Raw genomic sequence first — 141977 nt, forward strand, 5'->3', positions numbered from 1 at the left:
GGTTAGTGTGTGGGTGAGGGTTAGTGTGAGAGTTAGGGTGAGGGTGAGGGTTAGGGTTAGTGTGAGGGTGAGGGTTAGTGTGTGGGTGAGGGTTAGGGTGAGGGTTAGTGTGAGGGTGAGGGTTAGTGTGAGGGTGAGGGTTAGGGTTAGTGTGAGGGTTAGTGTGTGGGTGAGGGTGAGTGTGAGGGTGAGAGTGAGGGTGAGGGTTAGGGTGAGGGTTAGTGTGAGGGTGAGGGTTAGAGTGTGGGTGAGGGTTAGGGTGAGGGTTAGTGTGAGGGTGAGGGTTAGAGTGTGGGTGAGGTTTAGGGTTAGGATGAGGGTTGTGTGAGGGTTAGGATGAGGGTGAGTGTTAGGGTTAACCCTACCAGCAGGATGGAGCCTCTTCATTTAAGAGCCTCCAGTTATTCTGCCCCTCATGTTGACCTGCGCCTCATCCCCATGGTTACGGGTGGTCTCAATGCCGACTCTATAGTATGGCCATTGCCGTGGTTACTGTGGAGGTCCCCCGTGCCTCTACCTCATTAACACGCTGTGCCCATTAACCTCTCCTCACCCTCCTTCTCTCTCTCTCTCCTCACCCTCCTCTCCTTCTCTCTCTCTCCTCACCCTCCTCTCCTTCTCTCTTTTTCCTCACCCACCTCTCCTTCTCTCTTTTTCTCTCCTTCTCTCTTCACCCTAATCCCCTTTTCCCTCTCTCTCTCCTCATTCTCCCTCTCTCTCTCCTCACCCTCCTTTTCCCTCTCTCTCTCCTCACCCTCCCCTCATTCTCCCTCTCTCTCTCTCTCCTCACCCTCCTTTTCTCTCTCTCTCTCCTCACCCTCTTTCCCTCCACACAAACTCCATGTCTCCTCTCTCACTTTGTCTCTCTCTCACCTTTTTTCTCCTTATCCTTTCTCACGTCTTTTTTTGCTGTTTTAACATCTCTATTGCCTCCCTGGTCTCTTTTACATCCATCATTCTTCTTATCTCTTTCCCTCCCCTCCGCTCTCTATCTCTCTCTCTCTATCTCTCTCTCACAGGTGAGTGAGGATTGGAAGTACGTTGCCATGGTGATTGACCGTCTCTTCCTGTGGATCTTTGTCTTCGTGTGCGTCTTCGGCACAGTAGGGATGTTTCTACAGCCTCTGTTTCAGAACTCCGCCAAGACTGTCATCAATACACCCGGCTGACCAATCAGCCGCCTCCACAGCCCTTCCAGACGCTGCCCGGAACCAATGGCGGCTGGAGGACAGAGGGAAGAGGGAGGACCCACTCAGGGGGAGGGGCACTGGGAAGGTTGCATTTTTGACTCTGGACTGCTAGGTTTATATAAAGACTCTTTTGGAATATCTAAATATGAAACAGGAACAAGAATCATTTTGAAGAACTGTCATATCCTGGAGCAACCCTCCTCCATTCCTGCATCTCCTCCCTTAGAGTGACAACCTGGAAAAGTGACAGAGGACACGTCACTCTGCCGCCAATCACAATTATACTCCCTGCAAGTAGACAGCTAGACTGAGTCACCACCGCCCACAAGCTCCACCCTCTGACACTATTGAGCTCACAACTCCCTCAGGAGACTCATGACTGCTAATTACCTTAGGTGAGACAGTTGGAAAGAGATATTTTAATGCCTGTATGAAGTAACTTTACACCCCTGCTTCCAGTCAAACTTCTCATAGAGGCCTAACACACTAACCGTTTCTGTCCATATAGTGTCAGCGTCTTTGTTTTGTGTAATGGCCATTCTGGACTCGTGCAGTATTGCATTATTCTATTAACAATAGCTAAACTGCTAATTATCGTACACACTTGTGAGAAAATACACTAAATGGTGATGTATGACATGGAAAGATTATGCAGGCAGGGAAATATTCTAGATATAAGTTAACACTGTAGAGAAATGCAGAAGCAAGCTGTTGTTGGAGAGAAAGGTGAAATGTGTTTGTGTTTGCTTTAGGGCATCTGAAGAAGGTTTATCTTGATCACAGTGTGCAAGGCGCTTCAACGTTCTTTTGAGAAATGGAGATAACAAACAGACTATTTAGCTGCACACATGCTCAGATGCATTATCAGCTATGGGACACTTATCAAAGCTTCCCTGGTTTTATCTGCTGTTATTTTAACTCAAGTTTAAACGTGTTATGGGGTGTTGTGGATGAATGGTGTGGGCCCACACCGTGTCTCATTGTTTCTGGTTTGTATCATTAGGAATGTCGGGTATCCACCCATCACTATATTTGCACCAACCTCGTCTGCACTGCTATTGTCTTCTCCTTTCAAGGTTAACGATCTCCTAACGATCTCCTTGCCTTGATATCCTCTTAAATCTACCCCTGCCCATGCTTCCCGTAGAAAAGTGTCTAAATATTACAGCATTATTATGAATATAATCACCGTACCTTCCTATGAACTATGGTCAAGGCTCCTCATGGAAAGTTTCTTCCTCTTCAGTCTGGACTATTTCGTTTACTTCCAATTTGTGTGGCAGCACTTCCTGTTTCTAAATGAAAACTTGCTTCAAGAAATTTTGTTTAACGCTACCAACTTTTCTAGATTTTCCCAAACCGTAATTTCTTATCAGAGTTAATTATACTGGTGCGGAAAGATGATCCGTATCTGTCGCACTTATATGGGGACGCCGAGAGATGACCCGTGTTCCTGTCCCGGTTCGGGACGCACTGGTGCGGTAATCCGCCATCTACCGGGGGATATGGGCCAGGCAGCACCAGACCGAAACACCACCCGCCTCCCAACAAGTACCGCAACGCTGCTTCTAAACCCAGACACGTGCAGAACACGAGCATGACGGAGGACTGACGGAGGACTGACGGAATCAGTGAACTGTTCTACTGTTACACTGTCTCGCGCACCCTAATACACGTTTACGCACGGCCACCTTTTACTTTTTAATGTGATAAATAAAGGTGCAGTATAAAGGTTTAAATAAAGGTACAGCACTCTCTTTGTTGTTTTTGTTTGTTTGTTTTGTTTGTTTGTTTTTTGGTGTGTGTTTAATTGCGATCTTCATTGTGCATGTCAGTGTAGTGGGTCAATTCTGAATAGTGTTTCTTCACTTGATTCCTTCCACTAGAAAAAGTGGAAGACGCACTAGTTAAAGTGGACCAGTCCAGTGGACCAAGCGTTTTATATTATGTTATGTTTGGTTCAAATGTTCTGTAACGTTCATTGTAATTAGTTAGATAAGGTACTTGGTTATAACGAAAATTACCTGTATCTGCAGAAAATCAACCCCATTGCGCCAGTATTATAGTTTAAATAGAGTTGAAACTCTTTCACTGGATTTTTAACACAGCTAACATAACTCAGGAATTATTAAAGATGTCCAACAGTGATGTTTTCAGAGTAGTTTATAGCCTACTCCGCATATCAAAACCAAGATATAACAACGATTTTAACGTTTTTAAATTCTGTTACTCAAGCATGGTTAGAGCCAACATTCGACTTCAATTTCTATGTATCCAATAAAGATATTTCGTGCAATTTATAATAACCAACTGGCCCGGTTCTACACTCAAGAAGCCTTTTCGTTTCTTTTGTGGTCTGCCGCTCACATGTACCACGCTCTCTTTGTTCATTGACTTTTGTGATGGTAGTTGCCTTCACAGGGAGAAAATATGTTCACATATATGAAAATTGTACACCTGCCGAATATTATCCACCCAAATGTGTCTGTACTCAACCACGATCTGAAAACTCGTCTAAATTATGCCAGAAAAGGGGATTTAATCTGACACCAGATTAGTCAAAGTGTGCCAAAAAATTGAAGCGCATGCACGATAACGTAACAAATGCTGGATGTCTCCAGTATATATCGACAGGGCAAATAACAGTGAGGATCTGCCTCTTTAAAACATCAACTTTATTATTATTTGGTGTGTTTTTCAGTGTTTAGAACAAAACAAAGATTTAAAAAAATGAAAGAAGGGGAATCGACATTATTCACATATTCAACAAAGACCGTCACTGAACTAGATCTCAGCCCCAGCACACATCTCCATAGAAGAATTATTTCGGAGGGATCAAAGCATCGCGTCACACCCGCTGGCGCGCTACCCCGCCGTGATGATCCTCGCGGGTAATTCACGTGCGCGTGCATGTCCCCCTCCTCCCCGTTTTCGTCACCCCTCGTTTCTAGTCCCCTCCCTCAGTCCCTCAGCGGTCATTTGTTGGCTGTCATTCGGAGCCTAGGGAGGCGGCTACTGTTTCGCGTCAGCCTTCTTGCCGTCGTCCTTGTGATACTCCAGGAAGAAGTCGTTGCAGGCCACGGTGAGCGCGCCCACGAGGATGACAAACTCCGTGAAGTCCACCTCGCCGTCATTATTGGAGTCCAAGTCGCCCATCACTTTATCAACAGCATCCTTGTCTTGCGCGTTCTGTTAAAGTGGGAATGTAAACAGGTGCATTTGAAGGCACACACACCACACATAGGCACACACACCACACAATACATGCACACAATAAATCTAATATAGATTATTTTCAACTGACCCCCAGGTAGTTTCCCAGCTCCTGGGTCAGCATCTCTTTGAGCTCAGCTTTGCTGAGTGTGTACTTGTCACCTTCGTTGCCTGAATATTTGTGGAAGGTCTGGATCATCAGCTGCATGGCATTCTCCAGCGTGGTGGTGTTCTCGGAGTTTAGGGCCGACATACTGCAAAGATCAAGTCAAAGATCAAGATGCAGGGGCGTTATGTGGTTTGCAAGCGAGGAAGAGAAATCTTGGAGGTCCAAAAAAGTCTAACCTGGCTTATTCCTGCTGCATATTTACAACGACACAGAGAGAGTTTTATCTTATACATTATGCATATATACACACTGTGCCCCCCCCCCAGGCTGCTTAAGGGAGGTGAGGGTGGGAAGGTTTAACCAGAGAAGGGAAACGTGAGCTGATAAGAGTGAAACTCTAAACTAAGAAAAACAAGCTGAACCTCGGAGAACAGAAGAGGAGACATTGGGGTTGAGTGTAAGGTGAGCACCGATTATCCCTCACTGTACACACACCAGTATACACACACACACGTGCACACACACCAATATACACACACACGTGCACACACACCAATATACACACTAATACACACACACACACACACACACGCATGTACATACACACCAATATACACACACACACGTGCCCACACACCAATATACACACTCATACACACACACACACACACGCATGTACATACACACCAATACACACACACACACGTGCCCACACACCAACACACACACGCACACATGGAGGGATGCACACACAGGGGATCAAACACACATACTCAAACATGCACTCATACACACATATGTACATACACTCATGCACATACGCAGACACAAATTGAGTTCTAGTCCCAGGTTGCTGCTAAGCAGATTACATTTTGGCAAACATTCACTAAAGCACACGCCAGCCTAAGTCTCTAGACACACGCCAGCGTCAGTCTCTCAATCCCAGTCATAACCGACAGGCAGCGTCTGAACAGCAGGAAACATTCAGGTGCATGACGGTTATAGAATTACTGCCATTGTAGGGCTGGAAATGAGTGGGACTCTGGCGACTCAGTTCTGAACCTCATTTTGCGAACTTTCTTTGCCTTACCATTGTCTGACTCACTGACCACACTTATCCAGTCTCTTCATCAGATCATGGGGACTCTACACTGAGCATGGAGCCAATTTGAATCTTGGCAATGTTAAATTATCATCACGCTGGACTCTAGCCCTTTGAGATTCAAGACTGACATGCCTGATCATCACAGATTTGTATGGTTTTCTGTATTCGTCTTCACTAAAACTACATCTCAGACTGTTTAGTGTTGCCAGTGCTGTTTGACTCGCTGTCTCTCTGCTATTCATGCTTCCATCCACTCATCCAAATCTTCCATCCATCCATCTATCCATCCATCCATTCATGCTCTCTGATACAAGCATCACCTCTTCCACTCTTACCTGAGAGTCAGGGGAGGACCAACGAAGAACAGAAGGATGGAGGCAGGTTGAGGGACGAAGGGGTGGACCATGTCTTATATGCTGCTCTTTTCCTCTCTTCCTCCGCCCCCTCTGCCTCCTCTTTCTATCCGTCTTTCCATTCCCTCTGCCCACCTCCCCCTCCCCCACCCCTCCTCTCCGTTTACACGCATCCGGCATCCGTTCCGCATCCCCAGAGATCAACGCCGTATTGTTGGAGACGCCCGCTACACACTCCTGCTTCATGTGTATTGCTTTTTTAGTGCTGTTAAAACGCAGCGTGTCTGTGTGTGGTAGTCCTGTAGCAGGTGGCCTGTGTGTGGTAGTCCTGTAGCAGGTGGCCTGTGTGCGGTAGTCCTGCAGCAGGTGGCCTGTGTGCGGTAGTCCTGTAGCAGGTGGCCTGTGTGCGGTAGTCCTGCAGCAGGTGGCCCATGCGCGGTAGTCCTGCAGCAGGTGGCCTGTGTGTGGTAGTCCTGCAGCAGGTGGCCTGTGTGTGGTAGTCCTGCAGCAGGTGGCCTGTGTGTGGTAGTCCTGTAGCAGGTGGCCTGTGTGCGGTAGTCCTGCAGCAGGTGGCCTGTGTGTGGTAGTCCTGCAGCAGGTGGCCTGTGTGCGGTAGTCCTGCAGCAGGTGGCCTGTGTGCGGTAGTCCTGTAGCAGGTGGCCCATGTGCGGTAGTCCTGCAGCAGGTGGCCTGTGTGTGGTAGTCTTGCAGCAGGTGGCCTGTGTGTGGTGGTCTTGCAGCAGGTGGCCTGTGTGCGGTAGTCCTGTAGCAGGTGGCCTGTGTGTGGTAGTCCTGCAGCAGGTGGCCCCGTGTGCGGTAGCCCTGTAGCAGGTGACCTGGGCCCACTGTGTCTGACCTGGCAAACCGATGACACTTCAGGTGTAGTTATATGTTCCGGCACTTGTCACATTAAAGTTTCAGCACTTTGGTCTAAATGACCAAGCTGCTGTAATTGACGGTTTAGTCACAGACATTACAGTGTGGCGTTTAGGGCGCAGTGTGTTTAGGGTAGAGTGTTGTGTTTAGGTCACATTGTTGTGTTTAGGGTGCAGTGTTGTGTTTAGAGTGCAGTGTTGCGTTTAGGGCGCAGTGTGTTTAGGATAGAGTGTTGTGTTTAGGGCACAGTGTTGTGTTTAGGGTGAAGTGTTGTGTTTAGTACACAGTGTTGTGTTTAGGGCACAGTGTTGTGTTTAGTACATAGTGTTGTGTTTAGTACACAGTGTTGTGTTTAGGGCACAGTGTTGTGTTTAGTACATAGTGTTGTGTTTAGGGCGAAGTGTAAGCTGTCTCATATTCCGATACTATCAAAGGTCATATGGTGCAAACCTGGCACTTACTAATAACCCACTGCCTTCCAGATACCTACTGACATGTGCAGCAATATCTTCAAGGGCTCAGATACCTACTGACATGTGCAGCAATATCTCTACGGGCTCAGATACCTACTGACATGTGCAGCAATATCTCTACGGGCTCAAGTGGGCTGCGGTTTGGTGTTGACACCAAGGTTTAAAAAATGCTGATGTCACACTGATCCAGTTGCACAGGTGACAACCCATCATTTATTGAATGGCTTCCAAACACCCCTGCCAGCTTTGGAGATGATTCCTACTGAAGGCTCAGATGTGCATGCACACACACACACACACACACATAAGGGGCCACAGATGAACACAACACAACCTGACACATCTGTGTGCTCTCAGACTTGTGTGCGATAGCTGTGGTGGCGTTTACGTGTGGAGTTAACCCCGTGTAGTTTGTCATGTTCTGTGTGACCTGCAGTATTATATTGCACTAAGTGAAGATGTTCATATATTGCACTAAGTGAAGATGTTCATATATTGCACTAAGTGAAGATGTTCATATATTGCACTAAGTGAAGATGTTCATATATTGCACTAAGTGAAGATGGATTGCTTACTGGAACACAGGAGGAAATTCAGCACACACGATTTCATGTAGGCCTTCTGTACATCACCCGTATTACATAAATTAATATACAAATGACACACTGTGTGTGTATGGACACAGTAAAAATATGGACATTAACTGCCAACAGCTGAAATGTGATTTGTTTGCCCAACTCTTCAGGAATGCTAAAAAACAAAACCAGTTATTGTGCTGTGTAACTGGAATATTGTGGTTAACACCTCCAGTGATGGCATTAGAGTTTCCCTGGGTCAGTGTGTCAGTCTAACACAATTCAGGATTGAGAGTGTAGTCTGCACAAACTAGGTAGGACATTTGCTTAAAATTCTCTAATCTCATGAAACTCATAATATATCCTGGATCTTCATTTATAATTGGACAACATTTGCTCATGTAGGAGATTCTATTAGTTTATAAGTCGCTCTAAATAAGAGCGTTTGCTAAATGCCCTAAAGCTCTGTGCAGGGCTGAGCCTTGTACTAATTTAGATTAACTGAGATTATTTGAGATTAATTATTCTGTATTCTGGTCATCTGGGGGCGATCTGACAGGTTCTAGCTCAGATCTGACAAAACACTTTTGAATTTATAAGTTCTGAAAGCACTTCATCGGACAGGAACTGTGGTTGTAGCTTGAAGCTCATTGACCCAAAATGCAACAATACATCTGAACTTTTTATTTCCACGTAACACATTCAAGGAGCAAAAAGACACAACAACGCTAACAAGAAAAACCAATCCATGTAAAATCAGTGCTCACTCCATCTGCATCATGAAATCATGGCTTACACTTTGTCACTTTGGCACGGAGGCTAATTTTACTCCCCAATAATTCTTGCAAAATGACACTGGATAACGTTTAATCTTCGGAGTACAGTGTGTTTCTAACTACTTTCTGATCAGAGTTAGCATCGACTAAGATAGCTAGACAAGGTGCTTTGGCACCAGAGCGGTTGTTTCCAGGCAGGTGGGAGGTTGGCGGTTTTAGAGTGATATTGGAGAGTGTAGTGGCAGGTCTCAGTTGTCTGTGCTGTTCTGGACACCACATTTCCTCTCGCTCATGGAGTTGGCCAGGTAGCCCACCAGCGTCATGTATTCCTGGAAGCTGACTTTCCCGTCCTGGTTCTCGTCCAAACCTTTCATCATGTCTTTCACCGCTGATGAGCTGTCTGTGTCCTGGAAGAGAGTGAGGCAGAGGTGGTGGACGGGGTGGTGGGTGGGGTAGAGGACGGGATGGTGGGTGAGGTAGAGGACGGGGTGGTGGGTGAGGTGTGGGTGGGGTAGAGGATGGGGTGGTGGGTGGGTGGGGTAGAGGATGGGTGGTGGGTGGGGTAGAGTACGGGATGGTGGGTGGGGTAGAGGACGGGGTGGTGGGTGAGGTAGAGGACGGGGTGGTGGGTGGGGTGTGGGTGGGGTAGAGGACGGGATGGTGGGTGGGGTAGAGGTTGGGGTGGTGGGTGAGGTAGAGGACGGGGTGGTGGGTGAGGTGTGGGTGGGGTAGAGGATGGGGTGGTGGGTGGGTGGGGTAGAGGATGGGTGGTGGGTGGGGTTGAGGACGGGATGGTGGGTGGGGTAGAGGACGGGGTGGTGGGTGAGGTAGAGGACGGGGTGGTGGGTGGGGTGTGGGTGGGGTAGAGGATGGGATGGTGGGTGGGGTAGAGGTTGGGGTGGTGGGTGAGGTAGAGGACAGGATGGTGGGTGAGGTAGAAGTTGGGGTGGTGGGTGAGGTGTGGGTGGGGTAGAGGATGGGGTGGTGGGTGGGGTAGAGGTTGGGGTGGTGGGTGAGGTGTGGGTGGGGTAGAGGATGGGGTGGTGGGTGGGGTAGAGGACGGGGTGGTGGGTGAGGTGTGGGTGGGGTAGAGGATGGGGTGGTGGGTGGGGTAGAGGTTGGGGTGGTGGGTGAGGTGTGGGTGGGGTAGAGGATGGGATGGTGGGTGAGGTAGAGGTTGGGGTGGTGGGTGAGGTGTGGGTGGGGTAGAGGATGGGGTGGTGGGTGGGGTGGTGGGCACATAAACTCCACCATCTCTGCAGCTCTGCACAACCCGTGGCCTGAATGCCCTCGCACGCACGCACACACGCACTCATGCTTGCAAGCACACACATGCACATATGAACTGCTCTTACATCCATGATGTTCTTCAGCTGACTCTGGACCAGCTTCTGGAAGTTCTTGGCAGTGAGGTTCTCCTTCCCCCGGCCTGAGGTCACAAACTGCCCAACCACGGTCTTAATGGCTGACTCCATCTGCAAACCAGCACAGAGAAGTGAAGGACGTTGAGTTGAATGAGCCCTGAAGAAGGGGTGGCGAAGAGGAGGGTGGAGGAGTGGAGAGGAAGAGGGTGGAGGAGTGGAGAGGGCAGTTATGGCCTGGTGATAGGGAACTGGTCTTGTGACCAGAGGGTCGTGGGTTCGATTCCCAGACCTGAGGCCATGACTGAGGTGCTCCTGAGCAAGGCCCTTAACCCTCAATTGCTCACCTGCATAAAAATGAGATAAAAATGTAAGACGCTCTGGATAAGGGCGTCTACCAAATGAGAGGAGGAGAGAGGGAGAGGAGGAGAGTGGAAAGGAAGAAGACAGAGCTCCAGAGAAGAAGAGGCAAAATACAGAAGTTCCCATGTAAGGCACACACATATATATTTTTTAATACTCATCATGTGCTCAGTGGAAAAAGAAAGTCATGGTCAGGCATGGCAGGACGGAGCACAGGTTCAGTACTGGAGCATCAGGTTCAGTACTGTATCATCAGGTTCAGTACTGGAGCATGAGCGTGGCTCTGGAAGTGTGTGGTGAGGTTAGAATAGAACATGGGAGGAGTGGAGAGACCCACGGACCCAGAAAGGTCCATACGGGCAGACAATAAAACCCGTGATCCCTGACGGACACTCGATCCTCCTGGGCCACCAGCCAGCCAGCAGCTCACGTTACCTGAGGGGTTGCCTGCTGCTTGCCTGCCTGTTACTCTCCATCTTCTGATAAAACGTGCATGTACACACACAGGTGCACACGTGTGCACGTGCACACACAGACCAGCATGTGCATGGAGAACCAGGAGCAATGGTCCGAAAGGCTCTCACAAACACACTCTCACACACACACACACACACACACACACACACACACACACACACACGCACCCACACACGCACACTCTCTCACACACATGCACGCACACACACACACACACACACACACACACACACACACACACACACACACACACACACCGTATTTCATATTGCAGGTCCCATCAAATATTTGAGACTACCAAATAAGTCATAATCTAATTTAGATCCATCCAGTGTTATTTACCTGGCTAATGCATAGAATGAAATTAGCTGATGTCTCCAGAACACGTGTGGGACGTGAGAAGGACCAAAGAGGTATCTGTGCTAGGTACTTCAGGAACATTGTGATTTAAAGTAGCAGGAAGTTTCATTACTGCAGTGTAACGTTTTGATGCAAGCAGCATAGCCTTGTTATAGTGATAGTGTCGTCATAGCGTCATCATAGCATTGTCATAGCGTCGTCATAGTGACACCTCATGCACTCACACACATGCGCGCACTCATGCACGCACACTGTCCCCTAGCAGCATGACATGCGTGTGTGATGCAGGACACACAGTAATCTTATAGGCAACCCCCAAATCTTCCATCAGAGAGTCGTCACACCTGAATAAACACACCACCCTGTTAACATTAGCACACTACACCTCCACCTCATGCACTGGCTACACACTGACTTCTATTAACCTAATTAGAAAGGTGGAGATTGATAGGGAGAGGTAAAATAACAGCATACAAACAACAACAACAGAGAAGATTAAACTGGGTACATGCTGGTGACCCTAATCACCAGCCCCGCTAACATTCTGGAGCACACCATACCTGGGTTAGCTGCACGTCATTCACACACATTACATATATTTACACATGGATGTAGTAAAAACTACAGTTACGCTAGGAGAGGTGTGGAAGAGCTACGAGAGGTGTGGAAGAGTTTGGAGAGGTGTGGAAGAGTTTGGAGAGGTGTGGAAGAGCACAGAGAGGTGTGGAAGAGTTTGGAGAGGTGTGGAAGAGCTACGAGAGGTGTGGAAGAGTTTGGAGAGGTGTGGAAGAGTTTGGAGAGGTGTGGAAGAGCTACGAGAGGTGTGGAAGAGTTTGGAGAGGTGTGGAAGAGCACAGAGAGGTGTGGAAGAGTTTGGAGAGGTGTGGAAGAGCACAGAGAGGTGTGGAAGAGTTTGGAGAGGTGTGGAAGAGCTCAGAGAGGTGTGGAAGAGTTTGGAGAGGTGTGGAAGAGTTTGGAGAGGTGTGGAAGAGTTTGGAGAGGTGTGGAAGAGTTTGGAGAGGTGCGGAAGAGCTACAAGAGGTGTGGAAGAGTTTGGAGAGGTGTGGAAGAGTTTGGAGAGGTGTGGAAGAGCTACGAGAGGTGTGGAAGAGTTTGGAGAGGTGTGGAAGAGCTCAGAGAGGTGTGGAAGAGCACAGAGAGGTGTGGAAGAGCTCAGAGAGGTGTGGAAGAGTTTGGAGAGGTGTGGAAGAGTTTGGAGAGGTGTGGAAGAGCACAGAGAGGTGTGGAAGAGTTTGGAGAGGTGTGGAAGAGCTACAAGAGGTGTGGAAGAGTTTGGAGAGGTGTGGAAGAGTTTGGAGAGGTGTGGAAGAGCTCAGAGAGGTGTGGAAGAGTTTGGAGAGGTGTGGAAGAGCTCAGAGAGGTGTGGAAGAGTTTGGAGAGGTGCGGAAGAGCTCAGAGAGGTGTGGAAGAGCTACGAGAGGTGTGGAAGAGTTTGGAGAGGTGTGGAAGAGCTCAGAGAGGTGTGGAAGAGTTTGGAGAGGTGTGGAAGAGCTCAGAGAGGTGTGGAAGAGTTTGGAGAGGTGCGGAAGAGCTCAGAGAGGTGTGGAAGAGCTACGAGAGGTGTGGAAGAGTTTGGAGAGGTGTGGAAGAGCTACGAGAGGTGTGGAAGAGCTCAGAGAGGTGTGGAAGAGCTAGTATATTATAGTATATTAATAATAGTATTAATATATAGAGGTGTGTATAAACCATTGAGGTTGTTATACTTTTTCCCAAATTCAAAAGATGCTCAAATATTTTTGTACATTTTGCTTGATAAGTTTCTTGAAAGAAAGAATTTAGTTTTAAAAGTAAAAGAAAGTTTAGTTTAAAAAAAACATCATCATTTAAACCTACTCTTCATACTAAGGGTTATAAGTCCACAAATATAAATATTGCAAAAAAAAGTACATATGTAATATTTAAATAAGAGAGATGAGACATATTTGCAGACAAACCAGCAAGTGCCTTCTAAGTGTTTGCAAGGCCGATAAGCTGATGATATATAGTGTGTGTGTAATATATATAGGCCTATATATATATACAGTATATATATAATATAAAGAGTGTGTGTAGTAGAGAGCGGGTGTGTTTCACTGATGCATATCTATGTACCATCATCTTCTGTTCCATTGTGCTCGTGTATCCTGAAAGTGACACCTCCAAATGAGATGTACATAATTAGGATACGGAATCGGACCACAGTGATGGGTCTGTCATCATGATCGATCACTGACATTGGTAATTAACGGGGGGGGGGGGGGGGGGGGGGGTGCACCACTTCATCATGTAACGAGGTGATCTAGAATTCACCTGCTCGCTGAAACCCTGAACCCCTCAGTGGTAGCAAACCACTGTAATGCTTCAGTGAACCCAAACCCTGTATAATTGTATAATCTAATATTGTTCACCTTATGGTTTAGTTGTCTCAAAAGTATAATATATATACATATGCAGTACGGCAATAAATATTAGGTGTGTGTATTTGTATATACTTAATATATAAAAATTACAGTTACGCTAGGAGAGGTGTGGAAGAGCACTTCGGCTTCGATGCTCATTTCGGCTTCGATGCTCAACACGTCCAGCAGCGGAGTGGTAGTTCTGGAGAGCGTTCGCAGGACCCCTAGTGGCAGTGATGTGCATAGCATGCCCGTGTCGCAACAACCTGCATTTCCTTCACTGTCCGCTAGGTGTCCTAACAACTAGAAGAGTCCGTTCGTCAGGTTTTACGCCGCCGCGTTGCACAGCCCAGCAAGCCGTTGTTATTGGTCAACGTGCCTGGAGGCGATTAAGAGGCTTTTTACTGAGTACACCTATCGGTCAACATCTAATTTCCAGTGTTGTTACAAAAAAATCACAGAGAGAGACAGAGAATTAAACTGGAGACCCCTTGCTAATCGTTTGTAGACATTAATACTTTTACATTTTTTATTATTCTCCCTAAAAATGTGTTTTTCAACAGAAATGTTTTGGTTTTGGTAGGCGAATTACATTAAGCGAACGTTGTTCTTTCTCTGCTGGACCAACAGTGCCGGTTCTTCCGGACAGGCTAACCCAGATCTAGTCTGGCTGTGGGTCCAGCCCGTACAGATGCCTGCGGGCCTGGCTGTCTTCGCTTGTCTGCTGGAGTGCCCACAAATAAGGAGTGGCCCTTTCCTTCATGAACACACTCGCTGGAATGTAGAAAGCTACTACATACACAGATCAAGCAGGCTTTTTTATATTCCTGTTAGATATATATTTTTTGGGGGGTGACATATTTTAGGGGGCGGTACTATTACTTTCAGCTATGTACGTGATGTGCTGTAGTCGAGCTGTTTTTTCCACATTCATTCCATTGCATCTACACACCCTTTGCACGCACGCACGCGCGCACACACAGCATAGGTACAGAGAGCGCGAGACGAATGTGTGAATCTTATTCTTTGCACTTGCATGTATTGAAAATGTCATCTCCCGGACGCAATGTCTGAGGTTGTCTTTAAACATTCCTGTGTGTCTCGCAACTTTGACAAAACTATCAGTTTGTTTTTATTCATAATAAACGGAAAATGTGACTCTCTGGAGGTCTTTCCGTCGTCTCAGCTCCCTCACGTTGAAAACCGGACACGCGAGCATTGAACGCCCTTTGCCAACTGGACAGTTGCTTTTCACTTCACTAAAAGTCAGAGTGCCCCATAATCGCTGCATGTCCGATGGTGCGACCCCAAACGAACTGAAAGACGCACACCAGCGCATTAAAAACAGAATAAATTAGTAAACAGCAGGTTTCTGATTTCTACTTGAAGTGTAAGGATTATATTACTGACATCGAGAATCTGATACACATAGACATCGGGCTAAGTACGGGCAAAGTAAAAAAATGACCCAGAATGAGAGTTAGGGCTAGGGGTTAGGGTGAACGTCTGGTTCTGTATTATTCTACAGGGATTTTACCAACCACGAGGGATCTTTGGGAAACCCCCCGTGTGCGCAGGCGAGTTTTAGCAGGAGTGAACAACTTTTACACACATTGGGAAACGAATATTTGTCTAATCACTTACCGTTAGTTCTGGAAGATACAAAATATAACGTGGTCTTTTCTGCTGTTTCTTGTGTCTGCTTGCAAGTCCGTACAACGCCCATAAAGTGTCTCTTGAGTGAAACCACGTCTTCCCAACCTTTTTTTTATTAAATCACTGGGCGTGTGCGAAGTGTTACGGCAGGGGTGGAGAAAGAGAGAGAGAGAGAGGGAGAGAGAGAGAGAGAGAGAGAGCGAAGTTGCAGGGCAGGAACGGGAACAGACCCTGCATTTCTCAATATTAGTTGTATAAGCCTAAAATTTTTACATTTAAAAACTTTAAATTTTCCCTTTTAAGATGTCTAGTAGAAACACTGATAATAGTTTTACATTGGTTACATGTGCAGTTGTAAATTGTAAAATATCGTGTCTGATTCGTCAGATTTCTACGTGTGTGGCAAGTGAAAACATGCAGTGGGGTGAAGGGTGTACATCATCCACCTTGATCCGCTAGCGTGGTGACAGGCAGGGCACCACACCCTGAGTGTTTCATCAAGACGTATCATGGTCTACAGCACACAGTCATGCGAGAGAGAGAGAGAGAGAGAGAGAGAGAGAGAGAGAGAGAGAGAGAGAGAGAGAGAGAGAGAACCACCACATTCCCACATTCCAAAGAATACTTAGCATTCCAGAAAATACTCAGATTGGACATTTAATGAGATCCGGTTAATGAGACAATATCATACAGACAGTGCGCTGTTTCAGTTAACCCAGATGAAACGATCTGAGAATTAACCAGTTCACTAATCTGGTTTCGTCATTTTTGGCTTAACAGACCAGACAGTTACAAATATGGTTTAGGACAGCACTGTTCGGTTCTCACACGGTTCAGGTTTGGATAAGTAGATTCACAATTAAACAAGTAACATCGGATGAAAAAGTATGGATTGGATGTCACCTATTGGTTAAAGCCACCATGCTGATTTGTCAGGTGGCCAATAAACATCCAGAACTCAAGGAAGCTCACAGCCCTCCACCCCTGTTTTTTCTCGTAGAGCCCATGAGTCACCGAAGTGGAAAACATTTTACATCGGCAGAGTTGAACCCATCATTTAAAAGCCACCATCCTATTATTCAGTTGTCTAACCATGTGAGGTCTGTACGAGTTAATCCTGCTGTATGAACCAACTCTGCTGTATGATCTGTGGATTAACTGATTCATTCATCCAAACAAAGAAGTTGCCTCTGACAGGGCTGGCTCCAGGGTCGTCCCACCTACCGCCACTGGGGGGAGCCCAAGGGCCAGCTCCCGGCAGAGAGATCGCAATCAGCGGTGATGAGCTGCAGCTCCTGTTCCCCTATTTAGGAAGAAGGACAGTTGCAGTTCATCACTGAGTTGTTTGTAGCACTTTGCTATGAGCGTACAGCCAGTCTCTCTTAGTTGGAAACGTGTTGCGTTTGGTGTCTCGGCACTAGTGATGGGCATAGCAGTTCTTTTAGATGAACTGAATCATTAGAATCAGTTCACTAAAGAGTTCAAAAGATTCGTTCACCGAATCGTTCAGTGCTTGGCAGGACCAAGGCTGTGTTTGAAATAGCCTACTACATACTACTGGCAGAGGCAGTCTTTGCATAAAGGCGTGGCTAGGCAACTGCCTTGGGCCCCTCCCACTGCAGCCCACTGTAGGGGCCCCCTGATTAGCTGACTTATTTCTCGCATATTAATGTTGATGGGCCCCCCTACCTAATTTCGCCTTGAGCCCCCAAATTGCTAAGTCCGCCACTGACTACTGGCGTACTGATCGAGCCCCAAATAAGTATGCCGTATGCAGTATGTGACCAAAATGAAAATTTCCAGTACGCGAAACATACCCGGATGACCTACTACTTCCGCAAAATATTCCAGTACGCAAACAGAGCTACCTTCGTGGTGTACTGCATCCCATCATGCAACGCTACGTTCACGTGACCCCGTAGTATGCTTTGCTTTTGTCGCATACTGGAAACTGTACTGCATTTACTACGAGGACCAGTATGCAGTATCCAGTATATACTGAGTCCAGTATGCAGTATCCAGTATGTAGTAGTCTATTTCGAACAGAGCCCAAGTATGTCTCGCTGCAGCCTGTAGGGGGGCGGGGTTGGACATCCAATCACGCCCACATCCAACACCGCCCTCTAATGTGCGCTCGCGCACCAACCCACTACTTAGTTCGAGAAGAACTGTGTGGCACTTGAAATACGCATAATACCTCCCAAGTGTTCAAGAGGCACGTCGTTGCGCTTAATTTACACATACCTCGTTTACTTTGTGTGTTAGTCACACACACAGCAGGTGGTCTCAGTACTTTACAGTCTTGAAACGATAACTCTTTTGTTTAATGTCATAATCTCTGTAAATAGCCCAATATAAATTTTAAATAGCTTTTTACGGTATTCACGCATAATCACTACCATAACACTATAAGTAAAACACAATTAAAATGGTAATGTTTACTGTTTACTGGTAATGTTGGTGATGGAGAAGGGGTATGTTGGTAATGTTGGTGATGGAGAAGGGGTATGTTGATAATGTTGGTGATGGAGAAGGGGTATGTTGGTAATGTTGGTGATGGAGAAGGGGTGTAATGGTAATGTTGGTGATGGAGAAGGGGTATGTTGGTAATGTTGGTGATGGAGAAGGGGTGTAATGGTAATGTTGGTGATGGAGAAGGGGTATGTTGGTAATGTTGGTGATGGAGAAGGGGTATGTTGGTAATGTTGGTGATGGAGAAGGGGTGTAATGGTAATGTTGGTGTTTAGTGTACTCAAGCAGCCGGCGACAGATGGCGACACACCTGGGCAACTCTAGTGATGTGGCAGTGTTGTAGAGACCAAGAGTGGCATGATGAACACTATTCTAATGGCTAAGCACATTATGATGTTGCCACCACGCACCCCAGGGACACTGATGATGGCTCAGTGTCTTATCATGTGCCTTTCCCTGTGCCTTGTTTTGGTAAAGTTGTAAAGGAACTTTACAACCACTGCTGCTACATTAATATTTATTTTATTGCTGTAACTTTGGGTAAGAGAGTAATGTAATTTCAATCCTTTGTATGTCCTATACATATTCAGAATTGACAATTAAACTATTCAAGAAACATCTAAAAATATTGTACTAAGACTTAAATTATTCATGTGGGATAATAAAGAAAAACATACATTTTGTTCAATAACGTGAGTGCTTTTCTTGGCATCTGTTAAACTAATTAAAATAACCTGAATGTCCTTCACCAGTAGAATCACCTTACAGACAGTCCACATTTTGTACAGCTGAGGGTAATCTGTGCTGCCAGCCACCTGCTCAGACAATGCAGCACCACAAGGGACTGAACTCCTACCTAGAACCCCATTCACAAATCCATACAAAATATGGTTGCTTAAAATAAAATAGAACATTTATTTTTTGCCATTTAGAACACTGAACTTTTTTTAATGTGGTCAAGCAAGGAAACGGGTACAGTAGTTTTTTAGTAGTTATTTATTTACAAGTCGTTATAACACATCCATGCACTCACACCTCATCCAACCATACACTAATTCACAGACTCAAATCCTCGTAAACATGGCTGTAGAATTGGCTACAGAATCCAGGATGCGTGTTTTCACTGTAAAAGACCACAAGTTCTCCGCGTCTCCCACGCCCAACGTAGCCTGTAAGCAGCAAATTCAATCTCAAACACATTTCTGCTGATATTTTGTTTGCCATTACTGATCTCAAGAACAATTCTCAAAATGTATATACAAGAAACATACCTGGTATGCAGTCTTTATGTTTCTTGGCAGTTCCGGCAATACTCCAATTGGTACATTCTGCGAAACTCTTCTTTGAATGCAGCACTGTGATTTGTCCAAGGCACTACACCTGTATGTTTCAAATGTAAGGAATATAATTACTACAACCAGTGAGAACACTCCCTTCTTTTAGGGTACAAAAACATCCTAACTGTACTGAAATATCATAATGTTTCAAGTTCAAGTAGTTTTTATTGTCAATTCTGCATATGTACAGGACATACAGATAATCGAAATTACATACTCTCCTTCCCAAGTTTCAGCACAAAAAACACGAAAGTACACTGAAGTAAAAATAAAGTTATAATAATAAGAGAGTGAGACCATAACTGTGCAATAATAACTGCACAGAGTAAACATATGTGTGACAGGAGACACGAAACGGGACAATAGTGCAAGGGTAGTGAAGTGGTAAAATGAGATGGGGGATTAAGAGGGAATAACAGTACCAGTGTAACAACATGTATGAACAATAGTGAAATATAATAGCTTATGGCTGGTAAGTGAACAATTTAGTGCAATTCTTTAGGACACAGTGGTAGGGGGTATTAGTAAGTAATAAGTATGCTTCTTATACTTACTGTCAAGCCACTGAAAATGTGCCCGGGCCTGGAATGATTTTTGTCTGACAATGTCAAATTTCCTTTGATCCTTTTATTGATGATACGGGGCTGCATGTCAGGGAAAGCCACTGAGGAGATGGCGGTCATTACATCTTCAATAAATGCACAGGTTTTTGTTGATATTTTGGACACTTTTTGGGAATGATGAAATCATTTTTCAAGATGATAATGCATCTCGCCACAGATCAAAAACTGTGAAAACATTCCTTGAAAAAAAGACACATAAGGTCAATGTCATGGCCTGCAAATAGGCTGGATCTCAATCTAATTGAAAATCTTTGGTGGAAGTTGAAAAAAATGGTCCATGACAAGGCTCCAACCTGCAAAGCTGATCTGGCAACAGAGTTGGAGCCAGATTGATGAAGAATACTGTTTGTCACTCATTAAGCCCATGCCTCAAAGTCTGCAAGCTGTTATAAAAGCCAGAGGTCGTGCAACAAAACACTAGTCATGTTTTGGGGTTTTTGTTTTTTCATGATTCCATATTTTTTCCTCAGAATTGAGTGATTCCCTATTTTTTTCCCTCTGCTTGGTCTAAAAAAGTAACTGTTACTGACTGCCACATTTTTTTTTCTTGACTTCGTATAGTGTTTGTTAAAGCCAGAAAGTTGCCATTTGAAATTACTTTAGCTTTGTGTCATGTCTGTGATCTGCTTTTTTCTACAAAATTAAACAACTGAATGGACATCCTCCGAGGCTGATTATTCCATAATTTGTGCCAGGGGTTGTAGAGTAGGTAAGCTATGGTTAGACAGTTAACCGGCTATCTAGGTACCTAGATAGTTAGTTAACTTCGTGGTTTGGCAGTTAACAGGCTACATAGCTTAGCTAGCTAGCTAGCTAGCTAATCGCTCGTTAACTTCAAGGATAGACAGTTAACTAGCTACTTGATATTGGGTAGGATTTTAACCCAATAAAACAGATTAATAATTTTTGATTCAAACATGACCTCGTCATTTTGAGTAGTGTCGCCAGACCGCAGGCCCATTTTTAAGACAGACTGTGCCGTATTTTTCTGTCTGGCTGACATTTTTATTTTTTTTAATTTTTTTATTTTTTCAGGCTCGATAACACCACTGTCTAATAGCAAGGAAATAAGCGTTTGACCACTGAAAATGAAAAAAGAGGTTAAACTAGCGCCGCTACGAGCAGTTAAACAACTAAGCTGCCATTTTCCCCAGCGCGTCACGTGACACTCTATTCGGTAGGATCTTAACCCAATAAAACAGATTAATAATTTTTGATTCAGACATGACTTGGTGCATTCCTGCTTCATAATCCATTTGTATATTTATACCTGCCGCTATTACAGGTGACGTAGTTGCTTTGGCGGTCTACAAGTTCAGTTTCCTGGGAGCAAAAACAGGCGTTTCAGACGTAACATGGACGTGGCTTCTAGCTTGAGAAGAGGGCAGGGTTGGATGTGGGCGGGGTTGGATGTCCAACTCCGCTTTCCTACAGGCTGCAGCGAGAGGCTTCTCAGTGCACTTAGTGGGGAATATGCCATTGATAGTGGGAGGGGATTTTAACGAGAGGCATCCAATTGCACAGCCGGAGAGCCAACCACAGTTCTAGACCTGCAGTTCTAGACCTGCAGTTCTAGACGTGCCGTAGTTTTAGACATGCGCAGCCTAGCGGTTCGGAATGTTACGTAATATTTAGATACTGTTTTGGTATGTCGCAGGAGCAGATGGAAGAAAGATGTTTATAAGCAACAATAATATATGATAGATATATGATCATCTCTGAAGCTAATTTTTGTGTCATCATAATGTCAGTCATGAAGGATGAATCTGGCTAGCGTTAGTGTGTCTTGGTTCGTTAGTTCTGGCTACCTTTATGCAGGCATGAAAATGGGTTAGGGGTTAAAAAGGTGAGAAGACCGGGGGGCGGGGCATGTGACGTCACGTGGATACGGCGACAGGGCGTTGACGTGGGGGGGGGGGGCGTTGACATGTGACGTCATGGGGATACGGCGATGGGGGGGGGGGGGGGGGTTGGGTGTCTGCTGGCGTACGGGGATACAGCGACAGGTGATGCCAAATATTACGGAGCCCGTAAGGTGACGTCATGTAAAAAATATAATAACGCGTGGCCACGACTTACTAATGCGTGCGAACGACTTACTAACGCGTGCGAACAAGATAATTAAGTATTACTTTATATAAAGCCAGGTTTACCTTCCTTGGGCAGTCAGTTCGCGAAAATCCCTGGGATCTGCTTGCTTTGCTGTAAAAAAATAAACTTTGTTGCCGCGTGTGAAAGGCGACATTAGTATCTCGTTCCCACGCGTTAATAAGTCGTGGCCACACGTTATTTTTTTTTACATGATGTCACCTTACAATTTTACCTTTTAATAGTAAAATCCATTAAAAAAAATTTTTTTTGACTGTCTTGTCAATGGATTCAATGTATGGAGCCAGATCGTAAATGCGAGAAGCCGCTTTCGCCATTCCAGATGGCTCAATCAAAACCTTTACGTCTTAATGAACCAATAAATACATCAGCGGCGAAAATGAGTGTAACAATACCAGGGTTCATGTGTTTTTATTTTCTAACATGGGCTAAAGCACAGGGTAGACTCAAACGACAAGAGTTTACAACTTCATCTTCAACCTTTTCAGCCCTGGCGTGAATGTGATCCTCACACGTCCCTGGATTCAGCAGTTACAACTACAGACACACTAGAAAAAAAATCTTGTTTATCATTTTATGTCACCGCTAACTACACGGGGTTGACGCGAACTTAATAAGCCCATCTATCTACCTATTTATCACAAGAGCTTGTGGCTCTGACCGTGTTCAACACTGCGAACGGCAGTAACTTTGATTTACCGCAAAATATGAAAACGATTTAAACCATTAATAACCCAATTAAATCCACTGGGAAATGTACGATCTGGTAAATGTAGTGGTAAATGTACGATCTGGTAAATGTAGTGGTAAATGTATGATCTGGTAAATGTAGTGGTAAATGTACGATCTGGTAAATGTAGTGGTAAATGTATGATCTGGTAAATGTACGCTATTCTGCCTTGTCCCCGGTGTAGATAGCACTAGGTCCAGCTTCTCGTCCCGCTTAGCAGTAAATGAATAACATGAATGAAGAACGTTCGTAAGATTGAAACGCTATTTGGCCTCTATGAAGGTTCTGGCCAGAAACTGCTGGCCACTGTGTCATTGAAATTGCCGATTTCGGAAGTGCTCTGTTTGCTTATTAAGTCAATATGATAATTAAAATATATACATATAATTCCCCGACCCCCCCCCCCCCCCCCCCCCCCCAACAAAAAACTCATCGGATCTACACGATTCACGTAGGTCACCCTTTTCAACTTCAAAACGGCGAATTTCGCCGAAAGGTGACAGATTTTCATGCCTGAGCCATTTCTGTTCATTTTTGAATTTCAGGATGTCATGGAAATGTGTAAAATGCAAAAATAAACACAAATATAATCACGTGCTTTTTGTACTACTTATTCATAGCCACTACTTTTTTCATTAAATTGAAGGTAATTATAGTGTACATACACTGTAAAAAACCTTTGTTTTCTGTGAATATAAAAATGTATGTGGGCAAAGCATGAAACATAAAAATAGTTACTCCAAAAACAAAAAACGAGTTGTGCCATCAGCTGCTGCATTTTTACCATTCAACTTAATATTTTGTGTTCAGTGAATGAGCATTATGGTTCTCAGTCAACATGTCAAGTCCAAAGTAAAAAACTGTGTTGGGCGAGCAATAGTGGTAGTGGTAAAACTAATGCGCATGCTCAAGAGAGACGATTTTCTTGGCGCCTTCTGCACCAAAACTAAAATGAAGACCCAGCGTTTCACCATTTATCTAGAGGACTTCAAACGTTCACTGAGTGAAGTTAATGTGGATCTTTACTAAGCTAACACAACTAACTTGGTGGTGTTTGTTGAGTTTGAATTTTGAACTAGGTCGTATTTCAACATATTTTCCAAACGTATAGTTATCAAAACTAGAGCTAAGCCAACAAGTTGTTTTTCAGTGTTTTAACTTTGCTATGAGTTTAGTAATGTTAGTGTTAATACTGTTGTGGTTGGCAAGGACAAGCTACCGATTAACGGTACGCGTTAACTGTCCGTTTGGAATTTAACTTTACCTCACGTCGGCAAACTGTTAGCATGCGGACTAACGTTAGCTACCTAGCTAGCTAGATCTGCGTAGTAATTAAGCATTTGCTGAAGCCCAATCGATTTCTAATTAAGTACTTTTTTAGATACTTTTTCCAACCACATACAGCTCCGCGGTCAGTTCTCCCGTTTCCCTGGATGTGTGTTGTATGTGTGTTAGTGTCCCCCCCTCCCTTAGAACCAGTGTGTTTTTGCCATTAGCGTATTGCTAATAAATTAGCATTGAGCTAACGTTTGTGTCATGGCTCATTCTTGTCCTCCTGACTCGACGACGTTTCAATTTTTATTACATTTATAAAGCAGCTCTTATATGCCTGTTTGGTAATATTTTATGTTTACTTTTTGACTTGCAAATAAAATGCACAATTACTTAATTATATTCTTTATATTTTGAATTTACTTCATAAAGCATAAAATGTATAGTTCAGACAACTTGGATACTAATGAATAATTACATGAACTAAACAATTGTAGCTGGAACAACATAAAACATTTTGTTGGACTCACTAGGTGTATTTGGTTAATATATAACATTTTGTTGGCTCAACTTATTTTCTTTAATTAGACTGAATTCTGTAGTTGTCAGCAGAACTTAAAATTTGCAATTTGCAGAGCTTAAATTAGACCAACTAAAAAAATTAGGTGCAACGGGTCACTAAGATTTTTTTAGTTGGTGAGACTTGAAATTTTTTACAGTGTAGGTATGTGAATGGTTTATTAATGTGCCATTCAAACAAGTTGAAATGTCTAACAACGTTTTGTTTGCTTATTATTCTTATATTGCATTGACAATTAACATTCTAAAATGCAAATATAAATCTAGTGAACATGATAAATTATTCTGCCAGTGCTTTTGGAAAAGTTGTGAGAAATTAAATGTATGTCAGCTTCAGGTTGAACACTGTATTGGATTTGTCATTGGTCTCATTGTATATTACTAGTATGTCAGTGTCATTTCAGTGGCAATGCCTGTTTAATGTAAACCTAATGATGCATGTAAACAAGGTAAACCTATACTATTGTTATACTAGATAAAATAGTCAACATGTACAGATTGGTTAGTCCTAATTAACTGTGTACTAATAGTACAAAAGTACAGATTCACTATGACTAAAGAAATAATGAAGGGTTTGGGGGATCAGTTAAAATGGATGAAGTTCTCTTCCAGTGCAAATTACTGTGGAGATAAACCCCAAGTATCATATCTGTAATTTGCTAGTTGCATGCTAATAAAGATATACGAGTAAAAGAAATCACTCCTAACATTCTGGAAACGTAAGCTTACTCACTGAAAGCATCCGGACATTAAGCCATTTTTGCTGATTTTTAATACAAAATGTGCCAGGAATCCAGTAGTTTAATTAAAAATAAAATATCTTCAGGAGACAAGCTGTGTGTAAATGACCAAATTAATCGAAACTACTACCTAAAAATAGGGGAAATAAGGTGTACTACTTCTATTTAAATACAAAATGTGGTGAACATTATTGTTTAAAACTTGTCAAAGGTTATGGATTTGGCTAAAACAATTGAGAATCAATGGGCATATTTAACAAATAAGCTCTTTATTGGAACTGCTGGTCTAGAACTGCGGTTGGCTACATTCAGTGTTGCCAACTTAGCGACTTTTCAGACCCTCTAGCGACTTTTTGTAGTAAAAAGCGACTAGCGACAAATCTAGCGACTTTTTGACTTTTTGTGGTGTTATTGGAGACTTTTGGCGACTCTGAACAAACATGCTCTTTAGTTGCTGTCCTCTGGGCCGTGAGCCCCGGCGGGTGCTGCCGTGAGCCCCACAACACTCAGTGCAGTCTCACACTCAGAGCAGACTCTCACCGCTCCACGTCCACACTGCACATGAACTGCGCATGCCCAAAGCTGCCGCCGGGGGGGGATGTAAATATGTGAGACACGAAAAGAAATCACTGAATTTAACTCACACAATCTCAGTCATTCTTCACCTCATTCACCACATAGCCGGTCACTCGACTCGTCCACAGTGCATCTCTGTGAAAGTTTAACATCTAGCCAACTTGCTCATCATGTCTCACTCTAAACTCTATTCTCAAAAATACAGGAAAGAGTGGGAATCAAATCCTGAATTTAAAGGCTGGCTGAAGCAATTGGAGATAATACAGGCATACTGCCTGTATTGTAAGGTTGATTTCTATGCCAACTAGTTCCTGCTAACTGCTACTCATATACTAACATTTAACAACACAGCAAAAAAGTAATTTACGTAAAAATTATTTATACAAATCATTAAAGTCATGTAGTTCTTTTGAGAAGTGACTGCCTATTTCAAAGGCAACAGATGTTGTTCATTTGTAGTTCTAACATATTTAGGGTGTTTTTACTCATTTTTTTATCTCTCCCAACGTTATTCTTTTACAGCTTCAAAAACATGTATTATGCAAATTAGGGGATGACGTCATTTAGCGACTTCTAGCGACTTTTAGGACAACCAATAGCTACTTTCCTTACTGAGGAGTTGGCAACAGTGGCTACATTCCACACTGTAAAAAATTTCAAGTCTCACCAACTAAAAAAATCTTAGTGACCCGTTGCACCTAATTTTTTTAGTTGGTCTAATTTAAACTCTGCAAATTGCAAATTTTAAGTTCTGCTGACAACTACAGAATTCAGTCTGATTAAAGAAAATAAGTTGAGCCAACAAAATGTTATATTATATAACATTAAATATTAGCCAAATACACCTAGTGAGTCCAACAAAATGTTTTATGTTGTTCCAGCTACAATTGTTTAGTTCAGGTAATCATTAGTATCCAAGTTGTCTGAACTATACATTTTATGCTTTATGAAGTAAATTCAAAATATAAAGAATATAATTAAGTAATTGTGCATTTTATTTGCATGTCAAAAAGTAAACATAAAATATTACCAAACAGGCATATGAGAGCTGCTTTATAAATGTAATAAAAATTGAAACGTCGTCGAGTCAGGAGGACAAGAATGAGCCATGACACAAACGTTAGCTCAATGCTAATTTATTAGCAATACGCTAACGGCAAAAACACACTGGTTCTAAGGGAGGGGGGACACTAACACGCATACAACACACATCCAGGGAAACGGGAGAACTGACCACGGAGCTGTATGTGGTTGGAAAAAGTATCTAAAAAAGTACTTAATTAGAAATCGATTGGGCTTCAGCAAATGCTTAATTACTACGCAGATCTAGCTAGCTAGGTAGCTAACGTTAGTCCGCATGCTAACAGTTTGCCGACGTGAGGTAAAGTTAAATTCCAAACGGACAGTTAACGCACCGTTAATCGGTAGCTTGTCTTTGCCAACCACAACAGTATTAACACTAACATTACTAAACTCATAGCAAAGTTAAAACACTGAAAAACAACTTGTTGGATTAGCTCTAGCTTTGATAACTATACGTTTGGAAAATATGTTGAAATATGACCTAGTTCAAAATTCAAACTCAACAAACACCACCAAGTTAGTTGTGTTAGCTTAGTAAAGATCCACATTAACTTCACTCAGTGAACGTTTGAAGTCCTCTAGATAAATGGTGAAACGCTGGGTCTTCATTTTAGTTTTGGTGCAGAAGGCGCCAAGAAAATCGTCTCTCTTGAGCATGCGCATTAGTTTCACCACTACCACTATTGCTCGCCCAACACAGTTTTTTACTTTGGACTTGACATGTTGACTGAGAACCATAATGCTCATTCACTGAACACAAAATATTAAGTTGAATGGTAAAAATGCAGCAGCTGATGGCACAACTCGTTTTTTGTTTTTGGAGTAACTATTTTTATGTTTCATGCTTTGCCCACATACATTTTTATATTCACAGAACATAAGCAAACAAAGATTTTTTACAGTGCAAGCCGCTAGGTGGAGCATGTCTAAAACTACTGCAAGTCTACAACTGAAGGTCGGCAGTGCAATTGGATGATGTAGCTCAGTCTGTCAGGCAGTGGAGGTAGTACAGGAGTTTGCCTCCTTATACCTCCCACCTCCTGACCCTCTCTTGCAGGTCTGGAAGCCCACTGCTCTCCCCATTTGTTCAGTCTTCTTTGCTTTCTTTTCTGCCTTGTGACGGGTAGGGCGAGCGAAAATAAATGGAAGCGATCACACCAAGTCTCAGGGAAATATGATGGTTTAATATGTAAAGTGCGCAAACCAAAACCCGTGAACTGATCCGAGTTAAGGATATAATAACCAGCGGTCAACTGGTACAAAGACAAGACATATATAGACGAACAAACGACCCTCAGGTGAGACGGATCGCGGGCTCCGCCCACCTGAGGGACGAACACAACACCACACCCACAGGACAAGCTGCTGCTGTAGACGGGGGCGACCAGTAGGGGGCCGCCGTACCGTGACATGCCTTCTTCTCTGACCCAGCGTTTCTCAACCAGGGTGCCGTCTGTCTTCATCAGGGGTGCCGTCAAAATATTCTGATGTGAAACAAAAAACTATAGTTTTAAAAATTGAAGTTATTATACACTTTAAAAATCATTAAAATTTATTTCATATGACCAGATCTCTCAAGTTTGATGGGCGTGAGCTTTTTTTCAGGCGGGGGGGATTGGAATCTGTCGCGATGGTTGGTGTAGCGGCTGTGTGTGTGTGTGTGTGTGTGTGTGTGGTTGGGGAGCAGGCTGGCTAAAGTCTACCAAGCAATAGCGCAATCTATATTCTGATTGGTTCAACCTGTTATAATATACAACCGATGGATTGGCTGAATATGCTGCGGTGTGCGGCGATTAGATTATTTTAAAAATAAATAATAATAATAATATTCAATCGTGAGAAATTCCATGTGAGGCGTGAGAGCGTGTGAAATCGCTAAAATGCGTGAGTCTCACGCTCAAAGCGTGCATATGACCTGCATATGACCCTTACCAAGGTCAGCACGTAATTACACAGGTTTCCCACTGACTGTAAGTCACATTTATGTGCTCTCTGTCATAATAATCACTTTTTTTGTAATATGTTGGCCGGGAGATGGTTGCAGAGAGTATGTTTTCAGGGTTGCCAACTCTCAGGCATTGAGCGTGAGACACACACATTTGACCATCTTCACACGCTCTCACGCCACACTTCCGATATCTCACACCGAAAAAAAAAATCTAGTTTATTTACCTCTGGTCCACATCTATGATTCAATGAGTTACCAGTTCGCTCTGGCGCCAACCACCCGCGATCGACAGATCCCCCCCCGTCAACAATTTACACTCGCCACCTCCTCCAGGTTCAAATCTCACTCCAAGCGATCTTCAAAAGTTGGCAAGCCTGTGTTTTAGGGCATTGTAAACTGGAGTGCCTTAAAATTTTGCATGCATATAAAGGGTGCCACAACTGAAAAAAGGTTGAGAAACACTGCTCTGACCTTTTCTCCTCCCACTTTCTCCAGCGAGCCTCCCACACCTGTCTCTTCTGCTCCTGTTTCATCAGCCGTCTTCTCTTCTGCTGAACCTGAGCCACGGTGAGCACTTCATCATGGTGCCAGATTGCAGAGCCTGTTTGAAGAGAAAACATGTTGAAAACTGGTTGGAATTCATCTGTTCTCTCTTTTCTCATTTACTCTTTTTCTTCATCCAACACACTGATTCTGGGTTTTATGTGGTGCACGTTAACTTACATTATGTATCCAATAAAGAGGCATAGCTGATATCTCCAGCAGTTTTTTACTGATCTCTCTTCTTAAATAAGGTCAGTCTCCAAGAGAACATCTTTTTCAGACGTTCTCTCACGCTCTGCCTCTCTCCCCCCATGGGTTGCTTTATTCCCTCTTTTATTTTCTCCTTCAATTCATCAATTATTGTTTCTTTTTCATTTTCATATTCTCGAAGTATCTCCAAATATATTTGTTGCAAATCATCTTCATGTTTCTTCAGAAAGTTCTCCCATCTTTTCTCCATTTTTTTTAGAGCTTTGTCTTTTTCCTCTGCCATCCTTCTCTGCATTTCTCTCATTTTCCTTTCAATTTCAACCCATCTCTCATCTTTGATGTTCTTAAGTTCATAATGCCACCTTTCTCTTTCATAGGCCAGTTGTTTTTTTTCATATCTTTTCTCTATTTTTCTTTGAGCTTCATCCGTTTCCCGTGCCATCCTTCTCTGCACTTCTCTCATTTTCAGCTCAATCTCAACCCATGTCTTGTCTTTAATGTTGAGTTTTGCCTGCATTCTGGCCTTCAGTTTTCTCAACTCTCTCAGTATCTCCATCTCTGTAACAAACAGGCACTAGCATTAGTGTTAATATCTGTGTGTGTGTGTGTGTGTGTGTGTGTGTGTGTGTGTGTAAATCCTCGATTCAATTGTATTTCCGATTTTAGGGTCACGATTCGATTCTCAATTTACAACTGAGAGGCCTATGCCAGTTTTAGATTAGTCTATGGCAGGGGTCGGCAACCTTTGGCACGCGTGCCACCCTTGGCACGCCGAGGCATAATCACTGGCACCCGCCACGCTGGACCAGCATCAGCAAAAAAATAATAATAATTAAAAATCTCAGACAGAGAGCACGATCCTCCAATCGAGGAACGTGGCGGCGAACGTAACACTCGTTTTTTTCAATAGCGCTGAAATAAATGCTCCGGTTTCAAATTAATTCTCCCGTCAAAATTAAGAAATATTTTTAACAATTTATTCTGGGTCCGGAAGGGATGGCATTTGGGTCCGTATCCAGTTAATCAGGAATGAGATTGGGTCCGGACAGGACTGCGTTCGGGTCCGGATCCGGACCGCGGTCCGCCTGTTGGTGACCTCTGTTCTAGGTGAAGGTTTAAGGATTTTACAGCAGGAGATTTTTCATCATTTTTCATGACTGCACACACTCTAACTGGCAGTTGTAATTTGAAGTTCTGAATATTCCGCCATTCATTTTAATGGGGGAGTTACATTTTATTTAACTTAAATTCATTAAAATCTATAAATCCTATCGACTCAAAAAAACATAGCACGTCATAGCGTCGAGAGGGGGAGGGGGTGTGTGGCGGCGTGTGTCGATTGCTGACTACATCCACTATTTTTTAATGTCATGCGATCTACCCACACTTCCTTCGTGATCGACCCACACTTCCTTCGTGATCGACCGGTAGATCGCGCTCGACGTATTGGGCACCCCTGATATAGCTACTTTAAAAACCGCATTTAAAAACATTTAAAGTCAAAGGAACGTCAGAAATCATTAGCACTAAAAGTCCAAAAGACATACATACCTCTGCAGCAATTTGCGTAGTGGAAGTGCTGTGGTAAATAAATATTGTAGCTCTATTCAAGACCGTTAACTGCTCTCCTCTATCTGTATCCCTCAAATGAAATGACGCTCTCAGCGAGTTTATATAGAGTTGCCGCTTTGTGTCGTCATGCTAATAAAACAAGAGGTGCTATGGTAACTGATATAAAACAAGAGGTGCTATGGTAACTGATATAAAACAAGAGGTGCTATGGCACATATGTCAAAGTCAAGGCCCGCGAATTGATTATCTATGGCCCCCTGGATGATATTTAATTACTATTAGAACTACAGCCGCCCGCTGGTGTTTTGCACGCACAAACACTACATTCCCCACAATGCAACGGTAGCTCGCGAAGTCACTGCCGCGCGCACAAGCGGCTTCATTAATAATTAATAGCCTGGTTCAGGTTTGAAAAGTGCTGGAGGCTAAAGTACTTTAAAATGCTTGAAATTGTAACTACTTCGTTTCACAACAAATAGCTGTCTGACTGAACAGTTCTCTTGTATTACGTTAACAAATACGAGCCATCATTTATCTCTGATCTACATCTAGTTCACTCTGGCGCCAACCACTGGCGATCGATCGATCGCGATAATTAATTTGCGTCCATTAAACTCCCCGCCGACAATTTACACTCGCCATAACAGAATATTGCTTTATTCATTTAATGTACAGGACATGTGATTTTTCTTTGAAGGGAGTTTGTTTTTATCTGTTTGCCTGTTGAAAAATGTTTTCACTTGAAATTACTGTCAAGAAAATAGTGCTTTATTCATTTAAGCATTAAATAATATACACAATCTTGTTAGATTGGTGTTGGACTGTGAGTAGGTGGATAATAATAATAATAATAATAATAATAGTAATTTTGACTTACAGTATACAGTGCCTTTCAGAATACCCAAGGACGCTTTACAAACAAGTAGTAGAAACAAAAAACAAGAACAAAACAAACAACAACAATAAAATGAAGAAACCCCATAGAACAGACCTGGATTGAAGAAGTTGGGTGGAAATGTTGAGTGAATAAGTGTGTTTTTAATTGAACCTTGAATGTATTTAGAGATGATGAGAGGGGAGGAGAGAGAGGGGAGGAGAGAGGGGAGGAAAGAGGGGAAGAGTGTGTGCTGGACTGTGAGTAGGTGGGTTGGGTGAGTGTGTGCTGGACTGTGAGTAGGTGGGTTGGGTGAGTGTGTGCTGGACTGTGAGTAGGTGGGTGAGTGAGTGTGTGCTGGACTGTGAGTAGGTGGGTTGGGTGAGTGTGTGCTGGACTGTGAGTAGGTGGGTTGGGTGAGTGTGTGCTGGACTGTGAGTAGGTGGGTGGGTGAGTGTGTGCTGGACTGTGAGTAGGTGGGTGGGTGAGTGTGTGCTGGACTGTGAGAGGTTACATACCAGGATAGTTGTTATAATTGTAAAATTATAAAACTTATAATTTTCATAAATGTAATTTTTCAGTACTTCTACTCTTAGGACATAATAAACTAAATTGTGTGATTATAAATACATCAGTCTCTGCCTCATGTGTAGTATATGTTGTCAGATATGTGTTGTTGTTGACCTCTTCTGCTCCAGTAAAGGGGAACTGAGAATAAAACATTTCACTGTGCTCCTTTTAACGTACCAGAGTTGTGGCTTTATGATCATAGATATTTGATGCTCCTTAGCCATAAAAAGGAGAACAAACTCAATTTTTTCAACATAATTGAAAATGACTTAGAGTAAAACTGCTATATGAACCAATTTTCCACACACATACTTCTTCTCTGCACATCAGTTTATTAGAGGTAAATGTATTCAATAGATATTCTACTTTGAAGCATGTCTATAAAACTAGACTATGACTGACTAAGGTTATTGGAATAAAGTACCTGCTATTCACGATCGAGTGGGAGAAAGCGTGTCCCTTCCACACTGTAGTCTGATGATGATCATAAATGAATCAATATGTACGCTGGTTCAGCAGACTAACAAGACAATAACATGCAGTGGACCAAAAATTAATAGAATGTTAAAAACTAAACATGTTTCATGAATTTTGTTAGTGTTGGGCCTGGTTTAATGTCCAACTCCATAGTAGACACAGGAGGTAGTGTTGGGCCTGGTTTAATGTCCAACTCCATAGTAGACACAGGAGGTAGTGTTGGGCCTGGTTTAATGTCCAACTCCATAGTAGACACAGGAGGTAGTGTTGGGCCTGGTTTAATGTCCAACTCCATAGTAGACACAGGAGGTAGTGTTGGGCCTGGTTTAATGTCCAACTCCATAGTAGACACAGGAGGTAGTGCTGGGCCTGGTTTAATGTCCAACTCCATAGTAGACACAGGAGGTATTGCTGGGTCTGGTTTAATGTCCAACTCCATAGTACACACAGGAGGTAGTGTTGGGCCTGGTTTAATGTCCAACTCCATAGTAGACACAGGAGGTAGTGCTGGGCCTGGTTTAATGTCCATGCATAGCCACAGGAGGTAGTGCTGGGCCTGGTTTAATGTCCATGCATAGCCACAGAAGGTAGTTCTGGGTCTGGTTTAATGTCCAACTCCATCATAGACACAGGATGTAGTGCTGGGTCTGGTTAAATGTCCTACTCCATAGTAAACACAGCACAGTTCAAATATATATTAGCAGACTGAGGAGCGTACAGTGCTCAGAACTCGGTCAGCAGTCACGTCTAACTTGGCCTATCAGCAGTAGTGCAGTGTCGAGAGAGGCATCAGCAGGTCCAGGTAGCACAATCACAGCAACGTATGGCAGCAACATGGGCTTGTCACTTATCAGTGTGCTTAGAACTTAGACACAAAATCTCTTATATACCCAACATGTGGATGATGACCCAAGTAAGGTTTTAAATTCAGTATATTTTATTCAGTATATTTCATTATGCATATTTTATTTTAAATTAAATCAGTGCTACAAGTGTAATGTTGCAAAGACAACTTCATTGGTTAAGACATCACTGATTAATTAATCCCTTAAGAACATTTCCATGATGTGACTTCTGTTGTAGATTCTTCTTCAAATGCTCACATAAAGTTAACACCATTACAGTGGTGCATTGTGGTTCCTGCCTTCTGCATTTAGTCAGTAACACTGGCCACAATGTTCTGGTTGTAATGTGAGGGGAGGCAGAGACGAGAGCACATTCAAAATGGTTTTATTTACAGTACTGCACAGTTGGCGTGTGACATGAAACATACAACGGAGCTAGACTCACAGACACGAGGTAGACTTAACAAGACGAACGATGTTGACAACATCCACAAACATATAAACAGGTGCTGGTCATAAAATTAGAATATCATGAAAGTTTCTTTATTTCAGTAATTCCATTCAAAAAGTAAAATTATTATACTCTCATTACATTCATACTAAATTTGGAGTTTTCATTAGTTTTCAGTTATAATCATTAAATTAAAAGAAATAAACACTTGAAATATCAGTCTGTATGTAATGAATGAGTATAATATACAAGTTTCTATTTTTAAATTACTGAAATAAATCAACTTTTCATGATATTCTAATTTTGATCGGCACCTGTGGCTCCGAGTGTACTGCATGATGTTAACGAGACGAGACACAGGTGAGACGGAAGAACACACACATACACTGTACCACACCCAAAGGAAGTACATATATGGACAATAATAGATGCAGACCACACAAACTCGGGTCAGGGGCTGTACCATGACACTGATAGCTACCGACCTAGCCTATGACTTCAGAGCCTGATGCTGAGTAAGAGAAAAATTATACAGATCTAAATATATCACAATAACACCTCCTTACAATACTGTGGGACTATTACATTTCTCACAAAGACCTTGGATGTACAAAAAAACTTTTTTTCAAATGATAATCATTCTTCCTGAAGCAGTCTTGTTGTGACGGCAATCTTCAGCCATGTGCAGCATCCTGTAAGAAAGGCCAAAACCATAAATACTTTTAAACGCTTATAAACCTGCCATGGCTAATGTACTAGACAAACATGCGAGAGACGTTGTGCTGGCATTGGTGGCCATGTTTTAAATGTGTGTATTATTGTGTTAACTGTTTCTACTTGACAAATGCCAAAGTTATAGTTCTAATGCCACATACTGTTGTCACTCTAGCCAACTACTGAATAAATACAGTAACATTACAGCTGAGTTAATCATGTTAACGCCGCTCACTGTGTCTTCTTGAGCAATGCTTCTCCTTAGACGTTCCCAGAAGTGAATCCTCTCACTCTCATCCTGTGGCCAGTCCAGATAAGTGCGTGATTTCAGAAGTTTGGCCAGTCTATGTAAAGGAATTAAGTAAGAAAATGAACCCATGAACATAACACACACCCTGTGAAGTGTATAGGTATGCTTGTTTTTCTTGGTCTTCTTTTAGTCCTTGTACATGTCCATTTTCAATAGTTATAAAGACAAAGGACCATGTGCTACTAGTGCTTATGATAAATATGTCCAGATCAATCATAATTTCACATATTGTATCCATAATTATGCTTGGAGTTAAAGATCTGATGTTATTCTTGAACGCTTTAAGTATATAATTAGATAATTGTTATTGATCATTAAGATAAGCTGCCATTCATCTTCCCAAACCTATATACTGTATTACACTGCTGCATGACTTCTGGAAAGTTTTTCATTTAGTCTGAGCTGCTTGTTCTGGGTGTGTGATGCTGGCGTAATGTGGTGTACCGGTGGAAAGCACTGATATCAAAAGGAGAGATGTGCTCCAGGAAGATGAGAATGAGATGATGTTTTTGCTCTTCAAGCAGTCGGTGTGTTGCCATGCGCATCTCCAAGCTGCACCAGTCGCTGCGCAGGTACCGACGGCTGAGCACACAAACCGTGCGCCGGCTGCTGTAGATACTCTCCGCAATGTTATCCACAATGCCTTTTCCCACCTGTAGAGCATCAAGAAACCTTTGTTCATATAAACTACCCCCATCCTCCCATTAACATGACTGTCGGACTTATGTCGGTCTCAGATGTGTGCACTAGATGTTACTGCACATTGCACCAAACTGAATATTTAAGTAACCTACAATGATGAAACAGCAGTGCCGTTTCATCTGTCAACCACCAAGATTCAGAACAAGCTTTTCATCCCTGAGCTATTTCCATATTATGCAAATTAGGCTAAATATCTTAACATGTCATGGAGTCTTAATGTAAGGTCTTACTGTTTGTGGAACTCACCTCAAAGTCTCTGCTGTGCAGACAGAGGCGGAGCCTGGGACTACCTTGCTCCTCCAGGGTTGGAGCCAGTTGTCCCATCACCCAGGCTTCATCACAGCTACTGAAGGACACGAAGGCATCATATTTCACCTCCTCTTCCTCTTCTTGCTCGCCATCCCTCTGCCTAACTCGTCTGCTCATCCTCCACATCCTGCCGATCTTCCTCTCCACGTATCCCCTCAGTCGGAAGAAGAGGACCACACAGGGCCAACGAGCAAATCGGTAGCCAAGAGCGGCCGACAGCAACAGGGCGACGGCGGCGGCCGTGGCCACAGAGCACAGGTACTGCACGTCTGTTTGACAGAGCTTCTCCATGGTGAACAAGAAATTCAGTTTCTGGTAATGCCAGATGCATTGCTGTTGTTGCATATTGACGACCTGCACGTGTGTACTTCCTGCCCATTCTAGCAGCCATCCATTTCTACAGTCACAGCGGAAGTCCACTCGTCCGAACACAACATTTTTTAGAGCTGGCAGGATGTCAAACATACCATCTTGTAAAGTCATAGGACTGACACTGTACAGATGTAATAGTTCTAGTGACTGCAGATCACTGAACATCCTCTTGGTCAGGAAACTCAGGCGACAATTGTAAAGCACAAGAGTCTGGAGCCTTTTTAGGTTCAAGAAGATTTCACCAGTATTGGTTTGCTTGTAGAAGTTGAGGTTGATGAGTTTAAGATGCTTGAGATTATGCAGATGATTGATTCCCGTGTAATCCACGCTTACTCTCTCAGGGTCACCTGATAACTCCAAAGATTCCAGATTTGTAAAATATTGCACAGCACATCCAGCTTTTGTGTAGATTATACTGCCATTAAGTTTAAGCTCTCTGACATATTGAAAGAAGGAAGAATCGCCATCATGAAATTGAATAATATTTCCATTTAGCTCAAATTTGAAAGTTCTCTTGGGCTGCACTGTGTTACCAAAGTAGATTGTAGTCCCTTCATGTGCATCAATGTTGAGGCGCTGTATGTTCTCTGGAAATCCATAAAAGAGCATATTTAGATGTAATGTATAGACAAACTCTAGTCGTCCCAGCGTTAGCTCTCGCAGCTCCTGCAGGTTTCTAAATGTCCCATCCTCCAGACTGTTGATCATATTATTGTCAAGAAACAGGACTTCCAGAGCCTGAAGAAACTGAAAGTCGTTGGTAGCAAGAACTTTGATGTGGTTTGAGTTCAGTTGGAGAACCTTAAGGTGAAGCAGACCGCTAAATCCTTCAGGTTCCACAGTTTTAATTGCATTATTATTGAGAAACAGTTGCTGGAGAAGAGGCATGCAGACAAATTGGTGTGTCTGGACCACCATTAGATGATTAAAGGCAAGATTGAGAAAAGTTAAATTCCACATAGTCCCATTGCTAGCAACACAGAATGGAGCTTCAGTCAGTTCCATGTTGACCATGTACATGATCTGTAATCCTGTCATGTTTGTCCAGAACATGGGGTCCAAATGCTGTACTTTTGAAAAAGAGAGAACGAGTTCCCTCAGTTTACTCCCACAGTCCTCTTCGTCTTCTGTTGATAATGTGTCCAAGTGTATATGATTCAGGGTGAGAGAATAAATGTTCATTTGAGCAACCAGCTGGCACATGTCTTTGACATTAGTGGAATATCTGTGTAGTACATCACCTGACAACTCAAATGTGTCGACGTGTCCCACTCTGGATTCCAAAACGCTTCCCAGCGAAGCACCACAAAAACCTAGACTGAATCTTGAAAGATTCTGGAACACTGCCAGAGAGTCTGCCTCAATTATTTGAATCTGGTTAGAATTAAGGTCCAGAGTTTGTATTCTTGCAAGCACAGTCAGAGGCCATGGGTGAGACAATGATGGGCAGCCTCTGTTCTTAATGGAAATGATGCCACTGTCGGTCAGTGTCAGTTGTTCTAAGTATGACATTCCATTAGGGATGCGACAAAAAACCTCGCTAATTTCCTCAACACAAATGGTACCCAAATCCAACCTAACCAAACCAACCAGATGGTCAAATATAGTGTTTGGAGCATTAGCCAACCTAAAGCCTTTCAAGAACAGCTCCTGTACATGGTCTAAGCCAGCAAACACTGGTGGCTCCCATTCAACAGTATTGCATTCTTCATCATTGAAAAATACTTTCAGATACTTGAGGTTAACGAGGCCTGAAAAAGCACCGGAATGAACGCTTATGAGATTTAATCCAGTTATTTGAAGATATTCCAAGCTTGGGAGATGTGAGAAAACATTGTCAGGGATATCACTAGCTTTACTGTAGATGCACAGAAACCTGATTCTCTCCTTAACTTCTGAGAGCTCCGATTGAAAGTCTGAAATGTTGCATTGCGCATAGAGCCCAAACCCAGGTCTATGATCACAGGGAATGGGCAAACCAATGTCACCAAGGAAACGCTCGTCAAATGTTATGCAGCGTTTATTAATGAGAGCAGTGACAGAACTAGAGATGCTGAAATATAGCACAAATCTCACCCAGAGACAGAAAGACAAATACATGCTTTCTTGGAAGTACATACCCATATTTTTAAGTGAATAGGTTTTTCATACATCCCGGTTTTGTACACCTTTGAAGGTCTTTGAGATGTGCTTCATTCTTGAGATGTGAACCATCATCTGAACACTTGAGCTTGGTTCTCACTTCTGCTCTTTTAAAATAACATGCATGTGTGAAGAAGGGAGGTGCTAATGCAGCGATGCTGGACCAATGAATGAATTAGTGTGCTTTGTATATTTGGGTTTGTGCTGCCAAGCCAGGACCCTTATCAGTTATATCATGTAGTTTGTGTGTGGAGACACTGGGACTCCTCCTCCCCCATGCATTAACTTCTGGTGTTTAGAGTCACGCAATCTGAGAATAAGACAAAATCTTTTTGTTTTACCATTTCATTAGAGCATTCAGAGAAAGAGAGGATTTGGATAGAGTGCTTGTTGTAAATGCAGCTTTATTAGGAGAGGTGAAATGTGAACTGAGACCCTTTTCATGTGTTGCACTTCCTCATGAGTAAGAGGAACTGAAATCTATGAATTTCTAATTATAAAACTTAAAACATTAACTCAGTGTACATATTTATTAAGTATCATTTCTTTCGCTTACGCAGAGTTGTACCAGCTTTGTTAAAATACCTAAATTTCCTACAGAATAGTCATTTATAAATACATTTCAATACTACCAAACAGTACAGTGGTATTTTATAAGTGACAGGTGGAGGTTTTAAATAATGGCAAGAAAGACCATTTAAAACATTCCATACTATACTTCATTATAAACAAGAAACCAAGCATTTCATTTTAATCTTTAAACCATAAGACAAAAATTACAAGAGGAAAAACAAGCTCAAAGTGACAAAAATAAATTGCCAGCTGACTAATCTAGTCTAACATTTGACAGGCTAGATGAGCAAGAATATTAACCTATTACCTAAACAAACCTATTAAGTAAAAACCCTCAAATGTAGAGCTTGGTGGTCCACGGCAAGAATTAAACAGGAATAATTCAGTGCATACAGCTAGAAGAAAAAGTAAACATGAGGTCAAATATTCCCCACCAGTGTACAAACATTTCAAACCTGGACTTGTACTTAAATATTGCAGATAAAGAGAAACTATGGCAAATACCCTTTGTTAAAAGAGAGTGAGGATAAATACAAATGACTTGTGACAATCTTTGAAGTACTCTCTCAGTCAAGCTGGCACTACAATATGCACCTCACATTTTTTCAGATATTTTGCAGGCATAGCAGAAACAGAGCATGCAAACTACTTGTGTGTGTGTGTGTGTGTGTGTGTGTGTGTGTGTGTGTGTGTGTGTGTGTGTTGTGTTTGGGGGGCAGTACTGGACCATTAAGTCTCACTTTGAGGTTCCACATCCATATTGCCACGCACAGCCTTCACACTTCTCTGGTCAGCATGCTATTGCAGACTGAAAATCCTTCCACAGGTTGAGATGGAAAAGAAACTGGAACTCGGGTGTGTGTGTTGAGTGAACTCAGGTGTACCTGCCCTTGTGTAGCTGCTCACTACCAAGGACAAATGCAGCAGTGCTTCTGGGCTTCATTCAGTGCACATTAGTGTGGATCCTTCATATCGGAAGACTTTTATAGCTTCAAAACAGGTCAGAGGCGAAGTGTCCACTACACCACCGCGTTTGGTTACACAGGTCCTCTGTACACTTCCACTCTCCCCTAGTTACGTCCTTTAGCCCTTCAGCCAGAAACACCCTTGCTCTTCTGCCCACTACCCCTCCTGTCTGGAAGTGCAAACTTTTCCATTGCCTCTCTCGCAAATCCCTCCATCTCATCTTCCATTTCCTCCTTATCCTCATCCTCTGCCACATCTTCCAAAATGTCCGCCACGTCCTCCACAAACTCACCAAACGGTATCTGGTCATGAATGAACACGCCATCTGTGAAGAACTCGCCAACAAGCTTGCCCAGTTCCTCCTTTTTTGACATTTGCTCCTCAGGACCCAACAGCCTACTCAAGTAGTCCATAAGTAAAGATTCAAAGTCCCGCTGCGGGACAGGGACGACACCTTCTGCTCGGGCGCATGCAGGTACATCAGTGCAGCCTTTCGAGGACCCGTGGTAATGGCGTATCCTCTCCCTCTGTCTGGTCCAATAGTCCTCATTCATGTGGTCTTCGTCATACCTTCGCTCGTCGTGTGAATGATGGTATGCCTCGTCTGAGGAACTGTGCACAGCTTTGTCCTTTCCATGCCTCTTCTCTCCATTCTGATGTTCACCTTTAGTTTTCTTCACCTCCTTCCATGCCTCAGTTCCTTCATCATTTGACCAGTCTCGCTCTCTGCCACTCCTACGCTTCTCCTCACGATCCTTCCACACCTTCTCATCATTTCCTTTGTGAAGATCCTTCTTGCCTTTCCCAGTTCTCTCCTTCTGGGCTTGGTCATGTTTTCCATCATTCTTATGATTGTTCTTCTCTCTTCCTCCCTCCTGCTCTTTCTTCCCATTCCTTCGCCCTTTCCACTCGTTTCCACCAGGTTGTTCAACCCTCTTCCCTTCCTTCCCATGCTTCCACTCCTTGTCGTCTTTCACTTTATTTCCTGAACCCTTCTTTTCCTTTGGTTCCTCTCTTCTGCTGTCCAACCCCCAGTGTTTCTCCTTTTTCCACTTTGCATCATCTTTCCTATCCCCCTTGCCACCATCTTGTGTGATCGTTCTTTTCTCCGCACCATCCTTCCACCCTTTGCCATCGTTGCGCTCCGTCCCCTTCGTCCTGAGTCGCTCATCTTTCCTTTCTCCTTTGCCCTTCAATTCTTTGTCTTCCTCTTGATGGGCCTTTTCCTTCACCTGCTCTCCCTTTTTCTTTCCATCCGTTTTCACACGGTCCCTCTCCATCCATGGCTTTTCCACCTCTGCCTTTCCTCTTCTGCTCTTTCTCCATTCCTTGCTCTGTTCTTGCTCTTTTCCGCATTTCTTTTCCTTGGGTTCCTTTCCTCCGTGATTGGCTGCCGTCACTTGTTCATGCTCAGCAGAGGGTTGCACTGGAGCTAAAGCAGGAGAGAATGTGTACAAAATTAGCAAATTGGCCTCATAAACCCAAAACTGGTTCAAAATGTCGCATGACTACCCGTCAATGGACCTCACCTGCACTCTGAGACAGTTTTACAGCTTTGGCCCTCAGAGACTCTAACGCCTTCTTCATGGTCGGATGCCCCTGCTTGTTTTTCTTGTCCTCACGCAATCTCTTCAGCCGCCGTGTCTCTTCCTCCAGCTGTTTCTGAAGAGCGGGCAGTTTATCCAACTCCTCCTTCAGTCTCTGGTTCTCCACCTCCAACTCCTCCCTCCTCATTCGCTCCTTGGAACCCTCCTCCACCTGGACATGTGCTGCTTTCAGTTGCTCTTCCTGTTTCTACGTTTATGAAGTTGGAGCAGACAGAATGAGCAGAAAACAAGGCGGAGCAGGCGACTGCGTGCGGAGCAGGCGACTGCAGGAGACATGCGTGCGTTCCTACCTGGAGCTGCGTCTGCAGTTCTACCACACGCTGGCCGTGCTCTGCCAATCTTTCCAGAACCTCCACAGGCTGGGCAGGCGCAGCTGGAGATCCAGGACTCTTCCACTCCTGAAATGTTCACAAATTGAAGGGGGGAAACCCCCCCCCCCCCCATGTCTAAAGCACCAGGTCACCTTAAATGTTGGGCTTGAATTGCAGTTTCACTACCTTGTCAATTATTAATTCAGCTACAATCACATGTCTTTTTGTCGAACCAGCATAGACCAAATCAGAAGGACCAACCTTCTGCAGCTCTGGGTCCTTCAGCTCGCCCACATCAGCGTCTCCTACTGCAGAATTCAAGATGAGATGAACTCATGATGAGGAATCAGCAGAGAGGGAACATTAGTCCGTGTTACATCAACATGGAGGAACATCAATCTTTCTAAACACGCTCAATCATGCACGTGTGTGAATGGAATGAAGGCATCCACTGGAGCAGTGCTTTTCCTACACCAGCTCAAGTTTAAGTGCATGATGAAACCAGACGAGTCCTAAGCACTTGGACATGTTCCTCCAGGAACAACAGGGTTAGCTCCGGGGCTAAAGCAAAAGTCCATGCCTGTTAAATACCGCATAAGCTGTGGGTGCAGTCAGTGTTACCTTATCAAAGCACACAATGTTTAGCAAGTTAGCATGAGTCAAGACAATTTCTATAAATAAGGCCCATCATCTTTACACAAAGACATGCGCAGTCAGCAGTCACTGTAGCTCATGCATACAAATGATGTGAAAACTAATAAGAGCTACTTGTGTGTTATACCGTCTATTGCATTTCACCGAACATGGAACACACTATGGGTGATTCAAGATTTCCTCCAAATGCCCTTAAATTCAGAAGAAATTCTCATCTAAGCAATACAGAAGATGTGCCAGTGTATTTATGAAGAGCTGAAAATAGGTCACATCAATATTTAATATTGTCTAAAAAATTTTAAACACTTCACTCACTACCATTAGTCTACCAAAAACCCATGAAGTGTTTAAACTGATTAGGGACAAAATGCCACCACCGTACCTTTTACATTTTGCTGAAAAGCTTAGATTACCACCATGGCTTCAGTTACAACAGTTTTTTTTAAGGGTATTCGTCTTGAAACTGACGGACTCTTGCACAATATGAAAAGTGATAAAAAAAATGAAAAAAAAAAACCTCTGGTTTTTTGAACATGCATGCCTTACATTGGTGCAACAACCAGTCACCAATTCACCACATGCCCAAGTGTGAATTAACCCAACTCACAACCATACCACGCCCCCCTCCAACAACCACACTTTCCACCTACCATCATCAAGATCCAAGAGCACACCTGCAGAACAACACACCTCCATCTCAAACACCACCCTCAGTCGTAATTGATCAGTTTCATGGACAAATACAGGCAATGGCGAACTTTTACCAGAGAAGATAATGGTGCCCAAGCCTAGCAAAACAAGTGCTCCAAAAATACACTTGTTCAGGGAGAAGCCGAATCCGTCGTCTTTCGGAGTGGGTTGGAAGTGTTCTTCCAAATCGTCTTCCTCATCTTCGTCGTGATGGGGCTGAGCGGTGAGCATGGTGATGTTTCTCCTCCTCACTCCAGTACCCTCGTTCACTTTCTCTTCCAATGATTCAAAATCTGGTTTGGATTCTTCTACAAAAGAGGAAAAAAAAGAGACACAGACCCCTTTTCAAATAACACACTCCTTTATTGTTTTAAGGGAAATTTCACTGAATTACCCCCCCCCCCCCCCCCCCCCCCCCCCATCACCCGGGGTGGCCTGGGCCTTCACTACTGTTCCACATTTACCAGACGCACATCTTCCTCCCTCTAGTGGCCAAGTGTAGATTACTAAAGGAACAAAGAAATCCGTCCAACTGTTTAAGGCCATGTCCAAGACAGGCTAATGGATCTGTGCAAGTTCAGCATCAAGGCCCACAAATCCAACCCCCAGAACCCACTGCTGGGCATTTTGAGAATTTTGAGCTCTTGAACTAGGGTCTAGAATTCATATTTTTATGGAAGTATTAAGTGCATGTAGAAATGGTCCTTTTCTTAAACCTTCATGGCGATGGTGTCCATGGTAGTTCGATTTCAAACCAATAAGTGATACAAGCTCGTTTATCATTGCAACACATGCGCTGTTAGTCAGGTAGTCAGTTTCTTCATCTCAGTATAAAACAGGATAAAACGCCTTTTTCTCCAGAGCACAAATGTAACGACACAGCTCAGTATTCGATGTTTAATATTTGCCAGAAACTAGAGCAAACATGGTGTATAACCATGTATAAATACTTTGGGAAGACACGTAGGTCATCCAACTGCTTGCTCAGGTTCTGACCCTTGTTGCAAAACATTAAATCATTTTCTTTCAAAAGTATGTACATTTAAACATCTTTTTCCCCCCAGTTACCTATTTTTAATGAGTCCATGTTTTGGCCATAGTATATTCATTATGACGTACAGGCTTTATATGTAGTTCATTTTACAATGTCTGAATATTACTCACAATAATGACAGTGGTCAGCTACACCTCCATGACTGAGACCTGGGTACACCTTCCTAAAAACTAGTGCTGACCGTCCACTTAAGTGCAGAATCGCAACATTTATTTACTGCAGCGAGCAGCAGGACAGGAGAAATATTCACTCGTTCAGTCAGAAATAGCAGAGAGGATAATGCATAAAGACCAGATGTACTAATCCACATGAGTGAGCAGTGTGGCTACAGTCAGACCACTGCTGCCAGGCAACAGTCAGTCTTCTTAAACCAATCAAAACTCCCAAATTCAAACTGTCAAACTCGACAAAAGCCATGGATGTTTGTATCTCCCCAGATCCCATAATGCCACCACAGCACTATTCTTCTCACCTTCTCTGAAGGATCTCCTCAGCTCAGAGTTCTCATCCTCTTGAGGAAGTTCCTCTCCTTCCTGCCCCTCGGGGGCTGCCCCAGCGGATGGGCTTGTGGGTGCAAACGAGTCAGAGAATGTTTCTGATTCAGGGTCCAGAAGACGTTCACCTTCACCTTGGTTGGAGGGGCTGTGCTCGCTGGGGTCAGAGGTCAGAGAGGAGAGGTTCTCAACGGGGGCGTTACCGCTGGGGACGGGGTCGTCCTTCAGAGCAGTAGCTGCATCACCCCCACTCTCTAGAGGTTCCACCTGCTAATACACCAATTAAACGTGTTCTAGGGTTAAAATCAGATAAACAAATCTCCACTTAGACTCCACACACTTTTGTTGTAAAGGCATTAATCAGTCACCAAAGACTGAAATCATTCCCCCAAATAACTAGAAACTATCGGAAACGAGTCCAGATTTTTCATTAATGTGGTCTACACCGAGCAGGAAGTTCTACAGACCTCAGGAGGCTCAGGACCGTCCGTGTCCTCCGTGCAGCTGGCTGGAGGCTCCTCTCCTTGGCTGAGGCCCGTGTCCTGCTGCTCGGACTGGGGGGGCTTTGACCCACAGCTGCTCGCCCCATCCTGACCCTGCACACCCTCACGCTCCACTCCAGGTTCCTAGTCACAGACACAGGCCTGACGCGGCTTCAAAAGACCTCACTGCACATTCTAGCATTCGGACCTAACAGCCTCATGGTCATGCCGATGGACTTGCTCAAAATCCACCGGGTTTTGGATTCATGATTCACACCTGCAACAGTATAGGCTGCAAACTTACCTGTCCTTCCTCAAACATCACTCACCTTTACCTCAGACGTGAGGAAGGTCCAGCTGTTGCCGCTGCTGTTATCAGACATCGCCCCCTAATGGCCCTGTCCAGCAACTGCAACACAAAAAGCACACGTCAAGCCACCAAAGCCCACCACATGCCAGGCTCAGGATAGGCACACGGCGGATTCATTTCCATGGTCCACTGCTCAATTGAATGCTGCATTATATTTAAATATCATCAATGAACATGAGGAAAAATGTTTAATACAGTTGGATAAGGAAGAGGCACCATACGAGGGAAGGAGTGGGTAGCGCGGGCCCGAGTGTGAAAACGTAGTGGGGTAACGGGTGGCACAAAGGCCGGAGATGCTGTGAATGGCCGTCCACTTCATTAGTAGTTATGGTGCGCCGTCTCGTTGGCTGATCAGCGCCCTTCCTCCGGCCGACGGAGGTTTTGGCAGAGTCCCGCGTAACCGAGGTGTCGCCAAGTAGCTAAAAGGACACATTACGGCCTAAATATGGAGGTGGGGAGACAGGTGCTAGTCGCATTCAGGGACACGTCGCGGAGAAACCTGGAGGTTACGCTCACTGTTTGAAACACCAGCAGCACAAGTGGAAGTGGCGCCTTCCAACTAGGCCAGAGACTGAAGGACCATTTCAGCTCACAGATGATTAAGATCATAAGCAGGAGGAACTACAGAGGCACCCTATACTTTGGTATAATATGGCAATGTACAACAAGATATAAAGACCACAGTACTGAACAAGATCTGATTATTTTTTAGAACACTTGATCCTATATTAAGATCTTTTGCTCCTTGCCACATTAATTTGGGTCTGTTAATAGAGGGTGTCCCTTGAGGGTTGTGAATGTCGCCCCGAGCCATGAGAATTGGTCAGGATATAGTGGGATGACTAAAAATAGAGCCGAAAGGGAGCGCGCTCAATACAGCGATGTGAGAAGCAAACGTGATAAATTCAGTACTGAACATCTTTCTGCACGAGTGTTTCCTTTAGTTTGATACTGCAGCACATTCGTTTCCTGAAGTTAAGACCTCGGCAGCGTGTACAACTGCCAAAGCGCCCGAGAGGTCAAACATTCCCAAACGAGACACGCACCAAAAACTGCGAAACAAGGCGCTGGTTTGGATCCGTACGACGCGTTTTTACATGTTCTCCACTAATGACTTCATCACTTTCATTTTCATCTTTTAACGTACACACGCACGCATCTTCGTAATACATCCAAAATGACAGTCAGCCAGCTGAAACATCGAGGTTTCATTTACATAAAACAAACCAAACGGAGGTTAAGGTTGGGGATCCCGAGGGCCGTTGATGTAATTTATCTCCTCCTCCAAACGGACCAAACAAGGTAAAAGTCTGTAGAATCTTAAGTCTGCTGGAACAAGAACAAGAGGTACTGTTTTAACTCGCCTCTGGCCCAAACGACTCCAGCAACGTCTCTTAAATCTACATTTGGCCTGAATGAGGCCAGTGAAAGGATGCGCTTGTCTGTGGACTCCATGTGCAAGTCCTGGACTGCAGGACGCACTTCAACACAAGTCTACACAACATCGCAGCTCACGTCCTTTATGCCGGAAATGAACAAGTTAGTAGCTGTCTAAAAGTACCAAACGGGCTGCAGTCAACTTCTTCGGCCTGAAAAGCAGTCTAAATGTCTAAGAAACACTACCGAGGTTAGATTAAAAGAATACGTTACCTCGAGACTTTTAAACCCTTTTAACCGCAATAACTCCTTCCCCAAGCTTCAGTCGCGCGTCAGTGAGCGTGTTTCTGCACTCTTCTGGCCTTAAGAGCGCTCCACCAATCACAAGTGCACGTTTCTCAAACACCCCGCCCGCGCCCACGGCAGTCCACCAATCACAGTGCAGCATGCCGTCCTTTATCCACAATGACTGACATGCACAGGTGACGAGAATAAGAACTAGCCGTCTTTAAGCACCAGGTTTGAGATTTGACCGTAGTCTAAATGCAAATCTTTCTAGTGATGACACACACACACACACACACACACTCAGTCTCAGGTGTGTCTGCAGGTTACATATTAGTGTTCTGTAGCGACAGGCACGGGAGAGCCAGATAAATGTGTGTTAGGAGGGACTACATGCAAATACCAGCCTAAGGCTTATTTGCGTTGCGTTTGGTCGTTCCTGTTTCCAGTTTGTTACGTAAGTTTCATTAAACGTATTGCATGGAAAGGCCAGGCTGTTACTCAAAAGCATTAGTCAATCATCAATGCATGTGCAAGACCGGTCTATGACAGAAAGGCCTACAGAAGTAGATCACTAGGATATGAGGCAATACATCTTGACTCTCAACCAGTGTATAAAACACAATGTGAAACAGTCCCTGTGAAAAGCTGCGTTTATTGAGAACCACCCACAGGCACGCACGGCCCTCTTATAGCATCACACTGCGGTTCGTTCACGGTGACTGCCCGCCCGCCCCGAGTGGCCCACACTTCTGGTCCCGGTGCGTGAAATCACTGAAGCGATCAGGCTGCCCGTCGTGTCTGGGGAGATACACAAAAGGAAAAGAAATGAATAAAAATAAATGATCTTAACCTCACGTTCACGTTTGTAGCGTCCCCAACATGTCTTCACCGCCATCTAGTGGACATTTGTTACTTTTTCGATGATCAGTTTTTAGATCAGATGGGGACATGACAGTTTGCTAGCAAGGGCCCCGGAGAGAGATTAACATACATAATTAATCATTTGGAAAAGGTGCATTTTGAAAACAAAACGTTTTAAAAGTGATGTTTCTTATGTGACGCATTTGATGTAAATAATACCACTGAATAGTTTCTTCCCCTATATTTTAATGGATAACATGGCTAATAAAATCTTGAAATCACAGACCTCCCCATCACAATGTATTAATTATAAGGACCAACATCCTGCGTACTGGTCCCTGTAGTAGCACACAGTGCAGTACAGCATGCAATAAACACAAATAATATTACAAGGTGACGTGACTGCAGGTTTCTGCCTCTTGTGAAAGATTCTCCTCCACTGGTGCGTGACACCACAGTACACCATATACACAGCTGTGGTCAGGCACTAAAATATCGACGGGAGATATAGTTCAACCAGGGAGTCTCACACACACTGCAGTAATGTATTTTGGTCACATACTGATTTGGGCCCCAATGAGTTTGCCTACAGATTGTAGTGGACCATTTTGAAAACAGCCATGATGATGGGAGGATGTTGTTGTTGCCCTATGGAGCGATTCCTCTGCTCCCCAAGATGAATGGACGTTGGATGGACGTTTTAGATGGATAACTTGCACGTGCATCTCCTCTGTCCTCTTGGGAAACTATCATATCTACCTTACATCACTACACACTATAAAATCATTTCCCTGTTCAGAAATTAAAGACCACGTTGCTCTTTACTGACCTCCACATGCGAGCTCCTCAGAGGACCAGGAGATCTTAGGCGGACCGACGCAGAGAAACACAGATCAGTCCAGGATCTCCTTGATACACCAGCAGCAGAGGAGGAAGTAGAGGCACTCCTTGAGGGAGCGGCCCATCCCGTGCGTGAGGCTCCCCCAGAGCGGCTCCTTGCCACGGCCGAACTCGCGGGCCACGTCCCTCAGATCCGCGTCCAGAGAAGAGGGCCCGTTTTGGGGGAATGCACGCCGCCGTGGATCCATGTCGCCACGATGTTCCCCGGGCCGCCCCAACGTGCCTAGGAAACGGGGGCCGAGGAGGCGGCCGAGGGGAGAGGCAGGCTGCGTTCGCTCTCGGGTGGCGAAGGTCTCCAGCGTCCCACCGTCCAGGTATCGGCGCTGCTGGCAAACAGGTGTAGTGACCCTGGAGCGTTTGGTCCTGACTGTCTTTCCACACGCTGTACCCGCAGACCTTATATTGACCACACGCCAGCCCACGAGAGCTTCCTGCCAATGTGACCATCACTATTTTTTTCAAATCGAGACGTGTGGTGTCTCTAATTCCTCCACTGTTCTGAGAAACATCCTGAATGTTTTTGTCAGAACTTCTGACTAACTGAATGCGTTTGGCTGTCCAGGCAGTTTCCGTTTGTTCTTGCAACCTTTTGTTGTAATGCGGTTCAGTGAACCAGTGCTGCTGATTAGATGATCTTCCTCTGCACCCGAGTACAGCTCCCCGTACGCGTATGACTGCAGTGAACACACACACACACACACACACATACACACCCCAGTACGTGTATGACTGCAGTGAACACACACACACACACACCCCGGTACGTGTATGACTGCAGTGAACACACACGCACACACAAGCCCCCCGGTATGTGTATGACTGCAGTGAACGAACACACACACACACACACACACACCCACCCCCACACTCACACCCCAGTACGTGTATGACTGCAGTGAACACACACACACACTTGTACGTGTAGGACTATGGTGTGTTTATGATGAAATAAATGCACCACACGGCTGCAGTGCTCATGGCTGTACGGTGGATATAGTGCAAACAGGCAGGAAGTCAGCTGGGATCTACGTCAGGCATCATCAGAATCAGATCTTCCTTTATGGCTTCTGATCTACGTATAAAAATCACGTAGATCTTCACGCTCTCCAAGTTTACGATTCTCGTGGTATCTACGGAGTTCTACACCACCTAGGCTCATTGTACTTCATACCACCTCTTTCATAAAGGTGCACTGCCCAGGTGACGGTGATGCTACGTTATAAGGATGATCACGCTAGCAGTGAGAGTGAATGAAGTGTGTCAGGGGAGCGTGGACAAGGTCATGGTGATCAGGAGGAAGAGTGCTGGTGCCACAGTCCTTCGTACAGACAGATGGTCACAAGAACTAATATGGCAGGAAACTGTTCTGTAAACCAAACATAACCTTTTGTGTTCGGCCAAGATTATTCCGATCAGCAGAGATAAAGAAATGTGCCCAAGGTCTGAAACAGATGATAGTATGTTTTTATATATGGAATCTATAGTTTCAGATACATATGTAAACACGTATTTTTCCCCCAAAGAACATTAAAAAGAGTATTAAAACAAATCAGAAGTAAAAATGTGACAATCAATATCTGTGCAGATAAAGACAAATTAACCTTTGGTTTAGAAAATGGTTTAGCAAACATCCACAACCAGCCATAATACAAACAAAAAAAAAAAACAGATCCCAAACAAATCAGAGCACAATCACCATTACACAAGCGGTGCCGGAGGTTTCCATGCAACAGAAGGCCACTGTGCAACATGAAAATGAGCCGAGCCACACTGAGCCGGAGCGGGACGTGGGCCGGAGATTCTGGATCCTTCCGCGCACACACGCCTGTTTAGGCCGAACAAATACAACGATTTGAAGATAGAAAAGTACGGCGCAGGATCACTGCGCGCTTGGGCAGCCGCAGATGGAGATCGCCGCCCGCATTGCCACTTATTATTACACCAGCTGCATTCTGGGAAAGGCCCTGGAAACCAGAAAATAAACGTAATTGTGTAGTGGCTGCGTAGGCAGCCTGAACAACGCACCCTCCCATAGACGCAGAGCGGACTCGTCTCCTGTGACCCGGCCCTGTCACGTCTCTCACGCCGCCCATTGGGTCGACGGAGGGAAGGGGAGGGGCCTGACATCATGCCATCATCACGAGCACCGTGTTTTACTTACAGAAAGTAATAACAGAGGGGGTGAAACGGACCCTGCTGTGACAGGAAGCCAAGCTAGGAGAAATACGTAGAACCCCATTTTAAGAGGATCTGTTGTCTTGCTGTCATCTGGCAGTATCAAGCAAATTTACCTTGATCGACGCTTTTCTATCTGGCTTTTCCCCAAACACACGGTCTATAATAAGGATATGCTCACAGACATGACGATCATGTTGGCATGTGCATATCTAAGGCATGTGCACACATTCTGTTGCTCAGGCATTTCTACACAAACAAGCAATATCAAGAGAACATCTCGATTCACATCTAAATGATAACAAGATACCTCAAAACTTCACAGATCGGCACTAAAAAGAGCTCAATACACAACTGGTTTAAGAGAATGTGCAAGAAAACCCACTAGGATTGCCATCACCTAAAACCTGGACTGAATCAAACTAATCTTGAATAGCTTTTTTGTCTTTTGCAGAATATTTTTGGCAGGAAAGCTCAGTTTCAGCCCTGCCCCCTTCTTTAAAACACAAGATGACTACACTTGAGTGGCAAGGACGTGCCGAGAATAAAAGCCCAAAACATACAGGAATGTAAATTAAATCACACCAGATCGAAGGAGAGCTGTTTTTTCATGCTCTGTCTGTGAAAGAAATGTGTTCTGTAGTCAGAGTTGCTCAGAAAGACTACAGTCCCCCAAATTCTATTGGAGTGTATATTTCCTTCTCAAAGTTTACTACAGGGCTAGACATTTCATAGACTCTTAAAATTACTTAACTGAGTGTATTATACTCAAATGGGGGCGTAATATTATCGGAGCATTAGTAAATAGGCATTTGATTTTAACATGCCCATTTTCATATTCTCAATTTTATCTAGAAACCTAATTACCAATTTCAAACACACTCCTGACTTTAGCACACATGGAGAAAGATTGTCAATGCGAAGAAAAAACAACCTATAGATTAAAAAAGAAGGCAAAAGAAATACACAGTACAATTAACTTGACCTGAAACACAACGAGAATAAACCCAGCTGACATCAGGTGCTCTAGAAGACATCACAACAGGCCAAAAATGTCACTCATAGATGACATCACAACAGTCCACAGATGTCCCTCGTAGATCACATCACAGAGAAAGGCCCAAATGAAGCCTCGCCCCTTCTGAGTGTAAGTCCAGATGTGCTTGGAGCAACTTCATCTACAGTCCAACACCATCTACTTTTTCTGACTTCTCAGTTCAGCTCATCCCTTCCAAAGGCTCATTGATGGCTGTTGTGTTTCTCTTTTAATGCTCTCTCATTTCCTCTTGGGTCAGCTCCAACGTTTTAGGGAGAGGGGAGGGAGTGTATCAGCTACTTCACCCTCCCTCCATGATATATTCCACCATGGCCAATGAGACCTGGTAGCAGCCTTCTCATTTGCATAAAGAACTGCACCCGGTGCTACCTCAGGTCTCGCATGGAGGGTGGGGAGTGTTTTCACACCACGGGAGTGCCGCGGGACGTTTTCAAAGGGCTGAGTGGAAGACTCCACACAGCCCAGCGGTGACTCAGCTGGTCTACCAGTTGGACTTCCGCTTGCACTGAAGAACTACTGAAGCCAGGAGATCCATGTCCATAACTGCAGGAACTGCACAACCATACCATCCTAAATAGGCATCGGAGAAGAAAGTGACCACGCTAAAGCCAACAGTGTGTCTGGGTAACTCCCATGGGCTTTGGGGTGTGTCTCTTTGGAGTGGTTCACAGGGCCGGTTCTACTCTACCGGGTCACCTGACACTCTCTGAATACCCATGACTGCTGCTACTTTTACAATTGTGACCTCCGCCAGGCAGGAAGACATGCAGAGGAAGTGACATCACACTCATTCTACACCATTTTCGAAGGGCTTTATGGTCGTCCCTTTTTTGGCAGTTATTTTCTCCTGGAGTCGTGCGTTTCCTTGACGCCCAATTCAGCGGGTTTGACCTCCTCTTGGTCCTCAAGTCCAATGACTGCAGCAATCATTTTGAAATTAATGGATCGACAGCAAAGTACAAAGCTCAATGTTCCTTTTTGTCTTTTGTGTCTGTCAGAAACCAAACAAGCAAACCAAAAAAAGCGAGCCATTCTCCGGAACAGTCTAGAAGAAAAAAGGAAGACGGGAGGGAGGAGTCACGACGACATGCAGGCAGAAGTGGGTGGGGTTTGATGGCAGGAGCGTCTCAGGCCGCCGCCCCCCTCTAGGCGTGGCGCTCCACAGGCTGCTGCAGGCACACCTCGCTTCCCGCAGACACAATGGGCAGCCTGTTGTCCATGTGGTAGCTGATCAGGTGACTGACGCTCTCAAAGCGGTGGTCCTTGGTACGCACCTGGAGCAGAGATGTGGGTGGGGTCACAGTCAATGAGGTGAGGTAACGGACAGAATTCAAATTAACATTCATGATGACTTGGCTACCACCCATCCACCTCCCACCACTCCCTCGGGGTCCACTAGCTCCTCCCCCTCCCATCTCTCACCATTCCCTCAGGGTCCACTAGCTCCTCCCCCTCCCATCTCTCACCAATCCCTCTGAGTACACAAGCTCCTCCCCCTCCCATCTCTCACCACTTCCTCTGAGTACACAAGCTCCTCCCCCTCCCATCTCTCACCATTCCCTCAGGTTCCACTAGCTCCTCCCCCTCCCATCTCACCACTCCCTCTGAGTACACAAGCTCCTCCCCCTCCCATCTCCCACCACTCCCTCTGAGTACACAAGCTCCTCCCCCTCCCATCTCTCACCATTCCCTCAGGGTCCACTAGCTCCTCCCCCTCCCATCTCTCACCACTCCCTCGGGGTCCACTAGCAGCAGGTGCTTCGGCTGGCCTCCCTGCTGGCCCGTCAGCACGTACTGGCCCGGCGTGGTGCCGGACTCGCGCACCAGGAAGTCCCCATCTCTTCCCAGCAGCCTCTCGGCCTGCCGCCGGCTCAGCGGGCCATGGAACCAGGGCTCATTCTGCAGCTGCTCGGCCAGAGGGGGCGCTGCCGTGCACGGCACACCCAGCGCATCATCGAACGGCTCTGCAGAGACGGAGAAGAGCGGCTTTACTTCACAGGACCAAACCTGACGGGACTCTACAGATACTTTAGCACGACGAGGTCTGAACCACCGGCCACCTCTGCAGTAGGAAGCCTTACACTCACTCATGTCAAATGCGTCCCTGTGAGTGCTGCCATTGGCTGCAGCCCCAGGGGGGCGGGGGTTTATCCACATTGACGTATGAAGGGTCGTCAAACAGGCCTCCATCCTTCACCCCCACTGAGAGGGAGAAATGTGAAAGGCTCGTTTCAGGATGAGAAGCTATTAACAGTGTCATCAGAGAAGCAGTATGAGCCCACACTTACAAGGCAGTGATTAACAACGCGGACATAAAAATGCTGATTCACCATGAAGAGACAGACAGAGTAAGAAGGAGTCAGAGAGAGAGAGAGACAGAGAGTGAGAGAGTGAGAAGGAGACAGAGAGACAGGTAGATTGAGATTATGTGAGAAACTGACCTGGTAGTGGGGGCAGAGGTTGCTTATGGATATCGCTCATTCCAGGTTGTCCATAAGGCTGAGGAAACAGAGTCAGAGGATGAAGCACAGAGAGAGGGAGGCAGAGAGAGAGAGAGAGAGAGAGAGGGAGGCAGAGAGAGAGAGAGAGTGAGAAGAGGGATCAGAAGGTCTCACCAGCGTGGGCCCAGTGTGTCCAGGGCGTGTCCTCATGTCCACCAGGCCTCCTGGGGGCGGCTGCTTTCCTGGGAAGTTATTATAATATGGAACCTCAGGAGGCGGGGCCAAGTCTTCCTCCTCTTCCTCCCACGCTGACCCATCAAATGGGGCCATTCTGAGAGAGAGAGAGAGAGAGAGAACAATACATGCATTTTATTTTAAGCAACACCCACGTGCACGCACACACACACACACACACACACACACACACACACACACACACACACACACAGACCTGTCATGTGGGGTGACGAGTTTTGGCGGGTTCTTCAGATACTGCTTGAAGCGCAGCTCGAAGGCCTGACCGATGGTGCTGATCACCTCCTGGGCCAAACCCTCAGAACATTCCAGAATGTGGCACGCTAGCACACAGGGAGACCACAGCCGTCGTCACACCATTATGGGCCACTCAGACATGCATTTGTTTCATAGATTGAGTACATCCAATACTGATACTACTGTGATTTCCAACAAGGTACAGCGAGCCATACACAGCAAATATTGTATTTACAAAACCCCCAAATCAGAGCAGGTGTTTCAGGAGTCTTCATCTCATACCTCTCTGGTTGACAGGGTCTTTGGCTACATAGGCTACGTACTCAGCTGTGTCCTGAGGAGGAGGGAGAGGAGGAGAGGAACAGAGGAAGAGGGGAGAGGAGTCAGTGTGCGCAGGGCGAGAAAACAGCCAATGGGAGGACAGGTAAGTCAGGAGGGCGGGACAAACGGACGTCTTCGAGTTGAAACAGGCACACTATTCATTAGGAGAGCAGAGCTGCAGCGGGAAAAGGAGCAGAGGAATTAGATCAAGCCACAAGACAGGGGAGGAAGACAAGGAGCGAGGAAGAGACATGGGCATGAGGAGATGAAGGGAGAGGAGCAGCAGCGATGCGGAGGAGGAGGAGGAGGAGGAGGAAGAGGAGGAGGAGGAGGAGGAGGCGACTCACTGGATCTCCGCCGGACGCAAAAGAGATGGACTGCATGTGATGGTTGGCGATAATCTGTGGGGGAAGAAAAACAGATGAAGACATGGGTGGAGTTGTGGGAGAGGAGAGGGAGAGAGAGAGAGAGAGAGAGAGGGATGGAGAAGGAAAGAGATAGAGAAAGAGAGAGGGGGAGAGAGAGAGAAAGAGAGGGAGGGGGGGAGAGGGAAAGAGATAGAGAAATAGAGAGAGAGAGAGAGAGAGAGAGGGATGGAGGATAAGTTGAACAGACATAAAGGCAGTGTTCCAGGTGAAATGGTGGGGTGGAGAGAGAGTACAGGAGACAGTACGAGTGAAGGAGTGAGAGTTTGTGGCCATAAATAGACCAAGGTACGCAGTAGCAGTCACCTCAGGTGTGATTTATGTGTTTCACAGCACCACGTGGAGGAGGCACAAAACTGTCCAGACACCTCCTGCTTAATCACCTCCCCCAGGTCCTGCTCTGGGCCTCACGTGCTCCTTCATCAGACTGAAGGGAGTGGAGAAAGGTGACCACCTGCTTCTACAAGATCAGAGAGGAGTCCCCCAGAGCCACGGACAACGCCCCCCAGGGGCCCCGTACGCAGGGCAAGCCAACCGACCCGGCCCAGTTCACTCTAGGACCGAACTGTCCAAGGTGCCGAATGCGTTCACACCGATCAGACAGCATTAAATCCACCAACAGGTGAAATCCGTAACACTGGTGATGTGAAGGACGCAGGAGAAATAGGCGTCAGGATCTGAGCAACTTCCACAAGGACCGAACTGCGATGGCCAGGAGCATCAGGGTGGAATAAAATGGCCATCATGGCCTGGTGTGCTTCACTTATCTGGGGGAAGGATTGGCAACAGGATGCATTATGGGAAGAAGACAAAGCAAAGATGGTGTGTGATGCTCTGAGCAGTGTTCTACTGGGAAACCTGGGCTTCTGCCATCCGTATGGCAGAAAAATGCGTAAAATGCGTAAAATGATCATACGCTTTCATATAGGTCATGTGTTTATGAAAAGTACTAAATAAATAGAATAAAAAATAAAGTATTAATTTGTCCTACTTGGGCGAAACTCATGAAAGCCCTAATGCGATGAAACGAAGATGCCAATGGCTTCGGTTATGTTTTTGGCTTTTCCGTTACGTTTTGTATTTTAAACCTTCCCACTAGCTGTTGTGAAAGTAGCAGGTGGAACTGTAGCATTCTCCATAGTGTGACTGACTCAGATGGATAAAAGCAGGAAAGCATGGCTAGCATGCTGCTAACTCACCAGTGGCTTACAGCGTAAGGTTCTGGGTGTAACTCGTGCTTGTGAGATTTGATTCAAGCTTCATCACGCAGGCAAATTCTCAGTCCGACTGCACACACCAAACTGTTGTTGCCTGGATGCTACACCCATTTCAGCACGCTGGTTTGAAGGTTATGGCTTGTATATATTTAATCGTTTTGGATTGTTTTTCTTTCTTAGAAGTCTAGTCTTCCCACTAGGGCGTGACAACAGACCTGATCTCAAGAGGGCACTGTTCCCAGTATTTAAGGAGCATTGTTAAAGAGTCGAGTACTGTTCTCCAGGAGGAGGTGGATACAAGGAGCAGATTGGCATTGAGCTCCATTCTACTTCTGAGACTCCACAGTGGCCTCTAAATAAAACACTGTGTGCCTGACCAGGACCCACTCAGAAGGCCCTGACCACCAGCCTCCAAATGCAGACAACCTGCAACTGCAGCCAAACAGGAAAGAGCTTCAACAAACTGCACTCAAAGGTTTTTATTCCTAATGTGAAGGTTGTGAATATGTCCACAGAGTCTGGGTGGTTGTAGTTGCGTGGTAGTGTGTGGGGGGTTGTGCCTGGGTGGTTGTAGTTGCGTGGTAGTGTGTGTGTGGTTGTAGTTGCGTGGTAGTGTGTGGGTGGTTGTAGTTGCGTGGTTGTGCCTGGGTGGTTGTGCCTGGGTGGTAGTGTGTGGGGGTTGTGCCTGGGTGGTTGTAGTTGCGTGGTAGTGTCTGGGTGGTTGTGCCTGGGTGGTTGTAGTTGTGTGGTAGTGTCTGGGTGGTTGTGGTTGCATGGATCTATTTGGGTGGTCGTGTCTAGGTGGTTGTAGTTGCGTGGTCGTGTCTGGGTGGTTGTAGTTGCGTGGTCGTGTCCGGGTGGTTGTAGTTGCGTGGTCGTGTCTGGGTGGTTGTAGTTGCATGGTCGTGTCTGGGTGGTTGTAGTTGCATGGTCGTGTCTGGGTGGTTGTGCCTGGGTGGTTGTGGTTGCATGGATCTGTCAGGGTGGTTGTGTCGTAGTGTCTGCGTGGTCGTCGGGTCTGCGTGGTCGTCGGGTCTGCGTGGTCGTCGTGTCTGCGTGGTCGTAGTTGCGTGGTCGTCGTGTCTGCGTGGTCGTAGTTGCGTGGTAGTGTCTGGGTGGTCGTAGTTGCGTGGTCGTGTCTGGGTGGTCGTAGTTGCGTGGTAGTGTCTGGGTGGTCGTAGTTGCGTGGTAATGTCTGGGTGGTCGTAGTTGCGTGGTAGTGTCTGACCTGTTTGCAGTCGGTTGCAAGTAGGTTCAGACTGCTGGTCGACACGGTGAGGCTGATGGTCATTCCGGCAAACTGGAGGTTACTCTTCCCCAAGATAGAGGAGAGACAGCGAGATGAAGGCTAGAGAGAGAGAGAGAGAGAGATAGAGAGAGAGAGAGAGAGAGAGAGAGAGAGAGATAGATTGAGAGAAAGATTGAAAGAGAGAAATCATACTATGAATATTAAAGACACCACATTCTATACTACTAATAATATAAAACATAATAATAAATAAAATAATAAATAAATAATAAATATGTGATGTGATTCATTCATGTGTTTACCAATAAAATGTGTGAAACAGAAACAATAAGGAAGAAACCACTAAAGGCCCAAAGATAGAAAGAAACAAGAAGAGAACAGCTGCACATTTTCACAAATACACACACGCGCACACACACAAACTCACATGCATATACACACACACACACTCACCTACACACACTCACAGCGAGTACTGGAGTCACACAGCTGGCCTTTCACTACAAACCTGCCACACCTGTCTAACCATGTGACACTGTGGGACAGAATACCAACAACGTTGTGTATATTTGATATGTCAGTAAAAGTCAGAAAGAGGTTGAGAGAGAGAAGGAAAGAGGAAGAGAGGGAAGAGAGAGAGAGGGAGGAAGGGGGAGAGGGAGAGAGACAGAGAGAGAAAGGGAGAGAGGGAGAAGGAGAGAGGAAGTGAGAACCAGAGAGAGAGAGAGAGACATTGGGAGAGAGAGAGAGAGAGAGAGAGAGAGAGAGAGAGAGAGACATTGGGAGAGAGAGAGAGAGAGAGAGAGAGAGAGAGAGAGACATTGAGAGAGAGAGAGGGAGAGAGAGACAGAGAGAGAGAGGGAGAGAGAGAGAGAGGGAGAGAGAGACAGAGAGAGAGAGAGAGGGAGAGAGAGACAGAGAGAGAGAGAGAGGGAGAGAGACAGAGAGAGAGAGAGAGAGGGAGATTTCCAAAATGAGCCGATTCAAGTAATGATGAAGTAGTGATCTTGTGGAACTGAATTTTCTGAGTGGTTCAGTGTGTGTGTGTGTGTGTGTGTGTGTGTGTGTGTGTGTGCGCGCTTCAGAACGGACTGTGCTGTGCTGCTGTACTGCTGTGGGATACGGGGATGGGATGCTGGTTCAGCTGTGGAGAGGTGAGTGGTGGTTAAATGCAGAGGGTGATCTCAGTACCTTCCTCCTGCGCTGAGCTCCTTTGGCACCTGGTACTGCCTCACATACCACTGATATGGCCTCCCTGAAACACACAAGATGTAGAGTTAGTAGAACACACACAAACCCACACAAAGGTGACAGGTGGTTTGTGTGTATGTGTGTGTGTGTGTGTGTGTGTGTGTGTGTGTGTGTGTGTGTGTGTGTTTTTTCTTTTTTGTATTGTCAGATTTGCTCATGCGAGATGTTAGATGTCATACACACACACACATTCTCTTTCCCTGACTACCTCTGAAATGGGAAAATATGATTAATGCTAAAACAAGCAGCTTTAATCTGTATGTTTGAAACACAGATAGCACTCTAATACTAGCCAGCGCTATACAAACTGGGAGAAACCACAAAGATTCCAGAGGCTTCCAGAAGCTCCTATAATAAGAGCATGTGGTAGCAAAGCTGCCTGATGGTATTAAAATAATAAAACACACACACACTTTCTCTTGCACACACACATTAAACCACAAACACCCCCCCATACACACACACAGAAACACACTTCCATTTTGAGAGTATAAAAACAGAAATTTGCCCAGCCCCTACCACTATCACTGACATCAGGAGATGGCGCTTATGAAAAGAGATAAAGAGATTGAGAGATTAATGTTTAAAGGAAGTGAGTCTTTTTACCCGCCCACAGTAAAGTGCACATCTGATAAAGCTTTTGGTAGGATGAGTGCAAAGGCTTGTGAGAGAGAGAGGGAGCGTTTGTGCTACCTGGTAACCTGAGTTCTGGTGTTGAAGTCCAGCGCCCTCATGGACTGTAGCACTTCCACACAGCCCATGTACTGCAGAGACCAACAATACAAGCAACACTTTAGCACTTTAACCCTGGCCACTTCCTGCATCTACCCACACACACACACACACGTATATACTCACAAACGCACGCACAAACACACACCTACACATGTACACACAGGCCGAGCTATTCTGTAACCCAAGAAGAATTTCCTGTTAAAACATTGGTTATGCAAAATGACTTCACACTGTGCCTGGGTGCAGCTGTCTGTGAGTATGAAACCGTCAGTGATATTAACCCCCTGGAGACAGTCCCCAAACAATAAAACATTAACCCCCTGGGGCCAGTCCCCAAACAATAAAACATTAACCCCCTGGGGCCAGTCCCCAAACAATACAACATTTACCCCCTGGAGCCAGTCCCCAAACAATACAACAGCTCATTCTGACTCATTTTACAAAGGTAACACTTTATAAAGTGACTAGTTTTACCTTACTGCATGTTCTTTTCAATATTATTGAAACTAATCAGCTAAAGTAATCTGTGTAGTATATTCTCAGAGCTGTAGAATCTATGCGTTTTTTTTTTTATGGAAAAAAATGCTCTCAAATCTTCACCTCAGAACTGATAATATCAAACTTCAAAACATGCACCTTTACACTTGCACCTGTAGTGAATAGGTGTGGCGATGCGGTCTTGGGTGTAATCTGGTGTCCTGACTAGCAACGGAGGCTCTGTGACTATATTTACATGTGCTGCCCGAAGCCCAGACCGCGTGCCAGGTGCGTGAGGCTATTAGGTTATCTGAGTGGAGTTTGATAGTGATGTAGCATGTGCTCCTGGAAGGGGTCCAAAGGTTCTCTAATGTGGACCAGTATCAACAAGGCAATAGGAAACTGAGAGGCACCACCTGCCCACAAGCTCAGCTATCAGCAGTGCCATTCTCAGAAGCTTGAACTATTTCAAGCCCACAAAAACGGAACTCTTGCTTAGAGTAAAGTATCGTTTTTAAATCCTACGAGGGCCCCCTGGCCAAGAGGTTTATAAGAGCGGGCGGGGGACAACAGTTACAAAACACGGGACTTCAGGGACTGTGCAGGAGAGTATTTGTGGAGCAGGGGTCTGATCTCCACACACAGGGCCAGACCGAGTGCCTCACACCCAGCATCAAACACATCCTGGTTCCCAAAGCAGCTGCCGTCTTCTGATTGGCGGCCGCCAGCGATGGAGCATGTCGACTCCAAAGAGGTCAACCTCACCAGCCCTTACCCGCTGCTGGGGTCAGTCAGGGTCTGAAGATCAAGGCAGCAGTAACCATGTTTCTGTTCATGTAGGTACAATAGTACTGTGGTCCTCGCAGGAGTTATTACTAATGAGGACTCCAGTGTCACAGAGAACGGGTGACCAACTTAGGTCCTAAAGATCCTACGGTCCCAGGAGTTCTTCAGTGGGATATGGTATAGGAGCATATCTCCAGCTCTGAAGACCCACTGCCCAGAGTTGAAAGCCAGGTGTATTGAAACAAATGCACAGATCCCTTCATGTACTGGAACCAGCCTCTCTGAGTATGTTTATTAGTATATTCTGCAGGGCAGTAGGTCTGTAAAACCAGAGCAGCCCATGTCTATGGGATGCCTGAGACAAGCAATATGTTACGTGTCTAGGCCTGTCACGATAACAAAATTTTCAGAACGATATATTGTCCCAGAAATTATTGCGATAAACGATAATATTGTCATTTTAAAGTGCCATTATAGAATTTTTTCTAGTGCTGTCGATTCGCGAGGTCGTGCACCACTTGAATTTTGTAAACCGCGCGCGCCGCTCCTCAGCGCAATGAACAAAGTCATGTTTACAGGGTTCCTACACCTTTACATGTCACTTTCAAGGTCCATTTCAATATTTCCCAGCGTGTTAAACTTAATTAAGTTAAATATTTATACATATACTCGAAATTATTCAAAATAATTTGCGTTTTATCACATTATTTAATGGTTGTTTATTTTCAAAACGCCCAATCTTAATGTCTTCACATTTCATGTTTCGTCCTGGAATTACAAGAGGCTCGTATTTGTTAACGTAATACAAGAGAACTGTTCAGTCAGACAGCTATTTGTTGTGAAACGAACAAATTCCAGCACTTTTCAAACCTGAAACACAAAGCAACATTAAAATACATCAGTTAAATGTTCAATTCCCTGTTTTTAAGGGGTATTTCTTTATACTACCACATATCGTTTCGAACAACACTGCAAAGAATGTGATGCGGCAAGCATAAACGCTTCCACCGTTTGCGCGATAAACACTATAATAAACAACCATTAAATATTGTGATAAAAAGTGAATAATTTGAATCATTTTGAGTCCTATTAGCCTGTGTGTGTGGAAGCACTGTTATTGACGCATACACTCTCCGTGAACTGCACTAATTTCCTAACCGGTAGGTGTGACACTCTGATCACAAATTTGTCTTCCCTTAAGGGGGGAGGGGGGTGCGAGAGAGCAGCACTGCCTGCCTTTCTAAAAATCTAACGTAGTTGCGGTTTATTCTCATGTAAACAAATTTGTGTGGAAACCCAATGGCCAATTATCGACATCAGCAAAAATGATCGCGGTTAAAAAAATTTGATAATTTTTCGATTAAAAAGTCGATAATGTAATTATCACGACAGGCCTATATGTGTCTTTGGGGATATGTGCAATATCAAGTGTTGCTAGTGTCAGGGGGTGTGACCGTGTGACGTGTTATGTGCTAAATGCATCAGGCTGGTCTGGAGAACATCCAGTGGGCGGAGCTATGGGCCATGACCCCAGCGTTGATCACCTTCTTGTACCATACAAGATCAGTGGAGAAGCTGAGAGAAACAAACGAGAAAGATAGAGAAGCAGGTTGAGCAGGAACCCCTGACCTTACCCTGACGCTGTAGGAGACGCCGGTGGTGCTGACCACACTGTCCGAGTGCAGCCATCCTCGGCTTGGCTTGTTGACGAAGGAACCGTGGCGAGTCCACTCATCTCCCCCGAGCTGGCCCCCTTCCACCCGGGCCCTCCGAGATGCCCCACCCAGCCGGTTCATGTCCTGCAGGGGGCGAGGAGGGGGAGACGGGGCAATTAGAGGTAAGGGAGGGGCACCAGGGGCGGAGGGTGCGTCCAGCACTGCCTCCCCCGGCGCCAGGTGGGGCGCCGCGACCTGCTCAGGCCTGCTGGAGGCCTTGAGGCCAGGGAGCAGAGTGGCGGACATGCCCAGGCGCAGGGCCCCCATCCTCGGGAAGAAGGAACATAGCGTGGTGGGGCTGTTCTCGGCCGGCCGCGGCGACACGGGCGGGAGCATGGGGGTGAGGGAAGAGGATGAGAGAGAAGGAGGGATGGCAGAAGGAGTGAGAGGGGAGAGCGGAGCGGAGGAGGGGAGAGATGGATTGGAGGCCGTCTCGTCCGTCGAGCTGAAAGAGTCACTTCTGAAGGGGGTGTATTTGGTTTTGGGAGCGAGCTCCATGTCGGTGGTGTGTTTAGTGCAGTGACGGCACTCGGTCCGAGTTGGCTTTAGTTTCTCCTCAGATCTCACCAAGTCTCTCTTTCAAAAAAACACATGCTCTTGTCTTTTGTGTTCCAGTTCACCACGTCTCTCTGGCGGCCGGTCCTTCATTGTCAGACCGGAGTGACGACAGTTCAGTTGAGAGTTCAGTTCATAAACGACAGAGAAATAAAGAACATGACCAACAAAGATAGAGAGAAGAAGTCAAATAATGGAACACAACCCCCAGATCAAAGATGAAACAGTGCTAATCTCTGTTATAGTGCATGCTAATCTCTGTGTGAGGGCCTTTACATTAGACCCTAGGCTGCATAGAAATAATTCGGTTTTACGTCGGATATTAGCATCAAAATGGAGCACCACACACACTGAAGATTGACACGATGATTGTCATCTTAATACCTGTATGTTGGTACTTGGCTTAAATATTGTGTCACAGAGAAAGAATGACGAGAGAGAGAAAGCTCAGCAAATGCTTTGTTAGTGTGTGTGTGTGTGTGTGTATGTGTGTGTGTGCACACGCTTCTGTTAGCATGTTCTAAGCTCCACTCTAGTAGCTCGTGTCTGACAGAGTCCCATAAAAAGCCTATTAACAGGAGCAGAGACTAAGAGGAGAGACTTCCAGGGAACAGACAGATCAATGTAGAAAGGAGAGGAAGAGTAAGGAGGAGAGGGGGAGAGAGAGAGCACTGAACCAGCTAATGCTGATCACTTAAAGAAAAACAGAGTTGTTCTACCAGATACAGCCCGATACACATCGCAATGTTCTGATCCAAACCTCAGGGCCCGAATGAGATAAACAGTCCATGCCATAAACAGAGTGGAAAAGTGTCCGAACCACAAGACTCCCTCCCCGCCGTGGGTCACTGCACACCCCTTATCTTTACACCCTTCACTCCCTCTCCTTCTTCTTCCAAATGATTCTGGGCCCACTGTCGTCCAGCCGGATTCGCTCCCTCACCCGCTCCTCCTCTTCCTCCTCCTCCCTTCGCTTCCAGATCACTTCTGGCTGCGTCTCCCTCCCCTCTTCCACGGCGTGTCCCTTCAGACGCTGGCCCTCCCTGTCCCTCCTCTCGTGGAAGCCCTCTCTGAGCTTCCAGACGGCGCACTGGGCCCGGTTCCTCTCCTCCTCCTCCCGCCGCCTCTCGCGTGCCCACTCCCTCTCAGTCACACTGGCGCGCTTCTTCCAGACAACCTCGCGCTGCCCGGCAGCCCCTCCCCCGCCGTCCTGCCCCTTCTCCAGGCTGCTTAGCGCTTAGAAACTATTAACTAGTTCAAATTCTATTATCGCCTTCTAAAGAAACACAAAACCCTAAAGGTACACAGGCTGTTAAAGACACACTCACAGAGTTAGAAAAAGGTGAAGTAATCTAGCAGAGCCCTGAAGGTCTTCTGTGAAGTTAAAGTATATCAAATCTGACATAATTTGAGCACCATTAGAGGAACCACTCAGTTGATGAGAGTCCCAGAGATGACCTTGTAGAATGGTCAAAACCAGAGCATATTGTTGTCATGTCCTGTTATAAAGTTCTAAAGTGAATGACCACCAACACTACAACACTACATGAGTTCCCACTGTAACGACAAGCACCAGTTAGCCAGCTTGATGATAATGAGACCTGATTGGCTCCGTCTGAAGTTCCACCCACAGAGAGCTGTGAGGAGAGGGCTCATTAGAGGCTGACTGGACAATCAATCACTCCCTCATTACCCTAAATGACATCTCTTATCTGAGGAAGAGTTCCATCAAGCATAGCTTGTCTTAATAAATCAGTTTCCTGAGAGAAAACCTACTCCAGCTCAGCTTAGCAAGGTCATTGACCATCTCACTAAGACTCTGCCAAAGAAGCAACAGTCTGTAACCTCTAACAGTTCTTTAACCATTCAACAGTGCGGAACAGTCCGGAACAGTCTTAGCAGAGAGCAGAGCTCGCCAGCTTGTCCTTCAATACAGTTCTACTGTGTATTAGCAAAACCGCAGAAGCCCTTTTCAGTGACCACAAGGGTAGCCGCACCCTGCTCTTAATGGCTGGCTTGGTCTCGCCCTCCAGCTGTCCCGTCCTGACAGGATTTCCCGCCAGAAGAGCTGCCGTGTCAGTCCTCCAACTGACGAGACGTTGATTGAGTTGGTGTGACGTGGCACCGATGGCTGTATTGGGATGGTTTGGTGCCCCAAAACCAAGCAAGGCTGGGGCCAGTCAGTCGCTTCTGTGAACGATTGTTACAAGAAGTGTCTTTTCAGTGCCGGTAAGTTCCGAGACTTTCGTCGAGAGTTTATAAAAATGCACCGGTGATTATAATGACGTGGAGCGGAACACGGAGCGGCGTATCGGCGGCAGATCTGCGCTGTGCCGTCCCGCACACTCGAACGGCATCGGCACCATCCAATCAGATGGCATTCAGACGACTGAAATGAAGAGCTCTTAGCCGCGGCTACCGCATTATACCACCCATGGCGCACAGTGTTGAAGGGAAACAGTGCAAAAGGGGTAGAAAAATTCAACGTGAACTTTGCACGAAATAAAAGAAACAGCTCTGTAGCAGTGCAGAGATGCGGCACATAGACTCTAAAGCCTCAAAGTCGAGCCATGGCAGCTCGAACATAGCACCAATACATCAAGAATATGGCAGAACCACTGTCTGGCTGTGCTGGGTCTAAGGCCAGTCGCTGGGTAACAGGTTCACCGTGGTAACAGGTTCCAATCTATCTGGCGCTGAACCAAAGGCAAGTAGGAGGGAACAAAATGTGACAAAGTTCCCTATGAAGTGCTGCACGAGAGTAAAACACGTGAGCTACACGAGAGTGACACGTGTGAACCCAGGAGAGCAGGTCAGCTGACGCTAACGCTCTGCTAGTGGCTCTGCACTGGGTTTGTTGCACGTGGGGGACAGCGGTGTTTGGCTAGCGTGCTGCTAGCAGGCCAGACCTGAGTTTAACGGCAATGCTGTTTTAGTCACACTTAGCCAGACACGCAAACTCACCATGGAACCTGAACGTGACCTGAATATCCGAGATAAAAATGTTTGTTTCATCGCTTGTCTCAGCACCTAATTGCTGTTGGTGATGGTGGAATTGATCTACAAACGTAATGAGAGGTGTGACCCACCAAACTGTAGAAAGAGTGAGAACTTGACTGTGGATGGATGTACAGATCACAAGAGCGAAGGAGAAAGAAGAGAGAAACAGCACCTCAAAAAACCTCGGCTGGCTTGAAAGAATGTTACCCAAGTCACATGTAGGAGAGTCACTGCAAAAGTTCGGTCCATGCTAACTCGTGAAGACAACCAGTTACAACTTCACGGCTGCCAGGTTGTTGCCATGGCGATAGACAGCGGGGCAGAATCCTGCCAGACGGAATCTTGACAGAACCCAAACAAAAGGCAACGAGTTCCGCCAACGCAAAGCCTGTCGGCGCCACGCTCGACCAATCAGGCAGCAGAGCGGGGGGGGGGGGGGGGGCACGGCACGCTCAGCCAATCAGACAGCCGAGCGGCTCGGGCGCACGCCGCACTGAGCTTCCTGGAACGGCTCCGTTGGTCCGGCTGCCAATCAATAGTCTGCTGAGCACGCGGGCAGGCGGCCGCCAAGTCGTCCCCGCGGCTGTGCCGGCGTGAAGCTAATCGATGCTGGCATTGGGACCCTGAGAGCCTACGAGGCTCACCAACAAACACGGGGGGCCAGAGCGCAGCAGGGCCACCAGTCCGCCGAGGAAATCAAATATTTCTCAAGAGTACCATGCACACAAACAAACCCTCACACACACATACACGCACACACACAGTTACAGTGACAAAACACTTCCGGCTAAAAACAGAACACTGCAAAAGGACCTTGTGCCAAGAGCACTTAAACTAATCACAAAACCAGAGTTTGCAGTACGTTTGCCGCATAACTCGTTAATTAACTCATTAAGTAGCACACAAAGTTTTGCATATGAAGAACCTGATTCTTTTTCTGCATAAAGTAACACCAGAAATGTTAAGCCTGTTTGCTCACTGTTGCTATGAACAAAATAAACTAATACATCAAGTGTCACCAAGCATTCGTGATATGGCTTCTTTTGTCCGCTCTCGGTACAGTTCATCGGCTGTGAGAAAGTTCAGCCAAACTGGCCATCCATGAAAAGAAAATGAGTGAATGAATCTTCAACACGCTGGAGAAAACCCTCCCCATTAAGCACAGTCCTGATGTGGATCTCACTCTCTCCCTGAGTCCTGTACTCCTCCCTGAGAAAGCGTGCTCTCGCTCCTACTCATTCACACGCTCCCTCTCTCCCAAAAAAAAAATTCACAAAGTCATGCGGGAGCTGTCCTCCTTGGTCCGAGTGAGTCCCGCTGCCGCCTCTCCGCCCGTCGCGCTGGGATAACGGCGCTCCAGTCAGCCTTTGTTTCCCTCTCTGTCCGCCGCGCTCACACTCTCGCTCATCCTCTCAGCCTCCGTCTGCGTTTGGGGGATCGAACGGCACGGCCAACTGTCCTCTGTTTTCCTGTCCTCCCCTGCTGGGCTCTCTTGCTCTCTGTCTCTCTCTCTTTCTCTGTCTCTCTCTCTCTCTGGCTCCTTCCTCCCGATGCACGTTCACTCACTGCTGCTGATTCCTGTTTCCACCTCCCTCCACTCTCCCTCCCTCCCTCCCTCCCTCCACTCTCTCTCTCCCTCCCTCTCTTCCTCTCTTTCCATCTCCTTGCAGTGGCAGTTGCTTGAGCATCTGTGATCGGCCCTGCCCCACTCTCTAATGCACGTACTTATGAGAGGGTGGGGGTGTGGGTGGGTTGTACGGTGGATGGGTGTCTGGATGGAGCGGACAGGCAGATGGAGAGGAGAGAGAGGGAGCACTTTTCCCGTGGTAACCTTAGAGCTGCGAGGATAGATGAGTTCACTCTTCCTTCCTCCCATTTTGTCATTTCCTGTTATCTGGGCTTGGGTCCTGCCGGCCTGCGGGACCTTGACATGCGGACGCCTGGTGCTCCCTTCGCTGGTGACTCAACACATCATCTGGTGCATTATGAAACTCTCTCAAGGTTAGATGAAGGACATCCGCACTCTCGACGTGCCCCGCAGGCCTCGTTTGTCCACCGTTGTGATGTTTAGATTAATTACCTGAATATTGGACAACAGCAATGACAACAGTTATCATCCATGAACTGCAACTCCCAGAGTGCACCAGGGGAAAGCCTGGTCCCAGGGGACATGGTGATGGGTGAGTTTAGCATCGTCCCAGTCACTGGTCTGTGCTGTCAGCTCCATCAAGACGTCGAGGAAAACCAGACAGCAGTAAAGACAGTTGCATCACAGACGTCTGCGCAGACACAGCTGGGGGAGGGGCAGAGGCACTGAGGGAGGGGCAGACACAGCTAGGGGAGGGGCAGATGCAGCTGAGGGAGGGGCAAAGACACTGAGGGAGGGGCAGATTCTGCTGGGGGAGGGGCAGAGGCAGTTGAGGGAGGGGCAGACGCAGCCAAGTGAGGGGCAAAGACACTGAGGGAGGGGCAGAGGCACTGAGGGAGGGGCAAAGACACTGAGGGAGGGGCAAAGGAAGCACAGCCTTTGTCATACTGGAAATGTTTGAGACAGAAACCATTAGCAGTTGACATTACCTCACATACAGTAGAGAAAATCAACCACAAGAACAAAACAGAACAAATGCAAATAAAAAATACAGCAAGATAAAGAGAAGCAGACAGACAAGGCAGAAGAGAAGAAAGGATCAGCTACACACACACACACACACACACACACACACACACACACACACACACACACACACACACACACACTGAGGTTCTGAACCGCACTGTTGTGTCCAGACCCGTTTCAAAAAGTACTACACAAATAAAACCAAACTGGGCTGAAAACACAGGACAGAATGCAACTTAATAGATGAATACACTAACCCTTGTGTACTAACCCATGCATACTAACCTTTCAGCTACAGTAGACATGTGAGAGTGAGTCGTGGAGAGAAACAGTCAACAACGCTTCGTGGATTTTTGCGCACACCCTTTAGTGGAACAACCAATAGAAGCTACACAGTGATAAATGAGCTATACGTTCGAATCCCAGCAGTGCTACGTACTGCCTGAGGTAGGAGCAGGCCAGAAGAAGAAAGATCCAGAAAACCCCGGAGGAAGAGATGCAGTCCAGGAACCCAGAGAGGAGTGGAGGAACCCACACCAGGATGGGAAGACAACCTCAGCACACCAGAGAGGAGAAGAGGCCCGGACTACACCGTGGTGGGCGAGGGGACGGACGTGGGTGCGGAGGAGAGGAGGCAGGGTGGGCGGAGGCACGTCAGGTGGCTCCTCCACCCTGAGGGTGTCCCGGAGGAGAAGAACTCTGGGTATTGAGGCTGAAATTCACACGGCAGGCACGTGACGACAGGAAGCCAACAGGAAGTGGCTGACAGATGCACAGAGGCCGTGTCTGACGACAAACCGTGGTCTGCGATGACCTACATATTCAGGTCCCCAGAGAAACAGAACAGGAGTGTTGTGTACTTGGTGGGCTGTGTGTGTGTGGCTGCTCCAGAGTCTGCAGTGCTGACATGCAGAAAAACTTTGCAAGCAGTTCTATGCTAGTCCAGACATGGTGACCTATTTTGGGTAATGATTTGCGACTAGCCCAAGTTCCTTCACCCAATCAAATTTGTTCACCCCAATTCCTAAAAGTGGTCAACTGAGTATAAAGTCCAGGGCAGCGATTCTTGAACGCCACAGCAATAGTGCAGTGGGCTTCGCTGTAAAAGACGGGAGGAGACCACGTTTCCCACCATGTGGAGAACCGGTACAGCACCGCTGATGTGTTACATCATGACGGATGACACAGGTAGGCACGATGGACGACACCTACATTTTAAAATTTGAAAATCGGTAAAACGAAAAAGTCCGTGTTCCATGCCATGGCTGTACCGCTTGTGAACAACTAGACAGGACAATCCTAACACTAACCCCTAAACCCTAAACCCCCAACCCCCAACCCTAAACCTGACTCTGGACTGTGACTGGGCGAGGGTGGCAAAGTAGCGCGGGCCACGGGCAAAGGAATAAGCTCTTCCCACAAGAGCCCATGAGACATAAAAAAATGGAGATGGAGAATTAACCGCTGAGCTCCATGAGCTGCAAAACATTCAGCCTCTATACCTCAGATGGGGTGTGAGTGTGTGTGCGCGCGTGTGTGAGAAAGAGCATGCGTGTGCATGGCAAAAGCTTACCACATACTCCATCGGACAACACTCTGCTTGTATGAACTCCCTAGAAACACCACAAAGTGCATACAAACACACATTAGCACACGACACACACATGCATGCACATTGAAAACCACAAGTCCTCAGGTCAAGGCTATAAGGCTAGTCAATACAGGCTGTCTTAGCCATCAGCGGCTCTGCTGCGGTGTCCAGCTGCTAGTCCTCGCACGCACCCTCTCTGCGTTTGAACACAGCACCTGGGATCAGCCAGGTGAAAGACTGGATCTTCCTTCACGCCGTGGGTGTGAGAGAGAGAGAGAGAGGGGGAGGGAGAGAGAGACGTGGTCGTGCTCAGACACACCATGGAATGAGTGGAATGGCCCTCCAGCAGGGGGAGGGGTAGTGTGCTCTGGTATTCCTGCCTTTCTATCTTCCAACAGTGAGCTGGATTTTGTATACATTTTGCAGCACCCGATTTGAAAAGCGACCTTGCAGGCTTCCAAAAGCTTGCCTCTAGGGCAGTGCATGCTGGCTCGAGCACCTCAATAGATTGTAAGATGCAGCACCGTCTGAGGTGGCCTGTGAGGAAGTCTATGAGGTGGCCTGTGAGGAAGTCTGTGGGGTGGCCTGTGAGGTGGTCTATGAGGTGGCCTGTGAGGATGCATGTGGGGTGGTCTGTGAGGTGGTCTATGAGGATGTATGTGGGGTGGTCTATGAGGATGCATGTGGGGTGGTCTGTGAGGTAGTCTGTGGGGTGGTCTATGAGGATGCATGTGGGGTGGTCTGAGGATGCATGTGGGGTTGTCTGTGAGGATGCATGTGGGGTGGTCTATGAGGATGCATGTGGGGTGGTCTGTGAGGTAGTCTGTGAGGTGGTCTATGAGGATGCATGTGGGGTGGTCTGTGAGGTAGTCTGTGGGGTGGTCTATGAGGATGCATGTGGGGTGGTCTGTGAGGTAGTCTGTGGGGTGGTCTATGAGGATGCATGTGGGGTGGTCTGAGGATGCATGTGGGGTGGTCTGTGAGGTGTCCTGTTTGGAAGTCTGTGAGGTGGTCTGTGCTGCCAGGTTGTGTGGAAAAGGAGAGACTGGTGGGAGATACACTTCTGAGCCTCCGCTACATGAGCTCAGCCACGTTCAAGGGCAGAGCAGCACGGCACAGAATGTCCGTCAAGCTTCCACTGCTCAGTGTGACACGGCCCATAGCACTCCAATTAAAAACAGCAGATGTCGGACGCAGGACTACATTTCCCTGTGCTGACCGCTCAATTATGTCATGAACCCGTCAGATGTTATGACCAAAAACAATCCCCCAGTTTGGAATGATGTGTCTGGGCTATACTGAAGCATGAAGCACAGGGACAGCTGGCCTCCGCCGTGTGGCACACCACAGTTGTGCGGTACATTCCCAAGGACTCAACACCTTCAACCTATAACAATGGAAGCAATTTATTTCTCTTCAGGGCCCTGGTGCTGTTAAATGTTATCACAGGTCCCCTTACAACTATGGGAGGGGCTTGGTAGTACGAAAAACTACCAACCCCCTGACTTAGCACAGTATGTATCCCAGGAGATGAGTCACTGTGCTCTGACCCCAGCATGAACTCTGGTGATGAAGCACTTGAGAGAATGAGAACGGCGTCGTCTTCTCTCGACTTCAAACAGCTGAGGCGTCTTAAATGTGGCTGTGTTCTCTTGCTCTTTACAAGTCCTCTCTGTCAGGAAGTATGAGGAGATAAGAAAAACTCTGTCCGTCACGCATGGAGTTGTTGTGTGTTGGGTGTTCACGTCCACCCACCCACACACACGCACGCACACGCACGCACGCACACACACCATGAGTGTGTCTTTTCTCACTCTTTCACACAAAATGCTGATTCATGTGTTTATATTCCACAGTAATATATTTCACAACATGACCATTCATTGGGTCGTGGGAAATATTAAATAAATATGACAAAATGCAAGATCTTGCTTACTAAAACTAATTTTGTCCTATGTGGAAATGGGAGTGAAGATAAACATTCAGTCTCTCGGAACACAAACATTTGGTCTTTCTATTTCAGGCTCCGCCCCCATCTCCTCCTCCTTCCTCACCACTCACTCTCTCCCGTCTCTCAAGAGCACAGACCCATGAGTTAAGAGGCATGTTCTGCCTGCGTTTGCCACAGGGCCCTTTCAGACGGTGACTTGGACAGACATGACATAACTGCTTAATCAGCTTTTGTACGATCCTACTGAAAACCATGCCACACCTTTCAGAATGTGATGAGCGCAAATCTCCAGGGGCAACGCTGAGTTTTTGAGTGGTCCTCCTGTTGTGATATTGCCCAACGCCACAAACAGGGACTGCTGTAACAACAGTTTTGTTTTTAGTGTGGTGAGAGTAAGTGAAGCATCTTGTAATAAACTGTAATTGTAAACTGTAATAATAAAATGTCCTAAAGAATAAAAATGCCCTATTATTCATTGAAAAAGCTACTTCTTAAAACATATAGTAAATGAATGCTTATACAGCGCAAACTGTATGTCACACAGCCTGTTGTGCTTTAGTAAACACAGTTAAAGATCACACAATCACCCGTCTATCTTTCCATCTCTCTTCACATCCAGAGACTCACGGCTCAATGTTTAGACTAAATATAACAGTTCCGTCTCAGCAACTGCCAGTGACACGGGTTAGGGTTAGGGCCACGGGTTCTGCCACCTACCACTGACACAGGTTAGGGTTAGAGGTTAGTGGTTAGTGTCAGGGTTAGTGGTTAGTGTCAGGGTTAGTGGTTAGTGTCAGGGTTAGAGGTTAGTGTCAGGGTTAGAGGTTAGTGTCAGGGTTAGAGGTTAGTGTCAGGGTTAGGGGTTAGTGTCAGGGTTAGGGGTTAGTGTCAGGGTTAGGGGTTAGTGTCAGGGTTAGGGGTTAGTGTCAGGGTTAGGGGTTAGTGTCAGGGTTAGGGGTTAGTGTCAGGGTTAGGGGTTAGTGTCAGGGTTAGGGGTTAGTGTCAGGGTTAGGGGTTAGTGTCAGGGTTAGGGTTAGAGGTTAGTGTTAGGGTTAGTGTCAGTGTCAGTGTTAGGGCCACAGCCCACAGGTTCTGCCTCCGCAATGTTTTCAGTTTCACTTTTCCGTCATCACTTTTGCTGCTGCTTGTGGGTTTTTTCTGCAGTAGGTCAGGCAACACCTGCTGTCCCTGAGAGATAGCCTGTCCCTGTCCCTGAGAGACAGCCTGTCCCTGTCCCTGAGAGACAGCCACAACAGCAGGTAGGGGAGTGAAGGACTGTAGGACTCCGGTGAGGAGACAGGTGGATGGGGACTGGGCGCCTCCAGCAGGTCTCGCTCTAGACCTTGAGTCAGACTGCCACCATGTCGTGACACCAGCGTGCCTGGGGTTGTGACTAAGCACAAAGGCCCCCCAAGAAGGTCGCACACCATCCTCCAAGGGTCATAAAACCGAAATGAGCAGATAGCAGGTTCAATTAGAAGCCTCCTCATCCTCAGGGAGGGAGGAAGGTCATCTGCAGTCTCCTGTCACCAGAGAACCTAGACCGACCTTCAGGAGTGGACGTGCAGCAGGTGTAGAAATATGCATCAGCTTATCCATCCAGACATAATTTCTTCACTTAGGGACGAATACTATAAAAAGGCCATAAATAGACCATGCAGAAGGCCATTTTTGCATAGCAAAACACACAACACTTTGGTTAATACCCGTTTCCCCCCCCTCCCCTCTAACAAAAGGTTCAGACAACTAAAGTCAACCACCAACATACAGAAATACAGTTTATTCCCCCAGGCTGTGAAAGCCATCACCTCACTCCCCCCCCACACACATCTACACACACACTCACACCTCTCCCCCCCCCCCCCCCCCCACCCCTCACCCTGCCACATACGCGCGGACACCTCACCCCCCCCACACCTCACTCTAACAACCATCTCAATGAACTGTCCCCCCACAGATCACTTTAATCAAGTTATCCTGTAGCTCATATGAATGTTTATTTGTTCATATTTTTCTTACATTATATTCCTTGTAAATTTTTTATTATGCTCTAATATCTGCACATATTTCGTCCCCCCCCCCCCCCAATTGCTGCATTTCACCGACTCCAGCACTGTTTTACAATAATGTTTATTCCATGACAAACTCTATATACCACAGAGGTAACACACACTTCACACATTTGTGTCTGTGTGAAATTGTGTGTGGGGGCAGGAAGCTGAACATTGCGAGTTTGATAAAAAACCTAACAAAAATGACCTCTACCCACTCTGATTGGACCAATCACGGAGTGAGAGAGACGGGAGGATTAACGAGAGCCTGTGTGGGTGCACACACACACAGAGATACGCTAGATGTTCAACAAGTGCTAGTAGTGTGATGCCATTGACTCTTTAAGCAGGATATTTATCTGGTAATGTTTTTATTTTTAACTAGCTAATACTTGACCTCACACTAAGGAAGATTCATACACTACTGCAAATACATCTATCTGCTCTGTAAAAATGAAAAGGAGATAGGAGAAAGCGCGCACACATCTCATACCTCTTGTTGGTATAATCAAGTCTTTTAAAAGTAAATATAAAGCACTTTCTACACCAATAACATTAAGATGAAACTAATGGTGTTTCTAATGTCTGTCCACATGTCTGTGTGCTGAGACCTAGACAGCGTCTAGACTGCACGACCCGACCCATCCGTGCGAAGAGGTGACCCTGTCCCCACACGGGGCCACTGTGGTTTTAGAATATGAATGAAGAGAAGAAACCGGATCCACTACACTAATGTCCACAAGATATATGCAGCTCTGTTCCTGCAATGATACATTTTAGAAGAAATTGCTACCATGGGTCTTGCATCAAGTTACTAAGAACAGATTAAAAAGATCATTTTATGTCAACAAAAAAGTTTTATTTTGGTTAAGGGTGCCTACTGATTGATTGAGGTAAGATATACGTTTATTTATTGTAGCTCGTGAATAATGTTTTTGCAATGTTTTCATTCTCAACCCTTTACAATGTTGAGGTAACTTTGTTTAGGCAGTTGTCTAAAAGTGAATAACGTCTACAGTTCAAGCCCAACTGCGCTACTCTGCTTTATGTCTGCTAGCTTTTGACTCGGATATCAAGCGCGATGTTTGTCGCTACTATAATACATGACGCTAGTCTAAATTGTTATAATCGTTGTTCTCCCCCAAGGTTCAAAGTGAGGACACGACCCAACCAGGCTGTGAGTGCTGTGACTTTTTTTGGATATTTCCTGCCGTCCTACTGTAGCTACCTGCCAAATCTGTTGGTGAATTTGACATTTCTTACCAAAATGACAAGTTTCAGTAAAAATGGAAACTGAAGCATTGATCATTGTTTGGAAACCTACAATTTCCCCAAATACAGTCAGACATTTATCCATGACCTCAACACACGCAACCTCAAAGAATGTCGCTGCAAAGCTGTGTTGAAATGGGAGTTTCTGCATGGGAAAGACAAGGCCCAAAGTGTCCAGATGTAGTGGGACGCCAGCGTCCAGATGTAGTGGGACGGGCCCGAGCTCACGTGCCACCTGCTGTGGTCTGCCATGCCAACTCGTCCTTGCTTCTGAGTGCAGTCCAACGTCCTGTAATTTCCCAGACACGGTAATGACCGTGTACAGCCGTAAGATTAGCAAGGCCATAAAGAATGTTGTCATGGCATGGGTAACTTTTTTTTTAACTCTGGTTTTATAATGTGGTATTTCCAAGTAGCGTTCTCTGCTTTGGCAATGTAAATACTATCAAGCTTAGAACAGCTGACTCGTGAGCTTAACAATGTGCATTTTAAAATCTGTATAAAGTGGATAGTTTTAGTTTACAAAATGACCATCCACTTATAAGCAGGTCAGAAATGCCACTATTTAAAAAAATGTAATCAAAGCAGTTTCAGAATTAATAATGAGAATTTCACATTTAGTTCATCCTTTTTTTTTTGGTATTTTCAAAAGACCATGGGAACATACTGGCACTTATTTCCAATCCCACCATGGATGACCTAAGAGCGACGGACAGATGAGATCATTAAAACTTATTTAACCAAACTGGGGCCATTAATGCAATGAAACCACGTTCAGCAGTGCTGTGGAGCTCCGGGGCCGGCCATCGCGGTCAGGGGGAATGAGCCAACAGCCACTACTCAAGGGTGAATACGGCATTGGCCATGCAGATGCTCAAAGTGACACCCGTGGTAAGCAGATGGAGTAACCTTTCCTGTCTAGATGGCCAGAGCAGATCGAGGGCTGACACCGGCCACTGGAGCGTCGAGAGACATTGAAACGTGAAGCAGTGGCGAACATCACGTGACCGTACTGCATGGCCACGAGCAACGGTGCTTTTACAAGAACAATGACAAATACTGAGAAATATGTTACATAAGACTACAATCATTCGATATCCTGTTTTTCTGAGTAAAAAATAATAAGTGTTAAGTTTGGATTTTGGCATTGCTATATAGGATTCACACTCACTCTGCAACTTCCTGAGAAGCAAAACTCAGATTTAACAAGAACAGGGTGGAGTTGTAAAACACATATAAATGTAATGTCAGTGTGAGATGTGAGAAAACTCTCTTCACTTTGCGATGACAGTTAATATAGAAGTGTCTCTGAGGCCAGTCATCGATCAATACACCTCAAATACGAAAGAAATCGTCTGGACTGACACGCCTGTCTGAGATTGTGTGTGTGGGTGTGGGTGTATGTGTGTGTATCACTCAGTCTCGGCCCGTCAATTTAGTGGCAGAAATAATTCTGACTGTCAGCCTGGACCTCCTGTTTCTAGTCAGACAAGGAGGGACGAGTGAGTTTAACTCACTTGTTGAAGTAGTGTGGAAACAAACCCATATTCACACGCAGGAAGAAACCCACACACCTACTTAAGCTGCTGTGTTTGTATTCTCCTCCTGAATAGTTTAGCTACAGATACTCCTAGTTGCCTCATAAATGGAGTGTGATCATGAAATAAACCTTCAGTTTGATGATGCACTTTGTTGTGGCTTTGTGATTTGCCTGCACTTCCATCTTAGAAATTAATGTTTGTAGCTGTATTATTTACCAAAGTAATAATTAATGTCAAAAGGACTGTGAGGTATACACTGACCCCTCATCCCTTGATTTTTATAAAACAAGAAGTTGGTGAGAACTAATTTGATAGACTTTTTCAGTTCTTTTGCGAGAAGTGATTGAACCATCTGAAAACGGTTCAAAGCATAGATCATATGTTCGATTTAATGGCCCGCTTAACCCATTTCACTCCAAGGTCCAAACTTCTTCCACTGTTCTCTCTTGTAATGACATACCTTTTTATGCTCAGTGTAGATATTAGACCATTCAAAGCAATTACAAAACAATATACATCAGGACTGCCCCACTAAACGTACGTGTAAAGGCCCAAGCAAGCACGGATAGACCCAAACCCACTCCCACTACACTGACCTGTTGCGTTGTGTGTGGTTAATAACAGCATTATTAACATTTGCTGAATGGTCAGTAGCATTTGCTGAACAACATTTGCTTTAAAACGATGAACTAAAACAGTGAAGCCTGACTGGAGTACTTAAAACTCTTGGTGCTGAATAGTGGAAAATGAGCGCCTCTGTTTAGACGTGTTCACGTTTTTTAAGCTTTTCAAAATGTCCGAGGGACGGAGGTTCAGGCGGTGTCTGGTTGAAGCTTCTCCTTAAAAGTGTTCAAGTGTTCCTCCCTGTGGGTTAAGAGACTGGGCTCGTTAATAAAATACTCACCATTACTCACCCATACACTGCTGTACGGGACACTTTCACCGGACGCGGGGAGACTACAAGTTTACCACAGACTATACGTGTGAGAAACCCTCCCCGGTTCAACAGTTGGGATGAGTAGAGTTGACCCCGAAACATGGACGAGGTGGTGGCCTACCGGAGGAGCGCGGAGCGCGGCGTGTCGAAGGCAGGAAAGAGGAGTGAGCCACGGAGGAAAAGTAGTCGTGTGGCGACTCGAAACGGCAGCAGAATACACGCGAACGCGCCCAAAGCCGACACAGTGTAACAACTTCACGGAAACGGACCGGTTCGAGCCCGGGACGGCGCCGCTCGCGGTTCCTCCCCGGACCACACGGTCGGAAAGTGCGGCCAAACTCCGCCAGAACTTACCCGCGCTTCCTCTGGGCTCCACTCCGGTGTCCCGCTCTCCCAAAACACCTCTCACCTCAACTTCCTACAATATTACCCCGAAGAACGCGGGTAGTCCAGTGGCGGGTCGGTTCGCCCGTTAAAACAACGACGGGCGTCATAAAATGTTTCTTTTCTCTCACTCTTTCTTTCCTCCCCCAACTTGTCCCCCTCTCCACGGTCCAGAAAGACTCGACTTCCGTGATCGGTGACTGCGTCACGTCGTCGGGCGTCCGCGCGAGCGCCTGCACCTGGTTCTCTGCGCGCGTGGCCTTGACTTGTTTTGTACAAGTCAAGCGGGGGGGGAATTACACGTCCCCCAATGTTATTCTTAACCATTACGGTTTTAAATGAAGAGTCATAAATGTTCGTCCCCGACTGTATCAGCACAGGATATAGACCGATCAAATAACTAATAAACTTACAACACACAGAGACTGTTAATCCAACTAAATAAAGGTGTCAGCTGTAAAATTCTTACGATCTTAGATTGTAATTTAGATAAGACAGACTTAAAATACCACACGAAGCATAAATTCAGACAACAATGCTTGCTAAGAAATTATATTAAAGCATTATTTCATTTTAGGCCTCCAGTTAGGAAAATGGGCATCTTAATTTCAGGCTTGTCAGACTATCAACTCTATCAATATTATGCAATATATATATATACACACACACACACACACACACACACACACACATACACTCACCGGCCTCTTTATTAGGTACACCTTGCTAGTATCGGGTTGGATTCTCTCTTTTGCCTTCAGAACTGCTTTCATGGCATAGATTCACCAAGGTACTGGAAACATTCCTCAGAGAGTCTGGTCCATATTGACATTATCGTTTCACGCAGTTGCTGCAGATTTGTCGGCTGCACATCCATAATGTGAATCTCCTGTTCCACTACATCCCAAAGGTGCTTTATTGGATTGAGGTCTGGTGACTGTGGAGGCCATTCGAGTTTCCTGTTCTTAGCTGACAGGAGTGCCACCCGGTGTGGTCTTCTGCTGCTGTAGCCCATCCGCTTCAAGGTTCAACATGTTATGCATTCAGAGATGCTCTTCTGCATGCCTCGGTTGTAACGACTGGTTATTTGAGTTACTGTTGCAGTTCTATCAGCTCAAACTAGTCTGGTCATTCTCCTCTGACCTCTGGCATCAACAAGGCATTTGCCCCCACAGAACTGTCGCTCACTGGATATCTTCTCTTTTTCTGACTATTCTCTGTAAATCATAGAAATGGTTGTGCATGAAAATCCCAGTAGATCGGCAGTTTCTGAAATACTGAGACCAGCCTGTCTGGCACCAACAACCATGCCACATTCAAAGTCCTTAAATCACCTTTCGTCCCCATTGTGATGTTCAGTTTGAACTGCAGCAAATCGTCTTGGCCATGTCTACATGCCTAAATGCACTGAGTTACTGCCATGTGATTGGCTGATTTGACATTTGTGTTCGTGTGTGTGTGTGTGTGTGTGTGTGTGTGTGTGTGTGTGTGTGTGTGTGTGTGTGTGTGTGTGTGTGTGAGAGAGAGAGAGAGAGAGAGAGTAATACTGTAATATATATGTACTATCACGTGCCTCAGGTTTGACCATCAGCAACATTTCATCATCCCATCAGCCACTGCAGCAGAAGCATCAACAAACCTGCTCTGAATAATTTCAGATCAGTGTAAGACATCCTGCAGCATCAGCGTATACGCTTGCTCTAACAACAAAATATGGTGCACTGTAGACCATGCACAATAAATGTTCACTGGCTGCAATAATAACACCGTACCACTAGGGGTCAAGTCAGTTTAACTTCAAGCTTTTCTAAAGTTAACCGTCTAAGAACTAACGAAGAGGATTGTGTGCCATCCCGCTGCTCACAGTCCTTCTCTAAGTATTTTGCATTGTCCCAATACCTGATGCAGAACATTCATTAAGCCTTTTAAGAGCAAAGCCGATGGGATCTGAGAAACACCAGAAGCATGCAGTGCCCTCTGCGAGCTTCAGCAGGGAGGAAACTCTTCTCAGCGCATGCGACTTGTGCCTGCTGTGCCACAAGCCCGTGCTTAATTAACCTCATGTATTCATCAGCATTCATTCATTCATTCGCGCTTTGCGCAGCATGAATTAGTACGCGCTGAATAATGCTGTGCGTTGAAGTGCACAAGAGGACTGCAACCTCTCACCCGCTGGTAGAATATCTCCTCTGGAAAAGAGCTCTCAACGCTAGCTTTGAATAACAGGTTTTTATTTACTGCAGTTTGGAAAGCTCAACCTCTATGACAGACCAATCTGATCATTTTCTGTTTTCAGCTCATTTACGGTTCTTGTGCTAATACATTGTGGCGAAGAAAGCTGGAATCGCTTGATTTTTGGGACGTTGGACATCATCCAGTCATTACAGCTTAGGTCCATATCACCCCGAGCCCTCAGGTATCAGATAGAATTGTCCATTTCCTGTTTCAGAAGCATTCATCACTTTAAGTTCTTTAATAAAACTATCTTGTTCATTTCAGATTTTATTAATATCTCATCAAAACGGCTGTTCATATTCCTGGACAAAGAATAAACTAATTTCGGTTCGGACGTTCAATATTGTCGGTCACCACCTAATTCATAATCCTTACAGTAACAATCAATTGAATGTAGATTATGTTAATACTGTGTAAAACAATTTTCAAATAACTGTCAATTAATCGTTTGCCAGTCTTATGGATCCCAAATGAACACAGGCAAAAAAAAATACAATTAGCAAAAGTCAAGAGAAATATGTATTTGGCTTCCTACAGTAGTGAGCTTATATATTACGAAGGTATTATTTAATGAGGTACAATTTTGTTTTAAGAAATAACCAATTCGCTATATAATATCAAAATACATATAGGAAAGGCGGCCATGTGTCCGAACAGAACTGCGTTTATTCGGGACGGGAACGGGAGGACCGAGCAGGACGCAGCACGCGCGTCCGGTCATTTGGAGTAATCGCGCGAGTCCCTTCGGGGCGCAGCGCTCCAATAGCGACACTTCCGGCATGTTTTCTATATCCCGCCCTTCTTTAAGCTTATTGGTCTGTTCAGAGGCAAATCAATTCTACGTCCGGCCAACACTGCGTTCCAATTGGGTTAGAGAGTGACGGCTAAATGACATTCAGGTTGTTACACACAGTCGTTTATTTAGGTGAGTTGTTCGCGGGGCTGAACGTTTATTTTAACTGCCGCGTCCAGATTTGATTGTTGTTCTGTTAATCTCTGTATTACGATCTGAGGACAGTGACAATTACCCAGTGACGTTGTTCATCCTAAATACCAGACTTAAGTGTCTATGAGAACCATTGGTGATTCAACGTGTATGCTAAGCTAAGCTAAAGCGGGGCGGTGCGACGCCCCATCCGTCTGTTAACACTGATGATGGTGTGACCGACACGACCACAAAGTTGATGTTTATTCCGACAACGCTAATTAAACAGGGCAAGTGTATTTGTCGCGTAAATGTACTGGATTAACACACACACACACACACACTCTCCGAGGAGGTGAGGGACAAGCCTGTCAGCTTGGTCATCTAGTATAGGTCTGACAGGCTGCGTGTTTAATTACAGTTATGCAACACACATACATTAACTATATAACTACATACTTCATTTCGAGATTCCAGAATAAATCGTGCTCAGTTCATTATAAGTGAAAACACCTCATTTGAGACGTGGAGATCCGGACCACAGTAAATCTGCTCATTCATTTTAATAGCCAGATATATTTGGTTTATGGATGTCTTCAAACATCATTTTAAAGTATACGTTTCTGAGCATCTCTGACAGTGTGAAGTTCAAGTAAGAACTGTTGGAGATGATCCATCTTCAGCGTGCATCCAAAGTGCTGACCAGGCACCATTCTAATGATGTGATTTCATATCACCTCGTATCGTTCTTCACGCCCTTTTCACTGTGTGTTTCACCGTGACCCCAGGGCATGTCTTCCTGCCCCTTCGTGTAGACCCCCCCACTCCCAGGACTGGATGCTTCAGGCATTGCCGCAGCTGAACAGAGCAGTGGCGAGGATCCGCTGTGTGGGAGCTCACATCACCAGCATGGCCCAAAATGGCAGCTGCTTCTCCACCGAGGAGCGAGGAGAGGTCACAGCTGCTATTCTCATCATCGGCGATGAGATCCTCAAGGTGAGAAGGTGGCAAATGCAAATCGGTTGTATGACACATTATGAGCAGTGTACGTCTTGTTGGCGGTCCTGCGTCATGGCACAGTTCCCTAGTGATCAGTGATGACAAAAACGGCTATGTTCAGGTTTGAGAGTCAAGGACGTAAAGGGTCACGGCGAGGTCAATGAACGATGGCTGAAAAATCTCTATATATCCATATAGTGCTACAGATGTGTTTTCTGTGTCAGGGTCACACCGTGGACACGAACAGTTCCTACCTTTGCCGAGGGCTTCGGAAGCTAGGAGTCTCCGTGCAGCGCGTCACCGTGGTGCCGGACGTCCGGGAGGTCATCGCCGAAGAGGTGGCCCGTCTCTCGCCAACCGTCACCCACCTGATCACGTCGGGCGGCATCGGCCCAACGCATGATGACGTGACCTTCGAGGCGGTGGCCATGGCGTTCGGGGAGGGTCTGTGCGCCCACCCGGAGCTGACGCGTTTGCTGGAGAAGCACCTGGGCCACGTGGACCCCCAGGGTGGTGCCGCCAAACTGGCGTCCGTGCCCGCCTCCGCCCATCTGCACTACGGAACCGACCCGCGCACCAGCCTCCCGCTGCGATACCCACTCATCAGCGTCCGCAACGTCTACATCTTCCCCGGGGTGCCCTCTCTTCTGGAGCGGGCCTTCGACGGGCTGGCGCACCTGTTCGCCGGACGCACCGCCTTCCACACGCGGCAGGTGTTCGTGGACGCCGACGAGGCGGAGATCGCGCCCGCGCTCGCCCGGCTGCAGGCCCGCTGGGGCCGGCGCGTCGCCCTGGGCTCCTACCCGGACTGGCTGAGCAACTACCACCGCGTCAGGCTGGTGCTGGACTCCGAGAGCGCGGAGGAGGTGGGCGGGGCGCAGGCGGAGCTGGAGGCGGAGCTTCCCCGGGGCAGCGTGGTGCGTCTCGTCACCGACCCAGTGGCCGTCGCCCCTGAGGACGTGTACAGTCTCTCGTGCAGCGGTAAGACGCAGGGGCAGTAAAGGGTACATATGTGGACTGGGCTGAGATGATTAAACATCTCTGCAGGCTTCAGTCCTGCTAATACATCTGTAACCAGATCTGGGGTAGTGTGGGTGTGGGTGGTCACCCTGTACTTTTCTTCTCTGGTCACATATTGAGTTGTGGTGTGCTTTTGGGACAGGCCCATGTGCTCTCACACTGACTAAAGGCCTTTTAACTGCAGAGTTTGGTACCGATGAGCTCTGGTGGGTCAGTACCGATGAGCTCAGGAGGGTCAGTTCCAAGGAGCTCAGGAGGGTCAGTTCCAAGGAGCTCAGGTGGGTCAGTTCTGATGAGTTTAGGTGGGTCAGTTTTGATGTGCTCAGGTGGGTCAGTTCCAATGTGCTCAGGTGGGTCAGTTCCGATGAGCTCAGGAGGGTCAGTTCCAAGGAGCTCAGTTGGGTCAGTTCTGATGTGCTCAGGTGGATCAGTACCGATGAGCTCAGGTGGGTCAGTACTGGTGTGCTCAGGTGGGTCAGTTCCTATGAGCTCAGGTGGGTCGGTGGCCTATTCCGCTACAGGTTCACGTTGCTTCCTGTGTGCCGGTGGACTGGAACTCTGATCATTGGACTTACTGAGAAGTCTGGAGCTTGGTGTAACTGCCAGGGACCAACGGCATGTTCGGTGTCGCGCAGGGTCGCCACTGGGCCAAAAAGTGTGTTCGGCTCTGCGGACCATCGAGGCAGCGCTGGAGCGGTACCCAGCAACCGACATCTGCGTGGGCTTCAACGGAGGCAAGGACTGCACCGCCCTGCTCCACCTGTACTACGCCGCCCTCCGACGGTGAGGGAGAGAAGCCGCCTTCTCCGCCGACTGATCGGTAACTCTTCCGTGTAACAGTGTAACAGCCCCATTAATTATAGTGCAACGTACTGATTAACGAGGCGTAACGGAACTCTCGTACTCTGTATTTGTACGATGGGCGGAATATCGCTACATACAAAGTAAGTACGGAGTGAGTATAAATACACGTATACAATTACACTTAATGGTGTAGTTATGCTGTAATACTGGTGTAACACTGGTACTGTAATGTGAAGTTCTTACTTTTAATGAGGGTACATTGTATTTGTGCCCCTGCTGTTACTATTTACCTCTATTTTCAGTTTCTCATATTTTGTTAGATTATGAGAATGACCATATACTAAAGATACCCTGTAATTGATCTTGGAGCATACTGTGATAATGATGGGCTCATGTTCGACATCGAGACTATTTTGTGACATTTGTGTCGTCTCCTTTAACATAGTCCTAGCGAAAAGTTCCTTTTGTCTCACAGTTGAAAGACACAGTGCTTCAAGATCACGAGGCCAAGAACAGGAAAACGTAGCGTGTAGCGTGAGCCAATCTTCCTTTCGGGACAGACAGCGGGAAGTTGTTCTTTTGGGAGATTAGGGTGTGACTGCTGAGTCATCCCAGTGAAGTACAGAGGGCACTTATTCTGAACAACAGGCTATGAAGCTTAACAACTCATTCCTAGTTTTAGCACATTGGAGAAGAACAGATGTTTACATTAGTATAAGGAATTACAGACCAAAACACAACCACTTCCTGTCAGGGAACCTCAGGTTTACCTGCTTCCTTTCTTGTTTGATCATCCTTACGCATATTAACGCAGGTCCTGTCGTTAGTCCAGATGCACTCATAATTACAGAACAGGATGACACACACTTTGGGGCCTTTTTGTGCTGCAAATTGAAACCTCTACAGTTGGTACCAGATACCGGGGCTTGACAGATATATCATATTACTCTCATTTACGTCTGTTTTTGAGTAAGCTGGGAGATTGCATGTGCTAACTGTCCTATTTTAGTGGGACAAACCCGACACCTGAAGGACTAAGGAGCAATTTGGCTGCACAAGCGCAGGTCAGCCTGCGGTTCCGGGGTTTAGACGGCTGCACGGGTCGTTACCACGACAAACAGAATCCCTCCAGGTGCCTTTGATTATGACAGCGAGGAACGGTGTCATACGGAGCTCGTCCGGGATGGCAGCTGTCGTCCTGGGCGAACCGTCATCGCTGGCTTAGAAAAGGCCCTCGTGGCCTTATTTTCTTTGAAATATGCCCACCGCAGAACGCTTCTTTGTGGACGTTTTACCTCAGAACGACTGGAAATGCGAGTCTCTTTTCTAAACTGCACACACCTGCATCCCGTAAGCCCCACTCCGAATGCGTGGAAATTGGGCGTCTGAAGGGGTCCTCCGTCAACGCGTGTCCCCACGTGTCACCTTAAAGCAGCATTAGTTTGAGGAATGACGGCGGCAGCGATGCTGAAGTCTCTCTCTCCGTCCCTTTCAGGGTCCGTCCAGACAGCAAGGACAGAGTGAAAGCTCTTTACATCCGCATCGTCTCACCATTCCCTGAGGTGGAGAGATTCCTACAGGACACAATAAAAAGGTTACCGGCCATCCTCCTCCTCCAACCAAACTATCACGAACAAACTATGCATGAACAACGTCTCTCTCAAACACACGATTAAGAAATTAATATTAAAAGATTTCTTTGCTGTTTGTTTACTGCATGAAAATTGCAAGTGTGTTTCATGGAGAGACTGTTCATTTGATACTTTTCCAGATGCTTTCTTTTGATCCCTGTTGACTACACGACATTGTACATATAGTAGAACGGTTTGCCAGTGTCACCAAGAGACAGAAACAGGAGTCATTCCGAGTGTCACATCAGGAGTGTGTGTCTTTGTGTCTCTGTGTGTGCGTGTGTGTGTGCATGCAGGTATGATCTGGACTTGATCTCGGTGGAGGGCAACATTCGGCAGGCTCTGAGCGAGGTCCAGGAGAGGAGACCTGAGCTCCGTGCTGTCCTCATGGGGACCAGACGCACTGACCCCTACTCACGTACCCTCACTGCCCTCTGCCCCACGGACCCTGGCTGGCCGGACTACATGAGGGTCAACCCTTTACTGGTGAGCTCACACAAACACGTACACACCGTGTAATGCAGAGCAGTCACAAAGAGATGAGCGGAGTTGAATCATTCAATTCTAGGGCGATCAGAGAGAAACATATAACCGACAGGCTGAAGATCATAGATGAAGCTACATACAAAAGCTGGAATTAACAATAACCAGCAACAAGACAGAGCAAACACACGAATAACCGATAACAAGAACTAATATGACATGGGTAGAAACAGTGATGATGGGTGGAGACCTAAACAATGGGGCGTGGTACCTGAGGACCAAAATACATAGAACAAAACCAGGAAGCAAAACCAAAACAAAGACACAAGACAGGAAACCATATGGAAAACCAGGAAACCTCCTAATGAAATCACTGAATCTGCATCATTTTTACTGTTTCTCATATCCATCCATCCATCCATCCATCTTTATTTATCCCATAGACAAATTTGTTGCAGCACCATAGGACTCATGTATAGAAACATGTATCATTAAGATAAGATATCTAGAAACAGCACACACTTAGGTAGGACTCCACATATTAAAAAGTAATTCAGTTAAAGGCACAGTTATTATTTAGAGTGCTGATGCTACAAATACAACAGAGACAATGATCTGTCCAGAATTCAAGATGTTAAACCGGATAGGGTTGATAGGCACAGTTGTATTGATATGCTGTAAACTGTTGCTTATAAATATTGAAGAAAAAGTGCATGCTCAACATTAAGTCAGACTGCATGTAAATAAATATCTAAAGTATTAATATTTGTATTGATTGAACTATGACTATAGAGATATTGGTTTGTTAATGATTGCACTCATCATTACTCATCATTACTTAACTTCAGCAATGGAAAAAGAACTCAGATCTACCCCAGACCTACCCCAGACCTTCCTCGGACCTACCCCAGACCTTCCCCAGACCTCTCCGATCTATCTCGGACCTACCCCAGACCTTCCCCAGACCTTCCCCAGACCTTCCCCAGACCTACCCCAGACCTCTCAGATCTATCCCAGATCTATCCCAGATCTACCCCAGACCTACCTCAGATCTACCCCAGACCTCTCAGATCTATCCCAGATCTACCCCAGATCTACCCCAGACCTACCTTGTCTGGGGTAGGTCTAGGATGTACCTAGGATAATTCTGGCTTGGTCCTGACCTTCACAGCGGTCACTGGCTGCCGCATGGCTGTGTTTATGGCTGAGATGGCCTCTACGTGCCATCCATATTAGGCGACGTTGCGTGCAAGAGTTATAGGTGTGTTGAGTTTTACGAACCACTGTGACTCCTGAATGCAGTGTGGGACATGGAAGGTTTCATTTATTCAGACTTGGATCATAAACGTAAGTTTGGTATGAATTGCATTTAGTGATCAGAACAGGAGGAGCTCGGATCACGTGTGTTGGGGACCTGTGCTGTAACTGTTTGCACACTGTGGACAGCCAAGTGAATGTGGCACAAATACACACACACACACACACAGTCCAAAACACGCATGCGCACAAACACGTATGTACATACAAGCACAGAAACAGACCAGACAAGCAGGTAAACTTTCCGTAATGAACTGTTGAGTACTGAGAATCTTCAGTCTCTTATCACTCCGCGGGGCTGGCAGATATAAACTGGCAGTGTGAAAATGGTGATTAATGATGATCGGGCCCCCAGAGTCCCCGCGCTGCCGCTCAGTCATCTCAATCAATGCCACTTATGGATGTGAAACTGCAGACAATATTGTGTGTCAGAACTACAAATGACTCTTACTTTAAAACTTTATGGTATTAATGGCAGCATCTGATAGCCTGCTTTGGAAAAAATCAAAAAACAAATCTCGGGAGGTTTTATTTCGGTTTCCTCCGAGGGATGTTTCAGGCCGTGGTGAGATTTGAAATGGAGGGTACAGAAATGGGAGAAGGGTGCAGGAGCGTAGCCGGAGTGCTGGAGGTTGGCATCACGGTCAGCTGTGTTGTCATTTGAAGCAGACGTGGGAGCCGTACGTCGATAACATCTGCTTCCTGCTCCCACGCCTGTTCTCGCAGAACACCATTCTCTTTTCTCTCTCCCACTGACTGGCGTTGAGACGTGGCTGATTGGTCCTTTGGCATCTCTGTCCGTTTGACCTCCGCCAGGCTGACCGTCGTGACTGAGGCTGGTCAAACACACGCGGCTCACCAGCTCTTTGTTTAGAAAAGTCCGCTGTGTTTGTCTCTGCAGGACTGGACGTACCATGACATCTGGTCCTTCTTGAGGACCCTGTATGTGCCTTACTGCATTCTGTATGACAAAGGGTGAGTCTCCTCGCACCTCCTGCTCCGTGCCACCACCCGTTCCCCTCCGCTCTGCCACGCCAACCCCACCCGCACCCCCACCCTACCGTCTCCCCGCTTGGCTCTTAGAGCCACATCTCTGCCCGCCACTCCGTCCGGTAAGTGGCCCTTACCTTTTGTCTCTGCCGAAGGTACACCTCGCTGGGCAGCATGGACAACACCTTCAGGAATCCGTCCCTCCAGGTGGTGGACGACAGGGGCGTGACCCGCTACAGGCCCGCCTACCAGCTGGAGAAGGAGGAAGAGGAGCGCAGCTCCAGGACGTGACGGCACGGGTCGTGACCTTCACGACCCCCCCCGCTCAGGCGGGGAGAGGTAGAAGACAGAGGAAGGGCAAAGAGTGGGGGAATAATGGAGAGAGAGAATGTGTGTGTGTTTGTGTGTGTGTCATTTGAGTCATTCTGTCATCCTCACTAGATGCGATTTGTATAAAAACATCTTGTTTCTGAATCATTTGAATGAGTGTGCAGAATCCTGTGTGTATATGTGTGAACCAGACACTTGACCAACAGACTGAATAATGAGGGTTATAATAATACCCTAGTAGACGTCCATACGTCCATGTTGATTTATTTGAGTTGTTTTGATGGACATGAATTAAAAACCAGATTGACAACAGAATTACATTCAAATAAATGATGTAGTTAAACTCTAGTTGTTTAAATCATGTACTAAAGTACTATTTTAAATCCTGCATGTGCCAGTACTCATTTATTTAAAAAGAATCTACAATGGCAAAAAATATATTGCCTAACAGAATGAACACACAATGAACACAATGTACACATGACTGAACACAATAGAATGGACACAACACAACAGAATTGACATAACTGAACACATAAAAGTATGTAGACATAACAGAATGAACACAGACTTCTTGTATGCAAAACTATAAAAATAGCGCTAATGTTGCACCTTCTGTTCAAACACCGAAGATAGTTTACTACGGAGAATACAGTAATCTGTTGAACCGACGAGTTCGTCCTAGTTTAAACCATGCAGTGTCCCTTTACGACCTCACGGGTGCGGTGTAATCACGTTTTTATATATGATTACAATAAATTACTTTTTTTTTCTCTTCCAAGCTAGATTGAATCTGGCCATATCGACCCCCTCTCCCCGTCTGGAAATTAGTCAACGGTCTGGCAACGAGAATCGATGCGGGCCAATCTAATAAAGCGACTCGCTTACGGACGCAGCCCGGGACGAGCGGTGTGTTACACCTCCAATTACCCGCGCGCCTCCAGCACACACCCAATCAGCCTGGTTATGGGCTGTGACGTTGATAATGAGAATAATAACGTCGGTTTGGCAAGTTATTACATAATCAAAGTGCTGATTTCAGAGACGTAAGGAAATCAATGAAACTTTAATCTGCGTCAAAATAAGCGCGTTTGAGCTGCTCAGGTGTGTTAAAGCATGTATTGAATGTAGCGTCTCCCGTTTGTCCACGCTTCCCCTATATGAGATCGCCTGTCTGACTGCAATATTAAAGAAGTTTTATTTTAGTCTTTCTTCTTGTGTATGTATGACGAGAATTGGCCATTACGAGTGCAGGAGAATATATGTGACTAAATACGTTCATGGGGTGAAAATCCATCATGCATCGATGGGTTTGTTAGAAGAGAGTTTGTGTCGGGTGCAGGCGAAGCAGGTGTTCGTTGGTTTGGTCATCAAGGTGGTAATAAGGGGAAAAAACGTTCATCAAACGAACTCTGTCGTTTTGAGTTTATGTCTTGGAATAAACATGCACAGTTCATAGTTCATTCCTCACGTTCCTCATGCCCATGTATTTGAACCTAGACAAACTGCAACATTTTCAGTATTCATCTTCAGTACTCAAGGCGCTGATTATCATAAGGTCTTGACAACCTGAATAAACTCACAATGTAACAAATGAAATATTGCAGACATTAAGTTACCAAATTAAACTTATCAAATATCGACCAAATCAAAAGCTTGTTTTTTCGTCTTTTTAAATAGAGTAGTCGATGTGTTCAGTAAGACATTCCTGATTTTAAAGGCCCCATTAGCAGTTTAAGGAAACTCTCGCTTTGCAAACACAGCAGCACCGGGACCAAAGATAGAGAACTCCAGGGAACAGACATGTTGTTGCTGGTCCGTTTTGAGCAGCTACCAGATGAAACTGACAGATATCAGGGAACCCGTTCGGCCCACTACAAACGGTGAAGGACCAACACATGATGACCAAATCAGACACAAAGAATGGCAAACAGCATATTCTGTAGCAGACACACACACACACACACACACACACACACACACACAGACGTAATTTGGGGGGGGGGACGGGGGGGACATGTCCCCCCCACTTTTTCAAAAGCCGGCTTTGGTCCCCCGCAGTTTTTACGGTTAAAACCAAATATTTAAATAGCGACGAATCTATGCCCCCCCCCACTTTTGAAATCAAAATTACGTCCATGCACACACACACACACACAGCACACTTCGTAACGCACACACACAGCACACTCCATAGCAGACACATACACAAACACACAGCACATTCCGTAACACACACACACACACACGCACACACACACACACACACACACACTACACTCCATAGCAGACACACACACACACACACAACTCACTCCGTAACACACACAGACACACACACAGCACACTCTGTAACAGACACACACATTCCGTGCACATTCCAATACAAAGGCTCTCAAGTGTCTTCAAGGGGAGTAATCTACTCATCGCCCAGGGATGGGGTGGGGGGGGGTGACATCTCTCATCCAGATTTCTCCACTGCACATCTCTCATCTGGATCAAGCCAGAGGTCTGGGAGAAACACTGAAGCAGCATGAGATTACACCATTTAGCATCACCAACAGGCCAAATCGAGCTCTAGGAATCAGCCTTTCCCTCCTTTTTAAATGATCTGATGAACCATGGAAACAGGGGGATTTACTGTGACTGCACCTGTATGTGTGGAACAGCAGAGATGACCTCACGTTGTTACTACAGTGAACAGAAAGCACAAAACTAGTCCAAGATCCCTCTTTGAGTTTTATTGTCATATGTAGAGGAAGCAGTCAGTTACACTGAGCATTTTTTGTTTTACATTCCTTTCATACTGAATAAGAATAAAAATAAATATAAAATATACAAATGTGAAAAAGAAGGAGCAGGAAATAAACTGAAAGAAATATAGGCAAAAAAGGCAATATTATATATGTATGAATTAGGCTGTATTATTATATACATATAAATTAGGCTGTATTATTATATACATATGAATTAGGCTGTATTAATCATGTGCAATAAAAGACACTGGGGAGTCCAACCCTCAGAAGGCGTGTGCATGTTCGTGTGTGTTGAAGCACATCTCACAGCTGGACACGCAGACTTCCTGTGGTGGTCATTCACAAGTCTGCTGACCACCGCCTAAATTCTGTTCTGAGTCTCATGGTTCTTGTTTTCACACAACTGTGTTGTGAAGAGGCCGTGTTGGTTCTCCAACCTTAAACATGGCTGTAACGTTTTCACCAGCGGAGATGTACTGAATGACTGAATGAGATCCTCACCAGTAATGATGCTGAGGAACTCAAGGTTCATATCTGCACCTTCTCCTCACCTACCTGTGGAGGTGGTGTGTGCTGTGTCCTTCTGCAGTCAAGTCAAGTCAAGTAGTCTTTATTGTCATTTCAACCATATACAGTACAGTACACAGTGAAACGAAACAACGTTCCTCCAGGACCAAAGGTGCTACATAGAACAATACTCAATACAAAAAACAAAGTGCACTTGTGCAAACATGTGCAAGTCCGCAAACAGGACACATTAAATACAAGACAGTAAAATACAACACAATAAACAATTTCCAATACAAATGATAAATATTGGGGGGGGGGGGGTGACATTGCAATACTGAGTATGTGTGCTCTTCTGAGTGTGTTAAAGTGCATTGTGCTATGTAGATTACATTACTACACTCTTTATAGCAGCTAAAACCAGATATGTACCTTAGAACAATGTAGTGAAATGATAAAGACAGTCCAGACAGTTATGTAGACATTGGTACAGTCTTAGCAGCAAATCAGAACTGTAAAAAAGGAGTCCAAAGTCCAGTGTTTTTATGTGTGTGCATAAGTATAAGAAAGAGTCCAAGGTCTAGTGTTTTTGTGTGTGCATATGTGTGCGTGAGACAGCACAGACTTGGTTGTTAAGAAGTCTGATAGCTTGTGGGAAAAAGCTGTTGCAGAATCTGGATGTAAGGGTCCGAATGCTTCGATACCTTTTCCCAGATGGCAGAAGTTGGAAGTGTGTGTGTGAGGGGTGTGTGTGATCACCTACAATGCTGAGTGCTTTGCGAGTGCAGCGTGTAGTGTAAATGTCTGTGATGGAAGGTAGAGACACACCGATGATCTTCTCAGCTGTCCTCACTATCCGCTGTAGGGACTTGCGGTCTGCTACAGTGCAGTTCCCAAACCAGACAGTGATGCAGCTGCTCAGGGTGCTCTCGATGGTTCCTCTGTAGAACGTAGTGAGGATTGGAGATGGAAGATGAGCCTTCCTCAGTCTTCTCAGGAAGTAAAGACGCTGCTGGGCTTTCTTGGTGATGGAACTGGTGTTGCAGGACCAGGTGAGATCATCTGCTAGGTGAACACCGAGGAACTTGTTGCTCTTGACGATCTCCACAGTAGAGTCGTCGATGTTAAGTGGTGAGTGATCACACCTCATTCTTCTAATGTCTACAACCATCTCTTTGGTTTTGTCTACGTTCAGAGACAGGTTGTTGACTCCACACCAGTCCGTCAGTCGCTGCACCTCCTCTCTGTATGCTGCCTCGTCGTTCTTCCTGATGAGACCCACCACAGTCGTGTCATCAGCGAACTTTATGATGTGATTTGAGCTGTGCGTTGCTGCACAGTCATGAGTCAGCAGTGTAAACAGCAGTGGACTGAGCACACAGCCCTGGGGGGCTCCAGTGCTCAGCGTGATGGTGCTGGAGGTAGTATTTCCGATCCTGACTGCCTGAGGTCTTTCAGTCAGAAAGTCCAGGATCCAGTTACAGATGGAGGTGTTCAGGCCCAGTGGTTTCAGCTTCCTGATCAGGTGCTGGGGAATGATGGTGTTGAATGCTGAACTGAATGCAGGGATCATCACCCTGTTCCCCAGACTTGTTGGTTTGTGCAGAATGCTCTATTGAGACAAAAGCATTTTCAGTGATTCTTTCTGTCTATGAAAATATAGATTATCAATATATTTAAAAAGGACTTTGAGTGACAGTGAATGAAAGGTGCTATTTAACAGATATACATGTGCTATATTACTAATGTATAGGTGCTATATAACATATATTAAGATGTTATACACTCAATGGCCACTTTATTAGGTACACCTGTCCAACTGCCCATTAACACAAATGTTGAATCAGCCAATCACATGGCAGCATCTCAATGCATTTAGGCATGTAGACATGGCCAAAACGATCTGCTGCAGTTCAAACCGACCATCAGAAGGGCAAACCGACCATACCGACCATATGAGGGCAGTCATGGCCTGGTGGTTAGGGAACTGGTCTTGTGACCAGAGGGTCGTGGGTTTGATTCCCAGACCTGAGGCCAAGACTGCGGTGCCCCTGAGCAAGGCCCTTAACCCTCAATTGCTCACTTGTACAAAAATGAGATAAAATGTAAGTCGCTCTGGATAAGGGCGTCTGCCAAATGCCATAAATGTAAATATACATGCTATAACCTCAACCTGCTTTGCCTATTAAATTTGAGTGATTTCTTTCGTACTGTGTTTCTTGCATCGTTTACTGTAAGGCAAATAGATCAATAATAATTTAATAATTAAAAGAAGAAAAAAACCGATATAGCAGGACTTTTTTGTCTTGTCACGTAGGGCTACGCCCACCTCTCCTAGCTGCATAGTTGCAAGTCAACACTAAGAATCAATCGCGATATAATACTTAATTTGTCTCCATTTTACACTCGTCACCTTCCCTCTGTCTGCCATGCCCGTGTCGTCATTGTGTTCAGTTGTGTCTAGTTTAGTCCTGTTTAGTCCACAAAACACCTTTAAACTCGGCTGTCCTGTTTTCCTGTTCACTTCTGCCATCTCACTGCCAAGCACAACACAGAGATTCACACGAATAAAACTACGATTTAGATTTTAGGTAAGATTTCACCATTCATTAAAAGTGGTTTCATGGGTATTTACATTTTCAGTCAGATAACTGGTGTTGTAAAATTATATTAATTGATGCATATAAACGACTTGAAGGGAACGAATGGGTTAGTACTTTCAGAACCTCATTAATTTCCTTAGGAAGTTTTTTAAATTTGATTATTATTAGTGGTGTCAATTCCAGGTTCATATATTAAAAGTCCTCATCAGGATTTTGCTCAAGCTTGCTAGATTTTCTAATTAGCAATCCAGGTAAAATTAGTGGAATCAACACAATCCAGGAAGCCTGAGCAAAATCCTGGTGAGGACTTTTAATCTATGAACCTGGAATTGACACCTCTAATTATTATTTTCTTCAGAGTAAATAGTATGTTTGAAATAACATAGAGAATGTGATGTAAAAATGTATGAAGCATTGTTTAAGATAATATGAATAAGTTGTGTATACATACATATACGTATACATACATATACGTATGCTGTTACCAGCCTTGACTATGTGGCCAGTGGTGGTCTTATTATATCTATGTTATTGTTGCTATCTTTTCATGCCCCATATTTCTCATGTCTATGTCCTAAATCTAAAATGATTTTTCTAAAAATGCAGTTCCAGATAAAATGCAGGCATCAATCGAGTTTGATCCGTTTTTAACTGTATCATGAAACACACAAACAGAAATGATCCTGAAATGATTATAAAATTGTGTATTTTCAGGTTCCACCATCATGTCAACACCAGAAAAAACTCTCCGTTTTGTCTCTTGGAACACCCGTGGTATTAAGAAGACAATAATATTTCCCAAAAAGTTTGATGATGTGCTGCACAGACTCGAAAGCCTTAAGGCTGACATTGTCTTTATACAAGAGACACACATTGGACCAAAGTATTACCAAATCTTGGAGAATGTTCACAATTGGAAAACCTACTTCACTATATTCAGACCTCGAAGCAAAGGAGTTGCCATACTAATAAGCAATTACGTGGAGTTTGAGTACATCTGCCATGATGAAGACCACAGCGGGAGTTACGTTGTTCTCTTCTGTCGTCTGTTTGGTGAACTGTACACTCTTGTTAATGTGTACAATCATAAGTATGACAGAAATGTTCTGCCTAGATTGATAAAGTATTTACAAGAAACTGCTCAGGGTGTGCTAGTGATTGGAGGAGATTTCAACACAGTTTTGCATCCTGATTTTGATAGAAGAGGTTCAGCTGTTCATGCTGAGCATTCACCAATAAGACATATTTTGGAAAACTTTATGAGCTCTCTAAATCTCCAAGACATTTGGTCTCACTTGCACTCCACAGATGAGGGCTTCACACGATCTCAGAATGAGAGAGGTGGGGACTCGAGTCACATGACTTGGACTCGAGTCAGACTCGAGTCATTAATATTAAGACTTTTGACTTGACTTGAAAAAATATTCAGAGACTTAGACTTGACTTGGACTTTTACACCAATAACTTGGGACTTGAATTGGACTTGAACCTGTTTACTTGCCAAGACTTGATTTTTTTAACCCCATATCTAAATTTTAAATCGCATATTAATATTTATAAAGTGCGCCCCATTAATTTCATTTCCGTCCTTCTGACGCAGACAGGTGTTCTGTCGATTTTTCCTACCCATCGAAAATTCATACCAAGGCTTACTGCGCATGCGCAAGTCGCTTTTACGTCACTATTTTGGTGGCCGCCTACTACACCCATCGATTTTTCCTGCCTGCTAGCGAATTTCAACAGTGCAGTACTATTTAGTCCTTTCAATAGTGCAGTAAGTTAATTTCTTGTTTATAATTTCTTCTTTGTTTGCAATTGCAATGTTTTCAACTGTGCATTAAGTTAACTAGTTGATTAAAATGTTTTAAACAGCGCCATTTTACTACCTGTTATTACCTATTTATAGGGACTTGGATATTTCCGCATGATAACGATTGAGCCGTGTATACACTAATACGCAAAATAAAACTTTTATTTTAAAGCTCATCCTACTTTTTAAACGCTGATTTGCGCTACATTACGACGTTACCATAAGGTAAACAAACTAAGAGATACTACAATACTACTTTTTAAACGCCGATTTGCGCTACATTACAACGCTGATTTGCGCTACATTACGACGTTTCCATAAGGTAAACAAACTAAGAGATACCTACAAATACTACTTTTTAAACGCTGATTTGCGCTACATTACGACGTTTCCATAAGGTAAACAAACTAAGAGATACGTCTACAAATACGCGATGCCAACGGACACGGTAGGAAAATTCGACAAGGTAGGAAAATTCGACAGACTAGTCTATAAATACTCGCTGCCAGCTGATACGGTAGGAAAATTCGACAAAGTAGGAAAATCCGACAGAACACCGGCGTTACACCAGATTCTGTGACCGTCGAGTTTTGTGACCACAGGGGGCGCTATTTCACAGTTTCTGTTCAGAGGCACAAACGCTTTACGAATGCTACGTAAACTACGCTGATGCACTTTCTTTACTCGTTTTTTTGGTGTCCACGAGCCAAAATATGACAGATGTTTATATTTACATTTATCGTCTCTTAATTACATAAATGTACTTAAACAAGATTTACCATCCCCTCACCATTGCAGCCAACAAAGAAATCATGAATGGGATGTACAGGTGAGCCTTTTTAACTGGGGTCACCAATTCTGACGGCAGCCATCAGAATATGTGACCCCACTGAATCTCCAGGTAACAATGGTAGCCTACACCGTGACCCCACAATAACAGAAAACAATGAAATAATAACCCTAACCTTTTATTAGTCTATATTTAAACATTTTATCCAAATGTTTAGAATAACCATTCATAATGACAGCATCTTGCTTACGATGAAGCTTGCTATTTTCGTGTAAAATTATGTAACGAAACATTCTTGTTTAAGTACATTTATGTAATTAAGAGAAGATAAAATGTAAATGATCTGTCATTTTTTTGCTGGCGGACACCAACAAAACGAGTAAAGAAACGCATCAGTGTAGCATTCGTAAAGCGTTGGTGCCTGTAAAAAAAAAAAGACTCGAAAGGACTTGAAATTCCAAGTTTCGGACTTGGGACTTGACTTGACGGTTGCTTGTCTTGACTCGAGACTTGACTTGAGTTGACTGTCTTTGCTTGAGACTTGACTCGGGACTTGAGGATAAAGACTTGGACTTACTTGAGACTTGCAAAACACTGACTTGGTCCCACCTCTGAGAGTTACTCTAGATTGGACATGTTTCTAATGCCCACGGACACAGTGCAACGAGTGTGTGCCTGTGAGGTCAACAAAATAGAAAGCAAACAAAAGAAAATCTCTGATCACGATCCCCTCGTCCTAACACTCCGGGTTCAGATGCAAGCTCAAAGGATAATCCCAAGGGTTTTTGAGTGGCTGAAAGACTATAACTATGTTCAAGAACCTGACAGGAGATCAGAGAAGATAAGTGGTGAAGAAATATTGAGTGCCATCAAGTCACTGACTTACTTGGAAGAAAAAAGACCTGATGGTATAGAAATAGAAAAATACAAACAGCTTTGCTGTTCATTAATAGAGATCCTAAAGCTATACTTCAACTATATGTTAAAGACCAATACAGTTCCTGAACGTTTCAAAGAAAGTTTTAACCCTTCTGGAGATAGATAAATTTTTAATGTTGATTATTTGATATTTACACTGATTTTAAGAAGGCGCCTCAGTGTGTACCTCTCCCTTACCAATAAAAGACAACCTAGCATAAACAATGGTGTTCTTATAAAGGTGACCTTTGCTGAGGTCCCAAAGGAAATCATGAGGACCTTCTTGAAGACATGCATCAAATGTCTCGAGGTTCCCAAATCTCTCAATCCATCCATCCACGAAACTTCAACATTTTCAGGACCCTTCTTCCAAAAGTCAAGAAATCTAGGATTCATCTGGTCAACGGCTGTCCGCTCACCACAACCATCCATAACCTGGCACTGAAGTATCTGGAGGTCCGCCTCAAAAAATACTCTAAAGTCAGAGTTTGCCTTCACCGACAGACTCTGCTCATACTGACATCTGCTCATACTGACTCATTTGCTGACAGGTATAAGAAAATCCAGAGTCAGATAGAAGATTTCGAAAAAAAATCAGCCATTAAACTGAAGTACAAAATTGTACGACGTCTTGGAAAACTGAAATAGTGTATGGAAAAAGCATGTCTGGTGTGGGTCATCAAGAGTTCCAAAAGACTGAGCAAGACTTACCCATTTTAGTCCCACACGTTCAGCGTCACACCACCTGAGTCACACACCTGAGTCACACCCACCTCTTGTTGCTGTCACCAGTCTCGATGGCTCCTGAACTTCTTCCTCATGCCGTCTCACGTTGTGTGAAGTTACACAACACAATGACACATTGTGAACACAGCAGTAGAATGTGACACAAATTCCTAAAAGCCGATTAAAGATTGGCGAGGGTGCTTTTAGCCACTATGGCCCAAAGCTCTGGAATTCTCTTCCTGAAGAGCTCAGAGGCATTTCATCCCTGCATAGTTTTAAGAGCAGTCTCACAACATTCCTGTTTAGATCCGCTTTTAGTTAAGAAACTCTATCTTAATAGTTTTATCTTATTTACTTTACTTTTTTACTTTTTGTATTATATATATTTTAATATTTTTATCTTTAATTTCTTTTAACATTTTCTTTTTGTCTTTTTGTCTGATCTCCTTTTAATGTTTCTTTTATTTATACTGTAAAGCACTTTGAGTTACATGTATGTATGAAAGGTGCTATACAAATAAAGATTATTATTATTATTATTATTAAATGAACTAACCTACAACACTACAATACTAATAACCAAGTGATCATCTAATAACAATCATAATATATATAAAAGTGTCAGGAACAGCGCATGATCGCCGTGAGATGCGTTTCACCTGCCGCTCATCGCCCCTCCCCTTTCACGCTATTTAAGCTTCCTCCTCTATCTTCCGGGTTGCGAAGTATTGTTGGCATGCCATCTACCAAGCGTTATCTCCTGATTGCTCTCCTGTGTTTTGACCTCTGCTCTCGTTCCAGACCTCGTCTCCAGCCTAGCCCTTTAGTACCTCCAGCCATCTGTCTACCCGGCGTGAACTCGGACCGTCCTGACCACGACAACCGCACTCACACACTGCACACACCACACGGAGTTATTCACCTGTGCGAGTACTCCGTATTCACTCAAGAAAATAAAACATCAGTAATCCGCATTTGGATCCGTGTCTTCCTGATTGAAACGTTACATAATACTTCGCCTAGTTCAATGGATCCAGCGGACGTACCTGCACTCCTGGCCCAACAAGAGAACAGAGCGGTGTCAGAACTTTCTCATGCAGTGTTCCATGTACTTCGACTATCACCCAGTCCAGTTCCAAACGGAGAAACAAAAAATCCACTTTGTCCTGACGCACCTTACCGGGGAAGCTGGTGCCTGGGGTATTGCCCTGTGGAATAGTAAAGACCCGGCACTCGAATCCGAAGCTCAGTTCTCCATGCTATTCAAGTCCGTGTTTGATCACCCAGCTGCAGGAAGAGACGTGAGCACTATGTTATGTGAGATACACCAAGGACAACGCAGTGCAGCCGATTACGCACGAGAGTTCCGTACCTTGGCTGCCGGTAGCGGATGGAGCGAACCCGCCTTGACGACAGTGTTCCGTAGAGGGCTAAGGCAAGACCTTCAGGTAGAGCTCGCCTGCCGAGGTGAAGGAAAATCGCTGTCGGAGTTCATCCAAACGGCTGTCAACGTAGACAAGCTGCTGCTCACCCGCCGTCCGACATCAGGGAGAGGTCCTGCCTTCGCTGCTTCGAGTCGCCCGAATCAACCGACGTCTGATACTACGCGTGAAAGTACAGAACCCATGCAACTTGGCAGAACACCCCTGTCTCTACACGAGAGGTCTCGGCGTCTGCGAGAGGGCTTGTGCCTGTACTGCGGTGAGAGAGGTCACTTCCGCGATCGCTGCCCTGTTCGCCCTACTCGCGCTGGGGAAGACGGCACGAAGTAAGCAACCCAGTGTTTTGTTTGAACCGTAAGAACCAGCTTAACTTGCCTGTACAAGTCACGTGGGGAGGCATATCCACTCACCTTTCTGCACTGTTAGACTCGGGGGCTGCAGGAAACATCATTGATGTTGACCTGGCGCACCGGTTGCACATCCCCACGACATCTGTCAGTCCTCCGTTGCGTGTTAATGCCCTGAACGGCCAGCCTATTGGTGAAGGGCTTATTACTCAGTGTACTGTACCTGTTGTACTCCAGGTGGGGCTGTTCCATACCGAACATATCCAGTTCCTTCTCCTGCCGTCACCCCGCAATCCGGTAGTCCTCGGGTTTCCTTGGCTGTCCTTACACGACCCCACTGTTTCCTGGAAAGCTAGAGAAATCACGAAATGGGGTTCTCACTGTCTCGGGGGTTGTATGCACTTACCTCTCCGATCCACATCTGTAGAAAGTCCCGACTCTCCTCTCGAAACCGCCTATCCCATGCAATACCAGGAGTATGCCGACGTCTTCAGTAAGGACAATGCCAGGCATCTGCCACCACATAGACCATGGGATTGTGTGATTGAGCTGCTGCCCGGGTCGCCTCTTCCGCGGCGTACTAAGCCTTACCCTTTGTCCCGTCCTGAGGATGTAGCTATGGAACAGTACGTCGACGAGGCCCTCCAGAAAGGTTTCATTCGTCCGTCCACATCACCCATAGCGGCGGGGTTCTTCTTTATAGAGAAGAAAGGGGGAGGACTGCGTCCTTGTATTGACTATCGCGCACTCAACGCCGTCACGTCCAAGTTCGTTTATCCCCTTCCGTTCATCTCCGCTTCACAGGAGCGTCTTAGAGGAGCATGCATCTTTACGAAGTTGGACTTGCAAAGTGCTTACAATCTCGTTCGCATTCGAGAGGGGGACGAGTGGAAAACTGCTTTCGTCACTGCTCGAGGTCATTATGAGTATCTAGTCATGCCGTATAGCCCCTCAGTCTTCCAGGCGTTTATGGATGAGATATTCCGAGACATGATAGGACAGTACGTCATCGTTTATATAGATGACATTCTTATATATTCCTCATCAGAGGCCGACCACGTCCGGCACGTCTCCGCTGTACTAGCCCGCCTACGGCAGCATCACCTCTACGCAAAAGCTGAGAAATGCGAATTTCACCGGACTTCCGTAGAATTCCTTGGATGTACTCTGTTTCCGGGGGGAATCTCTATGAATATGGACAAGGCGTCTGCAGTCGCGCTGTGGCCAGTGCCTCAAACGAGGAAAGAACTCCAGCGATTCCTGGGATTCGCGAACTTTTACCGTCGCTTTATCAGGGGCTTTGGTTCCGTGGCCGCTCCGCTGACGAATCTCCTACGGGGCGGGCAGCGTCTGCGCCTTGACTGGACGGCTGAGGCTGACCGGGCGTTTTCGAGGCTCAAGAGAGCGTTCTCCTCCGCACCCATTCTTCACCTCCCTGACCCCCATGTCCCCTTCGTGGTCGAAGTCGACGCCTCTGAGGTGGGAGTGGGAGCGGTTCTCTCCCAGCGTCAAGGAAACCCCCCTAAATTGATCCCTTGTGCGTTTTACTCGAGGAAGTTGCAGCCAGCAGAACAAAATTATGATGTAGGCAACCGTGAACTCCTGGCAGTTAAACTCGCCTTAGAACAGTGGGGACACTGGTTAGAGGGGGCGGAACATCCTTTTATTGTTTACACCGACCACAAAAATTTGGAGTACTTAAAAGAAGCCAGGCGACTTAACCCTCGCCAAGCCAGATGGGCGTTGTTCTTCTCCCGGTTCCGTTTTTCTGTCTCCTATAGACCCGGCTCAAAGAACACAAAAGCCGATGCCCTCTCACGCATCCACGATAAAGACCCCGTAGAAAAGGAACCGGAGTACATATTGCCACGCACCTGTTTCTTAGCTGCCGTTCGGTGGAATTTGCAAAGCGAGATGGAGGAAGCACTACGCACGGATCCCAGTCCAGACGATTGCCCGGCAGGAAAACAGTACGTCCCCGTGTCTATGAGAGGGCGACTCTTACAACTTGCTCACGATACGGCGGGTACAGGTCACCCGGGGATTACACGCACCATACATCTCATATCACGGCTCTATTGGTGGGCATCTTTGAAAGACGACGTTCGCGATTATATATTAGCTTGTAGCATCTGCGCGACGAGTCGCACTCCCCGAACTCTCCCTGTAGGAAAACTGCTTCCACTCGCTATTCCTCGCCGACCCTGGTCACACATCGCGATGGATTTCATCACCGATTTACTGAAGTCCGAGGGCAACACTGTCATTCTAGTAGTAGTCGATAGGTTCTCCAAGATGTGTCGCTTAATTCCTTTCCCCAAGTTACCCACTGCCATGGAAACCGCCCTGGCCGTTTTCACTTTCGTTTTCCGAGTCTTCGGGTTGCCCGAGGATATTGTTTCTGATAGGGGTGTCCAATTCACGTCACAATTGTGGAAACAATTCTGCAAACTGCTCGGGGTCACGGTTAGTCTCAACTCCGGCTACCATCCTCAGGCTAACGGGGAAGTGGAACGGGTAAATCAGGAGATAGGGAGGTTTTTGAGGCAGTATTGCGTTTCCCAGGCGGGCTGGAGTAAATACCTACCTTGGGCGGAATATGCCTGGAACTCGCTAATGCATTCCTCCACCAAAATGACCCCCTTTCAATGCGTGTACGGGTATCAACCGGCCTTCTTCCCCTGGGACGAAAGTCTGTCAAACATTCCGGCGCTGGACAACTGGTTTGAGGACAGTGCGCGCACTTGGGAACGGGCCCACGTACACCTGCGACACGCTCTTCACACCCGGAGACTCCACGCAGACCGTCGCCGGTTACCTACACTGGTCTACCACCCGGGGCAGAGGGTGTGGCTGTCCACGCGAGACTTGAACCTGCGGCGACGATGCAAGAAACTCAGCCCTAAATACGTCGGTCCATTCAAGGTCCTGCGGCGAGTTAACGCCGTCTCGTATGAACTTCAACTGCCCCCTCAGTATCGCGTCCATCCGGTGTTCCACGTTTCTCTGCTTAAACCGGTGTTCTACAGTCCTATGTCTGCGGCGCCGTCTCTTGCCAAGCCACCTGAACCGCTGGAGCTCGACGGGCGCCCCGCTTACCTTATCCATGCCATTCTGGAGTCCCGTCGGCGTCGGGGTGGGCTTCAGTATCTGATCGAGTGGGAGGGCTACGGTCCCGAGGAACGTGCATGGATCCCCGCGCGGGATGTGTTGGACCCCCCTCTTCTCGCCAAATTCCACACTGCTCATCCTCACTTCCCTGCTCCCAGGCGTCGTGGCCGGCCCCCTTCTAACCGGTCTGTTGTGCCTAGAGCCGCTCGTCGGAGGGGGGGTACTGTCAGGAACAGCGCATGATCGCCGTGAGATGTGTTTCACCTGCCGCTCATCGCCCCTCCCCTTTCACGCTATTTAAGCTTCCTCCTCTATCTTCCGGGTTGCGAAGTATTGTTGGCATGCCATCTACCAAGCGTTATCTCCTGATTGCTCTCCTGTGTTTTGACCTCTGCTCTCGTTCCAGACCTCGTCTCCAGCCTAGCCCTTTAGTACCTCCAGCCATCTGTCTACCCGGCATGAACTCGGACCGTCCTGACCACGACAACCGCACTCACACACTGCACACACCACACTGAGTTATTCACCTGTGCGAGTACTCCGTATTCACTATTAAAACATCAGTAATCCGCATTTGGATCCGTGTCTTCCTGATTGAAACGTTACATAAAGATTAGCAGATGCACCAGTATGGCACAATTTTAACAACTGAGCAGGCGTTATTGTAATGGATATAAATTATTATTTGATATAAAAAGAATAATAAATGAAAAGAAACAGATTTGACATCTTTTATCTTTTATTGTATTCCATATTTAATTTCAAGATTCATTTCTTTTAAGTCTTTAGGTCTTCACAGAAGACACAAAAAAATTGTTCACTAGAATGTAAAAAACACACATTATACACAAAAACACAATTTCCTAAACAGAAGAAAAAATTGTATAAAACCTTTTATGTTACGTCCAGTTCCGCCCTCCTCCCTGGTCCCGCCTAGTTTCCCCGTTTCTGTTGTTTCCCTTCTGTCTGTCACGCCCCTGTCTTTAGTGCCCACACCTGTGTCTCATTTCTCCTCCCTGTTCCCAGGTATTTAATCCCATCTGTCTTAAGCCTGGTTCACACTACACGACTTTTCAGTCGTCAGGTTTTTGTGCCGTCCGCACTACACGACTGGTTGTGCTGTAATCGCGAGTCTCTCAGTTGTTGTGGCTTTCACACTACATGACTGATCGGCGACGCGGGCTCACGAATTACACGACTGGGGAATCGCCGACTCATCTGGCTGCCGTCCAAAAACGCGAGAACACGAAACGAAACTCTCGCGAGAACCAGCAACACCACGTAGAAGAAAAAAAACAATGTACATGTGCTCCACATTTTCGTTATTATTATTTTTTTTACCATTTAAACACTCCATAGTCCCAAGTGAACATAAATATAATCAATCGCACTATTTCTCCAGTGCTGTCACAATAACTTAAACACAGTGTTGTAGTAAAGTTGTAAGAAAGGTGAGGATTTTGTGTGTTTGCTGGGTTACTGTTTTGAAAGTATTCTTGAAAGTTTTTTACATTCTTCAGAGATGTCTTCAGCGGTGCCGCGGTTCTCTCTCCGCGTTCCCATTGGCTGTAGCTAGACGCTGCTGCCGACTCTCTAGGAGAGTCGCCGACTGCTAGATATTAAACATGCTAGATATCTGCCAGTCGTCTGCGACCAGTCGGCGACGGCTCGGCGAGCGTCTTTCAGCAGTTCACACTACACGACTGAGCGAGCGACGAGTGATCGCCGATTCGCCTCCGACCACAGTTTTTGTCGGCGATCAGTCGGCGACTGAAAAACCAGCCAAAATCGTGTAGTGTGAACCAGGCTTTATCCGCTCGTTGTCGGTCGTTGTGTTTGCTGTGTTTCCTTTGTGTCCTATTCTCCCCGTACCGGTTATTCCTTGCGTTCAGTAGCCTGTGCCTTACTGTCGCTCCTTCCGCGTGCTGACCTGGTTTGTCCCGTTTCATTTTCCTGGTTTTGTTTCTTGTATCTCTTTGTTTGTTCATTCGGTTAGTCCTTTGTCCGTGTTACCCCACGTTGGTTTGGTTTCGCCGTTTAGTTCCCTCTCTGCCTTCTCGGTTTGTGCATCTGCCCGCGTGTACATATTCATGTTCAATCGTTGTGCTGTCCTATTTTCCAGTAGTGCGTTCGGTGGTTCTGTAGGCTATATTGTGTTAAATACTGGTGTGTGTTTATTGTATGTTTGTACGGTGATCCCTGTGTTACTGGTGTCTTATGCCCGAGTGGTTTAGCCCCTGTGTTCATACGGCGTTCTGGTCTTGTTGTATTGTATTCACGTTATCTCTAGTGTTTGTTGTAGTAAGGTTATATTCTGTCCCGGTAAGTTTTGATTGGTAGGTTTTCTGTCTAGTCCGTTGCATGTTCTCCCTAGTCTACATTCCTCTTTGCTTGTTTGCTCTCCTTGGTTTGGTGTTTTGTTCCCTTTATTTAATAAATTCTTTGAATACTTGCGTTTGCGTCTCACCCGCCCCGTGATTCGTTACATTTTATTTGTAAACTGATTTTTAAGCTTTTATTTTGAAATTAAACTAATTGTATAGACTGGCACCGTTTACTGACATGATATGACTGAATACTGAATGTCACTGGCCGTGTCCCATAAAATGAAGAAATATTCCATACAAATTTAGAGAGGACACATTTATAGTGTTGTGTTTAAGTGAAAATAGCATGAAAAAACATGTACTGTAAATTTAATTTTATTTTAAAACTTCATTATTAAAATTCCATCACCAATTGTTATTTTTTGTTTTAGAAATATGTAGACAAACTTTCTGAATCTTATTTTCTTAAAATCCTAAAAACATGGTAGCAAAGAATAATTTTTCATTCTGTTGTGTTTTTAGCAGATGAAAATTATTGTGTCAAAATAAGCACATTATTTTAGTCTTTCTTCTTGTGTATGTATGACAAGAATTGGCCATTACACCAGTGGAGGAGAATATATGTGGCTTAAGAGATCTGTTCCATCCACCTCCTGGCTAACTCAAGTGCTACGCAACTACAGGAGAGATCTAACAACTGCAGAGAGGAGATGGAAGAGAAGTCGCAGAGATTCAGACCTCTGCTCATATCAATCTCTCCTTTCAAAGTTCTCATTGGAAGTCACATCAGCAAAGTCAGCCTACTACAGAAAGAAATTTGAATCATCTGCATCCAACCCACGCAAGCTATTCAGTAGTTTTTTCTTCTCTCCTTAACCCTCCCTCACCCCCTCCTCCATCCTCTCTCACTCCTGAGGATTTTGTCATCTTCTTTGAAGAGAAGATTGCAGCAGTCCATCAGTCCTTCTCCCCAGCTCCCAACCTTCCTACTAGTATCTCTAACCCAACACTCAACTCCTTGGCTTCTTTCTCCCCTCTCTCTTCAGACAAGATACATCAACTTGTGACTTCCAGCAATCCTACTACATGTCCACTGGATCCAATTCCTTCCATTCTTTTTCCAGATTATGTCTTCTTCCATTCATCTCAGCAATCAACAACTCCTTAGCCTCAGGTCATGTACCTACCGTGTTCAAGATGGCAAGGGTGGTACCAATCCTGAAAAAAGCAACACTTGACACCTCTGACATGAACAACTACAGACCGGTATCACTTCTTTCTTTTCTATCAAAAACTCTGGAGTGAGCAGTCTATGACCAATTATCTCTCTTCCTCACCCAGAACTAACTCAATGTTCCTAATCAGTCTGGCTTCAAATGGGCACATTCAACAGAAACTTCCCTCAAAGCAGTGACAGAGAAGCTCCATGCTGCCAAGGCTAACAAGCTATCATCAGTTTTAATTCTTCTAGATCTTTCTGCAACCTTTGACACGGTCAACCACAACATCCTCCTCTGTTCTTTCTAGCCTCTGTGTGACTGGCTCTGCTTGGTTCCAGTTATATCTTGAAGACCGTTCCTATCAGGTAACATGTAGAGGATCCACGTCCAATCCATGTAAACTTTCAACTGGAGTCCCACAATGCTCAGTCCTAGGTCCTCTTCTCTTCATATACTCGTTCCCTTGGTGACATTATTTTGTCTCATGATTTCTCTTATCATTGCTATGCTGATGACACCCAGCTAATTCTTCCCTTCCCTCATTGTGACACCCGGGTTTCTAGGCGTATCTCGGCATGCTTGGCAGATATTGCTTCAAGGATGACTGTTCACCACTTGAAGCTCAACTCTAGCAAAGCTGAGCTTCTGTACATTCCAGGAACCCCAAACCCACACACCGACCTCAGTTTCCTTTGAGAACACCTTGTTAACACCATCAGAAACTGCTCGAAGCCTGGGTGTAATGTTGGACAACCAGTTGTCCTTCTCAACACGTTTCAAAACTGACCAGATCCTGCAGATTTCTCCTCTGCAACATACAGAGAATACAACCCTTCCTTTCACAGGAAGCTACTCAAGTGCTTGTGCAGTCTCTAGTAATCTCTAAGCTGGACTACTGCAATTCCCTACTTGCAGGTCTTCCTCTACGGGTCATCAGACCTCTACAACTAATTCAGAATGCTGCAGCATAACTGGTCTTCAATCTCCCCAAGTTCTCACATGTGACTCCTCTGCTACGCTCTCTTCACTGGCTTCCAGTAGTGGCACCCATCAGATATAAAATCTTGATGCTTGCTTACAAAGCCAAAAATGGACTAGCCCCTCCCTACATGATGTCCATGGTCAAAAGCCGATACGTACAGCGAGCACTCAGAACCTCAAGCTTGTCTTGACTCGAAACTCCATGCTTAAAGTCTCATAGAAGACACAGCTCCAGACTATTCTCTGTCCTGGCTCCATGATGGTGGAACGATCTTCCATTAGTTGCTCGGACTGCAGAGTCTATCTTCAAGTGTAGACTGAAGACTCACCTGTTTGTTGAGTTCTTAACAGATCACTAACTCAGCAGATAGCACTTGCCGTTGTCCTTAAATTGTATGTCTGTCTATGGTTATTTGTGCTTCTTGGCAAACGTTTAACTTGCAAAACACTAGGTAATGACATTGACTCCTGTAGTTTAGTAGTAGTCTGACTCAATGGTATCTTGAATTCTGGCCTATCCATACTATTACCTAGGATGTATTCTGTGATCAGATGCAAAGCACTTTGTAAGTCGCTCTGGATAAGAGTGTCTGCAAAACTGCCGTAAATGTAAATATGTGCTTAAATACGTTCATGGGATAAAAACCCATCATGCATCAATGGGTTTGTGAGAAGAGAGTTTGTGTCGGGTGCAGGCGAAGCAGGCGTTCATTGGTTTGGTCATCAAGGTGGTAATAGGGGGAAAAACAAACTCTGTCATTTTGAGTTTATGTCTTGGAATAAACATTAACAGTTCATAGTTCATTCCTCACGTTCCTCATGCTCATGTATATGAACTAGGCCTGTGTTGAAAAAATCGATTTTCCGATTCAGAATCGATTCGCATATGACGATCTGATAATCGATTCGTACGTCCAAAGATCGATTTTTTTGTGAACTTTTACCCCCGCCTCGTCACTGAATTCACGCAGACGTGCTCGGTCTAACTAACTGTAAAACAACATGGCGTCGGACAGTGCCGGTAACGACGATAGTCAAATCGGCAATCTAAAAGCAGAAGGACAGTTTATCCAGTGTCAGTGACTATTTACAGTTAGACCATGTCACTGACAGTTTACCCAGTGTTTTTACAGTTTAAAAAAGTTTAAAATGTTCTTGTAACGTTGTGCGCAAGGCGATGGACGAGACAGAATCCTTTGCACTTTCCAAATCGTTACGTTTATTACATTTACCGAAGCGCAGACAGCGCACATAAAACACGTTTACATAGAACGTGTGCGACTCAAACAACGACGAGCACAGGACGCTGCGCGAACGCACAAACCCCACGAGGTGAGACGGATTATCACAAGACGCACCCGCACCCACGGAGATCTACAGACGCAGACAAGTAGACGCAGACAACGTTAACACATGCCCAAAAGGGAGGGGTCGGGGACCGTAACATGACAGTTCTGTTCTTATATTCGCACTTTAAAGAAAAATACACGTTTACATTTTATACTTTCAGTTTATTAAGTGTGAGCACTTTTAAAATAAAAATGCATTTGGTAGCAACAGCTTTTGGGTGAATTCTTAATTATTTCAATCATAATAATAATGCACTGGTTAGTGTCCCAGTAGGAGTCCACTGTTGCAGACACCTCAAATATGTCCTCTGTTTATTGTCCTGGATTACCTTTCTTGAAGGTAGATTTATGATTACCCTTTTCACCAGTCTTCCAGCCATCAGTAACTACCAACTACCAGTAACTATTTGCTGATTAATATCGATATAATACTAGTTTTAACATGTTGCTTCTGTACATAGTCAGGAAACAGCTCAAATACATTTTTAATAACACTAAACCCCGAATTGGATCAAATCGGATCGAATCGATTAAATCGGATTAAATCGAAATAAATCAATTCTTAATCTTCAGAATCGGAATCGGATCGATTCTTGGAACTTGAATCGATACCCAGCCCTAATATGAACCTAGACAAACTACCATTTTCAGTATTCATCTTCAGTATTCAATGTGCTGATTATCATAAGGTCTTGACAACCTTAATAAACTGACAATGTAACAAATGAAATATTGCAGACATTAAGTTTCCAATTGAAACTTATATCGACCAAATCAAAAGCTTTTTTCATCTTTTTAGATAGAGTAGTCGATGTGTTCAGTAAGCAGTGTTGCGAATAACGCCGTTAAAAATAACGGCGTTAGGTAATAGCGTCATTTTGTCAGTAACGGGATAATATAATTTATTACTTTTCCTGTCGTTACAACGCCGTTAACGTTACTGGTCATTAAAAGCGGTGCGTTACTATATACTGATATACTAACAGTAATGCCAGTGAACCGCTGCCCACGCTAGTGAGGAGTAACAGATCTCGATAGGTCACAGTTCTCGGTGTAACACTTATTTAACTTAACAAGTCAGTAAGCGATTGGCTAAGGCAGCGTTATGGTAGCCAATCAGAGCCAGTGTTTTTACACGCGCGCCGAAGCATGCCAGTGACACGACAGAATCGGAGAAGAGGCAGAAATGGGGACTCAGGAGTAAGCCGAAGAAAAATTTGCATTTTCAAGGTGGCGATATAAACATTATTTAAGAAAATACTTGAAGATCCTGAATGTCTACCAGACTGGGTATTTGATTTATTTAATTAAGAATAGAGGTTTTATTGTTAAGTTTACTTCTGTTGTGAACAAACCAGTTGTCTCAGGTTGAGAGAATTTAATTTAATTTGATAGATGTAAATGCACTTTATATAGTGTAACTGTTTACTTTTGCTTTTATTTTTTACAAAGATTTGGGATTTTAAAGGATTTTATCCTGCACTGGTCTGTGGATGTGCAATAAATATCAAAAGTTAAACACCTTTTTGAGCTACTCATTTCAACTGACTGTAAAAACTGCTTTTTCAAAAAAAATTCTTATTCATTGACATATAACTTTTTTTTACTGTAATGCAAATAGTTACTTTCCCTGGTAACAAGTTACTTTTATTATAGAGTAATTCAGTTACTAACTCAGTTACTTTTTTGAACAAGTATTGAGTAACTATAACTAATTACTTTTTTAAAGTAACGTTCCCAACACTGTCAGTAAGACATTATTTTAAAGGCCCCATTAGCAGTTTAAGGAGAAGACTCGCTTTGCAAACACAGCAGCACCGGGACCAAAGATAGAGAACTCCAGGGAACAGACATGTTGTTGATGGTCCATTTTGAGCAGCTACCAGATGAAACTGAAACTGAAATCAGGGAGGCAGTTCGGCCCACTGGAACAGTGAAGGACCAACACATGATGACCAAATCAGACACAAAGAATAGCAAACAGCATATTCTGTAGCAGACACACACAGCACACTCCGTAACACACACATGTACGCACACACATCATACACACACACACACATGCACAGCGCACTTCATAACAGACACACACACACACACACACACACACACACACACACACACACACACACACACACACACACACAGCACTCCATTGCAGACACACACCGCACACTCTGTAACACACACACAAACACACACAGAGCACACTCCATAAGACACACACAGCACACTCCATAGCAGACACACACCCACACACACAGCACACTCCATAACACACACACACAGCACACTCCATAGCAGACACACACAGACCCAGAAACATACAGCACACTCCGTAACACACACACACACACACACACACACACACACACACACACACACACACACACACACACTCCATAGCAGACACACACCCACACACACAGCACTCTAACACACACACACACACACACACACACAGAGCAAACGCCATAAGACACACACACACACAGCACACTCCATAGCAGACACACACCCACACACACACACAGCACACTCTGTAACACACACACACACACACAGCACACTCTGTAACACACAAACACAAAGCACACTCCGTAACACACACACAGCACACTCCATAGCAGACACACCCACACACACACATACAGAGCAAACTCCGCAAGACACACACACACACACAGCACACTCCATAGCAGACACACACCCACACACACACAGCACACTCCGTAACACACACACACACAGCACACTCCGTAGCGTGCGCACACACACACACACACACACACAAAAACATATTCCGTGCACATTCCAATACAAAGGCTCTCAAGTGTCTTCAAGGGGAGTAATCTACTCATCGCCCAGGGATGGGGTGGGGGGGGGTGACATCTCTCATCCAGATTTCTCCACTGCACATCTCTCATCTGGATCAAGCCAGAGGTCTGGGAGAAACACTGAAGCAGCATGAGATTACACCACGGACGTAATTTTGGGGGGGGACGGGGGGGACATGTCCCCCCCACTTTTTCAAAAGCCGGCTTTGGTCCCCCCCAGTTTTTACGGTTAAAACCAAATATTTAAATAGCGACGAATCTATGTCCCCCCACTTTTGAAATCAAAATTACGTCCATGGATTACACCATTTAGCATCACCAACAGGCCAAATCGAGCTCTAGGAATCAGCCTTTCCCTCCTTTTTAAATGATGAATCTGATGAACCATGGAAACAGGGGGATTTACTGTGACTGCACCTGTATGTATGGAACAGCAGAGATGACCTCACGTTGTTACTACAGTGAACAGAAAGCACAAAACAAAGACCCCTCTTTGAGTTTTATTGTCATATGTACAGGAAGCAGTCAGTTACACTGAGCATTTTTTATTTTACATTCCTTTCATACTGAATAAGAATAAAAATAAATATAAAATATACAAATTTGAAAAAGAAGGAGCAGGAAATAAATTGAAAGAAATATAGGGAAAAAAAGAATATTATATATGTATGAATTAGGCTGTATTATTATATACATATGAATTAGGCTGTATTAATCATGTGTAATAAAAGACAATGGGGAGAGAATTGATGTAAATGCGAATGTACTCATTGAAATATAGTGACTGACGTACAAATGTTTTTGTGCAAAAACCCATGTCAGGAATAGCCACTAACGTAATCAGGTTCACCTGTTATGCCACCACGCCCACATTCCACGCATACTTAAACACCAGAACTACACTTCCTGGTTGCGAAGTATTGCCTCCATGTTGTCGCGTACCAAGCCTTTATTCCTGACTGTCTCTATGTGCACTGAACTCTGCTTGTCCCCTAGACCACGTCTCCCGCCTGATCCCTGGTTACCTCTCGGACTCTGCCCTCGCCTCACGACCCCGGACCGTCCTGACCACCGCTACTCCGCTACAGCCCTGCACCAGCATAACACCGCTGTGTTGTCTGCGCGTCTCGCTGTACAGCATTGTATAAATAAAAACAAATCATTTCCGCATCAGGATCTCTCTCTGCGTGCTCTATTCTTTACAACTCAGTGCAGATGGTCATGTGCCTAGTGGACAAGTGAAGTCCAACCATCAGAAAGCGTGTGCGTGTACATGGGTGTTGAAGCACATCTCACAGCTGGACACGCAGAGTTCCTGTGGTGGTCATGCACAAGTCTGCTGACCGCCGCCTAAATTCTGTTCTGAGTCTCATGGTTCTTGTTTTCACACAACTGTGTTGTGAAGAGGTCGTGTTGGTTCTCCAACCTTAAACATGGCTGTAACGTCTTCACCAGCGGAGATGTACTGAATGACTGAATGAGATCCTCACCAGTAATGATGCTGAGGAACTCAAGGTTCATCTCTGCACCTTCTCCTCACCTACCTGTGGAGGTGGTGTGTGCTGTGTCCTTCTGCAGATAAAAACGATTTATGTAGACAAAAGCATTTTCATTTTTTCTATCTATGAAAATATAGATTATCAATATATTTAAAAATCATTTTGTGTGACTGCATGAAAGGTGAATGAAAGGTGTTATATAACTGATATATAGGTACTATTTAACCAATGTATAGGTGCTCTATGTACAGGTGCTATATGTATAGGTGCTATGTGACGGGCAGGGTGAGCAACTAAAAAGGAAGCGATCACGCCAAGTCTCAGGGAAAAAGGATGGTTTAATAGAAAGTGTGCAAACCAAAAACCCGTGCAATATCTCCAAATTAAGGATATAATGACCAGCGGTCAACTGGTACAAAGACAAGACATATATAGGCAAACAAACGACCCTCAGGTGAGACGGATCACGGGCTCCGCCCACCTGAGGGACGTACACGATGTCACCAAACAACAACAACAGCCGCTGTGGACGGAGGCGACCGGTAGGGGGCCGCCTCACCGTGTCAGGCCCCCCCACCAAGCCACACTCCCCTCCACTGGGTGTGTGGCACACAGCGGCTGCACACAAAACATGAAGGGGCAGGAAGGCAGGGACAGGCAGGGACACACCTCCTGCAGTCCGGAAGCTGAAACACAAAACATTACTTAGCTCACCTCCCTGGGCGGGAACCTGGACCGACCGGGCCGTTCACAACACAAAACCACGCCCCGGTCGGTCACAGGGCCCTCACGCCCTAACCGGCGTTGAGCCAGTGAGCCCCAAGGGTGTGCGGACGAGGAGCTACGGCTCCTTTCTCGTCCCTAGTTTGTGTGTGTGTGCGCAGGTTACCTCCCCGAGGGGTGGTTACTTCTCCTCCTGGACCTACCTCCTCCCAGAGCTGACCCCAGCCTCCTGGGGAGCCAACCCCTCCCGGGGCCCCTCATTGCAAGGTGGACTCCTCCACCCAACCCAGGAGCGCCAGAGGCCGAGGCCCAGAGCACCCCCGACGCGGGCTAGGGAGCAACCCCAAGGGCCTCCAGGTCACCCCGGGGCAGGAAGGAGGACCTCCCTCCGCAGCAGGAGCTTCTCAGACCGGAGCCTCATGGTCCCCAAACAACCGGGGGCCCCAGCCCTTTAGGGAGGGGCTCTTCATGACCGGGCTCCGGACACCCCACAACACAAGGGGGCTCCTGCCAGGTGGAGACCCCCACAAGGTCCAGGAACACCACGACACCGCCAGGGGGAAGCACCTGCACAGAAACAGAAAACACACACACACACACACACACACACACACACACACACCCAACCACACACCAACATACAACACAAACGCGCCACACAGACGCCCTCCAGGCCATACCCCGTGGCACGGGACCACAACAGTTCCCCCCCAAACACACATTTAAGGGGAGGAGCAAGCGTGGAATTACATATAACAACGACATTTCACGAACACGCTAATACTAGACAAACAAACAAAAACGGTGTACACACAAACAGACGGGACCCACAAATGCGCGCTCTACATAAACACACATAGTGACGCGCCGCTCACGTTCGCAATCGCTCCCCACATTAAACACAAGACAAAACGGGGAGTGAGGCAACGGTGAGGTGTCACACATAAAACATGTAACAAACACAACGAGCACACATACTGATCCTCACGTCCGTTAACACGTACACACATTTTTACTCTGACAAAACATGAAGAGTCTTCCCAGGGAAGACCCCCTGGTCCTCGCCGTGCCACAAACACGAACGCACGGCGGACCTCTTCAAAACAGACAACAGACACGAAGAGTTTTCCCAGTGCAGACAGCCCTGGTCCTCGCTGTGCCACAAACGCAACACAAAAGCATGGCGGAACTCTTCACAAAACACCACGCAGACACTTACCACGAGACATGACCACGAACGAAGGAGAAAGTAAAAGAGACTGGCGGCTTCTGAAAGGTGGCTGGTCATTCTGTGACGGGCAGGGTGAGCAACTAAAAAGGAAGCGATCACACCACGTCTCAGGGAAAAAGGATGGTTTAATAGAAAGTGTGCAAACCAAAAACCCGTGCAATATCTCCAAATTAAGGATATAATGACCAGCGGTCAACTGGTACAAAGACAAGACATATATAGGCAAACAAACGACCCTCAGGTGAGACGGATCACGGGCTCCGCCCACCTGAGGGACGTACACGACGTCACCAAACAACAACAACAGCCGCTGTGGACGGAGGCGACCGGTAGGGGGCCGCCTCACCGTGACAGGCCCCTCCACCAAGCCGCACTCCCCTCCACTGGGTGTGTGGCACACAGCGGCTGCACACAAAACATGAAGGGGCAGGAAGGCAGGGACAGGCAGGGACACACCTCCTGCAGTCCGGAAGCTGAAACACAAAACATTACTTAGCTCACCTCCCTGGGCGGGAACCTGGACCGACCGGGCCGTTCACAACACAAAACCACGCCCCGGTCGGTCACAGGGCCCTCACGCCCTAACCGGCGTTGAGCCAGTGAGCCCCAAGGGTGTGCGGACGAGGAGCTACGGCTCCTTTCTCGTCCCTAGTTTGTGTGTGTGTGCGCAGGTTACCTCCCCGAGGGGTGGTTACTTCTCCTCCTGGACCTACCTCCTCCCAGAGCTGACCCCAGCCTCCTGGGGAGCCAACCCCTCCCGGGGCCTCTCATTGCAAGGTGGACTCCTCCACCCAACCCAGGAGCGCCAGAGACCGAGGCCCAGAGCACCCCCGACGCGGGCTAGGGAGCAACCCCAAGGGCCTCCAGGTCACCCCGGGGCAGGAAGGAGGACCTCCCTCCACAGCAGGAGCTTCTCAGACCGGAGCCTCATGGTCCCCAAACAACCGGGGGCCCCAGCCCTATAGGGAGGGGCTCTTCATGACCGGGCTCCGGACACCCCACAACACAAGGGGGCTCCTGCCAGGTGGAGACCCCCACAAGGTCCAGGAACACCACGACACCGCCAGGGGGAAGCACCTGCACAGAAACAGAAAACACACACACACACACACACACACACACACACACACACACACACACCCAACCACACACCAACATACAACACAAACGCGCCACACCGACGCCCTCCAGGCCATACCCCGTGGCACGGGACCACAACCGTTCCCCCCCAAACACACATTTAAGGGGAGGAGCAAGCGTGGAATTACATATAACAACGACATTTCACGAACACGCTAATACTAGACAAACAAAAACGGTGTACACACAAACAGACGGGACCCACAAATGCGCGCTCTACATAAACACACATAGTGACGCGCCGCTCACGTTCGCAATCGCTCCCCACATTAAACACAAGACAAAACGGGGAGTGAGGCAACGGTGAGGTGTCACACATAAAACATGTAACAAACACAACGAGCACACATACTGATCCTCACGTCCGTTAACACGTACACACATTTTTACTCTGACAAAACATGAAGAGTCTTCCCAGGGAAGACGCCCTGGTCCTCGCCGTGCCACAAACACGAACGCACGGCGGACCTCTTCAAAACAGACAACAGACACGAAGAGTTTTCCCAGTGCAGACAGCCCTGGTCCTCGCTGTGCCACAAACGCAACACAAAAGCATGGCGGAACTCTTCACAAAACACCACGCAGACACTTACCACGAGACATGACCACGAACGAAGGAGAAAGTAAAAGAGACTGGCGGCTTCTGAAAGGTGGCTGGTCATTCTGTGACGGGCAGGGTGAGCAACTAAAAAGGAAGCGATCACACCACGTCTCAGGGAAAAAGGATGGTTTAATAGAAAGTGTGCAAACCAAAAACCCGTGCAATATCTCCATATTAAGGATATAATGACCAGCGGTCAACTGGTACAAAGACAAGACATATATAGTCAAACAAACGACCCTCAGGTGAGACGGATCACAGGCTCCGCCCACCTGAGGGACGCACACGACGTCACCAAACAACTACAACAGCCGCTGTGGACGGAGGCGACCGGTAGGGGGCCGCCTCACCGTGACATGCTATATGTACAGGTGCTATATGTACAGGTGCACATATAGTGTACAGTAATCCATCACCATTTCGCACTTCAGCTTTTGCGGCTTCACTCTTTCGTCAGTTTTCTGCGGAATTCGATTGATGAAAAAAAAAGAAAATTATATATATATATATATATTTTACAGGAAAAAATCCCAAAATGTATAAAAATATATTGTATATATTAATCTTAACAATGTACAGTACAGTGTTATTATTAGCTGTGTTATTATCATTTAATCAGACCACTGTGGTGATATTTTGTCTCACTGTATGTACAGTACCTACATTTATTTTAGGAATTCAAAACATTTTACAGTACAGTAAAGTAAGTGTATGTAACGAATAGAGCACGCAGAGAGAGATCCTGATGCGGAAATGATTTGTTTTTTATTCATACAATTCTGTACAGCGAGCCGCGCAGACAACACAGCGGTGTTATGCTGGTGCAGGGCTGTAGCGGAGTAGCGGTGGTCAGGACGGTCCGGGGTCGTGAGGCGAGGGCAGAGTCCGAGAGGTAACCAGGGATCAGGCGGGAGACGTGGTCTAGGGGACAAGCAGAGTTCGGTGCACATAGAGACAGTCAGGAATAAAGGCTTGGTACACGACAACATGGAGGCAATACTTCGCAACCAGGAAGTGTAGTTCTGGTGTTTAAGTATGCGTGGAATGTGGGCGTGGTGGCATAACAGGTGAACCTGATTACGTTAGTGGCCATTCCTGACAGTGTAAAGGTACAATATATGCACAGAAGAGTGTGGGAATGGTTAAGAAGGGAAAGGTTTATGTAGCGTACAAGTGTGGGGATGGTTTATAAAGCCTTATAATGTATCATTAAATAAATATACTATTTCAACTTTGCGGATTTTCAGTTATCGTGGGATGTTCTGGAACGCATCTCCCGTGATAAACGAGGGATTACTGTACACCTATACGTATAGGTGCTACCAATGTGTAGGCGCTGTATAACCTATGTAAAAGGTGCTATATAACCTACATATATGTGCTATAAACTCAACCTGCCTTGTCTATTCTATTTGAGTGATATCTTTGGTACTGTGTTTCCTGCATCATTTACTATAACCCATCACCCCTGACGTTGCCTATGCAAAATAAAACGTCATTGTCCCACAATTGCCTTTAAACTCGTCGGTCCTGTTTTCCTGTTCACTTCTGCCATCTCACTGCCAAGCACAACACAGAGATACACACTACTATAAATACAATACGGACTTTTAGGTATGTTTTCACTATTTGTTAAAACTTGTTTCATAGTTGTACATTTATAGTTTGATGAAAGATTCAGATAATCTGTGTAAAATTATATGAATTCATTCATAAAAAGTAGATGGAGAGGTTGAATTAATGGGTTGACTTAAATAATGCTTCATATATGTCTGTATCACATTCTTTACTACATTATTGCTAACCTACTATTTACTCTGTAGTAAACAATAATAATTAAAAACTTAATATAGCCATAACATTTGAAAAAGAAAGAAAACATTTTGGACAAACGTCTTTAAGATGTTTTGAATAAGTTTACATACTTCATTTATGCTATTACCAGACGTGACAAGGCCAGCACTGGCAATACAGTTAAAATATAAACATTCTTCTAAAAATGCTCTGAAACCACTCCACAGAAAAGCTTTAGTGTCTGAGAAGGTCATTAAAATCCAGGCATTACTGGAGTTTGGTCCTTGTTGTTAACTCTGTAAACACACAATCTGAAATTATAGCATCCTGAAATGATTTTAAAATTGTGCATTTTCAGGTTCCACCAGCAGTAATCATGTCAACAACAGGAAGAACTGTCCGCTTTGTCTCTTGGAACACTTGCGGTATTAAGAAGTACAAAGACTCAAAGAATCGTCATGTAAAGTTTGATGATGTGTTGCACACACTCAAAAGCCTTAAGGCTGACATTGTCTTTATACAAGAGACACACGTTGGACCAAAGTGTTACCAAATCTTGGAGAATGTTCACAATTGGAAAACCTACTTCACTATATTCACCCCTCGAAGCAAAGGAGTTGCCATACTGATAAGAGATGACATTGAGTTTGAGTATATCTGCCATGATGAAGACCACAGCGGGAGTTACGTTGTTCTTTTCTGTCGTCTGTTTGGTGAACTGTACACTCTTGTTAATGTGTACAATCATAAGGATGACAAAAAAGTTCTGCCTAGATTGGGGGACTATTTGAAAGAAACTGCTGAGGGTGTGCTAGTAATTGGAGGAGATTTCAACACAGTTTTGGATCCTGGTTTTGATAGAAGAGGTTCAGCTGAGTATGAGTATTCAGCACTAAGACGTATTTTAGAAAACTTTACCAGCTCTCTAAATCTCCAAGACACCTGGTCCCACTTGCACACCACAGAGGAGGGCTTCACACGATCTCAGAAAGAGAGTTTCTCCAGATTGGACATGTTTTTCATGCCCGAGGACACAGTGCAACAAGTGCGTGCCTGTGAGGTCAAAAAGCAAACCGAAATCTCTGATCACGATCCCCTCGTCCTAACACTCCGAGTTCAGAAGCAACCTGAAAAGATCATCCCAAAGGTTGCCAGGAAGCTGAAGAATTATAGAAATCAGCAAGAATCTTACAAATCTAACAGAAGATCAGAGAAGATTAGTGGTGAAGAAATACTGACTGCCATCAAATCACTGGTTGACTCAAGAGAACAAAGACCTGATGGTGATATAGTGGAAACCTACAAAAAAAACTGCTGTTCAAATACAGAGATCCTAAAGTTAGAGTTCAACCATATGTTAAAGACCAAAATACGTTCAGGTTTCAACAACTGTTCGTTCAATCATTCTGCACACAGGTACATTTTTAACATTGATTATACAATATTGACTCTGATTTTGGCCCGGCGTCTCAGAGTGTACCTCACCCCTTCCTTTAAAAGTAAGAAGAAAACAAATTATAATGTCTGTATCAAGCCGAAGGTTCATGGGACCAAAATGCAAATCAGGATGTCCTTCCTGAACAGTTGCCTCAGTAATCTCAAACACATCCATCCTAAACCACCACGGAACTTCAGCATTCTGGGAAGCCTTCTTCCTGAAGGCTCTTTCAGGGATCTCAGAGAGCTGCGGTATGGCTGTCCACTCACCAGACCCCTCCAGACTCTGGCACTGAAGCGGCTGGAGGAATTCCTCCGCAAAAGTGGCATCAAAGGCAGTGTTTGTCATCAGAGGCAGGCTCTGCTCATACAAGCTCATTACACAAAGACAGCTCGGAGTTTGGTTAATATCTTCGAAAAAAAATCTGGAATGCCTCTGGAATGGCTGCCTCTGCCATAATGTCACAATAATGTAAAAGGAGCACTTTCTGGAATAAAGTGGCATAAAATGGTGAATTTTAGTAAATCAATAATTAAGGTTTCTTTCTGTGATTCATAGATACACATGTAACGTATAAATGAATTCAATGTGTAGGATACTTAAACATTACCTGAAAAACAAAAGGTGTATGAAGAGAGTTCATGTGAGTCATGGAGAGTTGAAACCGAGACAGCAAGACTCGTCACACCCATCTGTGGCTGAAACCTCTCCGCCCCACACCAGCCAGAGGCAGGTGGATCGTGGCCTTCATCAGTCTCGACGGCTCCTTAACTTCTTCCTGCCACCTCACGCTCCGTTTACGTTGTGAAGTTACACAACCACACACACAACAAAGGAGACGGAAGCAGAACGCAGCAGAATGCAACACAAATGAACTGACGTACAACACTACAATACCAATAACCGAGCGATCATCTAATAACGTATTCATAATTCAAATGAACTGACGTACAACACTACAATACCAATAACCAAGTGATCATCTAATATTCATAATCATTTTATTCACAATCATTTTCCATATGAATTTGTATTCATAATCTTTTTTTTTTTGCAATTTGTCCTAAATTCCTAAATGAAGTGCAAATCACAGTCAGAAGTGTTAAATGAACTTTTGAAAATTTGAGCAGCTGAGCAGGGGTAATTGTAAGGAGTATAAATTGATGTATAAATAGATTACTAATAATTGATGAAAAATAATACATATAAATAAACAGATGTGATGTCTTTTGTCTTTTATTTATTATATTTCCTTTTATTTAATTTCAAGATAATTTCTTTTAAGCCAGCAGGTCTTCACAGAAGACACAAAATTCTTCACTAAAATGTGAAAAACACATTATACACAAAAACCAAAATAGCTAAACGGAAGAAAAAAAAATTGTATAAAACTTTAAAAAAAAAGCAATAAAAAAAAATATATTTTAAGCTTTTCATTTGGAATTAAACGAACTGTATGGACTGGCACAGTTTACTGACATGACACACATATAAAATGATACTCCGTGATCATGAGGGTTACCTGGAATGTCACTGGTCCGTGTCCCTTAAAATGAATAAGAAATATTCCATACAAATTTAGAGGACACATTTATAGTGTTGTGTTTTAAGTGAAAATACCATAAAGAAACATGTACTGTAATTTTTAATTTAGTTTAAAACATACATTAAAATTTCATTACCAATTATAATTTTTTGTTTCTTTCTGAATCTGATTTTCTTAAAATCCTAAAAACATGGTAGCAAAAAGAATGTTTTCTTCTGTTTTTAGCAGATGAAAATTATTGCTAATAATTATTTTTGAATCTTTTGAATAATTTTAATGTGCTTTACAACAAGATTTGCAAGAACCATGAACCTAATAAGTGACGCGTTCCCTTATTGTGAATTTAAACAGCGAATTTGAAACAACATTTAAACGAGGGTGCCTGTACATATAAATCTACAAATGTGGACTGAACAGAAAAAAAACCTTTAGCCAAACATAAAAATATTTTTCACCTCAAAGAAATTACAGAATACACATCTGAACCTGATCAAGAGCTCAGCGAACTGTGCGATTACCTGCAAACGGTACACAAGGTGGTGAGAAGACCTGGCGACCTGCCAGGCCGTGCTGGGACGAGGACACTGGCGAGCTTCAAGGTCTCCGATGCTTGGCATGGAGGCGGAGCAGGAAGTACTGCATCCTCTTCCTGTTTGGTCCTATCAGGCTCTGACTGCTTTAAGCGCACCCACTCACACTGCAGTTTCACTCAAATCCTTTTCCTTTCCAGAATGTTCCAGAGTTTCTCACCATTTCCCCCCCCCCCCCCAAGATCCCCTCCCCAGTTCTTTTATGCCAACACAGTCAAGTCCTGCTTCCAGAATCCTCTTTTCACACATCTCCGTGTTTCCTTACATACAGTTTCCTCGTATTTCAATGTGTTCGTTGAGAGTAGATCGTGCTTTGCTTTGGCTGTAGGTCATCCATATTGGAAAGTAACAAATAAAACATCTGTTGACGTTCCTTTTTTCGGCTGTCCTACATTGTATGACGACTGGTCCCTCCTCACAGGTCTCCCGGTCCACAACCCCTCTGGATCAGCGCAGTAATAACGTACAGTAAGGAGATGAGAGACAGGGGGAGAACGTACGAATTGAGCGTGGGACAGGGTGGAGGGAGGGAGGGAGAGAGGGAGAGAGGGAGGAAGTGGGTGGAAGAATGTCTGGTTTTTTTTAAGGTTTGGAGGATTAAGAGAAAGAAAACAGTAAGAACAGCTCTTTGAAGGTAGATTAGTGTCGGTCTGTTACAGAATGAACTTCCATCACAAGCAGAGACGTGGGGGGAGGGGAGACGGGGACACAGGCTGGAGAAGGAGGGAGAGAGATTAGTGCCACTCCAAAAATGACAGAACGAGAGGAGAGAGTGAGTGTGTGACGAGGTGTGTGTGAAGAAGTGTGTGTCAGAGTGTGTATGCATCTGTGTGTGCATGAATGTATGTCTGTGTATTTACATGTGTGTGTACAGAGACAACGAGGTGCCGGATGCAAGAAGGTGCAAGAAGGAAACCGTCTTGGTTATGAGCTGGGACGGTGTTAGTGTGTGAGGAAGAGGAAGAGAGACGTAGAGATCACAACGAGGAAGGCACTGCTGGTGCAGGAACTGGCGGGACCTCGGGTTGCTGGGGTTCCTGCGAAAGGATCTGTTCATCGAATCTTTATGTTACAACTTAAACCAATCAGAATTTAGGTTTAGGCTAGAATTCACCAATTGGGTCTAAATGTGTTTATTTAAATTGTACATCACATGGGCACATCTTACCTTTTCTCTGCTTTGTTGCAGCTGTTGCTGAAAGATAGTCATTTAAGAGAGAGAGAGAGAGAGAGAAAGAGAGAGTTATTTCACTGTTTTTGGTGTAAAACTCAAAAGCTCATACACTGGGGGTGGGGTTGTGTGGGGTTACATGGAGAAGGATTGACCATTACTCAGGCAGAAAGAGCATGACAAATGTGCAGCGGCTGTGTAACCCCAAAATACACAATTCAGCCCCCATGCAAATTCCTTTAAAGGTCGCGTCCAGGAAAAGAGAGAGCAAGAAAGTGAACGGAGAAGATGAAGCGTTCTGTAGCACCAAGAAGAGGACTAGGAGAGAATGAAGGAAAGAGAGAGAGAGAGGGATGGAGAGAGCGAGGGAGAGAGAGATGGAGGGAGATAGAGAGGACTAGGTAAGGGAAGGAATGGCTACAGAGACAATGAGGACAGAGCGACGGAGCGAAACAGAGGAGAGGACAGAGGAGGTGAGTAGGGAGGAGAGGGGGTTGTGGTGGTGGTGTGGAGGGTGGAGAGGGGCTGGTGGAGGTGAGGAGGAAGGAGAGGGGTGGTGGAGGTGTGGAGAGGGTCAGATGAGGAGAGGAAGGACATGAAGCAAAGAGGTCACTTGAGTCCGAGTGTCACGCCCTCAACTACAGGGGGCAGCGAGGAAAGAAAGGGAAGGATGGATGGAGAGGGAGGGAGAGAGAGAGGGGGGGGAGGGAGAGAGAGAGGGGGGAGAGAGGGAGTTTGGGCTGTATATAAAGAGCTTTTAAGATGAAAGCCTTCTTAAAGTCTTAAATAAAATAACAAACACAAGAAGAAGAACAAACACACACAACATCTAGATGTTTCCCAAATGACGACTGATCACTATTCAGAAAGGCAGAGTCCAAGAATCATGCACATTTGGAGAGCGTATCGATAACTGGAGTTTCAGCCGAATGTGTCTGCTATTGATCTGGACTACAAGTCTCGGAAGATGCCGAGATTTAAAAGAACGAGCAAGACATCGAGAGAGAGAAAGATGGAGAGAGAGAGACAGAGGGAGACAGAGACGGAGAGAAAGAGAGATGCAGAGACTTATTTTTCTCTATTTTCTATTTAGAGAAAACCTTCAAGAATCATTAAAATAATTTGTATTGAACAACTGAAAATATTCCAGTAGGGTGTTTACAATAACGACTCTAGTGTGAAGGTGAGTGGTGATCAGACACCAGATTCCACGATGCTCTATAAAGTCTACATGAACTTACATGAGTATGGTTGTTTGTACAAAAGATTCTCGTACATACCTTTATTTGTAATTATATGAACAATTAATTGAAATCACAGAAGTGCAAAGCCCATTAAGTAGTTGATACTGTTTCATGTTTAAATGAAATAGTAAATTAGAGGATTGAAAGGTCTTGAAATTTATCAGGTAATTTCTGAATCACACATGAATAAAATACACTAATAAAAATGACAAAAAAATGCCACACTGGCATAAAACTAACAAGAACAAAACCAAGAAGTTCAGAAGTACACAATGTATTTCACTTCCTGTTTATTATACTAAAATATCTAACTGAGCCTCGGTAGGAATAATAAAAATAAAAGAGAATGTACATTTTCAATTTAGTATTTTTTGCCTGTAGTAACTTTAGAATTACTTCAACTTCTCTACAGCCAGTTCTATTTATTCTTTAATTTAGAGACAAAATTATTCTGTTTTTGGAATATTCTTATTTGTTTTGGATCTGTAAAAAAATAAAATAAAATACTGAATAAGATATCGTGTGCACCAAGTTTTGTGCTGAAACTTGGTTGATTCGGTGATGCCAAAATGGCCTCGTTTACACGTTCCTCCCTAAAATGGCTGCACTCCCCACCGACCCGCAGGGGTGCAGCCACAGCCTGCACACACCAGGACAGCGAAGACGAGAGAACCGAAGAGTGAGCGGACAAACGCACGCGTCCACTCCATTTCAAACTGCCGCGTTGGATGTGGATCGGCGGGGAGGGGGGAAAAAATGATCACACTTCGATTAACGGCCACGATTTGGTAGATAAATGAATGTGTTTGCTCTGCCGCAGTAGATAAAGCACAAAAAACAAACAAGACAAAAACCACAGACGTGTGTGTAAGTCTTAACCACAGAGATCTTATCCTCACGTTTGGAAAAAGGCTGAGGGTGAGAAAGAGCGAGAGAGAAGAAAGCTGAAAAACTAGCATAAGAGGTGCGTATCCAGAGAGAGAGAGAGGATGGAGAGAAATAGGAACAGGAAATGGTGCGCACACAGCAGGACGAGCACGAACGAGAACGGGAGGAAAAGTGAGGGATCAATTAGAGAGAAAGAAGTGACTGTAATGGTCGCTCACAGCAGGAGAGGGGGAGGTGGAGGGAGGTGGGGAGGGTGGGAGACCACGAACAAGAGAGAAGGGAGGAGAAACAAGAAAAACAACAGCAGAATTAATGTTTTGACAAGTGTGCGGAGATGGAGGGGGGAAGCATTTTAGAGTGGCACGATGCGCTGCGTGGGAGTTCTTGGGTGGCAGTCTTATTTATTCATTTGCTGTCCTATTTATTTATTTCTTTTCGTGTGACATCTCTGCACTCCACACGAGCTTGTGGGAGTGCTGCCGTTCTCGTGGGCTAACCTGCCGGAGAGTGCTGGCGGCGGAACCGTGTTCTGGGTGAAATTCCGCAGGGGCTCTACTTTGGGGCGGACAGGCTGGGCGGGGCTGCACTGTCCTGGTAGAGCCCACTGCTGTTCTAACTGACGTTGGAGAGGTGCGCGGGGCGGGGGCGCTTTTCAGTGTGACGCACGCTCGGCCTTCCTGTGTCTTAATGAGCCCACGATTCTACTCGGATGAAGGCTGTGTTTTTCACGTCCAAACACCACAACAGGGGAAAGAGAGAGGGGGGGAGAGAGAGGGAGAGAGAGAGAGATGGAGAAAGGGAGGGGGAGCGGGAGCAGGGGAGTGATTGAGAGATCTGTGTCATGGACTGCAGTAACACTCCGGCTGCAGTGAGGGTGTCCGGTCTGGAGAGGCTGTTCCTCCTGGTGTCGCCCGTCTCCGCTCTGTCCTTCAGCTTCCCACAAGCCGAGTCATTAGGGCTTCAACGACCTACCCAGACAGAGAGATTGGGCCATTTTTTAAACCCTCCCTTTAATTACACCTCACTATCCCTCTCGGCGCGTGAACACCGGGCGGATCCTCGGGCGGATCGTGGGACTGTCAGATAAAAGACCTGCCACAGGAAGGAACCAGAGTTCAACGCTGCACGTTGCCAGGGGGAAGCAAGCTGTGCGGGACGGCGCCCGTGTAGGCCGGCCTCTCACATCCTATCGACCAAAACGACCGACAGGGGCGGGAAGGGGGTGGGGGATGTGGGGTTGAGTGGGCCTAGGCACAGGGGAGGGGCTTAGAAGAATGATTGGTGGCGAGAGCTTAGTGGGCGTGAACTTCTGGTGGGAGGGGCGGGGTCCCACAGGTGGGATGAGCGAGGGAGGAAGGGGTGTAGAGGGGAGAGGGGGCGGACAGAGAGGGACAGAGGGAGAGGGCAGCGCACGCAGGCAGATTAGTTTTGCTCTGGTAACGGATGATCATAAAAATGGCGCAGGGGGAGGGGAGAGAAATGGAGACAGAGAGAGGAGTGAGCTTAGTCCCACTCCAGGAACGCGGGAGAGAGAGAGAAAAAGAAAGAGAGAAAGAAAGAGAGTGAGAAAGGAGGGGATGCTACAGTTTAGTCCGGATTAGTTTCGGTTAGAGAACAGAAAAACTGTGTGTGTGTGTGTGTGTGTGTATGTGTGTGTGTGTGTGTGAGAGAGAGAGAGAGAGGGAGAGAGAGAGAGATAGGGGGCCCACATGAAGTAAACACATAGCAACACATGTGAGGGGAGCAGGGTGATGGCGGCTGTGGTTATGTGATTAATTCTGACTCGAGACCTTTGAGTTTGGATGCACATCTCACCTTCTCAAATGCATCTACATTTCACAGAATTATTGGAGGATGAACCATTAACTGATGCCGGCGTTAAAAGCGGAAACGACTGAGACGAGAGGCCAGATAGACTCTCTAGTGGAACGTGACAGAATGAATTAGACTGGACAGCCCACCATACGTGTGTGTGCATGCGTGTGCACATGTGTGTATGTGTGTGTGTGTGTGTGAGAAGCGAGAGGTGGAATCGGTGCAGACGGGTCATGGAGTGGGCTGCCATCCCCACTCTAACTGGACCCGCTCTGTCAAACCAGCCAGGCGGAAGAATAACATTACTGCAGGGGGCCGAGAGCCAGGAGACACTAACCACACACACACACACCCACACACACACACACACACACACCCACACATCCTACCCACACACAAACACACATGGAGATGTACAAAGAGAAAGGGAGAGAGAGAGAGAGAGAGAGAGAGAGAGAGAGAGAGAGAGAGAGAGAGAGATCATGAGGATGTGAGAGAAACACACGCAACCCTGAACTCACGCAGTTGCAAATGCAAAAATCTAAGACAAATTGCCAAAAAACTGATTGTTTTAGCTACAAAGACTCTGTCATCTTCTAAAATTACTTTTATATTTTTTACTTTTGTATGACTGAGCTGGAATTGAACTGAACTTGGAACTACAATGGTACATATACCTTTCATGACACATTTATTAATCTACTTATTAATCAATATAAACAGTATTATTTTAAAAATCTATCTAAAAATGTAATTAAATTATAAAATGTATTAAATAAAGAAATATTTCTGATATTTAGTTTAATGTTTCTAATTTGTTCACAGCTAGTTCTGGAAAGAGAACAAAACTTATGATATAAGATAATATATGATATGAGATATGATGAATAGATTTGTTATGATTTTAACTGGTCCAACTGTAATTCAGCAGAAATACAGAGACTGAAGAAATAAAGTGAGAAGGTGAAACGTTTAGGGACAGAAAGCTGGATGATACACCAACTCTGGGACAGGATTGAAGAGAAAGAGAGAGAGAGAAAGATAGAGAAAGAGCGATGGAGGGAGAGTGGGTGAAGTGAGGGGAGGGGAATGGAGGGATAAAAGAGGAGTGGACTTACTGGACTCACAACACACTGTGACTTTCAGCTTCATACACGGAAGGGGGGGTCCATCATCTGTGGACAGAGCTAGAAGGAGAGAGATAGGAAGAGAGAGAGAGGGAGAGAGAGAGGGACAAATATGTGACACAGTTGATATACACTTTGCAAAGGAAGAAGATAAAAAGGTCACCAGGTTTCCTTCCCTCAGAAATAAACACACATCTCAGCTGCCAAAAATAAATTCACAAAAATTAAAATAAAATAAAACTCAGAGAAGAAAAAAAGCTAATCCATTATGATAATAAAACTTGTTTCTAATAAATTAAACAAGTTTTGTGCATGTAGTAAACTCACAGAGGTTGATATAGGTGTTAAAAAAATCACATTATATTATAAGGTATATTTTTTAATACAGTGTTATATTACTGATGCATATATATGTTACATAAATACATGAATTACAAATATAAACACAAATCTTTATAAAACAAACAGCAACAATTTCCAATATTTTTATTTAATTCCACAGAAATGGCTAATCGTTTTAAGTAGGAACCAGGATATATGTACATAAATCATACTGAATACATTTTCTTAAATCACGGACGTAATTTGGGGGGGGTGGGGGTGGGGGTGGGGGTGGGGGTGGGGGGGGGGGCATGTCCCCCACACTTTTTCAAAAGCCGGTTTTGGTCCCCCCCAGTTTTTACAGTTAAAACCAAATATTTAAATAGCAACGAATCCATGTCCCCCCCACTTTTTATTACAAAATTACGTCCATGTCTTAAATGTCTAGTAGGTGTCATTAAATTTATGTGATGTTCACATATATTCCTTTAGTCGTTTTTGAACAAGAGCATCTCTGCCATCTCCGTCACACTTGTATATTAGCAGTCATTCTAGAAACACAAATGAAATCCAGTATAAATGAGAGCTCACATCACAGCCACATGGAAAAAATCAATAGGTATTGAAGCAGACATAGGACAGATTACACTGCACAGCAAAATGAACTTTCACCAATTAAACGGCTGCACCGAGTGCCGAGCCAAACTAGGAGAGCTGATTAGCATCGTCATACGCGCTGCCAAAACGTTCACCATCCCAACACAAAATGTTGCATCAGCATGTGGGACTGCTAACACGGCTAGCGCACATGCTCTGCTAACACAGCTAGCGCACGCGCTGCTAGCACGTGCTGCCACTCAGACTCCCTCCCCTGCAGCTTAATGAGTGTTGCGTAAAAGAGTGGAGAAAGCAGAAATGAGCCTATGAGCTAACGATATTAGCTGGAATATTTTCCAGCGACATGAACTAATGTTGCATCAAATTCCATCCGTTTCGTGCACCAGCACAGACAGTAGTGTACATTTTATGTAATTATAAAACCAGATATTTGAAAAAGAATCTGTATGTATACTTTGTATATAGAAGACATTAGACATTTTATGTGCACTCCATAATTATTGGCACTCTTGGTTAGAATAATGAAACATGTCTTGCACTGAAAATAAATGAATATTTAATGAGATAAAGTTATTTAAATGAGATAAAGTTATTTAACTAGTTTCATTTGAAACACACATTACAATTACTTGCACTCCTTCTTATGAACATAATGTTACTAACCAACATTCCTATTCATATTTGACATTTTATGTACACTTGAATAATTTTGAAGCCGTTAAGAAGCTTCATTCTGTTTTGTTCTAAACCGTGAGGTGACCTGAAGTCCAAACACTCTTAGTCATCCAGCAACATGGGGAATAAACCACAGATGAAACAAGATATAAGGAGACTGGCCTTCACAAATTAGACCACGTGTATAAAAATAGCTTCACGCCTGAAAATACCCGTCTCTGCTAGCAGGGCAATAATTAAGAAGTTTCAAACACCTAGAGCTGTGAGGAGTCTGGCCATGAAGACTGCTGTGGTCCATCTCCGTGCACAGTGGGCATAACTGTTCAGAAGGTCAAGCGTCCCTAAGGATTTCTCTGAAACTTCCTGAACTAAAGGAGTCATTTTCTCTCTGGGGTCACAGAGTCCCACAAATTGCAGTCAGATTCTACCTCCATTGCCAACTAGCCACTGGGACGTGAGGCTGACCAGTAGAGCGTTTGTGAAACATCAGTGGAAGTTTGTAAAGGGGCCCTGCGGTCCCACGAGGCAAAACAGCGCTCTGGGGCAACAGACAGCAAATGCGCTTTTGACAATATGAGATGAGTGTGCAGGGCCTGTTGCCTGCTGTGAAGTGGAGGATTTGTGAGATTATTCAGAGATTGATGTCTTCCAAAAAATCTTGTAATCTTGTAATCTTGAAATCTTGTAATCAAAGGCCCCAAAATCCTAAATATGTGGTATCCTGTAGAAGCTTCCAGAAGGATGGTGATTGAGAGCGTGCCTCGTGTATTCTGGTGAAACATTTGTTTGTTTGTTTGCCTGCAGTTCTGAAGGGCACTGAAAAGGCAGATTACACATTACAGGACAGATTACAGATTTATATGCTACATTCATCCAGCACACTCCAAGATCATGGCATGAACACAGACAATCCTCCATCTACATACCTTTCATAGTAGTTTCAATGTTATTGCTGAATAGTTCCAACTAGTTATGGATACCCTGGCATTCATAATGAATAATAAGGCTGGAGTTTAAAAGGTTGAACATTAGCTTCCTCAGCAGCAGAAGGGCATGGAGGTAAATGTTCAGTGGCACCAGAGCTGCCGGCGACACGCCCTCCACGAGCCTGGCATGGAGTTTAATCGGTCTGCTCATAACTGTAAATCCATAACGGCCATTTCGGTAACGAACACTGCGGAAGTGTCCCTTCGCTCTACAGTGGAGACCTTTTAATTCAACTCTTAACAACCACACACATCTGGTCAGGCTGTGAGCTGAATTCATGAATTCACACTGACAAAAATGAGAATGTCTGTGTATGGCGTGTGTGTGTTTATATTTATATTTGTGTGTGTGGCACTACAGTAACTGCATTTTGAGAATTTGAGAATGCATGTAGAGTATTTTTAAGAACAGAAAGCCAAGAAAATTACAACTGTCCCAAGGAGGAGAGGTCACTGTTAAGGATGGTGGCTAACAGAAGTATTCTGCATTAATACGTAAAGTAACTGTAAGCCTGCTTTGGTACACACACATTCTCACTATATAGACACATTTTAAACTCAGACCTTACACACTACACAGAAGAGCAAATTTAGGCTGAATACATTTTTTAAATTTTTACATTTCTGTTCACGGGACTCTGAGTTTAACCGTTAGACGAACACATCATCACATGATCTCTGAATGATCCCCGTAGTTTAAATGGGAAAACACGTCCACATGAAAATCACAGGTGTGTGTGTGTGTGTCTAACGTTTGTAGAGCAACGGACACAATAGGCTGTCTGCTGTGTGAACTGGGTCTCATACTTGAATAATACTCTCTATTGTCCCACTCAACAGAACAGTAATTTATGTAAAAGACACCCCTCCTCCTGTCCCCTGTCCCCGTCCCCTCCCCCTGTCCTGAGATGACCTGTACCCCATTCGTGTGACTGGGATCCTCTCAGCTTCCTCTTTTCTCCCCGTTTTTGTTGGTTTGGTTATTTGCTTCCTCAACATTTTCACCATTATCATGAGAGACAAAACCACAGACCGTTTTTGGAACATGGAGGGATTAAGGTGCTCACAGAACAACCCTGCCGGTTTTATGATCTGCACCATCTCAGTGGTGTATATAGACAACACGAAAGGGAAAGAGAGAACATTTAACTTTTCACTGGATAACCCTGTGACTTTAAAACATTTCAACAATAATCACATATGTGAGCTACAGCACTCCTGAAGATCCAACCCGTAGCACGCTAAACCTAAACCGGACACTAATACAACCCCCTATAATCCCCTGGATCATAGCTATAATCCAGGCCATTAGCCTAACCATAACCCTAACCATAACCACAAGGATGAGTCCTCACAATGACCCTGCAGAGACACCCCCCCCCCCCCCCCCCCCCCACACACACACACACACACACACACACACACACACACGCTCACTCACAGCTGTAGTAGTAGTGGTGTCCAGGCAGGAACTCCGTGCCCAGCGAGAAGGGAGTGAAACGCTGGATCTTCTCCGAGAACCTGACGGGGCCGTACGGCGCTTGTGGGTCTTTGCATTCCCACCGCTTTATGGCGCCCTTCGTCTCCTGGCAACCACGGAACTCCGCCTCAGCCACGAGGTACAGGGCCAGTGTCTCCAGAGGACGTGGCAGCGGAGAATCGGGTGGGTAGTGAGGACACAGGATGTCCAAGTAGTCGTTCAGCTCCACCTGGACCGAGTAGTTGTCGCTCGTTAGTCTGGGAGAGATAGACAGAGAGAGGGACAGAGTGAATGACCGTGGAGGAGAGAGGAGTTAGAAACGTGGTGTGTTCCTATCAGAACGCGGGTCCGCAGCCAGAGACGTCACACATGCCGTTTTTCCAAGCCAGCTGAGCAGATATCTTGAAATTCGGTAAATTTCACAGAAGACACATTTGTTCTGAATCACTGAGCTCAAAGTTTGCATGTTTGAAATATCAGCAATGATCAATCAATCGACTCTGTGAATCTACACCCTCACCCCCCACGAGGCAGGGGCTAGCAGCGGGTCGACATCTGCACAAACTCAGCGTTGGGAAACAGTTTTGAGGCCAATTAAACTAAGAGAATGAACAGCTGAGCAAAATGACCTCTGATCGCAAAACGAGAGTTTGAGGCCAGGAGAATTGTACAGTACTTAAGTGCAAGTTCATAGCAGCTATATGCTAATTAGTGAATGTGATTGACACACAAGCCACCCCCACCTCCCTAAACACACTCCGCCACACCACAACTAAAAGTAAAGTCCCACTAATAGGCAAAGCATTAGCATACAATACCCTCCAGTGGACTGGGTTCAGGAACGCTGGCTGTTGTTGGCATACTCTTCCCATTTAGTAGCTGTTTACAAGTTTACTATCAATTAGAAACTCCGTGGGAGACAGGATGCACGCAGACAGACAGACAAAGACTCGCAGAGACACAGACAGTTAAACAGACAGACAGAGGTCAACAATCTTTCAAACCACTGGCCACAACAGAGCTAAAGAAAGTTGCATCTCATGCAGAGCAACGTCCAGTAAAGGTCCAAAGTCCAGAGAGCAAGAGGACAGGAAGATGGAGAGACAAGGGATTAGAAGAGAGGGAAGGCAGGACAGAGGAGAGGAGTGGCAGAGAGAGAGATAGAGAGAGAGGGGGGGAGGGAAAGAGGGATGGTAAAGAGATAGAGGAGGGGAGGGAGGTTCTATTTTAATTAGTTACCCTGGAGAGAATTTGGTGGGAGACAGCAAGAAGACAAGATGGATTTTAATTGGTCTTTTTTGCACCACAAGTGTGTGTGCAGTACATGAGTGTGTGCATGTGTGTGTGTGTGTGTGTGTGTGTGTGTGTGTGCTAAAGAGAGAGGGGGAGAGAGAGGGATGCAAGGAGGCCACAAAGGAGAGAGAAGAAAAGACAGGATGTGAGAGCAAGACAGCCTGGCCAGGTCTGCAGTCACAACTCTAAGAAAAGGAGCGGAGTGTGTGTATGTGAGAGAGAGAGAGAGAGAGAGAGAGAGAGAGAGAGAGAGAGAGAGAGAGAGAGGGGAGCAATGAAAGCTCTATGGAGAGCAAGTAGTAGGAGAGTAAGAAAGGAAGAGGGAAAGGTGAAGAGGGGGGGGGGGGTCATCATCCCAAGTTAAGTGGGTGGACACAGAGAAGACAGAAGGCGGCTAATGAAAGAGCAGAGAGAGCGAGAGAGAGAGAGGAAGGGAGAGAGAGAGTGAGAGAGGGGGAGCGAGGGAGAGAAGGAGGGAGAGAGGGAGCGAGGGAGATGTGGAGACAGATGGAGGAGTCCACGTGCAGGTGGAGACGGTCTGAGGACTGAGAACAAAGGTGTAAAGTTACAGGAGGAACAGGAAACTAAGCACCCAGCACAACCGCGTGCCACATGGCCCATTTGTCAAAAATATTTATGGCAAAATCAGCGGAGTCCAGAGCCAGAATGTTTTCTGAGGCAGTCATCCTAACGCGACTAAACTAAAGCGTAATGCTAAAGTTAATACACGCACAGTTTATGGCATGATGAAAAGTACAATGATTGTTTCTACGGGCTGCAAAATTGTATTTGCTACTATTTTATATGCATCACGGCAAAGGGCGGCCTAAATGTTGTTTTTACAGACATCCGCACCATATTAACCTACAGTGACTCTGCATTTCTAGCCGACGGTTAATTCAAGGAAACATCGCTGCCTTCGGTCATTAATTAAATACATAATAAAACAAAAGCAACAATCTAAAAAAATAATAAGTTCACTGGATAAGATCACATATCCGAATGTATTCAGTTTACAATGATACCGGGCTTTCTTCTTCAGAGCGTGAATTTGGTCGGAAACCTACTTATCTAACCGAGGATATCGTGGCCAGTAATAGCTCTGTGTATAAGTAATTATAGTGAAGCTTCTTTGCGTTCAGTACTGCAGCCAGCTATGATTACACGGGCTTAAACACATGTGAGTGGATGGTCCACGTGTAATTATGCGATAATAATATAACTAGGCAAACCTGCACGGAAGCAGTGAAGCTAAGCTTTGAGGTAGAGCTATTATTGTCCACGCACAGTAATTTCTGCGACATGAAACAGGCATAACTGTCCTGGCAGAAAGGAGACCCAAGAGGCCTCGAACCGGGAGCAACGGGAGCGGGGAAGGCGAGCAGCACGCGCCTTCCACCACCTCACGAGCAGGGGCGCGTGTCACCAAGCGATGGGCCGATCAATGTGTGTAACGGAGTGTCGGTGCTCAGTCAGCGCGACAGGCACGATCGAGCGGGGATCTGTCAAAGGCGAGCAGCGCGAGCCCTGCTGATCAATCGCGCCTGCGCGTCACAACGTGTCTCAATTAACGCGCTCGCGCACCTTAAATATCTCCGGTGTCAGTAGACTGGCGCGTGATTAAAAAAATCGACTTTCATAACACCGTTGTACAACGGAAACAAACATATATGTGTACACACAGAAATTTATCACAGGAAGGACGTCTCATAAAAGACGTTTTAGAGGCTGGTGTGAAATAATTCAGAGGACCAGTGAGCCGAACGCCACCCTCCTCCTCCCTCTCTTTCTCAGGCCATTTTAGGCCCAATGTCATTTGTTCCCTTTGTTTTCGAGGGTCATTTTGTCCCGTAGTGGTTCTGACGGGACGACCCACCCGCTACGATATCAACAGTCGGACTCAACCAGTCTGTCGTTCAAAACTTCAATTTCACTTATTTGACCTAAAATCTAACGTAAAATATATCAAATTGCGGGTCTGTCATGCATAAATCTGCAATAAAGAGGTTTTGGGAATGACCTAATACTATGTTTTATGTTTGTTAAAGAAAATGTCCATAATAAGTTTAATAAAACATTAAACCATTATCGTAATTTGTATACATTTCATTTGTATGTATTTAATAATGGAGAAAATACTTTGGATTATCTGCATTTTGTGGTTGCTTGTGCAGTCCTGTGGTCGCTGATTCACAAGACATTGTGAGAAATCTCTTATAAGCACTACGGGTGGAGAGTGTGTCTAAGAACATCTGCTAGGTGTCCAACAATCCGCCCCACCCCCAGCGCAAAACGGGCTAAGTGGTGGGGGCGAGGGGTGACACGGGCCGGGCCTCGGCTCGCAAGCTCCATCCATCACTAATGTGTTGCCTCTCCTTCTCCGTACAACCCGTCGCCGTGCAGGAGGTTCGCGAGTATGTCGGGGTGGCCTGGCACTGGGGAGCTTGGCTGATGGAGACGGTGGCCGTCTCAGCCGTGTTCATGCCCACCATTAACGTGCTCGTAAGTGAGGCCCTCACAAAATGGCGCCCCGAGCGCGTAAACGATTACCCGCCATTTTCAGTGTGTCTCGAGACGCACGGCGCCCCGTTCACACCCGTCACTTACGGTCTGATCGCACAGAACGCGTTCCAATTTTTGACTGGACAGTTTCTGTAAAACCTACAGACCCATCCAAGTCTATGAGGAAATTGTAGTATACCAGAGAGAGAAGGCAAAGGCGTATTTGGGGGAGGGGGGGGCGTTTCTGTTTCAGGAGCGGATAATCCTCGGGTTCTCCACGATGGCGCACTGCACCTAGAGGAATGAGAGCGACGTGTCTGAGCAGGAGGAGCACGTTCGGGGAGAAATGCGTGCCCGTGCGTTTTTACCAACAGCGGCCGGTGACAAAACGCCAGTCAGCAGGCGGACGTTAGCCGCCCTCAGGGGCAGACGTGCGCCTGCTGGGCTGATCGCTGTCATCACATTCAGCGCGGTAATAACCGCCGGCACCGAGTAGAGCCAGCGATCGCCTGCTCGCGCGCCTCTGTCTGCGAAAGCATTTTCACGCGAAAAAAGCGAAGATGCTCAAATGAACTGAAGTGCAGGAAAAGTGGTCATAAGGTTTGAATTTCAACGGTGGAATGAGTGTGTGCGTGTGTGGGTGTATGTATGTATGTACGTGTGCGTGTGATGTGTGTGTGTATGTACATGTGTGTATGTTAGTGTGTGTGTGTGTGTGTATGTACGTTTGTGTGTGTATGTGTGTGTGCGTGCGTGTGTAAGCGTGTGGGGGGGGGCATCGAGGCGGGCGGCCCCATCGAGGCTGTCGGCCCCATCGAGGCGGTCAGTGAACTCTGCGTTCGGGTCATTTCTAGTGGGCCTGTGTAACATGCGTCCCTACACACGAGGTCCGGTCACAGTGGGGAAGCCCAAACGGAACTGCTACAGCATACGCTACATGACCTGAATAATGGATGACATTCATAGTAAATAAAAAAAGTGTGTGTGAAAGTGAGGCTGCGTGTGTGTGAGTGTGTGTGTGAGTGAGAGAGAGAGAGAGAGAGAGAAAGAGAAAGTGAGGCTGCGTGTGTGTGTATGAAATTGAGGCTGCATGTGCGTGTGTGTGTGAAAGTGACGGTGTGTGCGTGAAAGTGAGGCTGCGTGTGTGTGTGTGATAGTGAGGCTGCGTGTGTGTGTGTGTGTGGGAGAAAGTGAGGGGGCGTGCGAGCGTGTGTGTGTGTGTGTGTGTGAATGAAAACGGGCCAACAGAGGCAGCGGCACCTTTGATCCCTTTATGAAAGAGAATAATTAAAGCGCGAACAATTTCACGAGAACAGTGCGCTAGAATACAGAACAGAGCGAACAGCACGTGGGGGGGTGAGTTGGGGGGGGGGGGGGGTGTACGAGGCTGCTCCCGGCCCTACGCTCTGGGCGTAATTGCTAAATGGGGCTGATAATTGGTCAACATTGACGCACTTGTCCATGTGAAAACACAAACATTGTGTGAAGCTTGGTAAAGTGCTTCAGGTGAGTGGGTGGGTGTGCGGAGTAAAGGAGAGGGACGTTTGGCAGTGTTGTGTGTGTGTGTGTGTGTGTGTGTGTGGGGGGGGGGGGGTTCTGTAGCATGGAGGAGCACTAAAGATGGGTGGAGGACCATGGTTGGGGAGCCTTGTGGGTCCCCAGGAAGAGGTGAAGCACTTTAATGAGACACAGTGAAGGACAGCAAGGAAGAGGTGGAGGGGAGATAGAGAGAGAGAGAGGGGGGAGACAGAGAGAGAGAGAGGGAGAGTGAAATAGGGAAAAGAGAGCAAGAGAGGGGGAAGAGAGTGAAAAAGGGAGAGTTTGAAAGAGAGGAAGAGAGAGGGGAAGAGAGAGAGAGAGAGAGAGAGAGAGAGAGGGAGGGAGAGGGGGGAAGAGAGGGAGAGAGAGAGGGATGGTTTTGGTTCTGAGGCTGGAGGCAGGCAGGTGTGCCCAGTCACACTCAGCTTCTCCTCCACAGAGACCTCCAGCAGGGGGAGGAGGTGCACAGCAGAAGAAAAGGTTTAAAAAACCAGAAACCTTGGCAACAGGGTAGGCACAGGAAGGTATGGGGGGAGAAGGGAGTGATGGAGGGGGGGGTCGTTCCCCAAAGGACTGGCATCACTCCAGCGCCCTTTCACTCTACACACTAGCACCCCTCCATCACAGGGTGGAGAGAGCGAGAGGGGAGGAGAGGAGGGGGGGAGGGAGGGGAGGGGAGAGGGCGAGACTGCTCAATAGTGATCACGCCGCTTTCATCAATCTCTGGATTCCTGCTTCATCCTCGCCCCCCCAAATCTGCTGCTGAATATTCCAGAATATTCCATGTGATGAGCACATGACCTGTATCAAAGTCATTTTCAACTTCAGTGTTAGCCCTCAGCCCAGTTCACCCCCCTTCTCTCTCTCTCTCTCTCTCTCTCTCTCTCTCTCTCATCAGATCATGTTAGTTTCAGGACGTTGACAGTCATCCTGCAGGCCAGCCTGTTAGGAGATCGTTCCAAAAGGAACTACATCACAGTGAGAAACACTGCATAAAAAATGGATACGCTGGTAGAGCATTAGAAACGACCACTTTCAGATAAAAATCGAAACGGCACAAGCCTGCTATTTTCCACGTGTCCTCTGACGCCCTCTCAGAGCGTTATTCTTCTCTCCTTTTCAGAGAACCCATGCTAACAGCCCCATTCGGCTAACTGCCCTGCCCTGCCCTTCCCTTCTGCCCTCCTGTTATTACACCCCCGCACGCATTACCCATTTTCCCGCAACAGGAGCTGTTAACCCACAGCTGGTCAGACGGTTTAGCCAAGTCTACCTGGAGGACACGTGCTGCAGTCTGTGAATGCGAATCACGGTTAGACACCTTTGGTTCGCTCCAATTCTGATTCCATCCTCCACTTTACTGCCCGGGGGGCGTGTGGCTGGGCTCTAAATGCTGCAGCAGATGAGATTAAAAGTTTTCATTTTGTCTGCCAGCCATAATAAGAGGAGGAAAGAGTGTAGGACTTGCTTTAATTTATGTGAAACCTTTGTGGGTCTCCCTTCCGGAATGTTCCATCCTCTGCAGTCTGCCTCAGGTGTTTTAGTACACACACTCCCTTATTTCCACCTACAGTAGCTCTCCGCG

At 45.6% G+C, this 141977-nt stretch overlaps 9 protein-coding genes and 5 long non-coding RNA genes across 28 annotated transcripts in view; 4 read left to right on the forward strand and 10 right to left on the reverse strand.

Annotated features, from left to right (window-relative positions):
* Positions 1 to 2947, forward strand: part of chrnb2 (cholinergic receptor, nicotinic, beta 2) — a 21188-nt gene extending 18241 nt beyond the window's left edge. Inside the window, exon 6 of the mRNA XM_076970882.1 lies at positions 1020 to 2947. Coding sequence (XP_076826997.1) covers positions 1020 to 1169 — 150 coding nt within the window. The 3' untranslated portion in view covers positions 1170 to 2947. The remainder of the gene's footprint in view (positions 1 to 1019) is intronic.
* A 932-nt stretch (positions 2948 to 3879) lies between these two features.
* On the reverse strand, positions 3880 to 5979 carry s100t (S100 calcium binding protein T). Its single transcript, XM_076970515.1, has 3 exons — positions 5953 to 5979; positions 4495 to 4657; positions 3880 to 4379 (listed from the first exon to the last, which is right to left on the reverse strand). The coding sequence occupies exons 2-3, from the start codon at positions 4654 to 4656 to the stop codon at positions 4203 to 4205; spliced, it is 339 nt and encodes a 112-aa protein (XP_076826630.1). The 5' UTR covers position 4657; positions 5953 to 5979; the 3' UTR covers positions 3880 to 4202.
* Positions 5980 to 8563: 2584 nt separating this feature from the next.
* LOC143473230 (protein S100-A13) lies at positions 8564 to 15434 on the reverse strand. Its single transcript, XM_076970128.1, has 3 exons — positions 15275 to 15434; positions 10026 to 10145; positions 8564 to 9077 (listed from the first exon to the last, which is right to left on the reverse strand). The coding sequence occupies exons 2-3, from the start codon at positions 10143 to 10145 to the stop codon at positions 8919 to 8921; spliced, it is 279 nt and encodes a 92-aa protein (XP_076826243.1). The 5' UTR covers positions 15275 to 15434; the 3' UTR covers positions 8564 to 8918.
* Positions 15435 to 18793: 3359 nt separating this feature from the next.
* LOC143474189 (uncharacterized) lies at positions 18794 to 20472 on the reverse strand. The gene is made up of 3 exons (XR_013120694.1): positions 19650 to 20472; positions 19030 to 19138; positions 18794 to 18927 (listed from the first exon to the last, which is right to left on the reverse strand). It is a non-coding gene; the product is annotated as an uncharacterized LOC143474189 (long non-coding RNA).
* Positions 20473 to 27971: 7499 nt separating this feature from the next.
* Positions 27972 to 31191, reverse strand: LOC143474188 (uncharacterized). The gene is made up of 4 exons (XR_013120693.1): positions 31060 to 31191; positions 29479 to 30066; positions 29227 to 29356; positions 27972 to 28291 (listed from the first exon to the last, which is right to left on the reverse strand). It is a non-coding gene; the product is annotated as an uncharacterized LOC143474188 (long non-coding RNA).
* Positions 31192 to 32945: 1754 nt separating this feature from the next.
* LOC143473227 (toll-like receptor 12) lies at positions 32946 to 39101 on the reverse strand. Its single transcript, XM_076970118.1, has 4 exons — positions 36270 to 39101; positions 35766 to 35974; positions 35247 to 35355; positions 32946 to 34989 (listed from the first exon to the last, which is right to left on the reverse strand). Exons 1-4 carry the CDS (start codon positions 38826 to 38828, stop codon positions 34972 to 34974), a joined length of 2895 nt encoding a protein of 964 aa, XP_076826233.1. The 5' UTR covers positions 38829 to 39101; the 3' UTR covers positions 32946 to 34971.
* Positions 39102 to 39361: 260 nt separating this feature from the next.
* Positions 39362 to 47851, reverse strand: pbxip1b (pre-B-cell leukemia homeobox interacting protein 1b). Of its 9 annotated transcripts, none has more exons than XM_076970125.1 (10): positions 47698 to 47851; positions 46007 to 46086; positions 45663 to 45821; positions 45174 to 45465; positions 43722 to 43955; positions 43608 to 43631; positions 42565 to 42611; positions 42283 to 42390; positions 41915 to 42179; positions 39362 to 41817 (listed from the first exon to the last, which is right to left on the reverse strand). In XM_076970125.1, exons 2-10 carry the CDS (start codon positions 46058 to 46060, stop codon positions 40511 to 40513), a joined length of 2490 nt encoding a protein of 829 aa, XP_076826240.1. In that variant the 5' UTR covers positions 46061 to 46086; positions 47698 to 47851; the 3' UTR covers positions 39362 to 40510. The 9 variants fall into 9 exon arrangements, with proteins under 9 accessions (XP_076826240.1, XP_076826239.1, XP_076826236.1 ...); XM_076970124.1 differs by having other exon boundaries at positions 42565 to 42635; XM_076970121.1 differs by having other exon boundaries at positions 42565 to 42635; positions 43608 to 43955; positions 45174 to 45462.
* A 3070-nt stretch (positions 47852 to 50921) lies between these two features.
* Positions 50922 to 68956, reverse strand: shc1 (SHC (Src homology 2 domain containing) transforming protein 1). The gene is given in 13 exon segments (XM_076970129.1): positions 50922 to 53979; positions 54434 to 54669; positions 54793 to 54844; positions 54846 to 54907; positions 55147 to 55204; positions 55321 to 55477; positions 55598 to 55724; positions 55921 to 55972; positions 56307 to 56360; positions 58830 to 58949; positions 60042 to 60105; positions 60795 to 60865; positions 63734 to 68956. Coding segments are annotated over 13 exon segments (1761 nt in total). The 5' UTR covers positions 64313 to 68956; the 3' UTR covers positions 50922 to 53850.
* A 51-nt stretch (positions 68957 to 69007) lies between these two features.
* LOC143473232 (uncharacterized) lies at positions 69008 to 79988 on the reverse strand. The gene is made up of 4 exons (XR_013120478.1): positions 79684 to 79988; positions 73128 to 73886; positions 71560 to 71599; positions 69008 to 69449 (listed from the first exon to the last, which is right to left on the reverse strand). It is a non-coding gene; the product is annotated as an uncharacterized LOC143473232 (long non-coding RNA).
* Positions 79989 to 82837: 2849 nt separating this feature from the next.
* flad1 (flavin adenine dinucleotide synthetase 1) lies at positions 82838 to 90833 on the forward strand. Of its 2 annotated transcripts, none has more exons than XM_076970790.1 (8): positions 82838 to 82873; positions 83662 to 83869; positions 84097 to 84853; positions 85528 to 85675; positions 87192 to 87290; positions 87624 to 87813; positions 90029 to 90102; positions 90273 to 90833. In XM_076970790.1, exons 2-8 carry the CDS (start codon positions 83711 to 83713, stop codon positions 90406 to 90408), a joined length of 1563 nt encoding a protein of 520 aa, XP_076826905.1. In that variant the 5' UTR covers positions 82838 to 82873; positions 83662 to 83710; the 3' UTR covers positions 90409 to 90833. The 2 variants fall into 2 exon arrangements, with proteins under 2 accessions (XP_076826905.1, XP_076826906.1); XM_076970791.1 differs by lacking the exon at positions 82838 to 82873 and adding an exon at positions 82880 to 83163.
* A 2487-nt stretch (positions 90834 to 93320) lies between these two features.
* On the reverse strand, positions 93321 to 100820 carry LOC143474082 (uncharacterized). The gene is made up of 2 exons (XM_076971360.1): positions 100078 to 100820; positions 93321 to 95322 (listed from the first exon to the last, which is right to left on the reverse strand). Exons 1-2 carry the CDS (start codon positions 100360 to 100362, stop codon positions 94291 to 94293), a joined length of 1317 nt encoding a protein of 438 aa, XP_076827475.1. The 5' UTR covers positions 100363 to 100820; the 3' UTR covers positions 93321 to 94290.
* On the forward strand, positions 96210 to 97105 carry LOC143474083 (uncharacterized). Its single transcript, XR_013120685.1, has 2 exons — positions 96210 to 96301; positions 97028 to 97105. It is a non-coding gene; the product is annotated as an uncharacterized LOC143474083 (long non-coding RNA).
* Positions 100821 to 115988: 15168 nt separating the features above from the next.
* The window catches only part of efna4 (ephrin A4), a 43150-nt gene continuing 17161 nt past the window's right edge, over positions 115989 to 141977 (reverse strand). The window contains exons 2-6 of one of the 6 annotated variants that reach the window (XR_013120479.1): positions 135020 to 135315; positions 130970 to 131038; positions 125902 to 125928; positions 123208 to 125782; positions 115989 to 120286 (exon numbers count right to left, since the gene is read on the reverse strand). Coding sequence is in view for 2 of the 6 variants with exons in the window: in XM_076970132.1 (XP_076826247.1) it covers positions 125676 to 125770; positions 125902 to 125928; positions 130970 to 131038; positions 135020 to 135315 (487 nt within the window). In the remaining 4 variants the exon portion in view is untranslated. The other 5 variants (XR_013120480.1, XR_013120483.1, XR_013120481.1 and 2 more) reach the window with 5 other exon arrangements.
* LOC143473237 (uncharacterized) lies at positions 120614 to 123824 on the forward strand. The gene is made up of 2 exons (XR_013120484.1): positions 120614 to 120979; positions 121518 to 123824. It is a non-coding gene; the product is annotated as an uncharacterized LOC143473237 (long non-coding RNA).

The sequence above is a fragment of the Brachyhypopomus gauderio genome, chromosome 13 (genome assembly GCF_052324685.1).
Source record: "Brachyhypopomus gauderio isolate BG-103 chromosome 13, BGAUD_0.2, whole genome shotgun sequence".
In the NCBI taxonomy this organism is placed as follows: Eukaryota; Metazoa; Chordata; class Actinopteri; order Gymnotiformes; family Hypopomidae; genus Brachyhypopomus; species Brachyhypopomus gauderio.

Excerpts from the sequence above, each read along its gene's own strand:
- s100t (XM_076970515.1), bottom strand. The coding sequence starts at position 4,656 with ATGTCGGCCCTAAACTCCGAGAACACCACCACGCTGGAGAATGCCATG. Across the intron at positions 4,380-4,494 it reads AGCTGGGAAACTACCTGGGG|AACGCGCAAGACAAGGATGC; the intron begins GTCAGTTGAAAA and ends CCACTTTAACAG.
- LOC143473230 (XM_076970128.1), bottom strand. The coding sequence starts at position 10,145 with ATGGAGTCAGCCATTAAGACCGTGGTTGGGCAGTTTGTGACCTCAGGC. Across the intron at positions 9,078-10,025 it reads AGCTGAAGAACATCATGGAT|GACACAGACAGCTCATCAGC; the intron begins GTAAGAGCAGTT and ends ACTCTCTTCCAG.
- LOC143473227 (XM_076970118.1), bottom strand. The coding sequence starts at position 38,828 with ATGGGTATGTACTTCCAAGAAAGCATGTATTTGTCTTTCTGTCTCTGG. Across the intron at positions 35,975-36,269 it reads TGCACAGCAGAGACTTTGAG|GTGGGAAAAGGCATTGTGGA; the intron begins GTGAGTTCCACA and ends GATGCTCTACAG. Across the intron at positions 35,356-35,765 it reads GATATCAGTGCTTTCCACCG|ACTGGCCAAACTTCTGAAAT; the intron begins GTACACCACATT and ends TCCTTTACATAG.
- pbxip1b (XM_076970119.1), bottom strand. The coding sequence starts at position 46,060 with ATGTCTGATAACAGCAGCGGCAACAGCTGGACCTTCCTCACGTCTGAG. Across the intron at positions 45,822-46,006 it reads TCCTCACGTCTGAGGTAAAG|GAACCTGGAGTGGAGCGTGA; the intron begins GTGAGTGATGTT and ends GTCTGTGACTAG. Across the intron at positions 42,391-42,564 it reads AGGACCCAGAGCTGCAGAAG|GAGTGGAAGAGTCCTGGATC; the intron begins GTTGGTCCTTCT and ends TGAACATTTCAG.
- flad1 (XM_076970790.1), top strand. The coding sequence starts at position 83,711 with ATGCTTCAGGCATTGCCGCAGCTGAACAGAGCAGTGGCGAGGATCCGC. Across the intron at positions 85,676-87,191 it reads TACTACGCCGCCCTCCGACG|GGTCCGTCCAGACAGCAAGG; the intron begins GTGAGGGAGAGA and ends CGTCCCTTTCAG. Across the intron at positions 87,291-87,623 it reads CTACAGGACACAATAAAAAG|GTATGATCTGGACTTGATCT; the intron begins GTTACCGGCCAT and ends GTGTGCATGCAG.
- LOC143474082 (XM_076971360.1), bottom strand. The coding sequence starts at position 100,362 with ATGAGCAGATGTCAGTATGAGCAGAGTCTGTCGGTGAAGGCAAACTCT. Across the intron at positions 95,323-100,077 it reads CCTTTGGGACCTCAGCAAAG|AGCATTCTGCACAAACCAAC; the intron begins GTCACCTTTATA and ends TTGTCTCAATAG.